This window comes from Mauremys reevesii, unplaced genomic scaffold (genome assembly GCF_016161935.1).
Source record: "Mauremys reevesii isolate NIE-2019 unplaced genomic scaffold, ASM1616193v1 Contig9, whole genome shotgun sequence".
NCBI lineage: Eukaryota > Metazoa > Chordata > Testudines > Geoemydidae > Mauremys > Mauremys reevesii.
The window spans coordinates 943,637-1,085,587 of NW_024100906.1; the positions used below are offsets into that span (position 1 = coordinate 943,637).

The 141,951-nt window shown below is 52.5% G+C and overlaps 2 protein-coding genes and 1 pseudogene across 2 annotated transcripts; 2 read left to right on the forward strand and 1 right to left on the reverse strand.

The window, feature by feature from the left end:
* The first annotated feature begins 14,596 nt into the window (after positions 1-14,596).
* On the forward strand, positions 14,597-47,733 carry LOC120395037 (integrin alpha-D-like). The gene is made up of 30 exons (XM_039519230.1): positions 14,597-14,833; positions 21,587-21,701; positions 21,843-21,946; positions 22,169-22,233; positions 22,940-23,054; positions 23,504-23,634; positions 23,887-24,032; positions 24,462-24,615; positions 27,410-27,560; positions 27,925-27,998; positions 28,365-28,494; positions 28,650-28,798; positions 31,562-31,702; positions 32,009-32,215; positions 32,522-32,652; positions 39,817-39,974; positions 40,143-40,297; positions 40,454-40,585; positions 41,114-41,187; positions 42,287-42,428; positions 42,737-42,850; positions 43,551-43,630; positions 44,036-44,119; positions 44,270-44,348; positions 45,338-45,445; positions 45,684-45,767; positions 46,059-46,172; positions 46,354-46,446; positions 46,624-46,734; positions 46,927-47,733. Exons 1-30 carry the CDS (start codon positions 14,797-14,799, stop codon positions 47,047-47,049), a joined length of 3,501 nt encoding a protein of 1,166 aa, XP_039375164.1. The 5' UTR covers positions 14,597-14,796; the 3' UTR covers positions 47,050-47,733.
* On the reverse strand, positions 47,615-56,427 carry LOC120395017. The gene is made up of 4 exons (XM_039519186.1): positions 56,407-56,427; positions 52,200-52,475; positions 49,728-49,853; positions 47,615-48,157 (listed from the first exon to the last, which is right to left on the reverse strand). The coding sequence occupies exons 1-4, from the start codon at positions 56,425-56,427 to the stop codon at positions 47,615-47,617; spliced, it is 966 nt and encodes a 321-aa protein (XP_039375120.1).
* Positions 47,830-117,150, forward strand: LOC120395032 (annotated as a pseudogene).
* The last annotated feature ends 24,801 nt before the right edge of the window (positions 117,151-141,951 follow it).

Genomic DNA, 141,951 nt, shown 5'->3' on the forward strand with positions numbered 1-141,951 from the left:
GTTCGGTTGCACAATCCAAGCAGCTTACATGCCAGAGGCTGTGAGTGGACAGCCCAGGAGTTGGGGTTCTCAGAGCAGAGCAGTGTAAGGCTGACTCCCAGAGTCAAGGATTGGAGTGACCTAGCAGATTACTGGTCTAGATAACACCAGGGGAATGTCACAGTGTCATTTTACCGATGGGCAATAGAGAATCAGGGATCACAGATTTAAGGAGAGAAATCTAGTTATGATCCAGTGTCGTGAAACTTCATGACCAGGTGTAGCATGGCGCACACTCACCCCTGTGGCGCCTCCTGCTGGCCGTCCTCGGGAATTAGCTCTTCGACCCAGGAGCACCCTCTGCAGGCTGGTGATCCGCCTGTCCTCTGGCCCCCGTGTCCCTCCCTGGACCCCGGTGCCCCTTTAACTGGGGTGCTGCCACCTGCAGTATCCCACAGTCTTACTGGGTCTCCTCTCCCTGGGGAACCCCCAATCCACTGTCCCCACATCACCTCAGTTGTGGCTACTGCCAGTCTCTGTTTAGCCCCTACGCCTGGGGCAGACTGCAGTCTATCAGCCGCTCATCACAGGCAACAAAGGGTTTGGACTGGCTGCCTTTACCCACCCTCTGGCTGCCCCTCTGCAAGCTCAATGCCTAGGTGGGCCTAGAACTAAGCCCTGCAGCCTGGGGAGTTGCTAGTCTAGGGCTTCCCAGCTCCTAAGGCCTTTCCCCAGCCCTGCCTCACTCTAGGTCCCCCGGGTGAGGTCTCCAGCAGCCAGGCCTGTCTCCCTCTACAGTCAGAGAGAGCCTGCTCCCTCTGGCTTTCCTGACCTTCTTATAAGGCCCTGTTGCTCAGTTTGGGGCATGGCCCCAGCTGCAGGCACTTCCCCCAATCAGCCAGGGTTTTACCTTGCCCAGCCCCAGCCCTCTGCAGGGCTTTTCCAACCCCTCCAGAGCTGAAGCGGGGGCTCACCCCGCTATACCAGGGAACTGGGAATTTCCTTTGTTCTTGAAGCAAGAGAGGCAAAGGCCCCCAGACTGGGATTCAAATCCTTGGATCCCAGCACCACCCCTTTTTGCAGATCCCCCACTCGGCCCCTGCTGAACTGGCTCCTTTATTCTCCTCTTGTAAAGTGGTCCCTGCAGCCTCTGATCATGTCTGTTGCTCTGCCCTAGGCTCCCTGCATCTGTCTATATCTCTCCAGGACTGAGGGATCCAGAGATGAGCCAAAAGGAGCCTCCCTGGTTTTATATAGACAGGAACTATCCCCTCTGTTCTCAGGCCTGGGAATGGGACGTGCAGCCTTTCCCCTCTAGAGATGCCCAGCAGCCTTAGGGCAGAGGAGTGGGTTGCTCAAGGGGGCGGGGAATGGTATACAGGCCAGGACCTTAGTGTGTGACTCTCATTTGCTGTGTTCATTAGGCCTAGTGTGAAATGAGTTGGGTCCCAGCCCAAGGTATGCGCTTGACCACAGTCTCCACAAAATTGTGAGCTCAGTGACAGGAGTGACAGCTCAGTGAATCCTTGAGACATTTCTGCCTCATCAGCTCCCTCCAGGGTCAGTGACTGAGGTATTTACCTCACGCCTGTGACCCCCTGTCCACCTCAGGCCCCAGCCTCCCACCCAACTGCCACAGAGCTGCCAAACCACAACATGCCCAACTGCCATGGAACCTCCAGAGCCCAACATTCCACCCAACTGCCACAGAACCTCCAGATTCCAGCACCCCCACCCACCTGCTACAGAACCTCCAGATCCCAGCACCCCCACCCACCTGCTACAGAACCTCCAGGCCCCAACATTCTGCCCAATTGCCATGGTACCTCCAGATCCCAACTGACATGGACTCTTCAGATCCCAACATTCCAGCCAATTGCCATGGAACCCTCAGACCCCAATAGTCCATTTTAAATGGGCTGTGTAGCAAAGTAGCTGGACTTTTAAGTCTTGTTCCAGTCCAGGTGCATCCTCCTTTGGTGTAATGAGAAGGGTGGGACTGGCCTGGGAGCTATAACTGAGAGCCCAAAACCAAGTGACAATCCAGAGAGGGAGGTAGAGTCATGAATGCAGAGCTCAGGAGCAGAGCAGAGCATGGCTGGGCTGGGAGCCTCAGGGAGGCGATGTCTGGAAGGAGGGAGAGGTGAGAGTTCCCCAGTGAGCAGTGGAGCCAAATCAGGCTGGAGAAAGCAGAGGGGCTTCAGGGGAGTCACCTCCAAACTCCCCCAGACTGGACATCCATGGTCAGAGAGGGCTGAAGGCTGAGAGCAGCAGCAGGATGCTCAGGACAGGTGAAGCCAGAGAGGCTTGAACTCTGGGGAAGGATGGAAGGTTGAGTTCGCTGATGTCTCCAGTTGGAAACATACCTGGGAATGAAACAAGGTGGAGAAGCACCCCAGCTAGGAGGGTGCTGGAGCTGTACTGAAGAGCCGGGGCATGGTAAGAGATGCCGGAGCTGTGCAGGAGAGCCAGGGCATGGTGAGAAACAGCAGAGCCATACTGGAGAGCTGGGGAATGGTGGTGATAGATGCTGGAGCTGTACTGCAGAGACGTGGTTTTGTTCATAGATCCCTAGATTCCGAGGCCAGAAGAGACAATTGTGATCATCCAGCCTGACCTCCTGTGTAACACAGGCCATAGAACTTCCTTGAAATAATTCCTAGTGCAGAGCTTTTAGAAAAGCGTCCAATTCTGATTTAAAAATGGTCAGTGATAAAGAATTCAGTATGACCCTTGTTAAGTTGGTCTACCGTAATTCCTCTTTTCTCCTTGTTAAAAATGTATGTCTTATTTCCAGTCTGAATTTGTCTAGATTCAACTTCCAGCCACTGGATGATGTTATACCTTTGTCTGCTAGATTGAGGAGCCCATTATTAAATATTTCTTCCCCATTTGGATACTTACAGACTGGGATCAATTCACCCCTGAACCTTCTCTTTGTTAAACTGAATAGATTGAGCTTCTTGAGTATCATTTCAATTATTCTTGTGGCTTTTTTCTGTCTGCTCTGCAATTGATCAATATCCTTCTTGAATTTTGGGCTCTAGAACTAGACACAGGATTCCAGTAGAGGTCGCAACAGTGCCAAATATAGGAGAAAATAACCTCTCTACTCCTACTTGAGGTTTTCCTCTTTATACAGTGACAAATTGGCATATTTTCCACCCCCAGAGCCATCCCATTCAGTCTGATAAGAGTCTAGATTATATGTGTGATGAGCAGGAACCTTCAGCTTGCCACAGCCCAGAGGGACTCTATGGGGCTCACCAGATCATTCATTAAGCAGTTCCAGATGTTCAGCCCATGCAACACTCCTCAGCCCTCTCCAGATGTTCTGCAGGTGACATCAATCCTCAGCCCTCTCCAGATGTTCAGAACATGTAATTGTTACCCAAAATTGGGTCAGCTAGTAAGTTTATGGAGGACTAATGACCCACCAGAGTTTGGCAGAAAGCAGCACGTTTATTATACTGATAGCTAAGCTCAAAGGGGGGTCACACTCACACTCGCATATTCACGCTCCCAGGACAGGCACGGCACTGGAGATGTCAGGATCCTTCAAGGTAAGTGTCCCACAGCGCAGCAATGGATGGTGCGATGAAGATGAGTCTTCTGAAGGCACGATGGAATGCAACATGGCAAACCACTGGCCAGGCAGTCCAGGAGAAGGGTCTTCATGGGAGGTATAAGCTTGTGAGTGCACTCCTGAACAAATGGCCCCTTCCCCTTTTAAGGACCTGCTCCCCATGGCCTGCAACTAGAGATGACTTGGCCACATCTGGTTGGTCACACTTCACCTCAGATAGTGCCCGTGCACTGGGTGTGTGAGCGCTGCCTAATTAGAGTCAGACACCTTGTTTACCTGGGAGCTCTTCTGATCTTCCAGCTGTTCAAGCAGCCCATGCATTCCAGGAGTAAGCAGGAGTGGGAAAGCTATTTCACAGGTATTCAAAGAGGGAGAGGAGACAAAGGGGCAGGGAGAGTGTAAGAGACCATTTGAACATACATGTTATACAGAACATACAGGTCACTGCTGCTCCTACAACAGTAATAATATCTCTTCCCCTCCCCCAGTCCCTTCAGGACATGTGCATTATTCCTGAGCCATCCCCTCTTCCTACTTCTCTGGCCATTTTGGGGAATCTTTTCCTTTGCTTTTAACAAAAGCCTGACATTGAATGATTTTGAGAGGGCTCTGTACAGAGAACACCCCCTGATTTTAGCCCCTGGCCCTGTTCTCTGCTGGGGCGACATGGGAAATGTTCCTGGGGACCTTTTGGGGGGATATGGGCTGCAGACCCTGCAAGGGGAGGGGGTCAGAGATGCCAACACACAGGAGGCCTGGATGGTTCACAGCACAATATGAAGCCACTTGTCTGTTTTTAACCCTGCAAAAGAAGACAAGTACTGGAACTGTCTAGCTCAACCTCCACCTCCTCTTGTATCGGGAGAGCTGCATCTGGCCTGGATGGCTGCTATGAGTCCCCCATAAACCTTCTCTTCTGAAATACTGTCCCAGTATTGCCAGCAAGATTGGAATCAGCAGAAACAGAAGCCCACTATTTCCTTGATAATTTACATTCCTCTAATCTCCCAGCAGAGGGCGCCCTGCCCCAAGATTGGAACAGTAAAGGACCACTTGTCATTCTGCAGCCACCGCAGGGACTTCCCTGTGCTGCCTCGGAGCTGTCTGGGTTGGGGGCTGGGGGAAGAACCCAGTTGCACAGACCCTCTCCTTCGCCCCACGGTGCATCAGAGTTAGGAGAGATCAGATCAAATGTATCCAATATAGGCTCCCCCACCAGTGGGATGTGGGCTGGGGTGGGGTGGTGGAATATAGCCCCTCCCTGGGGACATGGTATTATGTTCTCTAGGCCTTGTCGTTTAAAGGCAGGTTTCTCAGAAGCAGCCTCCCTTGAGACACTTCTCCAGCCGGGAGGTGGGAGACACTTATTGCTAGACCCTACCAAATTCATGGTCCATTTTCATCAATTTTGTGGCCAGAGGGTTTTAAAATTTGGTCAGTTTCAGGTTTTCAGATGTTTACATCTGAAATTTCACAGTGTTGCAGCCATGGCAATCCTAACCCAAAAGGTACCCAGAGATGGGTGTGATCTTCTTCCCTGCCCCGAGCAGCCGTGCAGGTGAAGAGGAAGTCCTGTGCCTTCCCAGCCCAGCGGGGACTCCCGACTCAGCGCTCTCGGCTGGGGCACTCCCAGAAGTACGGGGGAGATCTCATGGAAGGAGGGTCTCAGCCATGCTGGGGGAGGGCTTTGGGGGCAGCAGTACCTTGTTAGCCAAGAGTTTGTGTGCTGAACTCTGGACCAGGTTAGGATTTTAGGGCACCTGTCACCCATGTGTCCTGTAGTCCTGTTTGCTGCCTGTGACTCTGCCCTTAGAACAGCTTTCTCTAGGTGCTGTGTGTTGTGCGGAGCTGTGCACAGGGTGTAATCGGTGCACTGGGGTGTACTGTTGCTATGGGAACAGCAGGCTTTGTCAGGGTCCATGGAAGCTCCCTAAAAGTTCCGGGGGGCACCAGACTCAACTACCGCCCCCTCCAGTATGGGTCCGAGGACATAATGAATACAAGGTGCATGAGATACTGGACTCAAAAATCAGGCACGGCTCTGGAAGAGAAATCCTGGGGCCATGCGCCCAACTTCACTGCAGCCTTCCATGACTGGGGGCCCACACTTTGTGTTGTGGTTTTGGCACAGAATCTTACAAACCTGCCAAACTGAGGCCAGAAGGAGGCACCCTAGTTTGGAGGGGGGCAGTAAATGTAAGGATGTGGGGTCTAGAACCCAGGCTCATTGTGCTACCAGCCAACCAGCCGCTACCCAGGAGCAACTAACACTAGCCTCTGCTCCACCTCCCATGACCTGCTGTGGACACAGACAAATGGCTGGTCCACCTCAAGAGTTTGGCAGGCAGCAGCCCCAAGGCTCCTGATTGGCTCCCTGCCCAATATAAACCCAAGGGGCACTTCAGGATGTGCCCAGGCAACTGAGTGGGTCTTCTGTAGCTGCCATGACCAGGGGCGGCTCCAGGCCCCAGCACGCCAAGCGCAGCTTGGGGCGGCATGCCGCAGGGGCGCTCTGCCGTTTTCCAGGAGGGCGGCAGGCGGCTCCGGTGGACCTCCCACAGGTATGCCTGCAGAGGGTCCGCTGGTCCCCTGGCTCCAGTGGACCTCCCGCAGGCATCCCTGCAGAGGGTATGCTGGTCCCACGGCTTCGGTGGAGCATCCGCCTGCGGGAGGTCCACCGGAGCCGCGGGACCGGTGACCGGCAAAGTGCCGCCCACAGCCTGCCACCGTGCTTGGGGCGGCAAAATGGCTAGAGCCGCCCCTGGCCATGACTGGCCCTGGCTTGATTTGGACTTTGCCTCCTGACTCAGATCCTGAATCCTGACTTGAAGCCTGACCCTCCATATTGGCCCTGGTCTGGACCTGTCTATGGACTCCTCAGCTACTCTTAGCCTCGGGTGATACCAGTCAGCTCTGTGTTCTTGGGGAACCAGGGCGTAGTATCCAGCCTGTCTGACTCATGAAAGACACCTCTCACCACCACCAGTCTCTGCTTGAACCGGGACCGATCAGAGAAATGACTTGCAGAGAGCAGTGAAGGGTGTTGGGAGACACACCTAAACCCCTCCTGACAAGGGTAACAAGGTTAAGGCATCTCCATTAGCATACAGAATGGAGAACAGAGAACTGCACTGAACTCTGGGACCTGAAAAGCAGGGAAGCACTGCATCATGGGGGATCTCTGCTCCAGATGTTAATGAACCTACACCTGCCCACACCCAGCTCAGCAGTTATCAGACCAATTCTAGTAATGAATCCTTGATTGGTATCCAAAATACAGAAGCAGCCTAATTGCATTGTGAGCTCCCTGGAAGAAAACACCAGCCATAGCCAAGAGTGATCAGCTCCTATTGTCTAGCCTAAAGAAAAACCCTGAGTCATCAGTCTACCCCCCAAAAAATCTAGTGTTTTCTCTTGAATCATTGTATTTTCTCTACAAAAACCCCTATCTATGCTCAAGTAAGTGTTCTGATGCTTGGATTCAAACTGTACATCAGTTCCACTGGGACTCCATCTTCTCCTGACTGATCATGCTGGGGGCTCTGCCTGTCTCCAGCACTCAGGATCCTGAGCTACCACCATCACCTGGAAACACTGACCAGTTCAAGCTTCACGGAGTGGGTGAGATCCCCCCTCTTTCTCTCTCTCTCTGTTTTCCTTTCTACCTCAGATATTAACCTTTAATAAAGTAACTATTATGTTGGTTTAGGTTCTCCTTGTGTAGCTATCACTTACTATCCGATAAATAACTTTTATGGTTAAGCTGGTTGCTTCCCCCCCCCCCCCCCCGCCCCCAACTTTACTCTTTTGTGGTTGCTAGGTGCTACCGTAATACACCTAATAAATGTACAGTACCTAACACAGTAGGGTCCTGGTCCATGGGCAGGTAGCCTACATGCTACCGTAATTCACCCAGTAAATAATGTTCAGTGCTTAGCACAATTGAATCCTGGTCAACAACTGGGGCTCCTAGGTGCTATCGTAATACACCTAATAAATACTATACGGTGCCCAGTGCAGTGGGGGTCTGGGCCATGCCTGGGGCTGTCCTAATTGCTACTATCATTCTCCTAATAAATAATAATACAATAGAGGTAGCTCATCTGTGCTGGAGACAGAACTTTCTCAGGGGCTGGCCCCAGGCGGGAACAAACTCCCCAGTGACTACAGACCATTCCAAAGCTCTCTACCCCTCATTCCAAGCATCAGGGGCATTTCTCTGATCTTGCCTTGTCAAGCATAGAGCTTTGTGTGTGTGTGTGTGTGTACTCACATACAAGAGGAGGGTCTCACACCTTTGTTGTTTCTGCAGACAGACCTCACAGCACATGCCATGGGTTCCTTGCATCTGTTCATTCCCTACCCCACAAGCTCCCTGTGTATCTGTCCCATCCCTCTCAGTCCCATTGCAGCATGCATGAGTGGAAGGCGCTCAGATACGCCCGTGATGAGTGTTGTCCAAGACCCTGTATTGGACAGGGAGCACTTCACCCTCAGATGCCACACCTCAGCATTTCTTCGGGGCAAGTCATCTGCAAGGAGTGAACTTTAGCGTAAAGCCTCTCTCTGCTTCCTGAGCTAAAAGGCCGGATTGCGGGTGTTTAAATGGCCCATTGTAGGGCTCTGTTCCTATTGCAGAAGATTTGGCTGTGGCTGTGCCAGTGTTGCAAACCCATTGTGTAGGCTGAGTGAGACGTTCCAGTGGCCAGCAGAATGTGATGTAGCCTTCTCAGAGTTGGAAAAAGGCTCCTGTGACTGCTCCTGTCTGGGCCGACCCAGGTTCCAAACCCCCTTTCGTATTGGACTCAGGTGGCTTGAGGGCAGCATTGATGCAAAGCACTGGGGAGGGCTGGAGCTTATTACAGCCAAAGTCCAAGTCTGCCAGAGAGAAATGATGGCACCAGCCCAAGGCAGCTCCTGGCAGTGGTAAAATCTATAGAACCTTTTCAGCCCGGTTTGGATGGGAGGGTGTTTCCGATCAGGACAGATCATGCGTCTCTGAAACAGCTCTTTAGACTCAGGAATCCTGAGGGGCGACTTGCTGCGTGGTTAGCAGCACTGCAGAGCTATGATTTCACAGTCTCGCGCAGGGCTGGGCGTGTGTTTAGAGGGCCTTGCTGAGATGTGAACGGCAAGCACTGCCCTACGCAGAGAGCAAGGAACTGGTGCTAGAGGCGGATGAGTGACATTAGTGAGAAGCAGCTGTCTCCTCTCTCTCTCTCTCTATAACTTGCAGAAATGCAAATGTTCCTGACTCACCTGTTGGACCCGTGAAGGGGGGTGTGGGGGGTTGCAGGAGTGGACTCCAGAACAACAGAAAGATTCCCAAATAGAAGACCCTGATATCAGCGTAGACTGGAAAATAATTTGGCAAACACAGCCACTGTGAAAGATAGTTTTTACTGTGGTAAGGCGAGGGGATGCTGTCTGTACACAGCAGGAACACTCCCATCTCCAATGCAATATTTTGTAAGATCAAATCTGAGTTGGTGTGAAAAACATCTTGACAGAAAGTTGCTGTGTCAATATAGAAATACTTAAGACTGTATCATTGGTAATTTGCTAAATTATGGCTTTTCTGAGAGGGGACGGTTTGTTCTGGGTTGGATAAACCCTAATTCAAACTGCCCTTCATTCAGGGTACAAGTAAGAAATGTACATCAATCTCCTTTATGAAATAGCTAGCTGAAACCATAGGAGCCGCTGCTCAAAATGCAGGTCATGAAAGAAAGGCCGGCCAGAAAATGAGCTGTGAGCGGGGGAGGGGTTTTTGGGTGTTCTGTGTGTGAACAGAAGGAAACAGAAGTCAGCAAGGAAACACTAGCCACAGAAGCACTGAAAGCCTGACCCTGACTAAAAGGTGAGAGAGGTTTTGGGCAGAGTGCTAGCTAGAAAAGGGGGTGGGGTGAGGTTTGGTTGAAGTGGGGGTTGGGAGCAAGGAATCTGTCTCCTGCTGTTTGATTCCTGCTGTGTTCAGGGAAACAGGATTGTGTATGTTCTTTGTAAACAAACAGGATTGCATCAAAGGAATATCTGACTCCATCATCAATGTAACCTCAGAGAAAAAACCCACAAGACCCTGAATATTGACTAGCCACTCAATTCAAAGGAGACAACGCTATTTACAAACATGCCCTAAGAAAGGGCTAACAGCTGCCATCAAGTGGGTCTTTGATTTATTGGAAAAGCTGATAGGAGTGTTAAGCACCTTTCTTTCAGACTAAATTAAATGTCCCTTTATGTAGTGAGAGCTAGAAATGGGAAGCCACTGCCCAAGCCAGTAAGCAACAAGGGAAGGCCACTCAGAAGTTTAAACCATGAGGACTGAGGGACTTTGATTCCCAGAAAGATATTGGAGACCCACAAGGATCAACTCGGTCCAGTCCTTTTCGATATCTACATGCAACTGCTATAGTATCAGAGGGGTAGCCGGGTTAGTCTGGATCTGTAAAAGCAGCAAAGAGTCCTGTGGCACCTTATAGACTAACAGACATATTGGAGCATGAGCTTTCGTGGGTGAATACCCACTTCGTCGGATGCATGTAGTGGAAATTTCCAGGGGCAGGTATATATATGCAAGCAAGAAGCAGGCTAGAGATAACGAGGTTATTTCAATCAGGGAGGATGGGGCCCTCTTCTAGCAGTTGAGGTGTGAAAACCGAGGGAGGACCAACTGCTTTTGTAGTTGGCAAACCATTCACAGTCTTTGTTTAATCTTGCAACTGCTATGTGAACTGGTCAGATGGACTCAAGTGTAAGCAATATGCAGATGAGACACAGCTCTACAAACCCTTGGGCACACACCAACACACCACTACCATCAAAAATGGCCTGTGCTTGGACGAGATGGTTAAGAACAGCTGGCTGAAGCTGAACCCAAGCAAGACAAGGGGTGTTGCTGGTGGGCAAAGGAAAGTACTTTGAAGAGTTCACAGCCCTGGCACAGTCTCCTCCAGTTGGACAAGTGCACTCACAATTGGTCAGTTCAGTCCATAGTCTAGGAGAACTCTTGGGTTCCTTGTTGATGCTGATCTCTCACATAGCAGCATCTGCAGGTCACCTTTTCCACCACTGCTGGTTGGCTAGAACACTCCATCCCACCCTGGTGGACAAAGACCTGGCCTTAGTTATACACCTATTCACCACCTCTCAGATACACTACAGTAATGTGATGGACCGTCACCTGGGCATGAAGCCATAGGTGTTTAGGAAAACCCAACTAGTCCAGAACACTGCAGAACATCACTTCCCCGGTATGGGATACTACGTCTGAATGTAACGCGCCCTGTGCTCTCTACACTGGCTTCCCTGAGAATAGACTCAAGTTTGAGACCTCAGGTTTTTATCTTCAGGATGCTCCATTGCCTAGGTCAAGGATATTCATGAGATCCAGGTGCGATCGCAGTCAAGTGGCCATTCATGAGCATATCTGAGGCTGCAGGAATGGATCAATCCACTTTGCATTGTGGAAAGCACCCGCAGGGAAGAGACCAGGATGGAAAGTTCTCCATCAGACTCCCTGGCACCTGCCCCCACAGCTGGGGCATCGGTCTCTCAGGAAGATACATCTCAAAACTTCCCTAGACTATAAAGGAGAGGGGCAAAGTCCTCCAAGGGATTTTTCACCTAAGATGCCAAAGGAGCTGAGCATGTTGGACTTTGTGGGAGATCTTGAGTAGTGGGTGCGCAGCCGTCTAGCTGGAAGGACGCGTGGTAAGAATCTTACTTTGAACCAAAATTGTAGTTTTGTTAAACCTGAGTCACTAGAAAGGAGTTTTCACTTCATTTGCTTGTAACCATTTCTGACTTTATCCCTGACCCCTGAACTCACTTAAAACCTTGCTCATTTTGATGAAATAAACTTGTTTTGCTTTTAGTCTAAATCAGCCGCCAATTAAATAAACATACTGCTGGGCTTTTATCTCTTTAAAGGAGCCAGGGCCTGTATCATAGGTGCTGACTCCACGGGTGCTTAAAAAAAAGTGGGTGCTCAGAAGTGGGGTGGGGTGGGGTGGGGCACCCACCTGGAAAGAAGAATTTGGGGCTGGGGGTATGTTGGGGTCACTTGGCTAGCAGTAACCCAGGCTGGTGGAGACCAGAGTATGGCTGTATTGTAACACGCAGGGGGCTGGAGTCAGAGTTGCTGGCTGGGAGCATCCAGACCGGGAGCTACGGCAGTCAAGCATTTTAAGGCTCTCAAGGTTACAGGACAAGCGATGACACAACTTCTCGCTGGTCTGAATTGCAGCCCAGAAGGTGACAACATCTTGTGCTTATTGACAAGTTACTTTCCCACCGATTAAGGTAGCTCTTGTCCTCTGGTTAGATCTTGCAGATGTTGTCCGGTTCAAAAAGCTGGGATCCAACTGTCCTGAGACTGATGGAGTCTCTCCTCCATATTGGATAACCATTTGGACCATTTCATCTGCTTTTAGGCAGTCTCAGTCTCTAAGCTGGGTGGGGGAGGGGCTCTCTTCTGAGTGCTCTCCCGGGGTGTGTGTGTTTGTCTTTGGAATTCTCCAGCTTGCGTCTAGTCCAGATAGCAAACATCATCTGTTGCCACAGGTGTCCATTGTTCTCATGTTGCTTTTGGGTCCGCTCTCAGCCTCCCCCATCTCCAGTGGTGGGTTTTGCTCCCGGTAGATTGGGGACACAATAGCCGAGTTGTCCCATAGCTCTAAAATTGCTTCCTATACAAACATCTCACAACAATTGGCGAGTTCTTACCTTTCAGCAGAGACCCCCGCGACTCCTTTCGGTGAGATGTTCTTACATGGGACATCAGGGGCTTTGTCATATATATGCCACTATACCCCCCCACCACCCCCAAAACAACAATGGGTCCTGATCTTACACACTAGCTATCTGGTCACCCTAGGAGTAATCTAGCTGCCTGGGTGTCACTGTGTTACAGCTGTTCCAGACCCCCTGTCAGTCCCAGGCCAGGTGTCTCCTTTCCCTTCCTGGCTACAGAGTGTCCTCTGGGTCGGGCAGGGTCTCCTCTGAGGCCACTGCAGGTGGAACCATGCACGGAAATTCGGGGGCCAGAGCCACCAGGAACCATTTTCCTCCCAGCCCCCCAATACCCTAGCTCCTTTCCCGGGGCCTCCCACACCTGGTGTTCCAGCACTTCTTTCTTTGGGACTCCAGCACTGGGTAAATGGACCTCAGGGTGCTCCGGTCTGGGGAGTCCTGTGTTCCTACCTCTTTCTATGGCACTGTGATCCCTTAACCTGAAAACCCTGAAAACCCTCTGTAAAGCCTGCCCCTACTTTACAGAGCTGTCTCACCCAAACACCGGCTTTGTGTAAACGGGGCACTGTGTACATATAGATTTTAAGATCTGTCATGGTGTAGGTGAGGGGGGAATTGATCTCAGAAAGGTGTCGGTCCTGCACATCTTGCAAATCTACAGCCTAAAAAGGATGTGAAATTAATGTGTGAATTTCTCAGCTCAGCCCCCTCACTCTGACTCAAAGGCTGGGCATGAGGAAGCTGGGTTTTTAATGAGACTGAGGATGGATATGACTCATGTGTGAGAGAGAGATGGGGAGAGCTAGAGAGACCCCAGTTAGCAATAGGTGTCTGTGGGTCCTCACTATAAACCTTATTTATCGTCCCCCATCCCTCTCCAAGCTGTCTCCTGCCCTGTCTTGAAACCACTTTGTGCCTCTCTCCCAGGTGAAAGTGGCTCCCTGTCATGCCTGGTGCTGCACGGAGCCTGGCTGAGAGCCGGGGACCCCCGTGGGGCTGGGATGCTGCATGGAGCCCGACTAAGGTCCAGGTCCAAACTATGTGGGTGCTGCGCAGACGCACAGAAAGAGACTACCCTTACCCTAAAGAACTCAGTCTAAGTAGACAGAGGAAGGCTTTTTATCCTTAGCTGGGGAAAACTGAGCCCCAGAGAGATTCAGTAACTTGTGCAATCTCATACAGGGAGTCTGTAGCAGAGCCAGGAGCAGGACCTAGGTTCCTGAGCAGGGCTGCCCAGAGCGGGGGATGGGGGGGGCAAATGGGGCAATTTGCTCCAGGCCCCGGGCCCCACAGGGGCCCCCATGACAATATAGTATTCTATAGTATTGCAACTTTTTTTTATGGAAGGCCCCCCCCCAAAAATTGCTTTGCCCCAGACCCCTGAATCCTCTGGGCGGCCCTGTTCCTGAGTTCAGTTTAATTCCTGAACCACAAGCAGCCTGTCTCTGTAGTGGGCTCGCTGGTCTGTCAAATTTAATTGAGACACAAGCAACAGAAATATGCAGCCTACAGTGGTCAGTAGAGGGTGGTGCTGTTTTTATAGGGGTATCAGGAAACACCATATAGGATTCTGGTGCAGGAAGAGAATTCTCTGTTGCTCTAGGATGGACCCCAAAACGCCCACAGGACAGTGACCCTTCCCCATTCAGGCTGGCAGGATCTGTGTCCTGCTCTTCAGACACCATGTGCCCAGGTTAGGATTGTATCTTTGATGGATGCTCTGAGACAATGTAGACAGCCCCATGCACAGGAAAAGATGGGTTTGAATAGTGCCTGAGCCAGATGTTTTCCCTGCACATTTCCTGCTTTGGGGGATTTCCCCCAATACTGTGTCCCACCCCAAAGGTGGCTGAACGAGCTCCAGGGGAGGGATCCCTGTACAAATGCTCAGCCTGGAAAGCACATTGTTGTTGTTGTTGTTGTTGTTGTTGTGCTGGTTTAGGGGCACTAGGAAATGCATGCGGGTCCCATTGTGTGTTTTTTGAATGGGGAACAGGGTCCTTGCTCTGTGTGTGGTTTTTCCACTTCCCCTTCTGCCATGGCTGGTGCTGGATCACATGTCACAGTATTTTCCCCAAGAATTAAAATTAGAGGGGTGTTTCAATTTACAAAGGATGGGGATGGGAAATGACTAAATTAACAACACCGCATATAATGCATTGACTACTGATGGGGGTGGGGCAGGCCATGGGGAGTTCAGGGTGTATGTGGTTGGTCTTTTTTATCTGCTTTTTCATCTGTCTCCACGTAGCTGCCTACATGTCTGACTAGCTGGGTGTCTCGGTGTAGTTGACTTTTTGTTTTCTCCATTCTGCTCCCTCCCTATAACATCCCTGAGTCCCCTCTCCACCCCCATCAGTGTTTCCTCTCTTTTCAGGTATCACTTCTCTTTCCTCCGCATTCTGTTGCCTCCTCTCCAGGCAGCGTCCTTGAACCTCTCACTCCCTGCTCCACACACACCCCTCACCCAGCACAGGATGGACCCCCTGCCTCTGCTCCTCTACCTGTGCGCAGGTAAGTGCCAGCCAGAGGGACTGGGAAACGCTGGGCTCCTCCACATGGGTGCCCAGCGAGTACCCCTCTGGCAGGGGGATGGGAGCAGCTGGATGGTCAGGACTCCTGGGTCCTATTTCTGGCTGGCTCTGGGGGAGGGGGTGGAGTGGGGTATGGTGGGTTACAACGGGGCACCTGTGCATCAGGACTCCTCCTGGGTTCTCTCCCCAGATCTGGGAGGGGAATGGGGCTCTTGTGGCTTAGAGGAGGGACTGGGGGGGGCTGATCATCAGGACTCCTGGGTTCGGTTCCTTCTGTGTTCTATTCCCCCAGGCTCTCTGGGATGGGAGAAGGTCACAGATGTGACTCCCTTTCTCTGTGGGATATGTGTGCCCGGTAGGATGTGGGGGAGGGTCCGGCAGGTGTGATGTGGATGCAGTGTTTGCAATTGCTCAGTTCTGCTGTAAAACCACAGCCGCTTCCCCCTGCTTCAATGCTACATCTCTTTTGTCTGGGAGGCCTGGACCCATCAGGAAATGAAGAGGGGCTGACTTTGGGGTGGGAGGGGGAAGGGCTGGGCCTGGGAAGGGGGGACAGACTGGAAGATTGGGTCTGAAAAGGGATGAAGGGAAGAATGGGGGAGGCCACCTCAGCTCCTCACCCACCTTCAGCTCCTTTGTCCCCAAGCCCCACCCACCCAGCTCCACAATTCTGCACCCCACTTTGCCCCATATTTCCTCCTCCTACAGCTCTGGGGGAGGGGCCTTTACTACCTCCCAGGCCTGGAGGGGGCAGCTCCCAGGGGATTCTTGGGGAGAGATGGCCACGGTGTGCGTCAGGGATTCACTGTTGCCACTGATGGGCTGTTTGGTGTTTCTTTTATGACATGAGTTTCATGGGTCTCAGTTCTGGCTCCCCCGGCACAAGCTTACCAGGCGACCCTGCATTAACTGATAGACTCGGCAGAGAGACCGAGAACTGCCTGGGCCAAGGAGCTCCCAGGGAGATGCTGCAGCCAATCCTTGGGTGCATAAGAAGGGGAAACTCGAGTAGGATCAGAGAGGTTATTTTACCTCTGTATTTGCCGGTGGTGCAAGTGCTGCTGGACTCCTGGGGCCAGTTCTGGTGCCCACAGTTGAAGAACGAGGTTGATAAATTGGAGAGGGCTCGGAGAACAGCCATGGGAATGATCAAAGCATTAGAAAACCTGCCTGATAGATTGAGCTCCTTGAATCTATCACTATGTAGATTAACAAAGCGATGGCCAAGGGGTGGTGATCTCAGTCTATAAGTACCTGCGTGGGGAACAAATATTTAATAGTGGGCTCTTCCGTCTAGCAGAGGAAGGTCTAACATGAGCCAATGGCTGGAAGCTGAAGCTAGGCAAATTCAGACTGGAAATGAGGTGTAACATTTCTAACACTGAGAATAATTAACCACTGGAACAATTTACCAGGGGTCATGGTGGATTCCCCGTCACGGGCAATTTTATATTAAGATTGGATCTTTTTCTAAATGTTCCAGTCTAGTTCAACCAGGAATTAATTCAGAGAAGCTCTCTGGCTTGAGTTACACAGGAAGTCAGGCTAGATGAACATAGCGGTTTCTTCTGGCGTTCTATTCTGTGAAGGCTGATCTGCCCCTGTGACCTTACAGAAACTCCCCCTTCCCCCGTGAATCTGGGTCAGCAAGAGAGAAATCAAGGGCTTCATTCACCAGTGCTAAGCCCACTCCTTATATTTATTCTTCACATGAAAGTTTCTGCTGCTATGCAAATGAACGATTTGCATAAAATGGCCATCCAGAGCTAGACACAAGGGAAACTTGAATGAGCAGGTGGGTAGGGGCTCATTGTCAGGACTCCTGGGTTCTAGCCCCAGCTCTGGGAGGGGAGTGGGGTCTTGCGCTCACTCTCAGAAAGGTTTTGCAATGAACTTGCTGAGGCTACAGCTAATGATGAGAGGGTAATTAAGACTATTACCGTAGTGTGGTCAGGACATTCCAGATCAACTCCACATTTTCAGTGTGTCAGGGCTGGTGCAACCCATTAGGTGGTCACCCAGGGCGCTAACATTTGGGGGGCATCAACTGCGGCGGCTGGATCTTCGGCCGCCCCAGTCATCGGAGGTATTTCGGGGGCGGGACCTTCTGCCGCCTAGGGCACCAAAAAAGCTGGCGGCGTTCCTGGGTGGCGTATTGTTTAGAGGAAATAGAACAGTAGCGCCGAAGTTGTGACAAGCTGACATGCTCACAAGAGGACATGAAGGACACTTGGACCTGGAGAAATGTCAATGCAGAACCGGAGAGACACTGTACTGGCCACAAATGAGCAATGAGCTAGCGAAATTGTTAAAATGTGTGAAACAGGCCACCAATGCCAACCTAAACAGCGTAAAAGAGGCTATGTTAGTCAGCAATGAACAGTTAAGGGCCTGATCTAAAGTTGGTGTGGATCTATTTGCATACGCAGGTAAGGTCTCTGTTTTGACACTGGATTATAATTCTCATTCTCTGGAGGTTGTTTTATTAGCAAATACTACATGAAAAACCATGGTATAATGCTCATGAAATCCATATTTTGCAGGCATGGAATCTCTGAAGTTATTTTCCCAGCGCTGAGATGCAGCCACCTATGGGGTGGGGCCTGGGGGCTGTTTGTACAGGGATTCCCTCACCCGGCACTGAGATGTGGCCACTTGTTGGGTGTCTCAGGGAGGGGATGGGGGGAGGTGTGACTCTCTCTCCAGCGGGCACGTGGGCTTGGTAAGATGTGGGCTGGGGCTGCGGTTCGTGGGCAGGAAGTGGGCATGGTTGGCACGGTCCTGCTGTAAAGCTGCCACAGCTTCTTCCTGATTCAAAGTCACATCTCCGCTGCCTGTGAAGCTGGGACCTCTCAGGGCACGGGGGAGGTCACACGTTTTGGGGTCTGAGGAAAAGGATGACAGATCTGAGGCTGGAATTGGGGAGTTTGAGGCACATTGGGAGACAGGTCCGAAAAAGGGATGAAGGAAAGATTGGGGGAGCCTGCCCCTTCCCTCTCAGCACCCGCTTTGTCCAGCCAGCCCCACAATTTTCCAACCTCACCCTCCAGCCCCACAATTCTATAACCCACCTTGCCCCACATCTGCTCCTTCTGCAAATCTGGAGGGTCTTTACCTCCTCCCAGCCTGGAGGAGGCCGCTCCAAGGGGACCCTCCATCCCAGGTCTGGGCTTGCAGGGTTGGAGAGAGGAGAAGGGCCAGGGCAGAGGAGAGCAGAGCCACCCTGAGAGGTTATTACATTCCCTACTGCTCTCCCACAATTCCTCTCAGACCTGCTTGCCCCCTGATTGGCTACCCTTCCCCAGGAGGTTAAAGATCAGAGAGGGGTTTCCCCACTCTCCCACTTCTCCCAGCCAGTCCCACGGATGGAGGTGGGGAGTTAGTTAGCTACCCAATGCATTAGGGATTCAGTGTTGCTATCCACTGCCTGTTTCTTGTGTGACATGAATTTGGTGGGTCTCAGCTTCGGTTCCCACAACACAAATTTTACCAATGTGATGCTGTGGCCAAAAGGGCTATTGAGATCCCTGTATGCATGAACAGGGGAATCTCGAGCAGGAATTGAGAGGTTACAGTAGAACATCAGAGTTACAAACTGACCAGTTAACCACACACTTCATTTGAACCAGAAGTACGCACCCAGGCAGCAGCAGAGATAAAAAAAAATCATGCAGTACGGTGCTGTGCTAAAAGTAAACTTCTAAAAATATAAAGAGGAAGCTGCATTTTTCTTCTGCATAGTAAAGTTTCAAAGTTATACTAAGTCAATGTTCAGTTGTAAACTTTTGAAAGAACAACTATGATGTTTTGTTTGAGTTACGAACATTTCAGAGTTACAAACAACCTCCATTCCAGGGGTGTTCATAACTCTGAGGTTCTATTGCATTTTACCTCTGTATTTGGCTCTGCTGTAACAGCTGCTGCAATAGTGAGTCCAGTTCTGGTAACCACAGTTCATGAAGGATGTTGATAAATTGGAGAGGGGTCAGAAAAGAACCACAAGATTAAGGAAAGTGTTGCCGGCTCAAACGGCCCGAGGAGGAGCAACAGCAGGGTTCATTGCCCGGTGTGCGTCGCACTAATTAACACACCAGGGTGGAGAAGCAAACCAAGTTTATTTGAGCCTAAATAAGGTGCCAGGGAGAAAAAGCATTCTCAAATCCTGCACACCCGCGCGCAGGCGGGGTCCCAGCATTTATACCCTAAGCTATTTGTGTAAGCCTTTTGTTTGGTTTTCCCCCTCACCCCTCCCTTCCCAACAGCAGTTACTTTAAACATTACATTTCAGCGTGTTAGAAAAGTTCCCATTCGCATATTTATCTATGGCCTTCACAGCACAGACGCATGCAGATTTTCCTCCCCCTTCTCCCCCTCCTCCCCGCCACTTTTTGCTGTTTCAAACTGTCCTGCAGCTGTAAGCTAAGACAGCTGACAGTTACACATTTTGCTTGCTGTTTGTTTAGCATCTTAGGCTGGTTAAAGTTCACAGCATGGAAGAACTTTGGTTCACTTAGGCCCAAAGTCACAACTTTGGTTTATTTAGGCCTAGGGACACCAACAATTGGATTGGAAAACCTGCACAAGGAGCTCAATCTAGTTAAGGGGTGGCTTAAACCAAGTCTATGAGTACTTCTGAGGAGGACAAATATTTAATAATGGTCTCTTCAATCTAGCAGATAAAGGGCTAACACGATCCAATGGCTGAAAGTTGATGCTAGACAAACAAAGGCCGTGTCTACACTAGTGAGCGTACTGCAGCACAGCCGTACCAATGCAGCTGCACCGATGTAAGATCACTCGTGTAGCTACTCTATACCTACAGGGACGAGCTCTCCGGTCAATGTAATTAAACAACCTCAATGAGTGGTGGTTGTTCTGTCGGTGGGAGAAGCTCTTCTGACGACATAGCGTTCTGCACATTGCCACTTGTGCCAGAAAAACTTATGTCACTCAGGTGGGTGGTTTTTTCACACCCCTGAGTGACATAAGTTTTGCCACCGTAAGTGGTAGTGCGGACCTGGCCTGTGACTGCAAATAAAGCCAACATTTTTAACAGGAAGCTGTGACAAAGTTCCTCCTCTACTTTGGTGGGTCCTGCACTTATTGGCAGATTTGCTCACCTCAGTGATCTTCCCCACAATCTGGGTCAACTCCTCCTGTGTCTGATCAGGAGTTGGGAGGTTTGGGGGGAACCCAGGCCCGCCCTCTACTCCAGGTTCCAGCCCAGGGCCCTGTGGATCGCAGCTGTCTAGAGTGCCTCCTGGTACAGCTGCATGACAGCTACAACTCCCTGGGCTACTTCCCCATGGCCTCCTCCAAACACCTTCTTTATCCTCACCACAGGATCTTCCTCCTGGTGTCTGATAACACTTGTACTCCTTAGTCCTCCAGCAGCACACCCTCTCACTCTCAGCTCCTTGTGCCTCTTTCTCCCAGCTCCTCACACACATTTCCTCTCCCTGACTGGAGTGAGCTCCTTTTTAAACCCAGGTGCCCTGATTAGCCTGCCTTGATTGGCTGCAGGTGATCTAATCAGCCTCTCTGCCTTAATTGGTCTAGCAGGTTCCTGATTACTCTAGTGCAGCCCCTGCTCTGGTCACTCAGGGAACAGAAAACTACTCATCCAGTGACCAGTGTTTTTGTCCTCTACCAGACTCCTGTACCCCACTGGTTTGGGTCTGTCACAAAGCGTAATTCACCATTGGCACAGTTTGCCAAGAGTTGTGGTGGATTCTCCATCACTGGAAATTTTAAATCATGACTGGACATTTTTCTGAAAGATCTGCCATAGTTCAATCAGGAATTAATACAGGGAAGTTCTCTGGCCTGTGTTAACCAGGAGGTCAGACTAGTGGATCACAATGGTCCCTCCTGGCCTTGGTATCTTTGAGTCCATGAAGTCTGATCTGCCCCTTCTCCCCCTACAGGAAGTGCACCCGCTACGGATCAGCATCAGGAAAGCTGATGGAGATAAATCTAGGGCAGGGGTGGCCAACCTGGGTCTCCAGAGCCACATGTGGCTCTTCAGAAATTAATATGCAGCAACTTGTATAGGCACCAACTCCGGGGCTGGAGCTACAGGTGCCAAACTTACAATGTGCCGGGGGGTGCTCACTGCTCAACCCCTGGCTCTGCCACAGTCCCTGCCCCCTCCCCTGAGCCTGCTGTGCCCTCGTTCCCCCTCCCCATCCCCCTAGAGCCTCCTGCATGCCACGAAACAGCTGATTGGGAGGTGCTGGGTGGGAGAGGGAAACACTGATCGGTGGGGCTGCCGGTTGGTGGGAGGTGCTGGGAGGGGGCGGGGGAACTGATGTGGGGGTGCTGATGTATTACTGTGGCTCTTTGGCAATGTACATTGGTAAATTCTGGCTTCTTCTCCGGCTCAGGTTGGGCACCCCTGATCTAGGGCTTCATTCACAAATGCTAGCTCCACTCATATTTATTTTTAAGTGGGAGTGTCTGGCACTATGCAAATGAATGTGGGGAATGATTTGCATAATACAGCCCTTGAGGGCTAGGGAGCAGGTGGTGAGGAGCTGGGAGTCAGGACGCCTGGGTTCTATCCCTGGACTTGGGAGAGAAGTGGGATTTATAGAGTTAGAGCGGGCGAGGTGTGTGTGTGTGTGTGTGTGAAATTCAGTCTTGTAGCCAGAAAGAGCCGGCCCCTCAGCCCCAACCACTGGCCCATTCTCCATAGGGGAAGCGCTAACTGATGACTGTTTAACCCCTGCAGTGCTGGCACCGAGCCGTGGATTCAGCGTGGATGTGGAGGGACCCATCACCTTCCATGAGGCAGCAGCAGGGTTCGGGCAGAGCGTGGTACAGTTCGGGAATGCCAGTGCTGGGGGGTAAGGGCCAAACGTGGGCTCAGGGGCCCACATGACTTGTGCCCAATGCTGAGGGCCTTGTCTGGCTGGGCTGCCCCTCGTAGGACCCACTCCCCTGGGTGTGATGGGGCATCCCCTGACCCCTCTCCTCTCTCCCCACAGGCTGATCGTTGGGGCCCCGCTGCAGATGGGAGACGTGAATGAAACTGGCAAAGTCTACAAGTGCGACCCGGGCTCCAGACGCTGCCAGGAGATCCCCATCCAGAGTAGGGGCACCCTGGGCTGTGGGGCGCTGCAATAGGATTGGGGTGGGAGACAGGACTCCTGGGCTCTGTCCCGATCTGTGGGATGGAGTGGAGTCCAGTGAGGAGAGGTCTAGTGGTTATAGAGGGGGGAGCTGGGAACCAGGAATCCTTGGTTCTATCCTCTGGTCTGGGACGGGAATGGAGTTTATTTGCTCACCCTGGTCTGCATCTCTCCCCTGTCAGGGCCCCCCGATGCCATGAACATGTCCCTTGGTTTGTCTCTGGCTGCTCGAGGCTCCCAGTTCCTGGTAGGTACCACACCCAGGGGAGGTGGGTGCTGGGACTGGGGTCTGACATTGGCTCCCTCATCATTCCAAGGGACAGCTCCCCCCGCAAATCCCACTACTCATGGATGGTAGTAACTGGGCCGTGTCAGCGTGACTGGAGCAATGGTGCAGAGGAGACAACTGGGTGACGTCACTATACGATAACTGCAAAGGCTGTTGGTAACTCCTGTAACTGGAGGGGGGGCACAAGGATGCAGTGGGGAATGGTGGTAGCCAGGTATCCTCACTTTGGCAACAGTGACTGTGAGATGATGTTGTGAGGGATGGAGGCAACTGGCTGATGTTGCCATGGTGACAGTGACTGGAAGGAAGCAGGAAGCTGACGTAGCAGGAAGCATTGTAACTGGGCTGTCGCCATGATGACAGTGACTGTGCATGAACATAGCAGGGAGGGTGGCAACCGGGTGACATTGACATGGCAACAGTGACTGGATGCTGCCATAGCAGGGAGGATGGGAACCAGGTGATGCCCCCGTGTGATATTCCATCTCCCCTCTGGGAGTTCGGTGCTGGGTCCTGGGGTCCTGTCTGCCCCAAGGGGGTCCCCTGCCCTGGCAGGGCCTTTCTCTGCATATCCATGTGTGGAGCAGATCCCTGGCCTTCTTCCCCACCCTCAGTGCTCTGTTCAGAGGGGCACCTACTGACCCTGTACCTTCTTGTGCCCCAGGCATGTGGCCCCACGGTGCACCGGGCCTGCGGGGAGAACATGTACGTCAATGGCTACTGCTTCCTTCTGGACCAGAGCCTCCGGCAGCTCCGGCACATCCCAGACACCCATCCAGGTGAGGGGTGACACAGGAGTGTGGGGGGGGGACCTACACTCTGGGGTCACGGGTGGGTACAAGGGCCATGGGAAGGTGGAGGGGAGATGGGCCAATGAGTCTGATATGGGGTGGGATAGCAGGCTAGATGGGCCCATTGGTTTTATTCAGGATGTCAGTAGGAGCTGGGAGTCAAGAATCCTGGGTTCTGTCCCAGCTCTGGGAGGCGAGTGAGGTGTATTTTTTCCATCCCAGTGTATGTCATGCTCTACTCTCAGGACCCCTCAATGACAGGGACGGGATGATATTGCGACAGAGAGGCCCTTTGGTCTGATCCGGGGTTGCAGGGAGGGGGCAGGATATCGGGTTAGATGAACCCATTGGTCTGGTCTAGCTCTTTCTATTGAGTTTTCTCCATGTTTGTGGAGTTGAGTCAGGAGTCGGACATATTTCTTTCCTATCCCCACCAGAGTGTCCCAAATATGTCACAGACATAGCACTCCTCGTTGATGGCTCAGGCAGCATTGCACGTGAGGATTTTCCAAAGATGAAGAGGTTTGTCTCTGAGATCATGAAGCATTTCCGATACACCGACACGCAGGTAATGGGCAGAGGCTGAACCCTGACTACTTACCCTGCCCCTTGCAGTCAGTGCTGACCCCAGTGTGGCACTAGGGGGCGCAGTGCTGCAGGGAGCAGAAATAGATTTTGCATCCAAAACCAGGAAAAAATTCCCACAGAACCAGCTACATCCCGACCGCCTGCCCCAGACCTTAACTGAGTCTGATACCTACTCTTCTAACCTTCCACCCCGGTATTGTTTTTCTCTCTTCTCCCCTGCCTCCTTCTGTAGTTTGCCCTCATGCAGTACTCAAACGAATTTAGAGAGCACTTCGACTTCTCACAGTACAGGAGGAGTCGCGACCCTGATCAACTTCTCCAGGGGGTTGAGCAGCTTCGTGGAACGACGTACACGGCCAGCGCCATCCAGGAAGTGGTGTAGGTGTTGCCCTCCTCCCAGTGCTGACTCCACAGGGAATGGGCTGCAAGGACATGCAAGCTAAGGGACAGGGACTCAGAACTCCTGGGTTCTATCCCCAGCCGTGGGAGGGGACTAGTAGTTACAGCAGGTCGCATCAGTACTCTTGGTCTCTGTCCCCAACTCTGGGAGGGAAGTGGGCACTAGTAGGTTAGAGCAGGGTGGGGATGATGGGAGCAAGGACTCCACTGCAAACTCTGAGCCTCTGATGCTGTGTGACTTTAAGCAAGGAATGGCCCCTCCCTGTGCCTCAGTTTCCCCTTCAGTAAAATGGGGACACGACAGTGACCTCCTTTGTAAAGCACTTTGAGATCTGCAGTGCCAAAGCAGTGGACGAGCACTAGGTGCTGTTATGTATCAATAACCCTTCCACCACCACTCTTTTCCAGGCGGAAGCTGTTCACCTCTAGGAGAGGCGCTCGGGATGAGGCCACCAAGGTTCTCATTGTGATCACGGATGGGAAGAAATACAATGATCCGCTTTCTTATTCAGCCACCATCCCCGAGGCTGAGAGAGCTGGAATCATCCGTTACGCCATCGGGGTGAGCCATGGCTGTGCGGAGAACTAGTATGGATCTGAGCCCATGTCCACATTCCCATGAGATAAGGAAGAAGAACTGATCCCGGGTTGTAACTGGGTCAATGTGTGACATTATAGGAGAGCTGGAGCTCCTCTGTTGTTCAGGTTGAGCAGAGCTTTCTGGTTAAAGGTTGGGTTTTCTGCCTGCCCTACGGTCCATGTGCTGACTCAGATTGCCATGAAATTTGGAATTCCTTATGGGGACACAGGTTAGAATTAGTGGTCCAAATTTGGGGTCGCTTGAACAAGGAGCTCCTGACATTCAGCCCCCCCAGTTAAACAGCAAAATCACCTGTTTCTAATAAAGTCTTTGCTGCACACACCTGGGGCTCAAACAACGACTCTGATCCTCCCCAAACTGGTGTCAGTCGCTTGATACTTATCTCCGTTAAACCCCTGAGCCAAAGAGATTGAAATGAGCATCAGCCTCAAGATAAAGGGCAAGTCTATGTGACAAACTTAAGTCAACTTAAGTTATGTTTTCACACAGCCACCACAGTAATTATATCATTTTTTCATGTCCACACTATCCTCCTCCTGTCACCAATGTGCGTCCTCACCAGGGGCACTTGTACCAATTTAACTGTCAGCGTGGGGCATGGTGGGGCACTGACAGCTGAATCCCCAGGGTCTGGGGCCAACAGCTGGTGCCCCCAGGCAATATAAGGAACGCAGTGCCCATACGGACACTGCACCGACCTGACTACATTGAACTAAGCACACTGGCCCTGGCGGACGTGGAGTTATGCAGTCCATGTGGTGGACAAGTTACATGGGTGGGAGCTACATTTCAGTGTAGCCGCTTACAGAGTTAGGTTGACATAAGCTGCCTTTCATCAACAAACTTGGGTTTAGAGTCATAGATTCCCAAGCCAGAAGGGACTTTTGTGATCATCTAGTCTGAGCTCCCATGTAGCACAGGCCAGAGAACTGTCCTACATAATCCCTGCTGGAACCAGAGCAGATCTTTTAGAAAACCAGCCAGTAAAAATTGCCAGGGATGGAGAATCCACTGTGGCCCGTGGTGAGCTGCTCCAATGGTTAATTCCCCTCACGGTTAAACCTGACACCTTCTTTCCAGTCTGAATGGGTGTAAATTCTGCTTCCAGCCACTGGACCTTATTTGACCTTTGTCTGCTGCTTACATCGGGCCCAGCGACTGGGAGGTGCCTGACTCCACAGCTGAACCGACTGCACGCAACCCACCCAGACTAGCGCAGTGGTCCCACCCCTCCACTCCTTGCCCTGAGGCGTCCCCCAGAGACATTGCCCAAACTCACCCTTCACTACGCCCTGGAGATTGAGTTATCTAGGGCAGGGGTGGGCAAACTTTTTGGCCCAAGGGCCACATTGGGGTTGCAAAACAGTATGGAGGGCCAGGTAGGGAAGACTGTGCCCCCTCCCAAACAGCCTGCTCCCACCCCTTATCCACCCCCTCCCACTTCCTGCCCCCTGACTGCCCCCCTAAGAACCTCCAAACCCCTCCAACCCCTCGGCTCCTGGTCCCCAACCGACCCCCCTCCATCCACCCCCCCACCCCCTGACCACCCCTTCCAGGACCCCTGCCCCTGACCGCCCCTTCCAGGACCCTACCCTTATCCATCTCCCCTGCCCCTTTCGGAATGTGGCCCCACAAACATGGGCGGAGGACTCAACAGGAGCAGGGGCAGCCGCACAGCCAGAGAGAAGCGGCGATTTCCCCTTCAAATGGCCTCTTCTCTCTGGCCGGCTGCGTGGCCTCCCAGTGCTCCCCGTGAGTCCTCCGCCTGCGTTCCCTGCGCTCCCGCCATCTGCACCGCCCGCCTGCATATGATTTCAGTGCAGCCAGTGTTGAGTTGCCCAAGTGCCCGGCCCTGGGTCCCCCTGTTGTTGGGGGGCCTTTGCCAGGGCACCCTGTGTTCACTTGTAAATCTGCCCCTGCACCGCGCCACCCTGCCCCGGAGCCAGCCAGGATGCCGTGCTGCCAGCACAGCAAGCTGAGGCTGCGGGGGAGGAAGGACAGCCGGGGAGGGGCCGGGGCCAGCTGGGAGCTCAGGGGCTGGGCAGGATGGCCCCGCAGGCCAGATGTGGCTCGCGGTCCGTAATTTGCCCACCTCTGCCCTATCCACACCCCCGCCCTCTGACCACCACCCTGAACTCCTCTGCCCTCTATCCAACCCCCCCTGTCCCCTGCCCCCTTACAACACTGCCTGGAGCACCGCTGGCTGGCAGCGCTACAGCCACGCAGCCGCCGCCACCATGCAGCACAGAGACTGGGTCAGGCCGGGCTCCGCAGCTCGCTGCCCCAGGAGCTCGCAGCCCTGCCGCCCAGAGCATTGCGCCAGCGGCGGAGCGAGCGAGCTGAGGCTGCGGGGGATGGGGGATAGCAAGGGAGGGGCCAAGGGTGAGCCTCCTGGGTCAGGAGCTCGGGGGCCGGGCAGGACAGTCCCGCGGGCCGGATGTGGCTCGCGGGCCGTAGTTTGCCCACTCCTGATCTAGGGCCTCAGAGTGCTATCGCTCTCTATGGCAAGAAGACCCCAGTGCCCGCTGCTGATACCACCGACACAACTCAGTGCTGAAATGAGGCAGGCTTCATAACTCCAGGATGCAGTGACCCCTCACCCCCCACTCACCGGAATGGCACATGGTGCTGGCTGAGCCGTGTCTCCCTAGGGCCCAGCAGGGTTCGGGGAGAGGGAGGGTGTTGGTTCAGGGCTCCTGGCTCTGACTGACACTGATGCCCTGGTCTCCCCTGTACCTCCCTCTAATCTATGAAGGTCGGCGAGGCTTTCTCCAGCGATGCTGCCCAACAGGAGCTCCATGTGATCGCCTCTGAGCCCACTGACGAGCACGTCTTCCAGGTGGACAATTTTGACGCCCTCCAGGGCATCCGGAGCCAGCTGCAGGAGAAGATCTTCCCCATTGAAGGTACCAGAGCTGGGGGAGAGGCCGCACCGGCCCCTTGGACACTAGAAATGGGTTTTCAGGGCCGAGATGGGACGGGGAGCTGCTGGGAATCCAGAGCTCACATAGAACATTTGGGGCCTTTCTTTCCTTATCCAACATGTATCTATTAATCTACCTCCATAAATGCCCCTGATGCTTTTCTCATCCGGCAGGGGACTGGCTGGCTCAAGGGGTTGAGGAATGGGATATGGGGCCTTTTCTCTAAGGGGCCCTGGATCCAATCCAGCCTCGAGTTGGGGAGAAGGGCTGGCTCAGGGAATGGGACATGAGGCCTTTACCGTCTGTGATGGTCTCTCCCATGTCTGTCTGTCTGTCTCTGCCCCAGGCACCCAGTCCCAGAACGGCAGCTCCTTCCAACTGGAGATGGCTCAGGAAGGATTCAGCTCCCTGCTGTCCTCTGTGAGTGACGCCTGGCCGCAGGGCATGTCCCACACTGCCGTGTGCTGGGGCCCTGACTGCGCTTTCAAGCTAAGAAGGAGCTGGTTGGCTTAGTGCTTGCAGGGGAGACAACCCTTTACTAGCCTAGAGTGCTGTGGGAGCAGTGCAGGGGGCACCCTCCCCTCCCCTCCCACTCAGGGCAGGCACTAGCAAGTGGTGTGGGGGCCCAGTAGGGGATAATCACTCCCCTGGCTGTCAGCACCGACCCCAGTGTCCCAGCACGTTACTAGGGGGTGCTGTGCTGCAGGTTCTGGCCTTGTCTAGTAAATACATTCTGCGCTGTCTGTTTCCTGTAATCAGTCCCCTTTGCCGTGTGTGTCGGTTTAGGATGGGCCTGTGCTGGGAGCGGTGGGAGCCTATGACTGGTCCGGTGGGATATACCTGTACGGGAGCGGCAGGAAGCCGAGCTTCATCAACGTATCCACAACCTCCACTGACATGAATGATGCTTACCTCGGTAAGAACAAACCCACCGAGCTTCCTTTTCCTATTTAAACAACCCCTGTGCCCCACCCCAGAGGTGGCTGCATCTCAGTTCTGGGAAAGTTCTGTGCAGCACTGTTGTATGGCTGTTTCCCATCTCACCTCCCCACGTCTCTCTCTTCCTTTGAGGTTATTCGTCTCAGGTCATCACAGCCAATGGGCAGAGCAGCTATGTGGTCGGGGCCCCTCGCTACCAACACACCGGCAAAGTCGTCCTGTTCAGCCAAGATACCAAGGGCGGGGAATGGACACCCAGATCGGAGGTGTTGGGAGAGCAGGTATGGGGAGCTTTACTGATAATATGGAGTGTGAGTGTGAAAGAGATAGGGCTGGAGGAAGCCTGTAAGATTTTGACATCGTGTAATATTTGTGTTTTGGCTTCAACTTCAGGAAAAATTCCGTCAAAGAACCTAAGGCAGGGGATAAACTTGACTGGTTTAGGGAATTGCACCGCAGCTGACATTCAGCATCTCTCCAATATTCCACTTCTGTTACCTTCACTTACAGTCTAGACAGAACTCATGAGACGGATACAGACAGAGGCCCGTATATACCAATGGACTTAGGCGTTGTGATGCTGCAGGGAGGCACCTACCCCTGCCAGCAATCCACGAAGGGGGGGAAGATAGGCGCTCTTCCTCCTAGCCCACATATTGGGCCTCATCCAGTAGGCATGCTCAGAGCCACTAAGATCTTCACAAACCAGCCAGAGGAGAAGCTGGGGGTTAGAGTCCTCACCTAGGGCATGGACAACCCCTGGTCTGAGTCCCTGCTTTGTGTGATGAGGAAGAAAGCTTTAATCAGGGCTCTGCCATCTCTCAGGGAGTGCCCTGACCATGGGGCCAAAGGGTGGTGGTTGTGATTTGCAACATTCTACAGCCCAACTGATATTTAATTAGTCAATTAAAGTGGAACAACTTTAACAGGAGAGACTGAGGGAGCCCACAGCTGAGGGGTTAGGGCACTGACCTAAGAAATAGCAGACCCCTATTCAACTCCTTCTCCTCTGACCACAGTTATCAGATGGTGCCCAGCAGGTGGAGCAGCCCCTATCTTCCCCCAGTTTGTGGATCATGCTGGGGTGTGGTGTGAAATGGGCAACTGGCTGCTTAGAGTAAGACAGCAGTGCACATTCCCTGCCCTTGAGTCAGCAACATAAGGAGCTTCTACTGCAAAAATTTAGGCACCAACTCAGGTTAGGCACCTATAGGGGTCAGCAGCAGCCAGACAGAGGTTTTGTGGATCACAATGGCACCTAAGTCTGGGGGTTAGGCACATAAGTCCCTTTGTGGATCTGGGCCAGAGAGACTCAGACAAGGGAAATAACATTACTAGTGATATTAACAGTGTCTGGAAAGGATCACACTACACTAACAAAGTGAATTTCTCTAAGCTCCAAATGCCTATACATTCCAGCTGAACAGAGCTTATAACAGTGACTCAGTCAGTGAATAAATTTTACTCGTGCTAGCACAACCTCTAAAAAGAATTGCACCACAACTAGCATTCAGCATCTCTCCAAGATCTAACTGCCTATACATTACAGTGATAGCGCCACCTGCTGTGCAGCAGGAGGGTGAGTCTAAGGATGGAATGAGCATTGGGACAGAATCCTTAGTCCCATAGGGTGAGAAGGGTCCCAGTGGGAGAAGAAGCAGGCGGTGACTAAATTGAAGGGGTGACTTATCTGCCTCTCCAGATTGGCTCGTATTTTGTGGCAGCAACATAAGGAGCTTCTGCTGCAAAAACTTAGGCACTGTTGCTGGCACAGAGTGCCCGAGGACAGCAACAGTGGGGGTTCGTTGCCCGGTGTGCTTTGCTCCAATAAACACACCAAGGTGGAGAAGTATCAGAGGGGTAGCCGTGTTAGTCTGGATCTGTAAAAGCAACAAAGAATCCTGTGGCACCTTATAGACTAACAGACGTTTTGCAGCATGAGCTTTCGTGGGTGAATACCCACTTCTTCGGATGCAAGCAAGGTGGAGAAGCAGACAAAGTTTATTTGAGATCTCAAAGCGGTGCCAGGAGACAGACATGTCTCAAATCAAGCACCCGGCTACAAGCAGCTTTTCTCTTTTTATACATAACTTTAGCTAAGCCTCTTCTATCCCCCCCACTCCTCCTCTCTCCCCACCTTTCATTCCCATGTAGCAGATACACTTTGCAGTAGCAATTACATTAAGCAGTTAAGTCATACTTGGCGGCAACCAATCTAGCTCATTAGTAACTCTTCTGTGAACCGTTATCTTGTCTTACTTTCTTTGATCTGTTATTTTGCCCCTTAGCCAGGAGCAAGCAGGCCTCATTATAGCAGGCCTCATTATTACCTTCTGGTACAGGTGTTGCAACTGATAACCATTCTCTGTTGCTGGCCTGTTAGGTTGATTAAAGTTCAAACATGGAAAGGCTTTGGTCAGACATGGAGTGACTTTAGTTCATTCAGGCCTAGTACAGGAAGGCTTTATTGACACTTACGGTTTTCCATCCTCCTGAGTTACCTAGGGTTATGCCTAATGACACCAACAGCACCAAGTCAGATTATGCACCTATAGGGGTCAGCAGCCGCCACGCAGAGGTTTTGTGGATCACAGTGTAAGCTAAGTCTGGGGGTTAGGCACATAAGTCCCTTTGTGGATCTGGGCCAGAGAAACTCGGGCAAGGAAAATAATATTCCTAGTTATATTAACAGTGTCTGAAAAGGATCACATTACACTAACAAAGTGAATTTCTCCAAGATCTAACTGCCTATACATTCCAGCTGAACAGAGCTTATAACAGTGACTCAGTCAGGGAATAAATTTTACTCGTGCTAGAACAACCTCTGAAAAGAATTGCACCACAACTAGCATTCAGCATCTCTCCAAGATCTAACTGCCTATACATTACAGTGATAGCGTCACCTGCTGTGCAGCGGGAGGGTGAGTCTAAGGATGGAATGAGTATTGGGACTGAATCCTTATCCCCATAGGGTGAGAAGGGTCCCATTGGGAGAAGAAGGAGGAAGTGACTAAATTGAAGGGGTGACTTATCTGCCTCTCCAGATTGGCTCGTATTTTGGGGGTACACTGTGCGCTGTGGACCTCGACAGAGATGGGAACACGGACCTGGTTCTAATCGGAGCCCCCATGTACTATACACCTCTGACTGGAGGGCAGGTCTCGGTCTGCCTGATTCACTGGTCGGTAAGAAAGATGATGGAGCCTGGGGGAAGATGGATGGCCTGGGGTTCTTCTTGCCTGCACTGCCATGGGGTTGTGATGCTGGGAAAATTAGCATGGCAGTAGCAGGTGTGGTGCTCCAGGGAGCAGGATGGGGGGATCATTAGAGAATGCTATTCCTTGCCAGTCAGTGATGGCCCCGATGCCCCAGAGCGGCACCAAAGGCCGTTATGCTGCAGAGAGAGGGAAAAGGGGGTCAGTAGGGGGCACTCTCTGCTGGCTGTCAGTGTTGACCCTTTCCCCATGTGTCTCTTTGGATGGGGCCTGCAGGGGACGATGAAGATCTGCAGCAAGACACTGCAAGGACAGACGGGGCAGGCATTCGGGCGCTTTGGGACCAGCATGTCTGAAATCGGGGACATCAGTGGGGACGGACGGACGGACGTGGCCATCGGGGCCCCCATGGAGAACGACAATCGCGGGGCCTTGTACATCTTCCATGGGGAAAAGGGAGGCCTCAGTCCCCAGTACAGACAGGTGAGCCCAGCTCCTGCGGGGAGGGGTCACCACAGATCCTGAAAGAGACATCATGGGGCCCCACCGCCCCCTAGTGCCTATTAGCCTGTAGCTGCCACTTTCCCTTCCCTCACCCTCTGCTGCCCCCTAGTGACCATTATACAGCACAGCCGCCCCTTCCCCACCCCTCACCCTCCGCTGCCCCCTAGTGCCCATTATACAGTACAGCCGCCCCTTCCCCACCCCTCACCCTCTGCTGCCCCCTAGTGCCCATTATACAGTACAGCTGCTTCTTACCCGCCCCTTACTGCTCTCTCTGCCCCACAGCGCATAGAGGGGTCGCTGTTCCCCAGCAGGCTGCACTACTTTGGCCAGGCCATCAGTGGCGGGACAGACCTGACGGGGGATGGACTCCCAGACATCGCGGTGGGAGCACAAGGGCAGGTCCTGCTGCTGAGGTGAGTTACTCTGTTGTTGCACTGCTCCACATTACAGTCTCAGGCCTTGTCTACACTACAGAGTTGTTTTGGTAGAAGTTATGTCAATGATCAAGAAGCGCTATAATTTCATCGCTATTCCATGTTCACACTATGCTCCTAGTGTCGGCAGAGCACGTCCACACTTGGTGCTCTAGGACTGAGAGTGAGAGCAGTGCACTGTGTGGGTATCTATTCTAGTATGCAACTCGCCACATACTGCAACTAGAAGTTATGGGAAGGCGGAGTGGATCACAGCACCTCATGTGTGCTAGCTCAATGTCCCATGATGCTTTATTTTCTGTCCCAGCATTCCATGGTCTTCTGACCACTTTTAACACCCCTTGTTGATTGTGTGCCCGCCATCTCTGTGTGAAAGGATGGATCCTGCAATGCTCTCTACTGTTGTGGTCACTGTTGTGAACACATTACGGCTGGTCGTGGAGTATATCATGAGCACCCAATCTGAACAGGAATCAGTGTTGCCTGACCTGCTGCGTGCCATGGAAAGAAGCAACACCAGGTTACTTTTGGCATTCATGGAGCAGCTGAACAAGGTGGACCATCACTTTGGGGCTCAGGAAAGAAGCACTGAGTGGTGGGATCGCATCGTAATACAGATCTGGGTTGATGAGCAGTGGCTGCAGAACTTCCGGATGCAGAAAGCCACCTCCTTGGAACTGTGCGCAGAGCTTGCCCAAGCACTGTGGTGCAAGGACACCAAAATGAGAGCAGCCCTCTCAGTGGAGAAGCGCGTGGCGATTGCTGTGTGGAAACTGACGACGCCAGGCTGCTACCAGTCACTCGCGAATCAGTATGGAGTCAGGAAGTCAGCCATGGGTGCTGTGTTAACACAAGAGTGCAGGGTCATTAATCGCATCCTGCTATGAAGGACCATCACTCTTGGCCACGTGCATGAAATAGTGGATGGCTTTGCGGATGTGGGATTCCCAAACTGCAACAAGGTGCATATTCCAATTTTGGCCTCGGACCATCTTACAATGGAGTACATCAATAGAAAAGGGTACTTCTCCGTAGTATTGCAGGCACTTGTTGATCACTGTAGACATTTCACTGACATCAGCACAGGTGGTCCAGGAACGTGCATGATGCACGCATCTTGAAGAACACTCATCTGTACAGAAAGCTGCAAGCAGGGACTTCCTTTCCACACCAGAAGATTCCAGTGGGGGATGTTGAAATGCCCATAGTGATTCTAGGAGACCCTGCTTATCCCATGGCTCAGGAAGCCTTACTCGGGAAACCTGTACGGCAGCAAGGAGCACTTCAACAATAGGCTGAGTAGATGTAGAATGACCCTGGAATGTGCTTTGGCAGATTAAAAGCGTGCTGGCGATGCCTTTATGGCAGGTTAGATCTAAATGAGATGACAATTTCAATGGTCATAGCTGACTGCTGCACACTCCATAATCTTTGTGAGGCTAAGGGTGAAAAGATTCCCCTGGGGTGGAGTGCTGAAGCAGATCAGCTGGCTGCTGATTTTGAGCAGCCTGGTACCAGGGCTATTAGAGGGGCACTATGAGGTGAGGGGGGGCAATTTGAATCAGGGAGGCTTTGAGGCAAGATTTTGAGATTGCAAACCAGTAATGTGTATTTCTATACAGCAAGATGCCATGCTTCATTTAACTCAGTTATCTTATTTGGCCTCACACTTGTGATTCCTCACTGGGACTTGTAGTAAGCAAAGGATTAGAATGCATGTATACGTTACTAGCAGCAACAATCACTATGTGTAGGCATGGGCGGTTGGTGAACCGCAGGCTTGGGGAGGCTAGCCCCTGCCCAGCCTGCCCCATCTGCTCGGGCCCTACCCCTCCCATCTCCCACTTCCCCAACAGAGCCCCCCTCACCCCCGCAAGCCCTGGTCTGCCTGACTGTATCCAGTCCTGGAGCACCGGGTGGAGCCCCCCCAACCTCAGAGCACTGGATGGGTGGGCACTGCGCCCCTTGGAGCGCTGGGCAGGTGGACAGCACATCCCTCCCCACTAGCCCAGGAGTGGCAGACGAGCAGGCAGCATGTCCCCTCCCCAGACCAGGAGTAATAGGCAAATGAGCACCCCCAGGCCTGGAGCAGCAGGCGAATGGGTAGAGAGCCCCCCTGGAGTGCCGTGTGGGCAGGCAGTGTTTTCCGCCCCCTAGCCCCAGAGCACCTGGCGGGCAGTGCAGACCCCAGACCCTGAGCGCTGGGCGGGTGATATAAGCACCCGCTCCAGCTGCCTGGAGTCTCTGGCCACAGGCTGGCCCCCACTTGCCCCAGCCCCAGGCTGGGCCCCGACCAAGGGGGAAGAGCCACAGCAGAGTGCGGCAGGAAGCAAGAGGGGACCTGGGGTTGAAGTGTGTGCAGGGCCATGCAAGGCAGCTTGGGGAGGCTCAGCCTTCCCCGGCCTTTGATACCTGCTGCCCATGTGTGTAGGACACACAGAACAATTGTTTATCTTCCAGAGAGTTTGTTTTTATTAAATGCCAGTTAACACACACAAAAGGCTTGGTGGGAAGGGAGATAAGAGTGCAGGGCAGTGGAGGTTCTCATAGCTGTGCGTATGTCCAGCTATTAATTTGGAAGCTGTCTGAAGGGTTGGAGTGAATGGGATTCTGAGACATTCTGGGAAGTTGCAAGGAATGTTTGGGAGGAATGTGGGGAGGGCATGGAAAGCAGTTTTCCCATCTTTCTATTTCCCTCAGCACCATGTGTTCTTTTTTTTCTGACTCAGAGGATTGGAGCACATCTCTGAACATGTCCTCCTTGCTCCACCTTGGTTGCTTCCTTATCTGGCGAAGGTGCTCCGTTGGTGTGTAGTGGTGTCCCCAGAATGCCACAGCTGCAGATGCACAAGAAATAATGCACAGAAGCATGATTGTTAGTTCATGCACAGCATTGAATCATTACAGTAAAATATACCTCTTGTAACTTACCAATCACTTTCTCAATGTCCCTTGGCAAGCACACATCTCAACGAACACCCTAAACATGGTGAGTCTGGCCTAGGTGGGGGGTGGACATTCAAAATGGAGCAAAGGGTGTTGATGCTTTCAGAGGATCGGTGAAGGGGACTGGGGACAATATTGTAAGCCGTGCCACCATTTTGCACAGCCAGAGGTCATTGAAGCTGATATCTCACTCCTGAGAGGAAGCAAAGGTGCATCTACTGCATGCATCTAGGTTCAGACCCGGTCCCTATGCTGCTCACCTGTGTGTCTCTTTGGTCCCTGCACAAGTGATTGCCGAGTGGTGCAGGAAAGTTTCCTACAATGGGGAAGGGACAAAGCAGCTTTGCCAAGGAACCTTTGGCAGAGGATTGGCGAGGACCTCCAGGTAGTTTCCTAGAGCTCTCTCTGGAGGATTCCCATGAAATCTGGGGGTGCATCAACACCCTGTTCTGCTGCACTGCTAAGCTGCACAGGGGAATGCGCGGCACACAGGAACACAGCAAGTCTTGCACATTTCTATCTCTTTCTTCGCCCACTACTACAGTGTTCAGAGCAAAGGACAGCTGTCAGCCATGTAATAAAGCAGTATCTGCTCAAAAAGATCACTAACCAGGGGTCTCCTCTCCTGCATTGTGCTCACCAGAGACGGCCTGCTGGGACTGGTTACACCCCTCCAGAGTGGTACCAGACGTAGGGTCCAACGTAGGGTCCACCCCTGACTCACCGTGGTACCAGATGTAGGGTCCACAACGTCTTCCAACTTGACCTCCTCGTCCACGACTTCATCGTCAGGGTTAGGTCCACTTTCCATTCCCTCCCAACCCACCAAAATGTCCAAGGGGCTCTTGGCAATGGAAGTGGGGTCACCACTGAAGATGGTGCCCAACTCCTTGTAGAAGCGGCAGTTCTTGGGCGCAACACTGGAGTGAGGGTTTGCCTCCCTCGCCTTATGGTACACCTGCCTCAGCTCCTTTATCTTCACTCTGCACTGCACCGTGTCCTGATTTGTAGCCCTTCTCACATAAGCCATGAAAAATCCACCTGTAGATCTTGAAGTTCCTATGGATGGAGCGGAGCTAGGACGGGTCAGACTCCTCTCACAATATACTCAGCAGATCCAACAGCTCCACAGTGGCCCAAGCGGGAGAGCGTTTGACGCATGGAGCCGCCATGGTCAGCTGGGGAGATGCCACGTGAGCTCACCACACTGAGCAAACAGGAAGTGGAACTTCAAAAATTCCTGGGCCTTTAAAGGAGGAGGGCGGATGCTTGTTTACGTGGCTGCAGAGCAGCTGGGTTCGAACTGCTGATTAGAGCAGTCAGGACGTAGAGTTGCCAAATTTCTAGTCGCACAGAACCGAACACCTGCCCCTTCCCCGTGGCCCTGCCTCCGCTCACTACATTCCCCCTCCCTCAGTGTCTCACTCTCCTCCACCCTCACTGACTTTCACTGGGCTGGGGCAGAGGGTTGGGGTGCGGGAGGGGGTGAGGGCTCTTACTGGGAGTGCAAGCTCCAGAGTGGGGCCAGAAATGAGGGGTTCAGGATGCAGAAGGGGGCTCCGGGCTGGGCCAGGGCGTAGGGGTGCATGAGGGGGTGAGGGCTCTGGCTCAGGCATAGGCTCTGAGGTGGGGCTAAAGATGAGGAGTTTGCGGTGCAGGAAGGGGTTCCAGGCTGGGGGATGGGGTCGAGGGATTTGGAGTGAGAGAGGGAACTGTGGGATAAGGCAGAGGGTTGGCATGCAGGAGGGGGTGAGGGCTCTGGACTGGGTTTGCTAGCTCTGGGGTGAGGCTGGGAATGAGGGGTTCAGCATGTGGGAGGGAGCTCTGGGCTGGGGCAGGGGGTTGAGGTGTGGGGGGGGGTGAGGGCTCTGGGCTGGATTTGTTAGCTCTGGGGTTGAGCTGGGGATGAGGGATTTGGGGTACAAAAGGTGGCTCCAGGTTGGGGGGGGGCAGGGCTGGGGCATGGACTTACCTTGGGCGGCTCCTGCTCAGAAGTAGGAAGCAGGTCTGGTTCCTAGGTGAAGGGGGCTAGCAGGCTCTCCACGCCACTCTCGCCCACAGGCACTGCCCCCTCAGCGGCGCTGGAGCTGGTGCTCAGGGAGGGGCATTGCGCAGAGCCCCGTGGCCCCCCACCTAGGACAAGTAGGGACTAGCCTGCCTTAGAGCCGCTGCACTGCTGACCGACTTTTAACGGCCCGGTCAGCAGTGCTGACTGAAGCCGCCAGGGTCCCTTTTCCACCAGTTGTTCCAGTCGAAAACTGGACACCTGGTCACCCTGTCAGGAAGGGCATTGTGGGAAACACCCTGGAGGCAAATTATAGCGACATAACCAAGCCCAGGCTTTAAACTGGCACTTTGTCAACAAAACTTTGCCGCGAAAAACTCCATTCCTCTCGTCAAGGTGGTTTTACGTTGTTGGCAAAACAGGAGAGTTTTGTCGCCAAAAGTCGCATTGTCGTGTGTAAACCTTCACTGTTTTGTGGACAAAAGCTGCCTTTTGTATAGTGTAGACAAGACCTGGCTGAGACCCTGAGAGCCCATGTCATAAACAGATAGTTAAGGGTTAAAGTGTGTTTTACCTGTAAAGGGTTAACATGCAGTACCTGGTGACCACCTGCCCAAAGGACCAATCAGAGACGAGATAATTTCAAATCTCTGTGGAGGGAAGCCTTTGTCTGTGTTCTTAGTTAGAACTCTTTTTGAATCTAAGAGAGGACAGTCATGTCTCCAAGTTCTCCTGGAGTAGTTTCTACTAATTAATAGTGAGTATTAATTAGCAAGGTGAATTAGTCTTATGATTTGTTTTCTACATTTGCAATTGTGTGTTTGCTAAAGGAAATGCTTTATTCCTGTTTGCTGATTTTGCTTTGACTGAGAAAGGGGGGAGGGGGAATTCTCTCCAGAGATTGATAAGGTTATACCCTATGAGTGTCCAGCTTGGGCTCATAGAGATTCTGTATTTTCTTTTTGTTCTCTTAATAAATTCTTTTCTGTTCTTTGGACTTGGTTAATTCCTTCTTCTGTGGAAATTCAGGGGAAGGTGAGTGGGGGAAGAGACAGTTCCTCCTGTGTGAGATTCAAGGAGTTTGAATCAAGGTATCTCTCTCCTAGGAAAAGGGAGGGGGGAGGAAGCAGGGGGAATGGTTTGTTTCTCCTGGGTGTAAGAACTCCATGGATTTGGGGCTCTTGGAATCCCCTAGGATTTTGGGGAAGGACTGTGTCTCAATCCACATTTCCTGATTGAGTGGTGGCAGCTTACTAGATCTAAACTAGGATTTTAGTTTAGAGGGAAACCAAGTCAGGTCCCCACATTGGAGCCCAACAGTTCCAAGTGGGGGTGAGACCTTTGACATGGTGGCGTGCGAGTCCTCACCTTGAAACCCCCCAGTTTCAAGTGAGGGTAGACTCTGACAGCCCAGGGCTACAAAGTCCAGGTACACACCCTGATCGTGGGAGCCTTGGGCTCATGGGACCCCCGCAACGAGCCGGTTCTGAGAGCGTACGGGGTCAGTCGACGCTACACCCGGCTCATGAGACAGCTCATGGTGTCCGACGCCATCAGATGGTCCAGAGACATTTATACCAAACGCATCACCGGACACCACCAATACCACACCAAGTAACCGAGACAGCCGACCAGGGAAATCACCCACTCCCTTCCCTGACGGACCAAGGGACGCACCCCACCCATGTACTTATCCACTACACCAATACCGACTTGGACTCCTTATTCATTCCATGGGTGGCGTACCCGAGCCCACTTATCCACTGACACTTTAAATACTCTTGCACCCCAATCTGGGTCTATGCCGGTTATGTGATATGTATGTATCTTTTCATCCTTGCAAACGATATCTGTAACCCCCCATAACCCAAGCCTGACTCCAGATGTACAGTACCTTCCTCTCAACCTGTGTATATTTCATTTCAAACATTCACTTTAATAAAATTTTTACTGTGTGTGTGTGTGTGAGAGGGAGAGAGACTGCTGCCCCCTGCTGGAGAATGGCACAACGACAGCTCTTCTGCTCCCTTCTCTGCCCCCCAGCGTCTTCTCTAGGAGAACTGTGTGTCCATAACCCGTCTCCCTGGGGTGCTGTGAGCACATCTAGGCTGGGTGGGAGGCTCTGGGGAGGGAGGGGGCCTGGCCCCATTGCAGGGAGCAGCTGGGTGATGGTTCTGTTCCCCCCATGGCAGGTCCCGGCCGGTGCTCAGAGTCAGGATCTCCATCAGCTTCCAGCCCCCAACCGTCCCCACCTCGGCCTTTGACTGCCAGGGGCAGGAGCAGCTCAACACGGAGGCCAGCATGGCAAAGGTCTGCTTCACCGTCACTAAGAGAACCAAGGACAGCCTAGGTCAGACCAAACCCACCCCCGCTCCCCTCCCACCCGAGCCAGCCAGTCCCCTGCCCTGGGGTTGGATTGGAACCAGCACCCTCTGGGGGGAAAGGCCCCGTATCCCATTTCCCCTTGAGGTTTCCACTCTCTGGATCTCTCTGTCCCTCGTTTTCTCCTCCCCCGTAGGCAACAGGATCTCCAGCACCATTCAGTACAGCCTGGCCCTGGACCCCGGACGGACAAAGATCCGAGCCGCCTTCGACTCCACTAGCCCCGTCTTGAGCAGGGAGCTGCAGCTCGGCATCAAGAAGAAATGTGAGGCGTACCGGATAAAGTTACCTGTGAGTGTGGGGGGTCCTAACACCTTCCTCTCCCGCTGTGTCTGGTCCTCCAACCCTGCCCCAAATGACACAAAGAACAAACCCCTCTCTGGGTCCCACACAGCCCCCAGTTCCCCTTTTCCTTCAGGGGCCCGACGTGTCTCTCTGTCTCCCCAGCTCTGCCCAGAGGACACCGTGACCCCAATCACCCTCCGTCTCAACTATACCCTGACAGGGGAGCCCATCGCTGCTGCCGGTGACCTCAGACCCATCCTGAGTGAGGACTCCACGCCAGTGTCTGCAGGCTCGGTAAGGTGCCAGAGCCAGGCCCCGCAGTGTGTCTCCTGCAGGGATCGAACCAGTGACCGTGCAGTTTTAAAGCAAGAGTCTGGAAAATTCAGAAGCAGCAAAAGCCTCCTAACTCCCTTTACACAGCATAGCCACTAGAGGGCGACAGATATGGATGCTGAGTTTGCCTTTGCATCTCGCCTCCATGGGAACACTCCAACCTTTTGCTGCACAATTTTCAATATTTATTTTGGCCAGGGCCCCCTAGCGGGGAAAGGTCCCATGCCCTGTTCCCCATCCCCCTGAGCCAGCCAGTCCTCCAGCCGTAGAGCCACTAGAAGTGTGAAACTGCTGCTGGGCAGAGGGTGAGGAGGAATGGGGGGGGGGGGGGGCGGAGCTGAGGATGGGTTTAGCTGTCCCCCTGTGCAGGGCACTGTGAGGTACTGGGGTAATGGGAGGGTCCCTGGGTCCCTGCAGTGTTGTTCTGGCAGATGGTGCTGCAGCCCCCTCCCCACCCACTCTGATCCTGCTCTCCTGGTCTCCCCCCAGCTCCCGTTTCAGAAGGACTGTGGCCCGGATGGCCGCTGTGATGACCAGTTAGAAATCTCCTTCAGTTTCTCTGGGTAAGTCACTGAATCCTCCCCCAAAACACCTACCTTGGTGGGATGCATCCGGCTTGATCACAACTTGGATTTTCAGCATCCAGCTGGAGATGTTGCCAGATTTCCAGTGCTGATGGATCCTGGGTGGTGGGTGTGAAGGGTTACCCCCCCTGCTCTGGGCTGTCCCCTGATGTACTTTGGTACCACTGAGCCCACTGGTTCCACCAGCCTGGGCTTCCTTACACTGTTCTGCTGAGCCAGGCCCTCCAGCCTCCAGCACACACCCAGGTAGGGACACATCCAGCTGCAGAAAGACACAGACACTGAAATCAGCTCTGCCTGGGAAGACTCAGCTTGGGAATTGCCCAGCATTCAAGTACCCTCAGGAGTGTAAACCCAAAATTGTATTGTCTTGCACTGCACAGATCAGTCTTAGATGTTTTCAGCAGTCATCTTGGGCAGGGATTCAGTGGAGATCCGGCCCTGATTAACTCACTTCCCTACCTTATATAGGACTTACATGTGGTGGGAATCCTTTGTTTCCCTGTTTGATCCCCATCCCCTATTTGTGGGAAAATACTAGCATTCTAAAATGGAGTCCAGTACTAGGAGACATGATCACATGACCCTGGAGTGTCAAAGCAGCCATAAATCCTCCAGAAGACTTCACAGGAAGGTGGGAGATTAGCAACATCAGAGTCCTATTGCTCTCCCTAATGACAGATTGGCAAACCAGCCAGACTGATGGCATTTTCGCTGGTGGGCATTCCCCAGGTGCAAACCCACTTGTAATTGTTACATAGTCAATATTCCTAACTTCAGATACAGAAAGGACACATGCATACAAATAGGACAATCACATTCAGTAAATCATCATCTTTCTAGTGATACTGCAGATGACCCACCTTGCATAAAATACAACTTAGTTATGCCATATTCATATCACAACAATATCTCTATGAAGAATATGAGGCGTAGTGTCACAGGATGCATTGCTGTGGGGAAGATGCACTGCCGGAAGCTCACAGTGCTGGGGTCCCCGGCTGGGCACTGCTAGAAAAAGTTCACAGAGCAGCCAGGGCACTGGCCTGAGGAAGCTCACCCCTTTCTCCCCCCTTAGCTTGAGCACCCTGGTGGTGGGGGTCACCCCTGAACTCAACACCACCGTCTCCATCCAGAACCGTGGGGAGAATTCCTATAGCACCACGGTGCAGTTCTTCTACCCGGCCGCGCTGTCCTACCGCCGCGTCCTGCTGCTCCAGGTACCCCAACATACACCAGGCATGAGGGGCAGACTCTGCAGGAGGTGCTGTGCTATAGGGAGCGGGTAGGGGGCTCGTCAGGAGGGCTGAGCTTTAGCGAGCGGGTGGAGGGCTTGGTGGGGGCGCCGAGCTGCAGAGAGCAGGTGGGATGCTCGCCATGGGTGCTGAGTTGCAGGGAGTGGGTGTGGGGGCTCAGCAGCGGTGCTGAGCTGCAGGGCACAGGTGTGCTAAGCTGTGATGAACAGATGTGGGGACTTGGCAGGGGTGATGTGAGCTGCATGTCTCACTGGCTGATCCCCTGTGCTCAGTCTAACAGGAGGGCCTTGGCCGTTAAGTGCAGCTCAGCCGTGGGCTCCGAGGAACAGACTCAAAGGAACAGCACCTGCCAGATCAACCACCCCATCTTCTGGAGCGGGGCCGAGGTAGGGACGGGCCCTGAACATCCTCCCACAACCCAAGACCATGCCCCAGCCCTGAGCCCCCTCCTCCCACACCCTGAACTCCTCTTTTCTGGCCCCATCCCAGAGCCCACATCCCCAGCTTGTATCCTCACCCAACCCCTGCCCCAGCCCAGTGAAACTGAGTGAGGCTGGGGGAAAGTGAGTCACTGAGGGAGAGGGGATGGAGTGAGTGGCAGCGGGGCCTTAGAGAAGGGGCGGGGTAGGGGAGGGGTCTCGGAGGTGGGGAGGGTCAAAGGTATTCGGTTTTGTGGAATTAGAAAGTTGGCAACCCTAGTGTGAGCCCAGCTGGGAGCAGAGAGGGGCAGTTCCCTGGGGTCAGCCCAGCCCGTGACAAGAGATGTGCTGGGGAAAGCGCCCGGGGAGCCCGGCGAGTCAGTGCAAACAGAGCCCTGAGGTCACTCCGGGGCTGGGGTCAGGTCCTAAAAAGGATGGTTAATGGGATGTTGCCATGGCACAGAGCGGGTTGAGGTCTCTGGACCACAAACCGGATTAGCGCTGTCTGTGGCCAGGGGCAGGGTCATGTTAACACCTTCGCCTCCCTGGGCCCATTTATTCCATCAAAGTTCATACAACAGCCCCCCTGATCCCCTGTGCCTGCCCCGCCCCCGCAGTCTCTGGCAGTTCTCCAGGCCCTGACACTCATCCCACGGGTGTTTTCCAGGCCGTTTTCATCGCCACCTTCGACGTCTCCTCTGAGGCCGACCTGGGGGACAGGCTGCAGATCACGGCCAAGGCCAGCAGGTGAGGGGGCTGGGCAGGGCCAGGGGATGGATTAGGGTTTTGTGGGGCCCCTGGGCCAGAGCAACTGGGGGCCACGCCGCACCTCTTCTGCCTGCATTCCCTCCCCCCGCCCCCTGTTCTCCCGGCGCTCCGCCCAGGGAGTGGGGTCGGGGTGCGTGGAGTGGCAGGAGTGCCAGGCAGGCAGAGCGGGTCAGGACGCAGGGGCTCCCATTTTTCCAGGGGCCCCCAGTTGGCTGGGGCCCCTGGGCACGGGCCCCATTGGCTAATCCACCGCAGGAGTGGGGAGCAGTGGGAGGGGGCCGTGCACAGAGCAGGACAGGGCAGTGGCCTGTGGTGCAGCCTCCCTGCACAGTTACCTGCCTGCGTCTCCTCACATCTCTCCCCTTTGCCCTCCCCTCCCCCCAGTGACAATGGTGGCCCCATCACTGAGCGCATGGAGCACCGGGCGGAGCTGCCGGTCAAGTACGGCATCTTCATCATCCTCACCAGGTAGGTCAGTGCAGAGACAGAGGGGAGAGCGCCCCCTGCTGGGCCCCCATCCCCATTCCTTGCACCACAATGCCCCACCCACCGCCACTCTCCAGCCCCCTCCATCACACTCCCGTCTCTCTCCTTCCTTCCATCCTTTTCCTTCCCCAGCCATGAGGAGTCGACCAAGTACGTCAACTTCTCCGCCGACGAGGCAGGAATAAGTGTGCCAGTGACACATCAGTACGAGGTGAGGCCGGCAGTGCACAGTGTGTGTGTGGGGGAGACGGGGCAAGGAGGGGTCTCAGAGCAGCTTCCAATGGGTCTCCCAGGTACGAGAGCCCCCTAGGATTGCCAATTTCTACTCGCACAAAACTGAACACCTCTGCCCTGCCCCTGACCTGAGGTCCTGCCCCTACTCACTCCATCCCCTTTCCCTCCATCGCTCGCTCTCCCCCACCCTCACTCTCTTTCACTGGGCTGGGGCAGGGGGTTGGGGTGTAGGAGGGGGTGAGGGCTCCAGCTGGGGGGTGCAGGATCTGTGGTAGAGCTGGGGATTAGGTGTTTGGGATACTGGAGGGGGCTCAGGGCTGGCGCAGAGGTTTGAGTTGTGTAGAGGGGTTCAGGATCCCAACGGCGCTCTCAGAAGTGGCCACCAGGTCCCTGCAGCCCCTAGATGAATGGGCAGCCAGGGAAACTCCATGTGCGGCCGTTGTGCCTACAGATGCCACCCCTGGAGCTCCCATTGGTCACAGTTCCAATGGGAGCTCTGGAGCCGGATCTCGGGGCGGGGGCAATGCATGGAGCCTCCCTGGCCACCCATGTGTCATGGGACTGTAGGGATCTGACGGCAGCTTCCGGGAGCCGCGCGGAGCTACGGCAGACAGCCAGGGAGCCTCCTTAGTCCCAAACCCCTGCTGCACCGGTGAACCACCAGGGTCTCTTTTCGACTGGGTGTTTAAACGAAAAACCGGAAGTCTGGCAATCCTAGATCCACCCAATACCAGGTGAGATTCCTGTGTATACATCACCAGAGCCTCTCCCCAGAGGCAGAACTTCCTGAATGGGATCTAGTGTGTTAGAGCACGGAGGGGTGGGGGAGGGCAGGGAGCCAGGACTCCTGGGTTCTATCCCCAGATCTGGCAGGGCAGTGGTGTCTGAGGGTTAGAGCGGGGGCTGGGGATCAGAGCTCCTGGGTTCTCTTCCTGCAGTGCCCTATGGTGAGTCTGTTTCTTTCAGGTCAAGAACCTGCGGCAGCGAAGAGTCCCCATCTCGGTCACATTCCAGTTCCCCGTGGAGCTGAGCGGGGTCCGGGTGTGGGACGCCTCTGAGGTCGTCCCCTCCAAGGTACCTGCCTCTCCCTGCCCGTGTGTGTGTGAGATGGGCCCAGTGACACCTGCTCTGCCCTACAGCGCCCCCTGCTGGGACAGGCTGCCTAGGAGCAATAGGCCACATGTTCCCCCACCTCCCCACAGCCAGCCATGCCCCTGCCCTGGTGCTGGATTGTAGCTGGCGCCCCCTAGAGGGGAAAGTCCCCATGTCCCTTTCCCTCCCCTCTTAAAACCATGTCTCTCTCCCTCCCCAGCCCCAGCTGGCTCAGTGCACCAGTGAGGAGGGAACACCTGGTCCGAAGGACTTTGTGAAGCAGATGAACGAGCGCCCCATGCTGGTGAGTACAGGCTGATGCGGGTCCCAGCGCCCCTTCCCCTCTGCACTAACACACACAGTGAGTGGGGGGCTGGGCTGGGGTCGGGACGCCTGCTATAGACAGACCCAGACCCTCATAGACTCATAGAATATTAGGGTTGGAAGGGACCTCAGGAGGTTCTAGTCCAACCCCCTGCTCAAAACAGGACCAATCCCAACTAAATCATCCCAGCCAGGGCTTTGTCAAGCCTCATGGTCATGCTGAGACCCTGCACGCCCCCTGCCTCACCCAGCGATATCCTTCCACCCCCAGGACTGCTCCGTGGCCACCTGTAAGAAGATCCGGTGCAGAATCACCTCCCTGGAAATGCAGCAGCCGCTGGAATTCATGATCAAAGGGAACGTCAGCTTCCAGTGGGTCTCCCAGGTATGAGAGAGCCCCTCATGTGAACTGCCCTCACGCCTCACCCCAGAGGTGGCTGCATCTCAGTGCTGGGCAAGGGATCCCTGTGTGAACCGCCTGTAAATTGCTCTGAGTCGCCCTGGGACGATGCTCTGGGCTGGTTTGCGTCATTTCCAGTCAGGGACAGTGAATTTCTCTGTTCCAGACTCAGCAGCAGAAAGTGAGTCTGGTGAGCGAGGCCCGGATTGAATACGAGGAGGAGAAGTACACCCAGAAGGAGGGATTCGTCCAGCATCAGGTACCAGAGTGGCTGTGCCCAGGATAGAGAGAGCATCAGCTAGTGATTAGAGCTGGGAGCCAGGACTCCTGGGTCCTGTTCCTGCTCTGGGAGGAAGTGGGGTCTGGTGTGTTAGAGCAGGGGCGGGTGATGGTGCCAGGACTCCTGGGTCCCCATCTCACAGCTCCTCTCCCCCAGGTGCAGACGGTGGTGGAGCGCTCCGAGGTCTATAACTACCTGCCCATCATCGTGGGCAGCAGCGTGGGGGGCCTGGTCCTGCTGGCTCTCATCACCGCAGCCCTCTACAAGGTGAGTGGGGCAGGGTAATGGACCCCTCCTGCACAACTCATCACCTTGAGGGTGGGGCCAGTGGCTCTCCCAGCTGGTATGGGAGGAACAAGAGTTTTTCCTTCAGAGGTTCCCACAGCCCATCCCCTCCTGCTCCTCCATGAGCCTGTCTCCATCTGGCTCTCACCATCTCTCCTCTCTGTCTCCTTCCAGTTTGGCTTCTTCAAGCGCCAGTACAAGCAGAGGATGGAGGACGCTGTGGAGGGCGAGGGACCTGGCTCAACCCAGAGCACAACTGCTGGAAACCCCCCTGCTTCCGATGCCCCCAAACAATAGCCCCCCATGCACCAACGCCCCCAGCTTCACCTCCATCGGGGCAGCTTCACCCCCGTTATGTTGTCACCTCCAAGATGCATAAAAATTGATCACTGGCCACCCTCCCACCAACAAAATGCATCCTAGTGCCAACTAGAGCCAATCGATACTCAAATTAGGCTTGGAAGAATTCTCTGGATATTTTTATAATTTTTATGGAAAACGAAGTTAATTTTAGGCATTTTTTTAAAGTTCCCTTCGTTGGGATATGTTAGGGTTAACTAACAGTCATGGGAAGCTGCTAATTTGCTGACATGGCATTAGGGGACAAAGGCATATGTCGTTTTTTGTTTAATAAATAAGTTGCCTTTTTTTTTCCTGTTGCTTATAAGAATTTAGAAGAATGCAGCTGCATGAGAAATGTAGCAGTTGAATAATGCCCTTTGGGTAAAAGAAATGTTATTTCCCCGTCCCTTCCTTTTCCAGCTATATAAACCAGCCCTGGCTTATGGCCCCTTCCTCCCTCCTCTGAGAATTGCTGACCAGGATGATTTGTGGCAACAAGTTGTTGCAAAGAAATGTATTTTCAAGGTAAAAATGTCTGTTGAATATGTATAATGCTGTGCACAATAGATAGGGTGGGTTTACTAACAGAATGGGTGTTTGTATTACTTAATAAGGGGTTTTGGGGTGTTGTAACGGATGTAGGCGTGTACATACTCAGACAAAAAGAATGTGCTGTAACTAATTCAGTGCTTACTCGACAATTGGGTCGAGGGGAACAGGTATTGTAATAAAGAAGCTCGTACTCAAATCCACCTTTTGGGTCAATCTGCTTTTTTCTTCTAACATCTGGCATCACAAACAGGATCCCAGGGGAGAGTTGTGCCTGATCACCACGTCTCGCCATGGATTCGATGAGTAAGTTGAACTTGAACGGGCCCTTTACTGTAACCCTGGTTAAAAAGTTTATTAATAAACTGGTGGGGAGATGGAGGGTCCTCATGCGTCTCCCTCTGGGGATTGTCAGGATTGGCCAGTCATCCAGGGGTGGGTGGAAGCTTCCCTGGTGTCCAAGTGCTCCAAGGATAAGAAAAAGGCTGTTTTGCTGCAGGCTCCGGGTGAGGGTCTGTCAGGTTTAGGGGAGGAGGTTACAAGTCTTAAAAGCAAAGTGGAAACTCTGCAGCAAATTGCTGAAGAACAGAGCACAGGAAATCATCACAACGTGCTGGCAGTCAGAATGGCTGAAAAACTATGGACGATTTTAATTATCCTAAGTCAAAGAACCTGACCCTCAGGGGTCAAGTAGATGCCTTAAAGCAAACTTCTTGTTCCCTGGCCCACATTTCTCTCCCTCTCTGCCTCCCCTCCTGCCCGTCCCCTCTCTCACACTTTTGGTTTTCTGAAGTTTTAATGGATGGTACTTTGGATACTTAGTGAAAAGTTCGTTTGGACAAAGCATGACAGAAGTCTGCTGCATTTCATTAAAAAAAATTAAGTAAACTGTCCGTGGGTGACCATAGAGACAAATGTTTTACTGCCTTTTTAAAGAATACCAAGGTAAAGGAAGCACAGGGTAGGGCAGCTGTGTTGCAAAGATTTACTGGGTGGCTGTCATTACAGGCAAAATGTACCCCTTAAAGAATGGTAGGCACAAGTCAGTCATTTAAAGTGAATGAAGAGTTACAAGTAGCCTTTATAAAAATTAAAGTTTGGAAGGAAGTAAATGGTTGGGAGTTGTAAAAATGCTAAAACGTAACAGTTGTTGTGTTATAAAAGTGTAACCCCCATGGAAATTACCTAGATTGCTGGGGCTCTGTCTGCTGGCAGCTCAGGGAGGGGGAGCCAAGGCAACCAATGGGGAGTGAGATGCTCCCTTCCAGGGAGCTCAGGAACGGGGAGAAGCCATTTCAGAGAGGCTGGAGCCAGCCAGGGCAAGGGCAGGACTGGCTGTGTGGGGAGCTGGTGAGTCCCAGGTCTGCAGGCAGGGTCCCCCCTGGGAACTGGCCTCTAGAGACCTGACAGCAGATCCCTCAGCTGGGCTTTTCCCTCTCCACTGATGATTCCCAGTTTGTAGAGATTTGCTGGGAAACTTCCCCAGCCAGGCTGAGTTCGCCCCCCAGCTCCCTCGGGGAGACCAGTCACCACATGGTCAGCTCTGCTCTGGCTGCTAATCCAGGGCTGCTGCCTGCTGGGAGTGTGTCTGGACGCTGGGCTAGGAGACGACAATTTGGATTTTAGTGTAGTTGTGTAACCTGCACCTTGAGTCCTGCACCCCCCTTTGGGGTGAGGGGAAATCCTGGGACTGACGCAGTCTGACGAGGATCTCGGCCTGCAGAGATCAGCCCCTCTGCAGTGACCCAGGAGTCCAGAGTCATCTCTGAACCTGAGGATCATTCGTGGAGTTTGTAAGGGCACCATCTTTTAGTTAGTCAGGCAGGGAATTTGTTTTGGGGACCCCCCTACTCCCTGAACTGCGTCCTCAAGCCAGGGAGTGAGGGTCTGGGGATTTTACAACCTGCTGCATATTAAACCTATGGAGGGATTTACCACCATCTCCCACTTATGAGTCCATTGGGCTGTGACAGGTAAGGGGATTCTGTACCTCTGGCCAGGAGGGATTATGTTACTGCATACATAACGGCTGTTACCCTTCCCTTTATATTTATGACACCATATTTATAAATTCGGTGGCTTACCCATTTATGACTCTTTCTCCTCGTAGCATGATCCATGGACCAAGGTATCAGGCTAGCTGGAGCCAGGGCCTCCAGCCTGAATGCCCCTCCGTTCAGTGTGCGAGAAGGAGGAGAGCCTGGGCCCTGCTTTGAAGAGAGTGGAGGAGTGTTGGTATACGTGAGGGTTAACAAACAGACATGGGAAGCTGCTAATGTTCTGACATGGCATTGGGGGACAAAGGTGTAAGAAGGCTGTAGTTCTTTGTTTAATAAATAAGTTGCCATATTTTCCCTTGCCCGTTGCTTGTAAAAAATGAATAAGAATGCAGCTGCATGAGAAATGTAGCTGTTGAATAATTCCCTTTGTGTGAAAGAAGGTAAAAGAAATGTTATGTCCTCCTCCTTTCCTTTCCCATCTGCATAAACAAGCCCTGGCTTATGACCCCTTCCCCCCTCCCCTGAGAATTGCCAGGAGATTTGTCAGGGATATTTGTGGCAACAGTTTGTTGCAAAGAAATATATTTTCAAGGTCAAAATGTCTGTGTGATATGTGTCATGCTGTGCACAATAGATAGTGTGGGTTTACTAACAGAATGACTGTTTTTATTACTTAATAAGGGTTTTTGGGGTGTTCTAACACATGTAGGCGTGTACATACTAATTTAAACAAAAAGAATGTGCTGTAATTAAGTCAGTGTTTACTCGACAATTCAGTCATTTACAATCTGGCCAGTAAAATGAATATCACAATCACTGTTGATACTCACAGGTATGCCAAACCTTGGAATGAAATCCTTAAGCAAAATTTTAACAACGGACTTGGTGTCTGCCCTTCTGCAGGGGAAGGCGTCAACCCAGCTTGAAAAACATCAACTAATTCTAACATACTCATAGTAACATCATTTAGACATTTGAATAAAATCAATCTGAATATTTACAAAAGGACCCCAAGGGATGTGCTGCTTTTCTAGCTTTAACTGCTTTTCCAATATTATGTTGCTGACCCTCCTCCCTCAGTGAGTCTCCAGGAAAGGCAAATCAGCACTGTATGTGGCCAACACTGTTACAAGCATTGCAAAGCATTTTGGGGAGGGTCAAAGGTGTGTGAGTGGAAAGTGGAAGTTTTCTTTGCAGGTATGAGAGGCCGAGGGGGGGGAAGAGAAGAAGAAGAAAGAAGCAGCAGAGAATGAATGAATTCAACACTGCAGCTAGCAGACTCAGTCCGAAGACAAGACGCTGGCTCCCGCCCAAGGACACTGCTCATAGCAGAGACTTGTCTGACAGCCAGAGAAAGACGGGGGCTTGAATGTGCCCGAAAGAAATCCAGATGCACAGGCCTGCAAAATAGCAACGCCAGCAGGAAGAAAAAACAGCAGATCTAAGACTACAGAGATGGAAAACACCCAACAACAAAGGAAAATCAAAATTAGGTGCATACCAATCTCGTTAACTGCAGCAATCATCCCCCCTTTCCACATGTGTGCCATCCAGTGCATCCAAGCAAATAGGGCAAGAGCACCTGAGGCACAACCAGGCGGCCATCCAGGGACCACCAAAGGTGATCAGGGTGTCAAGTGCACCCAGCAGCACTCCAAGAACATTTCTCAACTTGTGGTGCAGCCTCGGTCACGTATATTAAAACCTTAATATTTTCTGATAGTATCCAAACCACTTTGTATTCCAAGTTGGATAAAAAAAAGTATCCGCGTTTAGCTCTAACCCTTCCATTTGGTTTTGAACTAGGCTGTCCTGTAGAAAACTAAATACAACAATTCTAGCCATAAGACAAAACACCTGTAATTGTGTGTGACCGGGGCTCGACCCTCTCCGAGGAGCGGAGGGGAGCCACACCGACTCACTACACCCCATCTGGTCCGGGCAGGTCCCCGGTGTTCCTGGGCAACAAACACAAGGTCCCAAGGCGCGGGCCCTCTGGCTCGGGGCTGCGCAACAATACAGAGTCAAAGGGGCTCAGGCCCTCTGCTTCAGGGCTGAGCAGCGGTACAGTTTGAAGGGGCCCAGCCCGCGGTTCGGGCAGGGCACCAAACACAGAGTCACAAGGCTCAGACCCTTTTGGCTCAGGGCTGAGCAAAGCACAATCAATAACCCCAAAGTTCAGGGAGCTCGGGCCCTTAGGCAGGGGCGGAGCAAACAAACAGTTCAGTAACTAGGCCCAGGCCCTGGATCAGGGCGGGGCAACAAACAGTCAGGGCTCAGACCCTTAGCAGGGGCTGAGCAGACAAACAGTTGAGTACATAGGCCCAGGCCCTTACGCCTGAGCGTTGGGGTGAGGGGGAGACTGCCACCCGTGAGTGGGGTGGCAGGGGGGAGGCCGGGCCACCCACTCCACTGCGTCCCAGCCCGGGGCCCTAGCAGCGGCTATCACCGCTGCTCAGTCAGTGGGGGTCCTGACCGAAACACACTGACATCGGTTCGGGTATGTCTGCAGCCTGACTGGGGTCGGCTCCCCCCAGTCTCCCCCTTAGGGCCTACCTGGTCCATGGCATCGGTCTCCAGCCAGTCCACCAGCATGGGCTCCTCTCGGCCGGGGCTTTGAGGCAGGTCCGGCAGTTCCTCGGGGAAGTCCCACCAGGCGTGCTCCGGCGGCTCCTCTGGGTAGCAGCAGGGGCGAGGAGGCTCCGGTGGCTCCTCCAGATAGAAGGCACAGGGAAGCTCCAGGGGCTCCTCCGGGTAGTGGGTGCAGGGAAACTCCGGGAGTTCCTCCAGGTAACGGGTGCGGGGAAGCTCCGGCCAGTCTGGGCAGCTGCCCTGGGTCCCGGAGGTTTCCCAGTCTCAAGCTCCCTGCAGCACATCTGCTCTCTGCAGTGGCTAGCTCCTGACTGAGTTCTGGAGGCCAGCTTTTATACTTCCTGTCCCGCCCCTTGACTTCCGGGGGGCGGGAACAGGCAGTGGTGGCTCCGCCCACTTCAATGTCTTCAAGGGCACTCCCTCCGCTGGGCAGGAGGGGAGCCACACTGACTCACTACACACCACAAGGACATAGAACACAGTTTCTACTGTGCCAGTAAATGTATGGTATGTTATATTGCTCTTCCACTGGCATTAGCTTTCTCTAATTTTCTAAAAGACAAAAACATATTTCTACCCCTTCTGGGGCGATCAGTCCTTGTTTAAAATATTTCTTTCTTATACAAATACCCTTGCTGATTGCAGGCAAAACAGAGGAATTACCCCCATATTTTTCTGTGTTTGTTTCATAGGCAGGCCAGGTTTCAGTGGCTTCTATCTTATCAATTAGGTAATTTGCATTAGCACACAGATGCTTTCTGGCTCGCTTTTAGATCCAGAGCCATTCACAGGTTAAAACCTTTTACTTAAAAGGAACACAATTAACTTTTATCACAGTTCTGATTGCCCGTTACCTTTAACTCCTATTTTCAAAAACACACAGTAATCCTAAAAGGAAAACACCACCTATTGTAGCCCCTTGGAGCCTAATAGGATTTTAATTAAGTAGCATTGCATATTTGCATCTTCCTCACCCCTTTTACAATATACACTACAAGTGTTCTTTTCCTTGACATTCCTTTCATACATTTGGGGTGGTTAAATTCCAATAGACACCCCGTATGTTTTTTCTAATCCAACTAAAGTGTTCATAGTCAAATGATTTTAATTAAATAATCTCTTTGCCTGGATTTATTTACAGACATTTCTTTGGAAAAGGGCCCAGTTTTCCTTCAGAATGGCTGCAAAGAAACCAAGAAGTCTTGTTCTTTTTAGCGTTTTTTACAAAATCCAACTGATAATTCCCTCCAGCTACTACAGCGTTAACTTCTTATTTTTTCCTTAAATCACTTGCTTATTTTCCCAAAACGACATCCCAATCAATTCAAATTTTACCATTCAAATTATTGTTCCAGGGGTTTAAATTCCCCATGCCCATACTTACTGCTTTCCCTTAGTCCTGCTGCCATATCCCTCAAGGCTTCCAACCGGTTTTCCATTTTCTTTTTCTTCTCTGCCTGCCTGTCTGCTTGTCTGGGCCCGCTCCTTTTTTCCTTGCTGCACCGTCCCGTTCCATGGGCACAGGCTTTGTTCCACTACCAATTTAGGAAGGAGGGTGGTCTTCCCCACCCCTCCTGGTCCTGTTCTTAAACATTCTCACTCACAAGGCTACCTGAGTCCTCCCCCGTGAGGCTTACCACCTGGACAGAACACACGGACAATTGGCATTTTAACTGTTCAGTTTTCTCTAGCTGTCAGGTACACATCTCTTCCCTTTTCCCCAACTCCTCTTATTGTCTGGTCCTGCATTGACCGGCCACCTCCAACCTTTTTTTTTTTTTTTTTTTTCCATACTCACAAACACGCTGCCCGAGCTGGCCCAGCCCGGGGGTAGGAGAGACTGAGAGAGAGGTAGACGGGAGGTTATCCTGTGCACAGGTTGTCCAGAGGTACGCTGCAAAAAATCTCCAACTTGCTTCTGCTCTTGGGTTTTTTCACCCTGGGGTCTCTCTTGCTCAGTATTCCAGTCCAAGCCGGTTGCCTGTGGCTTCTTCAGCATCCTCAAACCACACCGGCTCCAGGGTCGCAAAGGCAGACTGTTGGGTCTCACTGGGTGGCCAACCTTTGCAAATGTAATCTCAGTCCTGGAATTTGTGTTGCCTTTGTTTTGCCTCTGTCTATATTTTTCACAGCCAGCTGGGTTTTTTTGGTGCTTGGCACGGAGAGCAAGACAGACTGTGTTGATTCTTGACCTTGAACACAGAGCAGCTTTCTCTCTATCTCTAGGCCAAGCTGAATTTTCAGATTAACCCATTCCCTTCCCGCCTCCCTTGCAGCCTTAACTAATTGGGGATATAAAGGAGCCGAGGGGGTTGATGAAGTGGTTTGAGTAGGGAGGCATCCGGATGCTTTGCATTTAGTTTTCAAATCCTGTACTTGAAGTTTTTTTATTTTTCCTGGGAGTCCTTCAGACTGCGCACTCGAGACTCATGTATTTGTAGCTTCCTCCCACCAATAGACAAATTGTTCCCACTGTGTGTTAGAGGCTTTTGGTGATGTAAGGGTTCCTCTGAGGTATATGATTTTATCTAGAGGGAAGGTACCTTCTAGTGGCAATTGTTTAGATGGATTATCATGCATGTAAAAATTTCAGTGTTCTAAATACCTGCAGGTCCTAGGACCATAATGCACGTACATATGGTATGCAGGGGTTCCCTTTGACAGTGTGGGAGAATTCTTAGACTGTCCATCCCCCCACCCCATTTTCCAATCACACTGGGGTGTGCCCTATCCACTAGGTCAGCAGCTCATAAGCTAAACGAAAATTCTTACTCTCCCACAGGAAAAAGGGTCCACTGGGTCACGGGGTTCCACCGACTAGTGGCTTAAGTCCCAGACCTGGTCAGCAGTTCATGAGTAAGGGAAACCTCTCCACTGGGTCACAAGGTTCAGCTGACCCCCCCTTGCTTTCGGAACTCCCACATGGGGTAGCCCTGGGGTGGCTGGAGTCAGCTTAAGTCTTAGACCTGGTCAGCGGCTCATACCCCCCTTCATTCATTCATGCACACACATTCATTCCACATATCTAGATTAATCTTATTTAATAATAACCTTAAACCTTAATTCTTTATGTCCGGACTCAATACAACCTTTCCCTTATTTGAGGTGGCAAAAACCCCTCAGCACCGGTGCATTAACCTTACTGAGGGTGGCAAAAGTTATTCCTCAGAAGTGCAATAACTAACCTTAATTGAGGGTGGCAACAAATTCCTCAGAGCCACTCTGCATCTGATCTTGTTGCAAAATCAATAAGTTCGGATGGCATAAACCCCAAAGGGACAGACGGCCCCATGGGCAGTCCTCCTCTGATACCCCAGTAGAGATTTCAAAAGGTCTCTTACCTCTTGATTGGTGCCTTGGGGTTCAAAGGGAAAAAATCTGTAGTAGTTGTCACTGTCTCAGTCGGGCATTGCCATCCGAGTCATGGCACCAAAATTGTGGAAGAAAACAGAGTCTTCACTCTCAGGTTGGTTGCAACAAGTCAGAGACAGTTTATTTTCCTGACACTTGCAAGGGGAGAGTACACCCGCACAGGGTTTCCCCCGTCCCAGGCAGGTCGCCGTTAGATAAACAATTAGGGCAAGCATTTATACCTTTTGGTACAGACAATAATAATCAACAACTGCATCTTGTTTATACAGATTCCTTCTGATATCTTACTTTTCTCAGCAGTCTCTGCTGGAGTCTGTATTCCATTCTTATCTAACACAAGGTCAAAAACCAGCATCTCTTACAGTTTTTTCCTATGCGCTTTCCACTTGCCTAGGCCCTGCCTTGAAATCGCGCATTATTAGAGCTAGTGTTAGCCTGACTCCTACTTTATTCCTAGAAGTTAAGATATCTGCGTTCAAATTCCCTTTTATCCTTTTCTCTACTTCCACACCGGGGTAGGAGAACAGGCAGCTCCGAGGATCTGTCATTCCCTAACAGAACGTAGAAATACACAGAGAGGGGCTTGGGGTTTTGGTGGTCGTTTTTGTTGCCTGCTCATACTGCGTTTTATGTAGGCTCGGGACAATGAGATTTTTAGTGGTAATTGTTAGCAACCATCAGTTTCACCGCACACGGGTACAAACCAATGGCATAACGTGTCCGGCGATAACAATCCAAATGTTCAGCTAGACAAAGAATGAACAACGCTCCTGGCGAGCTTATTAATGACCCACCTCACTGTGTAGAAAACTGTGGCCATGCCGGTGTCCTTGGGGCAGCTTTCAGGATAATTACTTTGTACATTTTCACATGTGATGTTGACAATTTGTGGTTTTAAAGGTTATAAATAGGCTTGGCGGAATGCTATTTTTAAGTAACTTCCACAGACAGTATCAATGTTTATTTCTAACCATTTTTTTTTCAATTTTTATTGATTTAAATTTTCAGTTGTGGAAAATTCCTGTGGGGATCAAACCTTAATCCTAATGACAACAGACGTTCATTTTAAAAAGGTCAAACTTTATAACTATTCAAACACAAATTATTAACATCACATGTCAAAATATACAAAGTCAATTTCCTCAAATTTAACTCTAATAAATTCTCAATCAGCATTATTCTTACTTCGCTCATCTGCAAATTTTGATTATTAGCAATGGAAATATTTTGCCAGCAGCTTCTGTGCGCATGGCGAATACATTTTCTGAGAAAAATCCATCCTTCCAACATAGTTATAAAGCTTTAACTTTTTAATCTCAACCTCTACTGCCATTAAATCATTGTCTGACCTCCAGATATTGTCCGAACCCCTCCACACACAGACAAATTCCTACAATTGGGATAATTTAAATTGATAAAAACAGGGAAAAAAGATACTTAAAACCCATAATTTTCCACATCAAAATTTAAAATGATGGAACTTTTAAAAAATACCTAAAATAAACTTCAATGTTCTCCATCAAAATTATAAAAAGACAAAGAGAATTTGGCCAAGCCTAATTTGAGTAACAATTGGCTCTAGTTGGCACTAGGAAGCATTTTGTTGGTGGGAGGGTGGCCAGTGACCAATTTTTATGCATCTTGGAGGTGCAACATAAGGGGCTGGGGTGGATCTGGAGCAACCCAGAGGGAGGCGAAGCCGGGGGCATCGGAAGCAGGGGGGTTGCCAGCAGTGGCGCTCTGAGTTGGGCCAGGCCCCTCGCCCTTCACAGTGTCCTCCATCATCTGCTTGTACCGGCGCTTGAAGAAACCGAGCTGGAAGGAGACAGAGAAGGGAGATGGTGAAAGCCAGACAGACACAGGCTCATGGTGGAGGTGCAGGAGGGACGGGCTGTGGGAAACTCCGAAGGAAAGACCCTTGCTTCTTCCCTCCCAGCTGGGAGAACCACAGACCCCACCCCCAGGGCCATGGGCTGTGGGGGAGGGGTCCAAGCCCTGCCCCACTCACCTTGTAGAGGGCTGTGGTGATGAGAGCCAGCAGGACCAGGCCCCCCACGCCGCTGCCCATGATGACAAGCAGGTAGTTATAGACCTCAGAGCGCTCCACCACCGTGTGCATCTGGAGGAGAGGAGCTGTGAGATGGGGACCCAGGAGTCCTGGCACCATCACCCGCCCCTGCTCTAACACACCAGACCCCACTTCCATCCAGAGCAGGGACAGGACCCAGGAGTCCTGGCTCCAAGCTCACCCACACCCCTCTGTGCTCTAAGCCACTAGATCCCATTCAGGCAGTTCCACTACATCTCCTTCCTCTGAGCCTCCCCTTTCATCATCTCCCCCCTCACACCCTGTGCCGCCAGCCTCACCTCGTACCGATGTGTCACTGGCACACTTGTCCCTGTCTCCTCGGCGGAGAAGTTGACGTACTTGGTCGACTCCTCGAAGCTGAGGGAGGAAAAGGATGGAAGGAACGAGAGAGACGGGAGAGTGATGGATGGGGCTGGAGAGTGGCGGTGGGTGGGGCGCTGTGCTGCTGGGAGCGGGGAAGGGGCCCAATAGGGGGCGCTCTCCCCCCCCCTTTGTCTCCACACTGACCTACCTGGTGAGGATGATGAAGATGCCGTACTTGACCGGCAGCTCCGCCCGGTGCTCCATGCGCTCAGTGATGGGGCCGCCATTGTCACTGGGGGGAGGGGAGGACAAAGGAGAGAGATGTGAGGAGACGCAGGCAGGTAACTGCAGGGAGGCTGCACCACAGGCCTCTGCCTGGCCCTGCTCTGTGCATGGCCCCCTCCCACTGCCCCCACCCCCAGTGGTGGATTAGCCAATGAGGCCCATGCCCAGGGGCCCCAGCCAATTGGGGGACCCCAGAAAAATAGGTGCCCCTGCATCCCAACCCGCTCCACCAGTCCAGCATTCCTGCCAGTCCCTGCAGCCCTACCCCATTCCCTGTGTGGAGCACTGGGAGAGCAGGGGCGGGGGGAGGGAATGCAGGCAGAAAGGGTGGGGAGGGGCCCCCACTTGCTCTGGCCCAGGGGCCCCACAAAACCCTAATCCACCCCCCGGCCCTGCCCAGCCCCCTCACCTGCTGGCCTTGGCCGTGATCTGCAGCCTGTCCCCAGGTCGGCCTCAGAGGAGACGTCGAAGGTGGTGACGAAGATGGCCTGGAAAACACGGCGGGGGGGGGTGTGAGAGTCAGGGCCTGGGGAACTGCCAGAGACTGCGGGGGTGGGGCAGGCACAGGGGATCAGGGGGGCTGTTGTATGAACTTAGATGGAATAAATGGGCTCAGGGAGACAAATGTGTTAACATGACCCTGTCCCTGGCGACAGACAGCGCTAATCCACTTCACGCCATGGCAACACCCCATTAACCATCCTATTAAGGGACAGCCCCTCCCTGACTGCCCCGGTGAGGCCTGATTTCCAGCCCCCCAGGTCTGGCCCTTGGTTTGCAGCCCCAGCAGGGCCTGACCCCAGCCCCGGAGTGACCTCAGGGCTCTGTTTGCACTGACTCGCCGGGCTCCCCGGGTGCTTTCCCCAGCACATCCCTTGTCACAGGCTGGGCTGACCCCAGGAAACTGCCCCTCTCTGCTCCCAGCTGGGCTCACACTAGGGTTACCAGCTTTCTAATTGCACAAAACCAAACACCCTTGTCCCACCCCTGCCCCAAGGCCCCTCCCCTGCCCAGCCCCTTTTCTGAGGCCCCACTGCCACTCACTCCAGCCCCCCTCCCTCAGTGGCTCTCTCCCTCCACACACTCAGTTTCACTGGGATGGGGCAGGTGGTTGGGGTGAGGACTCAAGGTGGGGATTTGAGCTCTAGGGTGGGGCCAGAAATGAGGGGTTCAGTGCTGGGGCAGGGTATTGGGATACGGTGGATGGGAGGGAGGTAGGATGCAGGAGCGGGTTCTGATCTGGACAGGGGGCTGGGATGCACGAAAGGGTTTGGGGTGTGGGCTCCGGCCGGGCGGCTCTAACCTCAGGCAGCTCCCGGTCAGCAGCCCAGCGAGGCTAAGGGAGGCTCCCTGCCTACCCTGGCTCCACACTGCTCCAGGAACAGTGCTTATCGGAGCTGCCACGGTCCCTTTTCGACTGGATGCCTGGCATCCCTAGCTCACACCTGGGGAGGTCACAGGCCAGGGCCCGTCCCTACCTCAGCTCCACTCCAGAAAATGGGGTGGTTGATGTGGCAGGTGCTGTTCCTCTGAGTCTGCTCCTTGGAGCCTACGGCCGAGCTGCACTTAACAGCCACGGCCCTCCTGTTAGACTGAGCACAGGGGACCAGCCAGTGAGAGTCGTAGCTCACAGCACCCCCTGCTGAGCCATTCCTCTGCCCCCTGCAGCACAGCGCCCCTGCCGAGCTCCCTGCCTGCTCCCTGCAGCACAGCGCCTGCTGCTGAGTCCCCCCCACCCACTCCGTGCAGCTCATTACCCCCTGCCAAGTTCCCCACCCACTCTCTGCAGGTCAGCACCCCCTTTCAAGCCCCCAAACCCGCTCCTTGCAGCACAGAGTCCACTGCTAAACCCCCTGCCTGCTCCCTGCAGAGAACCCCACCCATTCCCCACAGCTCAGCACCCCTGCTGATCTCCCTGTCGACTCCCTGCAGCACAGCACCCGCTGCTCAGCCTGACTCTCATGCCTGGTGTATGTTGAGGTACCTGGAGCAGCAGGACCCGACAGTAGGACAGCGTGGCCGGGTAGAAGAACTGCACCATGGTGCTGTAGGAATTCTCCCCACGGTTCTGGATGGAGACGGTGGTGTTGAGTTCAGGGGTGACCCCCACCACCAGGGTGCTCACGCTAAGGGGGGAGAAAGGGGTGAGCTTCCTCAGGGCAGTGGGGGAATGCTCACCAGCTAAAATGCAATCAGGGCAGTGGGGGAATGCTCACCAGCTAAAATGCAATCAGTCTGGCTGATTAGTCAATCTGTCATTAGGGAGAACAATAGAACTTTGAAGATGCTAATCTCCCACCTTCCTGGGAAGTCTTCTGGAGGATTTATGGCTGCTTTGACACTGCAAAGTTATGTGATCATGTCTCCTGGTACTGGACTCCATTTTAGAATGCTAGTATTTTCCCACAAATAGGGCGTGGAGATCAAACAAGGAAACAAAGGATTCTCGCCACATGTAAATCCTATATAAGGCAGGGAAGTGAGTTAATCAGGGCTGGTTCTTCCCTGAATCCCTGCCCAAGATGCTGCTGAAAACATCTAAGACTGATCTGGGGAAGAAAGGACTGGACCCAGGCTAGAAGGTGTCTGGCCTGTGAAAGGAATATCTGGGGTTCTAAGTTGCAAACAAGAGCAGTTTGTCTACAAGAAACTCTGCAACCTACTTAAAACAACATTTGAGAAATTACTGCTTGTAGCCAGTTTCTTTCGTGTATTAAGCTTAGTTTGCGAGTTTGTTTTATTTGCTCAGTAATCTGCTTTCATCTGTTTGCTATCCCTTATAATCACTTAAAATCTATCCTTTGTAGTTATTAACATTGTGCTTGTTTTCTCTAAACCGGTTTGTATAATTCATAACTGGGGGGCAAAAAGCTGTGCAGATCATTCTCCCCATTGAGGGAGGGGGCGATTTTCATGAGCTTACACTGTGCAGTTTTCTGTGCAGTGCAAGACAATACGATTTTGGGTTTACACTCCTGAGGGTACTTGAGTGCTGGGCAATTCCCGAGCTCAGTCGTCCCATGCAGAGCTGATCTCAGTGCCTGTGTCTTTCTGCAGCTGGGTGTGTCCCTACCTGGGTGTGTGCTGGAGGCTGGAGGGCCTGGCTCAGCAAAACAGTGATAGGGAGCCCAGGCTGGTGGAACCGGCAGGCTCAGTGGTACCTCAGTACATCAGGGGGCACCCAAGAACAGGGGGCAACCCTTCGAACACCCCTCCTAGCATTCTTCAACACTGGAAATCTGACAAGACCTCCAGCTGGATGTTGAAGATCTGAGGCGTGATCAAGCCGGATGCGTCCAATCATGGTAGGTGTTTTGGGGGAGGATTCAGTGATTTACCCAGAGAAATTGAAGGAGATTTCTAACTGGTCATTGCAGCGGCCATCAGTGCCACAGTCCTTCTGAAACGGGAGCTGGGGGGAGACCCAGGAGAGCAGGATCAGAGTGCGTGAGGAGGGGGCTGCAGCACCACCTGCCAGAGCGACAACGAAGGGACCCAGGGACCCTCCCGTTACCCCAGATCCTCCAAGTCCTCTGCACTGGGACACAGCAAACCAATCATCAGCCCCACCCCACACATACACCCCCCGTTCCTGCTCACTCTCTGCCCGGCAGCAGTTTTACACTTCTAGGGTCACCATGGCTGGAGGACTGGCTGGCTTGGAAGGACGAGGAACAGGGCATGGGGCCTTTCCCCTCTAGGGGGACCTGGCCAAAGTAAATTTTGAAAAAAATTTAGTAAAAGTTTTTCTTTTTAGCCAAAATATTTTGGGAGCTTTGAGGAGAAGTTGGAATGTTCCCATGGAGGGGAGATGGGTCCGTCACCAAGGCAAACTCAGCATCCATTAACGTCATCTTCTAGTGACTGTGCTGTGTAAATGGGTTTAGGAGGCTGCTGCTGCCTCTTAATTTTCCAGACTCTTGCTTTCAAACCCCGCGGTCACCTCTTAGATCCCTGCAGCAGACCCACCATGGGGCCTGGATCTGGCACCTTACCGAGCCTGCAGACACTGGCGCGGAGTCCTTGCTCAGGATGGGTCTGAGGTCACCAGCAGCAGCAATGGGCTCCCCCGTCAGGGTGTAGTTGAGACGCAGGGTGATGGGGGTCAGTGTGTCCTCTGGGCAGAGCAGGGGAGACAGAGAGATATATCAGGCCCCGGAAGGGAAAGGGGGGCTGTGCCAGAAGGTCCAGCTCCTAGGCGGGGGGCGGGGCACGGGGCTCTGCACGCTGCACCTGCCCCGAGCCAATGGGAGCTGAGGCGGAGGTGCCTGTGGGCGAGAATGGTGTGTGGAGCTTCCTGGCCTCCCTACCTAGGACGCAGACCTGCTGGCTGTTTCCAGGGCACGCACAGCGCAGTGCCAGGACAGGCAGGGGAGCCCACCTTAGCCCCCGCAATGTGCCGCTAACCAGGAGCTGCCCAAGGTAAGTCCACCCCCCAATCCTGAGCCCCAACCCCTTGCCCCTGCCCTGAGACCCCCAACCCAGAGCCCCCTCTTGCATCCCAAACCCTCATCCCCAGCCCCACCCCAGAGCCAGAACCCCAGCCCAGAGCCCTCACCCCCCTTGCCCTCCAACCCCCTGCTCCAGCCCACAGCTCCCTCCCACACCCTGAACCCCTCATCCCTGCCCCCCCGGAGCCCTCACCCCCTCCTGCACCCCAATCCTCTGCCTCATTCCAGAGCCCCCGCCGGCACCCGGAACCCGTCATTTCTTGCCACACCCTGGAGCCCGCACCCCCAGTTAGAGCCCTCACCCCCTCCAGCACCCCAACCACCTTCCCAAGCCCAGTGAAAGTGAGTGAGGTTGGGGGAGAGCGAGCCACTGAGGGAGGGGGAATGCAGTGAGTGGGGGCAGAACTCGGGGGAGGGGCAGGCATTCGGTTTTATGCAACTAGAAAGTTGGCAGCCCTAAGTCCTGACCGCTCTAACCAGCGGTTCGAACCCTGGTGCTCTGCAGCCACATAAACAAGCATGCACCCTCCTCTTTTAAAGGCCCAGGAATTTTCGAAGTTCCATTTCCTGTCAGCTTAGTGTGGAGAGCTCACATCACACCTCCCAGCTGACCGTGGCAGATCCACGTGGCAAACGCTCTCCCACTTGGACCACTGCGAAGCTGTTGGATCTGCTGAGTATATTGTGAGAGGAGCCTGTCCCGTCCTAGCTCTGCTCCAACTATAGGAACTTCAAGACCTAGTGGCACATTTCTCATGGCTTCTGTGAGAAGGGCTACACATCGGGACACGGTGCGGTGCAGAGCGAAGATAAAGGAGCTGAGGCAGGCGTACCAGAAGGCAAGGGAGACAAACTGTCACTCTGGTGCTGCCCCCTGAGCTGCCCCCTCTACAAGCAGTTGGACACCATCCTCGGTGATGACCCCATCTGCACCGCCAAGAGCCCCTTGGACACTTTGGTGGGGCGGGAGACAGCGGAAAGTGGACCTAACCCTGAGGACGAAGTGGTGGATGAGGAGGTCAAATTGGAGGACGTTGTGGATCCCACATCAGGGTCGTCCGGCACCATGGTGAGTCAGGAGCTCTTTTCCACTCTGGAGGGGTGTAACCAGTCCCAGCAGTCCGTCTCCGGTGAGCACAATGCAGGAGAGGAGACCCCTGGTTAGTGATCTTTTTAAGCAGATACTGCTCGATTACCTGGCAGACAGCTGTCCTTTGCTCTGAATACTGTGGTAGTGGGCAAAAAAAAGAGATAGAAATGTGCAAGACTTTCTGTGTTTCTGTGTGCCGTGCATTCCCCTGTGCAGCTTAGCAGTGCGGCGGAACAGGGTGTTGTTGCACACCCAGATTTCATGTGAATCCTCCAGAGAGATCTCTAGCAAATTACCTGGAGGTACTCGCCAATCCTCTGCCAAAGGTTCCTTGGCTGAGCTGCTTTGTTCCTTCCCTATTGTAGGAAACTTTCCCGCACCACTCGGCAATCACTTGTGCAGGGACCAAAGAGGCACACAGCTGAGCAGCATAGGGACCTGCTCTGAACCTGGACGCATGCAGTAGATGTGCCCTTGCTTACCCTCAGGAGTGCGATATCAGCTTCAATGATCCCGCCCCCCACCAGCCCCCGTGGAAAATGGTGGCAGAATTTACAATATTGTCCCCAGTCGCCTTCACTGATCCTCTGAAAGCATCAACACCCTTTGCCCCATTTTGAATGTCCACCCCCTCACCTAGGCCATACTCACCATGTTTACGGTGTTCGTTGAGCTGTGTGCTTGCCAAGGGACATTGTGAAAGTGATTGGTATGTTACAAGAGGTGTATTTTACTGTAATGATTCAATGCTGTGCGTGAACTAACAATGATGCTTCTGTGCATTGTTTCTTGTGCATCTGCAGATGTGGCATTCAAGGGACCCCACTACACACTGGCGGAGCACCTATGCCAAATAAGAAAGCAACCAAGGTGGAGCAAGGAGGACATGTTCAGAGAGGTGCTCCAATCCTCTAAGTCAGAATAAAAAGAACACATGGTGCTGAGAGAAATGGAAAGATGGGACAGAAAGGGGCATAAGGAGAACAGTGCTTGTTTCCTGAGCCCAAAAGTGTTCAGCTGCTCCATGAATGCCAAAAGTAACCTGGTGTTGCTTCTTTCCATGGCACACAGCAGGTCAGGCAACTCTGATTCCTGTTCAGATTGGGTGCTCATGATATACTGTATGATGAGCCGCGATGTGTTCATAACTGTGACCATAATAGTAGAGAGTATTGGGGGATCCATCCTTTCACACAGAGAAGGAGGGTGCATAGTAAACAGGGGGTGTTAAAAATGCTGCTAAATGTGTTTGGAAGACCATGGAATGCTGGGAAGAAAATAATGCATCATGGGACATTGAGCGAGCACCTATGAGGAGCTGTGATCCACTCCACCTTCCCACAACTCCTAGCTGCAGAATGTGGCGAGTCACACACTGGGTACCCACACAGTGCACTATTCTCACTATCAATGGTAGAGCACAAAGTGTGGACACACTCTGCCGACACAAGGATCATAGTGTGAACATGCAATAGTGATGAAATTATAGCAATTCTTGATCATTGACATAACTTCCATCCAAAAAACAAGGCATGAGATTGTCAGGTGGAGCAGTGCAACGACACAGAGTAACTCACCTCAGCAGCAGGACCTGCCCTTGTGCCCCCACCGCGATGTCTGGGAGTCCGTCTCCCGTTAAGTCTGTCCCGCCACTGACGGCCTGGCAAAAGTCCTGCAGCCTGCTGAGGAACAGAGACCCCTCGATGCGCTGTGGGGCAGAGAGAGCAGTAAGGGGTGGGGAAGGGGTGGCTGTACTGTATAATGGGCACTGGGGGCAGTGGAGGGTGAGGGATGGGGAAGGGGCGGCTAAACTGTATAATGGGCACTAGGAGGCAGCGGAGGGTGAGGGATGGGGAAGGGGCGGCTGTGCTGTATAATGGGCACTAGGGGGCAGCAGAGGGTGAGGGGTGGGGAAGGGGCGGCTGTGCTGTATAATGGGCACTGGGGGCAGGGGTGGGTGGGGGTTGGGGAAGGGGCGGCAATACTGTATATTGGGCACTTGGTGGCAGCTGAGGGTGAGGGATGGGGAAGGGGCGGCTGTACTGTATAATGGTCACTTGGGGGCAGCGGAGGGTGAGGGGTGGGGAAGGCGGCTATACTGTATGATGGTCACTAGGGGGCAGCGGAGGGTGAGGGGTGGGGAAGGGGCGGCTATACTGTATGATGGTCACTAGGGGGCAGCGGAGGGTGAGGGGTGGGGAAGGGGCGGCTGTACTGTATAATGGGCACTAGAGGGCAGCAGAGGGTGAGGGGTGGGGAAGGGGCGGCTGTGCTGTATAATGGGTACTAGGGGGCAGGAGAGGGTGAGGGGTGGGGAAGGGCGGCTGTACTGTATAATGGTCACTAGGGGGCAGCAGAGGGTGAGGGATGGGAAAGTGGCAGCTATAGGCTAATAGGCACCAGGGGGCCGTGGGGCCCCATGATGTCTCTTTCAGGATCTATGATGACCCCTCCCCGCAGGAGCTGGGCTCACCTGTCTGTACTGGGGACTGACACCTCCCTTTTCCCCATGGAAGATGTACAAGGCCCCACGATTGTTGTTCTCACGGGGGGGCCCCAATGGCCACGTCCATCTGTCCGTCCCCGCTGATGTCCCCGATTTCAGACATGCTGGCCCCAAAGCGCCCGAATGCCTGCTCCGTCTGCCCCTGCAGTGTCTTCTTGCAGATCTGCATCACCCCCGTAAAGGCCCCATACAAAGATAGGAAAGGCGAAAGGATCAGCACCCCCTACAGAGACCCTTCCCTGCTCCCCGCAGCACAGCACCCCCTAGTGCCACACTAGGGCATGGGGGTCAGCACTGACTGCAGGAGAGAACCAGGTCCGTGTTCCCATCTCTGTCGAGGTCCACAGCACACAGTGTACCCCCGAAATACGAGCCGACCTGGAGGGGCAGATAAGTCACTCCTTCATTTTAGTCACTTCCCCCTCTGGGACCTCCCTACCAGCCTGCTGGGAGCAGGAGTCATTCCGTCCTCAGCATCACCCTCCCTTTACACACAGCAGGTGGTGCTATTGCTGTCAGTTTTCTGTCCCACTGAACATATAGGCTGTTAGGTCTTGGAGAAATGCTGGTTGTTCACTGTGGTTCAGTTCTTTTTAGCTGCTCTGTTTGTACAAGTGAAGTTTATTCATTGAGTCTATTTGGCTGAAATTGTCTTTCCAGTTCTGTTTGCCTCAGGGCCGCCCAGAGGATTCAAGGGGCCTGGGGCAAAGCAATTGTTGTATCCTTGGGGCAGCCGGTGTAGGAAGCAATCACTTGAGGCCAGAGAGCAGACAGCTAACCAAAACCTCCATTTTATTTACAGAGACAGAGAGCTCACTCAGCCGGTTGAAACCGGCTGAGCTATCCCTTAATAGTCTAACTCAGTTGCCATAGTAACAAAACCCATGACAACCAAATACACAACATATTCCTCCGACCCTAATAAGAACATCCCCTAAATAAAACACACACTAAACTAGAGAAGGAGGGTAGACTGCCTCCATTCCCGGCTAAACCCTGGGGATTATTTTGCCCCATAACCGTGGGTTCGCCCTAACTAAAAATCCAGCCGATGAGGAGGCCTTCTGTCTCTAGGTGGATTACGGCGAATTTCTGGTGTTGTTGCACCCGAAAGTACTAGGGGCTCAGGGTCCGCAGCACGAATAGGTGAGGAGGTGGTATCAGCTCGTGCTGGGCAAAGGGGTATCTCAGCTGCCGGCAGTAATGGAGGAGAACAGTCAGGAACAGGTGACTCATGATTCGGTGTCTCACCAGGAGGGGTGAAGTCAGACCCCTCAACTGCAGATGGGTCCTGAAGACTGGCATGACCTGGCAACAGCTGATCTACATGTCACTGCCAGGTAAGATTCTCTGCAGTCCGGACTGTATAGGAAACAGGTCCTGTTTGAGTGATGACTGTGGCCGGGATATCATCCAGATAGCACTGAACTCCTGACAAGCCACACAAGATCTGGTCCATAGCCCTCTGGAACAGGGCGGGAGCCGGTGTGATTCCGAAGGTTAGGCGACAGTATCGATAAAGCCCCTTATGAATCACAATAGTCAACAGCTCTTGGGACTTTTCATCGACGTGCATCTGTAAATATGCTTGACTCAGATCAATCTTACTGAACTTTTGTCCCCCAGCCAGGCCTGCGAAGAGGTCATCGATGCGGGAAAGCGGGTATTGCTCTGCACACAACACTGGGTTGACAGTGACTTTAAAATCACCGCAAATCCGGAGAGAGCCATCTTTCTTCACTATTGGAACGATAGGAGTGGCCCATGAGCTATGGGTAACTGGTATTAGGACTCCATTGGTGACCAGGCGCTCCAGGTCTGCTTCAACTTTTGGCCTGATGGCATATGGCACAGTTCGGGCTTTCAGATATTTTGGTGGACTGCCAGGTTTAATGTTCAATGTCACAGTGATTCCCTTCATACTTCCCAAATCATCTCCAAAAACAGCAGCATGTTTTCTTAGTATAGGGGTTAGACTGGTTTCTTCTTTAGTCATCCGGTGCACTTCTGCCCAGTTCAGCTGAATCTTCCCAAGCCAAGACCTACCCATTAAGGCTGGGTAGTCACCTCTCACCACAAACAGTGGCAATTTAGCCGCCTGTCCATTGAGCTCCACCTTAACATCAATAGTGCCCAACATGGGCACAGCTTCACCTGTATACGTCTTCAGAACAGTTTTTGTTGCCTTAAGCGGAAGATGCTGTAGCTTTTCCTTATACACAGTCTCCGGAACCAGCGAGACAGCTGCACCGTGTCTAGTTCCATGCGTATAGGTTTGCCCTCCAATAAGGGAGTTACCCAGTATTCATGTGAGCCCGCTGCCAAAGACAAAACATGCAGTGGCACTTCCTCTTGTGAGGAGGTGTCACCTTGATCATCCTGGGTCTGCTGTAGGGTAGGCCAGGTTCGTCTGTTTGTCGGCCAGACCCCAGGCCTCTTGTTCTTTTGTTTACCGGCCTACTCTATGTGTCCCTTGTTGCGACAGTGTCGACACACCAGGTCCTTGCAGCAGCATTCTGATGCCTGGTGACCCAGCTTACCACAGCGGTAACATTCTTGACTCTGCACCGTTTTGTGGGTCAGTTCTTGTGACACTTTTTGCACCCTAGGGGATGCACCGATGTATTGTGCCTCCCTGTAGCCAGTTCCATGGAGACAGCAATATCAACAGCCTTCTGTAATGTAAGCTGAGCCTCTGTCAGTAGGCGCTCCGTATAGCTTCACTGCAGAGGCCACACACTAACCTGTCACGCAGGGCATCATTTAACATCTCTTTAAATTCACAGTGTTCTGCTAGCTTTTTTAAAATGGCTACAAATTGTACAACTGTTTCATCTTCCTTTTGGTCTCTTTTGTGGAACCTATATCTTTCAGCAATTACCAGTGGTTTTGGGGAGAAATGAGACCCCAGGATTTCCACAATGTCACTGTAAGATTTAGTCTCAGGCTTAACAGGGTGTAGTAAGCTGCGTAGCAGAGAGTAGGTTTTAGCCCCTACAACAGTTAAGAATATTGGCACCTTCTTCGCTTCTGTAATGTCATTTGCAATACCAAAAAGCTCAAAACGCTCAGTATACACATGCCACTGCTCTGTATTCTCATCAAAAGGCTCCAGGGGCCTGGTCAGAGTAGCCATGATTTTTAGTTTCACTTTCACAGTCAGTGCAACAAGCAGCTTTTTTTCTTTGTTTGGTCTTTACCTTGACTTCTACTTCCTTCTGTTACTGGAGCAGCACCAGGATCCCACCCTCGTCGCCAGTGTTGTATCCTTGGGGCAGCCGGTGTAGGAAGCAATCACTTGAGGCCAGAGAGCAGACAGCTAACCAAAACCTCCATTTTATTTACAGAGACAGAGAGCTCACTCAGCCGGTTGAAACCGGCTGAGCTATCCCTTAATAGTCTAACTCAGTTGCCATAGTAACAAAACCCATGACAACCAAATACACAACAGCAATTTTGGGGGCCCCCTCCATTAAAAAAATGGCAATACTATACAATACTATATTCTCATGGGGACCCCTGCGGGGCCCGGTGCAAATTGCCCCACTTGCTTCCCCCCCACGGGCGGCCCTGGGAAAAATAAACCTTCTGCATCTCGGCACAAACCCAGTTTTGAGAAAACTTCTTTACAAGGTATCACTGGTTCTCAGCATCAGCTAGTGCTAAAAGGCACTAAAGCTCATTAAAAGGGTTGGACAAATATTTTCCGTTAAAACTTTTTCTGGATCGAAAACTAGGGGGGGTTAAAAAGCAGAAAAAAATCACGGACAATGTCTGCTTTCCTTCAAAATGTGTTGTGTTTTTTTAAATTGAAAAGCTGAAATTAGTCTGCCAAAACCTGAACATGGTTTGGGGTTTCAGAAGTGTGTGGCCAAATATTTGCTGCTTGCTGTGTTTGATTGTTTAAAGAAACAATTTAAAAATTCTGCTTAAAAAAAATCCAAAACTTTTCAACCACCTCAGCTTGTGACCAAACGCCTGAGCTCCTCCAGTCAGAGTTTTTTCCAGGTTTCTGATACTCTGCTGGCTTCCTTGACTCTTATCTGTCTCCATAACTTTGGGTTCTTTTAGGTTAGAACATAAGAACAACCATACTGGGTCAAACCAAAGGTTCATCCAGCCCAGTATCCTGTCTACAGACAATGGCCAATGCCAAGTGCCCCAGAGGGAGTAATCAAGTGATCCCTCTTGCCATCCATCTCCACCCTCGGACAAACAGAGGCTAGGGACACCATTCCTTACCCATCCTGGCTAAAGGCCATTAATGGACTTAACCTCCATGCATTTATCTGTTTCCTAGAGACTGGCTCCATGGGGTCCCTCACAAACTGGAGACGGTTACTGTGGGTTTGTCTTTAGTATAGCTTATGTACATACTCCACAAACTGAGCATTTGAGCATTTAGCACGTTGAATCAGCTGCCCGGCTCCAATCCACGAAATGTTCCCTGAGCAGAGGGACATAAAAACACCTCACTGAAACATGGGGTTTGAGTGCCAGGCTCCTTCAGCTTGGTCCTAGTGTTGTTGAGCCAGAGCCATGAGCTGGAGTTGGGGCAAAGCTGCCCTGCCCCAGGGGGAGCTCCCGGACAGTCTGTGCCTCAAGGTGGAGGGGGGCTGAATTTCTGGTCATCTGGGGGCCAGGCTGCACTTCCCCAGGCCAACCTCTGCATGGAAATAAATGGGGCGCAGAAGAGGGATCATGGAGTATCAGGCTATGTGACTGTCTAGCACTCACCCCATACTCATCCCTTCCCACACTATACGCCCTGCACAACTCCCCACCCTCCTCCCCACACACAGAGAATACCCCTGCACAACCCCCTCACATATACTATCTCTTCCCAGTATTTTTGTTTCTTAAGGATGAGCAATGGGGTGGGGGGAGGGAGCAGACAGGAGCAAGCAGGGGCAGAGCTTGGAGGAAGAGGCAGAGGAAGGGCAGGGCCTCGCGGCAGAGCAAGGGGTTGGCCATAGACCCATGCACCACCTATGGTCCTTTCTATCACAAAGGGAGGGAGCATGGGTTACAATCATCAGAGATGGATGAGGGGACCTGCAGGAACAGATGGTTCCACTGGAGCAAGAAAATGTGAGGAAGGGAGGAGGGAAGTAACAGTGAAGGAAAAGGAGCATGGGGTAGGGGGGTGCAAAGAGAGTGAACTCAGCAGTAGGGACATGGCTGTGATGGGAGGATGGGGTGGAGCGAACCGGAAGAGGGGTTAGTTCTTTCAGTCTCCATGTCTGTGGGTTGGGAGGGGAAGCGCTTGTAGGGGAAGAGGAATTTTAGCTCTATCCTTAAAGGTATTGGCAAACCCCCTCCCCTGCTCCCAAGCTTTGTGTCATCTGCAGACTTGATCAGTAAGCTTTTGATTCCTACATCCGGGTCATTAATAAAGACGTTAAACAACACCGGGTCCAGAAAAATCCTTGTGGAAACCCACTTGAGACCTCCCTCCAATCTGACATCATTCCATTAATAGATACTCTTTGTTTGTGGTTGTTTAACCAATTTTGTATCCATTTAATGGTAGCTCTGCCGAGACTGCATTTCTCCAGCTTACTTATGAAAATGTGGGACTGTGTCAAAGCCTTATCGAAATCCAGATATATTATGTTCACCGCATTCCCCCTATCCACCAAACCAGCTACCCTGTCAAAGAAGGAAATCAAGCTGGTTTGGCATGATTTGTTCTTGGAAACTCCATGCTGGCTGCTAGTGGTTACCCCGTCATCCTCCAGGTATTCGCAAATTGAACGTTTTATACATTGCTGTAGTATCTTCCCAGGTATCGAAGTTAGGCTGACTGGCCTATGGTTCCCAGCTCCTCCCTTTTCCCCTCTTTAAGGATGGGCACCACATTAGCCCTTCCCAAGTCTTCCGGGACCTCTCCTGTCATCCACGAATTTGTAAATATTATTGCTAGTGGCACTGAGGTTTCTTCAGCTAGTTCCTTCAGCAGAATTGCCAACTCTCATGACTTTGTCATGAAGTTCATGATAATTATTGTTTTCCTTATAGCCCCAGCTCCTGGAGTCAAGTAGATATGTGATGATTTCAGCCTTCATGCTTAAAGAAAAAGTACATTTATAGCCCTTGTGGCTGTGGAGAAAGCTTCAAAATGTGACCCCCAGTGCAGCCTAAGGGCTCAAAATGCAGAAGGCAAATAAAAAGAACTCAAAATTTCCTGTTTTTACCTAATCTCATGATTTTAAAAACTATCTCATGATTTTTGGTGATCCTGCCTCATGATTTTTGAACAGTTGGAGTTGGCAATATCACTTCAGTACCCTCCAGTGAACAGCATCTGGCTCTGCTGATTTGAATTAATTGAAATTGGCCAGAAGAGCTCTGATGTGTTCTTTACTTATCCAGCTTGGCATCCCTTCCCCTTTATGGTCTGTGGTAACTTCGCTAGTCATCCGGTCACATGTTATTTTTTGTGAGAAGACTGAAGCAAGGTAGGCATTGAGCAACTCTGCCTTCTTATCTTCTGTTACCAGCTCACCTTCTCCACTGAGCAGCAGACCCCCACTGTCTTTGATTGTTCTTTTTTGTCTGACATATTTTGTCGGAACATGCAGAAATGGAAAGAAAAACACGGAGGGGAGTTGGTCATTTCAGAAAAATGGGGAACTAGTGAGGCAACCTGGCTTCTAATTTCCCCAGTTCTTATCGGGAACCATCCTGGGGCATCTGATCACACAACAGAAGAGGAAGTGGCAAAACCAAACTGAGAGTCACGACCCTGTTCCCCATTCAAAAACAGACAGCGGGACCCTTGTTTATCTCCTTGTGCCTTCAAACCTGCACACCTAGCCACCGAAGCCTCATACTGGGCCTCAGGACCGCCGTGGGACTGGCGGACCTCCCGCAGGCATGCCGCCGAAGGCTGCCTGACTGCCACCCTCATAGGGACCGGCAGGCCGCCCCCCGCGGCTTGCCTCCCCAGGCACGCGCTTGCAAGGCTGAAAAGGGTCAGCCACTGGCTGATCCATAGGCATTGGCTCAGAACCCTCATTCAAGGACAGGGCATCTGCTACTATATTTTCCTTAATACGTGCAATTTATATGACATATTCTTTGTGTATCAGGTGTGGTAAGATGAGGCCCTGAGGCCCAGTATGAGATATGAGGCCTGAACTAAAAGTAATGCTCAAGACTTTGCTAACACAAAAAGCAAAGTTAAGCTGTGAGCCAGAGGCAGGCCCTGCTCACAGAAGTTGGCCAGAGGAAGGCTGCTAAAAGCACATACACACATATAAGCACTAATAAGATGAACATGTGCCAGGATGGCACCAGAGCATCCCAGTACGAACACATTCCACAGAGACAACAAGGAACAGGCAGACCCATCCTAAAGACAGGGTCAGAAGGACAATATGATGGATAGACTTGTTTGTTCGAACCAACCTGTACCAGGGGAGAGGCAGCATCCTAATGCTTAGAGGGGTGGTACCTCAATATGTCAGGAGTGATGTGTAACCTGTTTGTACCTGGGTATAAGAATGCATCCCTGAGTGGCTATCTCTGTCCGGCCTAGGGGGCAGTGGAAAGTGCCGCCACTGACTGAGCCCATCCATTGTCGGGGGCACATATTCGTAGTATGTCCTGTAGAGTCTGTGGGGAACTATTACTGTGCTTCATTTGACAATAAACCTGGCCGGTTGCCTTCATACCTTATCAGAGTCTGTGGTCATTGGGGGTTCGCTCAGGGTTTGCTGTGTCAGAGATCTGCAGAGCCGGGGCAGCACACAGAGGGAACACGCACGCAGCCAACTGTTATCAACACTGAACAGAGCAGAGCACCACACCAGTCACATCTGCTCCACCGCAGCAGATTGTTTTAGTACCATGACATACCCACAGCCCTAACAACACCTCCTACGAGCTTTCCAGAGTCACTGCTTTCCAGGCTACAGGACTCCATCCACAAAATGTGAAAGATAGTCTTGTTGTTCCTGGATGTACAGCTTTGCATTGGACCACATTTAAACCCATCTGTGACTCTGGCAGACCAGCTGCCAGCTCATGCCAAGGCCCCCAGGCCTCATGGCACACTGACACATGCACAGCTGGGAACCAGTCTGGCTCACCTGTACATTAACATTTATAAATTAGGAATTACATTTTGAAAAATGTGTGTAGTGTTTAGACTTTATGGAATGCTTGTGTAAGATGCCGCAGGCACTGGTCTCACTGAAATAGCTGTACCCCATGTTATGAGGTTACCGTATATTGTGGACACAGACCATGGGAAGTTCTGCCTCATGGGTTTGACAGGCAGCATCCCCATGGCTCCTGATTGGCCCCCTGTCCCATAAAAACCCAAAGGGTGGTCCAGGAAGCGTCCAGGCAACAGCATGGCTCTTCGGTAGCTGCTGCGACCATTCCTGTTCTATGCTCTGGAACTCCTGGCTTGACCTCAGCTTGATTTTGACTCACCAGGCTCAACCACCGCTCCATCCAGTATGGATCCAAGGACACAATGAGTACGAGGTGCACGAGATACTGGACTCAAAAATCAGACATGGCTCCTTATAGGCTGGGAGGGCTCTGGCCTGGAAGAGCAATCCTGGGAGCCTGCATCCAAGACCATGCGCCCAACTTCGCACCAGCCTTCCATGATTGGGGGTCCACAGTTTGTGTTGTGGTTTTGGCACAAAATCTTACAAACCTCCCAAACCAAGACCTGCAGGAGGCAGCCCTATTTGGGGGGTGGGGAAAAACAAATGTGAGGCCTCCTGGGTCAAGAACCCAGACCAGTAGTGCTACCAGGCAGCTGATAGCACCAGACTGCCACCCAGCAGCAGCTATGATGGGTCTCTGCTCCACTGCCTCTGACCTGCTGTGGACACAGACCATGGGCTGTTCCACCTCAAGGGTTTGGCAGGCAGCAGCCCCAAGTCTCCTGATTGGCTCCCCGCTCTATATAAACCCGAGGAGCACTTCAGTCTCTGTCCAGGCAGCAGTGTGGGTCTTCTGTAGCTGCCATGACTGCCCCTGGCCCATGCCCTTCAACTCCTGGCTTGATTTGGACTTAGACTCAGATCTGAAATCTGACCCTCCATATTGAAGGTCTCCATACTGGTCAGGACTCCTTGCCTACACCTAGCCTCCAGTTTGCCCCTGCTCTGACCCCTGACTGCTTTTGTTGGAATCCTGTCAATACTGGGGAGAGACCCTATACATGGCCCAGTATGAGAGAGGGTTCACCCAGCCTGCTATCCTGAGCAGACAGCAGAAGACCCACCAGTGTGCTCAGAGTGGTGTCACGGGCTTAAAGGCTGGTCCTTTAAGGGGAGTTGGGCTCAGTCCTGGTCAGCCGCTCCTGTGTCTCCTACACACCCAACTCTGGGGGAGCTGAGTTAGGAAGCAGGTGGCAGGAAAGGAGACTCCAGGGGCAGGCCCTGGAGAGGCAGATAGCCTGGAGGCAGACTGGGAATAAGGCTCTAGCCTGAGGGAGAGACTACAGGTTTGGTAGGAGCCAGGCCTCCAGGGAGACAATCTGGAGGGTCAGCGCTCTGTGTGAGAGAGAGTGGGGCTGGAAGGGTCGCTTGGGAAGGATGACAGACCCTTGCTGCTACCATTTATCAGTGTCCCAACTCGGGGCTGGTAAGCCCCAAGGGTGCACTGCGGAGGACAACCCTGCCACAGCAGGCATGAAGCCAGCTCGAATGGAGAGTTTATTAACTACCAGAGGATCAACCTGAGGGGGCAGCCCCAGGCTGGGGAGGGCTCCTAGCTCCAGCCTTATGGAGCATCAGGGAAGCCACAACGAGGAGAAATCTCTCCGGGGATCCCATTGCAATCAGAGCTCGGTCCTGGCTGCAAGGACCAAACCCAGGGCAGCAGGTGCCCTGACTGGGGAAATTGCTGCAGTCAGCACGGAGAAGCCCATGAGGGACAGTCCCTGTTGGCTTTACTGCCCAAAGCTCTGGTGCTTAGGAACAGCTGGTACAGAACCCTGCAGTGCAGGATATTGGGTGTGCATCAGACCTGTCCACTCCATCCACCGGCTTCCCTTCATGAGGAAATCCTGAACGACGCCATGTGCGGATGCTCCGATTCCAGAAAAGGAGGGTCTTGTTCCTGTTGGGTTTCACCCACGCTGAAAGTGGAGCACTGCACCTTAAATTCATGCCCACCTGAATCCAGCTTAGTTTCCATACCCTGAGAATACTGAATCTGGTTCAAAGGCTTGGTCCTTAGCTCCAAGGCCTGGTCCAAGGGAATCGAGAAACATCTCAAGCTTCAGGATAAGGATCAGGGTTGGCAAGTCTGCCCCTTTGGGTCGTCTTGTTCTGCCTCTGTACAGTGCCGAGCACCATGGAGGTGTGGTTGCTAGGTGCTACCATAATACACCTAATAAATGTACAGTACCTAACACAGTGGGGTCCTGGACCATGGGCTGGTAGCCTACATGCTACCGCAATTCACCCAGTAAATAATGTTCAGTGCTTAGCACAATTGGATCCTGCTCAATGACTGGGGTTCCTAGGTGCTACCGTAATACTCCTAATAAATTCTACACAGTGCCCAGTGCAATGGGGGCCCATTGCATAGCCTGGGGGATGAATTCCAGTGGCCAGCAGAATGCGACGTAGCCTTCTCAGAGTTGGAAAAAGGCTCCTGTGACTGCTCCTGTCTGGGCCGACCCAGGTTTCAAACCCCCTTTTGTATTGGACTCAGATGGCTCAGGGGCAGTATTGACACAAGAACACAAAGCACTGGGGAGGGCTGGAGCTTATTACAGCCAGAGTCCAAGTCTACCAAAGAGAATTGACTGCACCAGCCCAAGGCAGCTCCTGGCAGTGGTAAAATCTATAGAACCTTTTCAGCCCGGTTTGGATGGGAGGGTGTTTTCGATCAGGACAGATCATGCGTCTCTGAAACGGCTCTTTAGACTCAGGAATCCTGAGGGGCGACTTGCTGCGTGGTTAGCAGCACTGCAGAGCTACGATTTCACAGTCCCACGCAGGGCTGGGTACGTGGCTAGATGGCCTTGCTGAGCTGCAAACGGCAAACACTGCCCCAAGCAGAGAGCAAGGAATTGGTGCTCAAGGGGGAGGGGTGTGATTAGAAAGAAGTGACTGTCTCCTCTCTCTCCATAACTTGCAGAAATGAAAATGTTCCTGACTCACCTGTTGGACCCATGAAGGGGGGCATGGGGGGCTTTCAGGAGTGGACTCCAGAACAACAAAAAGATTCCCAAATAGAAGATCCTGATATCAGCGTAGACTGGAAAATGATTTGGCAAACACAGCCACCATGGAGGATAGCTTCTACTGTAGGATGGCAAGGGGATGCTGTCTGCTCACAGCGGGAAAACTCCCATGCTACTCTGAAACATGACTCCCATCTCCAATACAATATTTTGTAAGATCAAAACTGAGTTGGCGTGAAAAACATCTTGACAGAAAGACGCTGTGTCAATATAGAAATACTTAAGACTGTATCATTGGTAATTTGCTAAACTCTGGCTTTTCGGAGAGGGGAGGGTATTGTTCTGGGTTGGATAAAGCCTAATTCAAACTGCCCTTCATTCAGGATATATGTAAGAAACGAACCATCAAGCTCCATTATGAAATGGCTAGCTGAAACCATAGGAGCCGCTGCTCAAAAAGAAGGTCATGAAAAGCCTGTCAGAAACTGAGCTGTGAGCGAGGGAGGGGTTTTTGGGTGCTCTGTGTGTAAACAGAAGGAAGCAGAAGTCAGCAAGGAAACACTAGCCACAGAAGCACTGCAAGCCTGACCCTGACTAAAAGGTGAGAGAGGTTTTGGACAGAGTGCTAGCTAGAAAAGGGGGTGGGGTGTGGGAACAAAGAAACCGTCTCCTGCTGTTTGATTCCTGGTGTGTTCAGGGAAACAGGATTTTGTATGTTTTTTTGTAAACAAACAGGATTGCATCAGAGAAATACCTGACTCCATCATCACTGTAACCTTCTCACAGAAAAAACCCATAAGACTCTGAATATTGATTAACCACTCAATTCAAAAGGGACAACACTATTTACAAATGTACCCTAAGGAAGAGACTAATAGCTGCCATCAAGTGGTATTTCTTTCATTCATTGGCAAAGCTGTTAGGAGTGTTAAGCACCTTTCTTTCAGACTAAACTGAAGGAGCAATTAAATGTCCCTTTATGTAGAGAGAGCTGGAAATGGGAAGCCACTGCCCAAGCCAGAAAGCGACAAGGGAAGGCCACTCAGAAGCTTAAACCATGAGGACTGAGGGACTTTGATACCCAGAAAGATACTGGAGTCCCACAAGGATCAACTCTGTCCAGTCCTTTTCAATATCTACATGCAACTGCTAGGTGAACTGGTCAGATGGACTCAAGTGCAAGCAATATGCAGATGAGACACAGCTCTACAAACCCTTGGGCACACACCAACATACCACTACCACCAAAAATGGCCAGTGCTTGGATGTGATCAGCTCATGGTTAAGAACAGCTGGCTGAAGCTGAACCCAAGCAAGACAAGGGGTGTTGCTGGTGGGCAAAGGAAAGTACTTTGAAGAATTCACAGCCCTGGCACAGTCTCCTCCAGTTGGACAAGTGCACTCACAATCAGTCAGTTCAGTCCATAGTCTAGGAGAACTCTTGGATTCCCTGTTGATGCTGATCTCTCACATAGCAGCATCTGTGGGTCACCTTTTCCACCATCTCTGGTTGGCTACAAGACTCCGTCCCACCCTGGTGGACAGAAACCTGTCCTCTGTTATACACCTATTCACCACCTCTCGGCTGCACTACAGTAATATGATGGACCATCACCTGGGCATGAAGACATTGGTGCTTAGGAAACTCCAACTAGTCCAGAACAATGCAGAACATCACTTCCCAGTATGGGATAACGCGTGTGAATCTAACCCATCCTGTGCTCTGTACACTGGCTTCCCTGAGAATAGACTCCAGTTTGAGGCCTCAAGTTTTTATCTTCAGGATGCTCCATTGCCTAGGTCAAGGGTATTCAAGACATCGTCTCACGCTCTGGGATGAAGGTCGGGGCTGACAGCTCATGGACTGGGCCCAATACAACTCTCTACAATAAGGGTCAAGCTTGTCTGTGCTGGAGAAAGAACTTTCTCAGTGGCTTGTTTGTGGAACGAACCCCCCAGGAAGTAAGGATCATTACAAATCTCCCCACCTATCTATCGTTCCAAGTGCCAGGCACACGGCAACGGCTCTGACCTGCCTTTGCTGATATAAACATGTAGTATTAATACCAATAGCAAAACCCCTAATAAAACAAGCCACCCCACTGCACACACAATTCCTCACCTTGGATGAGAGGGGGAGCAAACCTACTGTGACAGATGCCACATCAGGTATGAAAGGGAAAAAAATTGCTTGAACCCCGGAATCTCTTTCATTACCAATTAAGCACGGCCCTTCAAGAAACAGCAGCCTGGGGATCCTCCCAGCATTAACTATTCTCCCAATACCATCTTCCTCTCTGCCTTTCCCTCCACATTCTTTCCCTCCAGAAGTCCCAGGAACCTTTAAAGGCATGCTCAATAGAATAGAGGTTGACCACCCCCTAATCCCTACTACTCTTAAAGGGAACAGATGTCCCTGTTACAAACCTCTATTAATTCCAAGGCCACTGTGATAATCTCGTCGGACCTCCTGTATAACAAAGGCCAGAGAATGTCCTCAAAATAATTCTTGGAGCTGAACTTTTAGAAAAACGTCCAATCTTGGTTTAAAAATTTCTAGTGAAGGAGACTCCTCCACAGCCTTGGGTGGGTTGTTCCGACGATTAATTCCCTCACTGTTAAAAAATTTGCACCTTATTTCCAGCTCGAATTTGTCTCTAGCATAGGCTGTGAAGTGATTTAAAAAATTAATTGTGATTAATTGCACTGTTAATAATAGAATAGCCTTTATTTAAATATTTTTGGAATTTTTCTACATTTTCAAATATATTGATTTCAGTTACAACAGAGAATACAATGTGTACAGTGCTCACTTTATATTTATTTTTATTACAAATATTTGTGCTGTAAAAAACAAAATAAATAGTATTTTTCAATTCACCTCCTACAAGCACTGTAATGCAATCTCTTTATCATTAAAGTTGAATTTACAAATGTAGAATTATTATGTACAAAAAATAACTCCATTCAAAAACAAAACAATGTAAAACTTTAGAGGCTACAAGCCCACTCAGTCCTACTGTTTCTTCAGCCAACTGCTCAGACAAACAAGTTTGTTTACATTTGCAGGAGATAATGCTGCCCACTTCTTGTTTACAATGGCACCTGAAAGTGAGAACAGACATTTGCATGGCACTGTTGTAGCCGGCGTTGCAAGATATTTAAGCGCCAGATGCGCTAAAGATTCATACGTCCCTTCATCTTCAACCACCATTCCAGAGGACATTCATCCATGCTGATGATGGGTTCTGCTCAATAATGATCCATAGCAGTTTGGACCGATGCATGTTCACTTTCATCATCATGAGTCAGATGCCACTAGCAGAAGGTTGATTTTCTTTTTGATGGTTTGGATACTGTAGTTTCCGATCGAACTTCTGAAAGCATGTGCCACACCTCATCCCTCTCAGATTTTGGAAGGCACTTCACATTCTTAAACTTTGGGTTGAGTGCTGTAGCTATCTTTAGAAATCTCACATTGGTACCTTATTTTTGTCTTGTGAACTCTGCAGTTTAAGTGGTTCTTAAAAGGAACAACATGTGCTGAGTCATCCAAGACTGCTATAACATGAAATATATGGCAGAATGCGGGTAGAACAGGACAGGAGACATACAATATTCCCCCAAGGAGTTTAGTCAAAATTTAATTAACACATTTTTTTTTAATGAGTGTCATCAGCATGGAAGCACATACTCTGGAATGGTGGCTGAAGCATGAAGGAGCATATGAACATTTAGCATATCTCGCATGTAAATATCTTGCAATGCCAGCTACAAAACGGCCATGCAAATGCCTGTTCTCACTTTCAGGTGACATTATAAATAAGAAGCCGATCCCATTATTTCCCATAAATGTAAACAAACTTGTTTGTCTTAGCGATTGGCTGAATAAGACATAGGACTGAGTGGACTTGTAGGCTCAAACATTTTACATTGTTTTGTTTTTGAGTGCGGTTATGTAACAAAAATTTCTACATTTGTAAGTTGCACTTTCATGATAAAGAGATTGCACTATGTACTTGTATGAGGTGAATTGAAAAATACTATTTCTTTTGTTTATCATTTTACAATGCAAATATTTGTAATAAAAATAATATAAAGTTAGCACTGTGCATTTTGAATTCTGTGTTTGTAATTTAAATCAATATATTTGAAAATGTAGAAAAACGTCCAAAAATAGTTATTAAATTGCAATTGGTATTCTATTGTTTAACAGTGCTATTAAAACTGTGATGAACTCAAAAAAATTAATCACAATTAATCACGTGAGTTAAGTGTGATTATCCGACAGCCCTACTCTGGGATAGAATAGCTATGGGAGATCAGGATGAGGCCCAGTGTGAGGGACAGCCAATCCCACAGCTGGTACTGTAGGGTTCTTGCGCCTTCCCGTGGGGCAGCTGGCACTGGCCCCTGCCAGAGTCGGGCTCCTGGGCTAGATACAGTACCATAGGCGCCAACTTTCTCGGCGCTGGTGGGTGCTCGCGCCCCCCGCCCCTGTCCCTGACCCAAATCCACCCCATCCCCTCCCCTGGCCCCGCCCCCAGTCCAACTGCATCCCCAAAGTCCCTCCCCTAACTCTACCCCCCCCCATTGGATCCCTTCCCCAAATCCCTGCCCCGGCCCCGCCTCTTCCCCCAGCGCACCACGTTCCCTCTCCTCCCCCGTCCCTTCCTGCCCCAAGAATCAGCTGTGTCGCGGCACAAGTGCTGGGATGGAGGGGGAAGAAGCAGGATGCGGGGGCGCGCTCGCAGAGGAGGCGGAGGCGGAGATAAGCTGGAGCAGGGGGGTGGGGCAGGGCCACGGGGAGCTGCCGGTGGGTGCTCAGCACCCACCAAATTTTTTCCGTGGGTGCTCCAGCCCTGGAGTCAGCGCCTATGTGCAGTACGCAAGTCATGTCGGAATGCCCCAGAATGTTGCTCCAGCACTTCTTGGTTAGGAGCAGCCTTATGACACTTTTTATGGTTACCAGAAGTGTCCAGGTGAATCATTACCACCCACTCTCTGCAGGAGGGATCCCTGCCTCTCTACCCCATGGTGGGAGACTCCCCTCAGCTCTTTCCCTCTGCAGGCCAGCAGGTCTGGGTCCAAAGTGTGTGGGTGCTGCGCAGACGCACAGTGAGAGATGACCGGTGCCCTAAAGAACTCAGTCTAAGTAGACACAGGAAGGCTCATTATCCGTAGTGGGGAAAACTGAGCCCCAGAGAGATTCAGTAACTTGTGTGATCTCATACAGGGAGTCTGTAGCACAGCCAGAAGCAGGACCTAGGTTCCTGAGTCCAGTTTAATTCCTGAACCACAAGCCCAGCCTGTCTCTGTAGTGGGCTCGCTGGTCTGTCCAATGTAATCGAGACACAAGCAACAGAAATAGGTGATGCCTTTTCTATAGGGTTCAGAGTGGTAGCCGTGTGAGTCTGTATCAGTAAAAAGAACAGGAGTACTTGTGGCACCTTAGAGACTAACAAATTTATTTGAGCATAAGTTTTTGTGGGCTACAGCCCACTTCATCAGATGCATGCAGTGGAAAATACAGTAGGAAGATATATATATACACAGAGGACATGTAAAAAAGGATGTTGCCATACTAACGATAATGAGAGTAATCAGATAAGAAAAGTGTGTGGTTGTCTCAGTGCGGGGGTGTATGAGTGAGTGTCTGTGTGGTTTTTGTGTGTCTGTCTGTCAGTAGAGCTTTGGATTGTGACTGTCCGTGTCTGGTTGTCTCAGTGTCACATTGTGTGTGTGTGTTTGGGTGACTTAGTATTGTTTTGTGTGTGCAATTTGTGTGTCTCAATATTGTCATGTGTCTGTCTCTGTCTCAGAGTAGTCTGTGTGTCTGTCTGTCTGTTTAGCTCTGTGTGTCTCTCACTGCAGTTGTGTGTCTAATTGTGTATCTGTCTATTTCAATGTAGTTGTGTGTCTGTCTGTCTCAGAGAAGGGGTGTTTGTCTCTCTGGTTGTGTGTCTATCTGTCTCAGGGTTGTTGTATGGGTGTCTGTCTAGTTGTGTGTGTTTGTCTCAGGATAAATGTGTTCACAGTATTTTCTCCAAGAATTGAAATTAGAGGGGTGTTTGAATTTACAAAGGGGGGAGGATGGAAAATGACTAAATTAGCAACATCACATGTAACTAGTTGACCACTGACGGGAGCGGAGAAGGGTATAGGGGAGTTCAGGGTGTACGTGGTTGGTCTTTTTTGTTTTTTTGCCTGTCTCCATGCAGTTGCGTGTGTGTCTGAGAAGTTGGGTGTCTCAGTGTCCTTGACTTTTTCTTTTCTCCATTCTGCTCCCTCCCTATAACACCCTGAGTCCCCGCCTCCACCCCCATCAGTGTTTCTTTCTTTTCAGGTATCACATCTCTTGCCTCTGCACTCAGCCATCTCCTCTCCAGGCAGCGTCCTTGAATCTCTCACTCCCTGCTCTACACACACCCCTCACCCAGCACAGGATGGACCCCCTGCCTCTGCTCCTCTACCTGTGTGCAGGTAAGTGCCAGCCAGAGGGACTGGGAAATGCTGGACTCCTCCACATGGGTGCCCAGTGAGTACCCCTCTGGCAGGGGGATGGGAGCAGCTGGACAGTTGGAACTCCTGGGTCCTATCCCGGCTGGCTCTGCGCGGGAGGAGGTGGGTCTGGTGCTTACAGCAGGGACCTCTGCATCAGGAGTCCTAGGTTCTGTCCCCAGATTTGGGAGGGGAATGGGGCTCTAGGGGCTTAGACAAGGGATAGGCGGGCTGATAATCAGGACTCCTGGGCTCAGTTCCCTCTGTATTCTATTCCCCCAGGCTCTCTGGGATGGGAGTGGGTCACAGGTGCGACTCCCCTTCTCTGTGGGACGTGTGTCCTCATTGTGAAGAGGGTGGGAAGGTCCAGCAGATGTGAAGTGGATGCAGTCTTTGCAACTCCGTAATCCTGCTGTAAAACCACAGCCGCTTCAACATCACATCTCTTTTGTCTGGGAGGCCTGGACCCATCAGGGAATGGAGGGAGGCCGACTTTGGGGTGGCTGAGAGTGATGGGGATGGGCTGGGAATGGGGGACAGACTGGAAGATGGGATCTGAAAAGGGATGAAGGGGGGAGGCCACCTCAGCTCCTCCCTCAACCTCAGCTCCTTCATCCACAGGAACCACAATTCTTCATCCAGCTCCACAATTCTGCACCCCGCTTTGCCCCATATTTGCTCCTCCTACAGCTCTGGGGGGTGGGTCTTTACTACCTCCCAGGCCTGGAGGGGGCCACGGTGTGCGTCAGGGATTCACTGTTACCACTGATGGGCTATTTGGTATTTCTTGTGTGACATGAGTTTCATGGGTCTCAGCTCTGGCTCCCAGGGCACAAGCTTACCAGGTGACCCTGCATTGACTGATAGACTCGGCAGAGAGACCGAGAACTGCCTGGGCCAAAGAGCTCCCAGTGAGATGCTGCCAACCCTTGGATGCATAAAAAGGGTGAACTCGACTAGGAGCAGGGAGGTTATTTTACCTCTGTATTTGCCAGTGGTGCGAGTGCTGCTGGACTCCTGTGGCCAGTTCTGGTGCCCACAGTTGAAGAAGGAGGTTGATAAATTGGAGAGGGCTCAGAGAACAGCCATGGGAATGATCAAAGCATTAGAAAACCTACCCGATAGATTGAGCTCCTTGAATCTATCACTATGTAGATTAACAAAGCAATGGCCAAGGGGTGATGATCTCAGTCTATAAGTACCTGTGTGGGGAACAAATATTTAATAGTGGGCTCTTCAGTCTAGCAGAGGAAGGTCTAACATGTGCCAATGGCTGGAAGCTGAAGCTAGGCAAATTCAGACTGAAAATGAGGTGTAACATTTCTAACAGTGTCAGTAATTAACCACTGGAACAATTTACCAGGGGTCACGGTAGATTCCCCGTCACTGGCAATTTTACATCAAGACTGGATCTTTTTCTAAATGTTCCAGTCTAGTTCAAACAGAGATTACTTCAGAGAAGCTCTCTGGCTCCTGTTACACAGGAAGTCAGGCTAGATGAACACAGCAGTTCCTTCTGGCGTTCTAGTCTGTCATTCTGTGAAGGCTGATCTGCCCCTGTGACCCAACACAGGGTCCCTCTCCCCATGAATCCAGGTCAGCAAGAGAGAAATCAAGGGCTTCATTCACCAGTGCTAAACGCACTCATTATATTTATTCTTCATGCAGGAATTTCTGCTCCTATGCAAATGAATGCATGGAATGATTTGTATAAAATGGCCATCCAGGGCTAGACACAAGGGAAACTTGAATGAGCTGGTGGGGAGGGGCTGGGAGTCAGGACTCCTGGGTTCTATCCCCAGCTTTGGGAAGGGAGTGGGGTCTGGTGCTCAGTCTCAGAAAGGTTTTGAGCATAAGAACATAAGAACGGCCATACTGGGTCACACCAAAGGTCCATCCAGCCCTGTATCCTGTCTGCCGACAGTGGCCAATGCCAGATGCCCCAGAGGTAGTAAACCTAACAAGTAATGATCAAGTGATCTCTCTCCTGCCATCCATCTCCACCCTCTCACAAACAGAGGCTAGGAACACCATTCCTTACCCATCCTGGCTAATAGCCATTCATGGACTTAACCTTCATGAATTTATCCAGTTCTCTTTTAAACCCTGTTATAGTCCTAGCCTTCACAACCTCCTCAGGCAAGGAGTTCCACAGGTTAACTGTGCGTTGAGTGAAGAACTTCCTTTTATTTGTTTTAAATCTGCTGCCGATTATTTTCATTTGGTGGCCCCTAGTTTTTATATTATTGGAATAAGTAAATAACTTTTCCTTATTCACTTTCTCCACACCACTCATGATTTTATAGACCTCTATCATATCCTCCTTCAGCCTGGTCTACACCTAAGATACGCAACTTCAGCTATGAGAATAGCATAGCTGAAGTCGATGTATCTTAGTTCGACTTACCTCGCGTCCTCATGGTGCGGGATCGATTGCCGCGGCTCCCCCGTTGACTTTGCTTCTGCCTCTCACCGAGCTGGAGTTCAGCAGCCAACAGGAAAGCGATCGTGGATCGATTTATCATGTCTACTCTACACGTGATAAATCAATCACCGATAGATCAATCACTACCCGCTGATCCTGCGGGTAGTGTAGACATACCCTTAGTCTCCTCTTTTCCAAGCTGAAAAGTCCTAGCCTCTTTAATCTCTCCTCATATGGGACCCGTTCCAAACCCCTAATCATTTTAGTTGCCCTTTTCTGAACCTTTTCTAATGCCAGTATATCTTTTTGGAGATGAGGAGACCACATCTGTATGCAGTATTCAAGATGTGGGTGTACCATGGGTTTATATAAGGGCAGTAAGATATTCTCTGTCTTATTCTCTATCCCTTTTTGAATGATTCCTAACATCCTGTTTGCTTTTTTGACCGCCTCTGCACACTGCCTGGATGTCTTCAGAGAACTATCCACGATGACTCCAAGATCTCTTTCTTGATTAGTTGCAATGAACTTGCTGAGGCTAAAGCTAATGATGAGACTTTACGGAGGGTAATTAAGGCTATTACTGTTGGGTTGTCATAGAATCATAAAATATTAGGGTTGGAAGGGACCTCAGAAGGTCATCTAGTCCAATCGCCTGCTCAAAGCAGGACCTAATCCACAACTAAATCATCCCAGCCAGGGCTTTGTCAAGCCTGACCTTAAAAACCTCTAAGGAAGCAGATTCCACCACCACCCTAGGTAACCCATTCCAGTGCTTCACCATCCTCCTTGTGAAAAAGTTTTTCCTAATATCCAACCTAAACCTCCCCCACTGTAACTTGAGACCATTACTCCTTGTTCTATCATCTGGTACCACTGAGAACACTCTAGCTCCATCCTCTTTGGAACCCCGCTTCAGGTAGTTGAAAGCAGCTATCAAATCGCCCCTCATTTTTCTCTTCTGCAGACTAAACAATTCCAGTTCCCTCAGCCTGTCCTCATAAGTCTTGTGCTCCAGCCCCCTAATAATTTCTGCTGCCCTCTGCTGAACTCTTTCCAATTTTTCCACATCCTCATTGTAGTGTTGGGCGCAAAACTGGGCACAGTACTCCAGATGAGGCCTCACCAATGCTGAATAGAGGGGAATGATCACGTCCCTCAATCTGCTGGCAATGCTCCTACTTATATAGCCCAAAATGCCATTAGCCTTCTCGGCAACAAGGGCACACTGTTGACTCATATCCAGCTTCTCTTCCACCATAACCGCTAGGCAGGGCCAGCGCTTCCATTAGGTGACCCTAGGCGGTCGCCTAGGGTGCCAGGATTCGGGGGGCGGCATTTTGTGCGCTCCCCACGGGGCGCACGGGAGCTTCCAGTTCCGCTCCCGTCACGCCGCTGAAGAAAGACCTTCTGCTGATGTGCCACGGAAAACAGCAGCAGGCAATTGAGCAGCTCAATGACTGCCGCTGTAGCCTGCGCAATTTCAGCGGAGGGTCCTTCTTCGGCGGTGCGATGGGAGTGGAACAGGAAGCTCCTGCGCGCCCCATGGGGAGCACACAAAATGCCATCCCCCGAATTCTGCCTAGCTTTTCTAAATAGTCCTGAACCACTTCTTTCTCCACAGAGGGATGGTCACCTCCTCCCCATACTGTGATGCCCAGTGCAGCAGTCTGGGAACTGATCTTGTTCATGAAGACAGAGGCGAAAAAACATTGAGTACATTAGCTTTTTCCACACCCTCTGTCACTGGGTTACCTCCCCAATTCAGTAAGGGGCCCACACTTTCCCTGACCTTCTTGTTGTTAACATACCTGTAGAAACCCTTCTTGTTACTCTTAACATCCCTTGCTAGCTGCAACTCCAAGTGTGATTTGGCCTTCCTGATTTCACTCCTGCATGCCTGAGCAATATTTGTATACTCCTCCCTGGTCATTTGTCCAAGCTTCCATTTCTTGTAAGCTGCTTTTTTGTGTTTAAGATCAGCAAGGATTTCACTGTTAAGCCAAGCTGGTCGCCTGCCCTATTTACACATTGGAATGGTTTGTTCCTGCAACCTCAACAAGGATTCTTTAAAATACAGCCAGTTCTCCTGGACTCCTTTCCCCCTCATGTTATTCTCCCAGGAGATCCTGCTCATCAGTTCCCCAAGGGAGTCAAAGTCTGCTTTTCTGAAGTCCAGCGTCTGTATTCTGCTGCTCTCCTTTCTTCCTTGTGTCAGGATCCTGAACTTGACCATCTCATGATCACTGCCTCCCAGGTTCCCATCCACTTTTGCTTCCCCTATTCATTCTTCCCTGTTTGTGAGCAACAGGTCGAGAACAGCTCTGCTTGGTTGGTTCCTTCAGCACTTACACCAGGAAATTGTCCCCTACAGTTTCCATAAACTTCCTGGATTGTCTGTGCACTGCTGTATTGCTCTCCCAGCAGATATCGGGTGATTAAAGTCACCCATGAGAACCAGGGCCTGTGATCTAGCAACTTCTGTTAGTTACCTGAAGAAAGCCTCGTCACCTCATCCCCCTGGTCTGGTGGTCTATAGCAGATTCCCATCACATCATCACCTTTGTTGCTCACACTTCTAAACTTAATCCAGAGACTCTCAGGTTTTTCTGTAGTTTCATACCAGAGCTCTGAGCAGTCATACTGCTCTCTTACATACAATGCAACTCCTGACCTTCTATGCCCTGCCTGTTCTTCCTGAACAGTTTATATCCATCCATGACAGTGCTCCAGTCATGTGAGTTATCCCACCAAGTCTCTGTTATTCCAATCACACCATAGTTCCTTGACTGTATCAGGACTTCCAGTTCTCCCTACTTGTTTCCCAGGCTTCTTGCATTTGTGTATAGGCACTTATGATAACTTGCTGATTGTCCTACTTTCTCAGTATGAGGCAGGAGTCCTCCCCTCATGCGATCTCCTGCTCGTGCCTCCTCCTGGTATCCCACTTCCCCACTTGCCTCAGGGCTTTGGTCTCCTTCCTCCGGTGAACCTAGTTTAAAGCCCTCCTCACTAGGTTAGCCAGCCTGCTTGCGAAGATGCTTTTCCCTCTCTTTGTTAGGTGGAGCCTGTCTCTGCCTAGCAATGGTCAGGACATACCAGATCAACTCCATATTTTCAGTTCCAAGCAGAACTGTCTGTTAGTGATGGTGTATTGTTTAGAGGAAATAAAATAGTGGCGCCGAAGTTGTTACAAACTGACATGCTCACAGGGGGACATGAAGGGCGCTTGGACCTGGAAAAATGTCAGTGCAGAGCAGGGGCGGCTCTAGACCCCAGCGCGCCAAGCAGGCGCGTGGGGCGGCCCTTTCCCGGGGGGGGCGGCATTTGGCTCCAGTGGACCTGCCGCAGGCATGTGCGGCAGGTCCACCGGAGCTTGGGACGAGCGGACCTGCCGCAGGCATGACTGCGGCGGGTCCCCTCTTCCCGCGGCTCCGGTTGAGCTCCCGCAGGCATGCCTGCGGCAGGTCCACCGGAGCCGCGGGACCACGGCACCCGCCGCAGTCATGCCGGTGGGAGCTCAACCGGAGCCGCGGGAAGAGGGGACCCGCCGCGGGACCGGGGAAGGGTGGCGCAGTGCACCGCGCTGCTTGGGGCAGCCTACTTTCTAGAGCCGCCCCTGGTGCAGAGCCAGGGAGAGACTGTACTGGCCACAAATGAGCAATGAGTTAACAAAATTGTTAAAATGTGTGAAACAGGCCCCCAGTGCCAACCTGAACAGCGTAAAAGAGACTATGTTAGTCAGCAATGAACAGTTAAGGGCATGATCTAAAGTTGGTTTGAATCTATTTGCATACACAGGTGAGGGCTCTGTTTTTACACTGGATTATAATTCTCATTCTCTGGAAGTTGTTTTATTTGAAAATACCACACCAAAAACGTGGTATAATGCACATGAAATATTTTGCAGACATGGAATCCCTGAAGTTATTTGCCCAGGGCTGAGATGCAGCCACCTATGGGATGGGGCCTGGGGGCTGTTTGTACAGGGATTCCCTCACCCGGCACTGAGATGTGGCCACTTGTTGGGTGTCTCAGGGAAGGGATGGGGGGAGGTGTGACTCTGCCTCTCCATGGAGCATGTGGGCTTGGTAAGATGTGGGCTGGGGCTGCAGTTCATGGGCAGGAAGTGGACATGGTTGGCACGGCCCTGCTGTAAAGCCACCACAGCTTCTTCCTGATTCAAAATCACATCTCCACTGTCTGTGAAGCTGGGACCTCTCAGGGCACGGGGGGAGGTCACACGTTGTGGTGGCTGAGAATGACGATGACAGATTTGAGTCTGGGACTGGGGAGTCTGAGGCACATTGGGAGACGGGTCCTAAAAAGGGATGAAGGAAAGATCGGGGGAGCCTGCCCCTGCCCTCTCAGCACCCCCTTTGTCCAGCCAGCCCCACAATTTTCCAACCTCACCCTCCAGCCCCACAATTCTACACCCCCCTTGCCCCACACCTGCTCCTCCTGCAAATCTGGAGGGTCTTTACCTCCTCCCAGCCTGGAGGGGGCTGCTCCAAGGGGACTCTCCATCCCAGGTCTGGGCTTGCAGGGATGGAGAGAGGAGAAGGGCTGAGGGAGAGGAGAGCAGAGCCACCCTGAGAGGTTATTACACTCCCTACTGCTCTCCCACAATTCCTCTCAGCCCTGCTTGCCTCCTGCGGCGGCCCTGATTGGCTACCCTTCCCCAGGAGGTTAAAGATCAGCCAATTAGAGAGGGGTTTCCCCACTCACCCACTTCTCCCAGCCACTCCCACGGGCAGAGGTGGGGAGTTAGTTAGCTACCCAATGCATTAGGGATTCAGTGTTGCCATCCACTGCCTGTTTCTTGTGTGACATGAGTTTAGGGAATCTCAAGCAGGAATCGCGAGGTTACAGTTGAACCTCAGAGTTATGAACTGACCAGTTAACTACACACCTCATTGAAACCAGAAGTATGCACCCAGGCTGCAGCAGAGACCGAAAGAAAAAAAAAAGCAACTATTGTACAGTGCTGTGTTAAAAGTAAACTACTAAAAATATAAAGGGGAAGCTGCATTTTTCTTCTGCGTCGTGTAACAGACCCAGGCCAGTGGGGTACAGGAGTCTGGCAGAGGGCAAATATACTGGTCACTGGATGAGTAGTTTTCTGTTCCCTGAGTGACCAGAGCAGGAGCTGCACTAGAGCAATCAGGAACCTGCTTGAACCAATTAAGACAGGCAGGTTAAGTAAGACACCTGGAGCCAATTAAGAACATACTAGAATCAGTTATGGCAGGCAGGCCTCCCCTCAGTTAGTGAAAGGCACGCAAGGAGCAGGGAGTGCTGTGCTGTGCTGTGCTGTGCTGTGCTGCTGGAGGACTGAGGAGTACAAGCGTGATCAGGCTTCAGGAGGAAGATCCTGAGGTGAGGATAAAGAAGGTGCTGGAGGGAAGCCATGGGGAAGTAGCCCAGGGAGTTGTCGTTGTCACTCAGCTGATACAGGAGACGTTGTAGACAGCTGCTATCCACAGGGCCCTGGGCTGGAACCTGGTGTAGAGGGTGGGTCCGGGTTCCCCACATCCTCCCAACTCCCTATCTGACACAAGAAAAGTTGACCTGATCTGTGAGACACACCAGAGGGGAAGGTCTAATTTGGAAAGTGATCTGGCCTGTCCCCAACCCACTAGGTGGGACAGAGACTGAGGAGATTGTTCTCCATTTCCCCCATGCTGGCCAGTGCTGAGGTTAGCTGAGTGAACGGCAGGTTTGAGCCTCTAGCAGAAGTGGCCAAACTGAGGGCTGCCATAAACCTATGAGGCAAGCAAATCCGCTAAAAAGCACAGGACCCACCAAGGCAGAGGAGGAACTTTGTCACAATAGTAAAGTTTCAAAGCTGGATTATGTCAATGTTCAGTTTTAAATGTTTGAAAGAACAACCATCATGTTTTGTTTGAGATACGAACATTTCAGAGTTACGAACAACCTCCATTCCCGGGGTGTTCATAACTCTGAGGTTCTATTGCATTTTACCTCTGTATTTGGCCCTGGTGCGACCCCTGCTGCAATAGTGAGTCCAGTTCTGGTGCCCACAATTCACGAAGGATGTTGATAAATTGGAGAGGGGTCAGAGAAGAGCCATGAGACGAATGAAAGGATTGGAAAACCTGCCTCATAGTGATAGACTCAAGGAGCTCAGTCTAATTAAGGGAAAGGTTAAGGGGTGACTTGACCCCAGTCTGTGAGTACTTATGAGGAGAACAAATATTTAATATTGGTCTCTTCAATCTAGCAGATAAAGGGTTAACATGATCCAATGGCTGAAAGTTGATGATAGACAAACAAAGGCCATGTCTACACTAGGGAGCGTACAGCGGCACAGCTTTACCGATGCAGCTGCACCAATGTAAGATCAGTCGTGTAGCTACTCTATGCTGACAGGAAAGAGTTCTCCAGGCAACGTAATTAAACAACCTCAATGAGTGGTGGTAGCTCTGTCAGTGGAAGAAGCTCTTCTGCCGCCATCGCGTTCTGCACACTACCACTCATGCCAGCAAAACTTATGTCACTCAGGGGGGTGGTTTTTTCACACCCCTGAATGACATAAGTTTTTCTGTCATAAGCGGTAGTGCAGACATGGCCTGTGACTGCAAATAAAGCCGACATTTTTAACAGGAAGCGTAATTCACCATTGGCACAGTTTGCCAAGAGCTGTGGTGGATTCTCCATCACTGGAATTTTTAAATCGTGATTGGACGTTTTTCTGAAAGCGCTGCCATAGTTCAATGAGGAATTAATGCAGGGAAGTTCTCTGGCCTGTGTTATCCGGGAGGTATCACAATGGTCCCTTCTGGCCTTGGAATCTATCAGTCTATGAAGTCTGATCTGCCCCTTCTACCCCTACAGGAAGTGCACCCGCTACGGATCAGCATCAGGAAAGCTGATGGAGATAAATCTAGCGATTTGTTCACCAGCGCTAGCTCCACTCATGATATTTATTTTTAAGTGGGAGTGTCTGGTGCTATGCAAATGAATATGGGGAATGATTTGCATAATATAACCCTTGAGGGCTAGACAGCAGGGAGCAGGTGGTGAGGAGCTGGTAGGCAGGACACCTGGGTTCTATCCCTGGCTTTGGGAGAGGAGTGGGATTTGGTGGGTTAGAGTGGGGGGATGGAGGTGGAATTCAGTCATGTAGCCAGAAGGAGCCGGCCCCTCAGCCCCAACCACTGGCCCGTTCTCCATAGGGGAAGCGCTAACTGGTGACTGTTTAACCCCTGCAGTGCTGGCACCAAGCCGTGGATTCAGCGTGGATGTGGAGGGACCCATCACCTTCCAGGATGCCGCAGCGGGGTTTGGGCAGAGCGTGGTGCAGTTCCGGAGTGCCAGCGCTGGGGGGTAAGGGCCAAACGTGGGCTCAGGGGCCCACATGACTCGTGACCAATGCTGAGGGGCTTGTCTGGCTGGGCTGCCCCTCGTAGGACCCACTGCACTGGGTGTAATGGGGCATCTCCTGAGCCCCCCTCTGCTCTTTCCCCGCAGGCTGATCGTTGGGGCCCCGCTGCAGATGGGAGATGTGAATGAAACCGGCAAAGTCTACAAGTGCGACCCGGGCTCCAGACGCTGCCAGGAGATCCTCATCCAGAGTAGGGGCACCCTGGGCTGTGGGGCGCTGCAATAGGATTGGGGTGGGAGCCAGGACTCCTGGGATCTGTCCCCAGTTCTGGGAGGGAGTGGAGTGGAGTGGGGTCTAGTGGTTAGAGTTGGGAGTCAGAAATCCTCGGTTCTATCCTCCGCTCTGGGATGGGAGTGGAGTTTATTTTCTCACCCTGGTGTGCTTCTCTCACCTGTCAGGGCCCCCCGATGCCATGAACATGTCCCTCGGTTTGTCTCTGGCTGCCCGAGGCTCCCAGTTTCTGGTAGGTACCACACCCAGGGGAAATGGGAGCTGGGACTGGGGTCTGACATTTGCTCCCTCATCATTCCAGGGGACAGCTCCCCACCCCCAAACCCCACTACTCATTGATGGTAGTAACTGGGCAGTGTCAGCGTGACTGGAGCAATGGTTCAGAGATGACAATTGGGTGATGTCACTATGACTATAGGATAACTGTGCAAGGGCTGTTGGTAACGCCCATAACTGGAGGGGGGGCACAAGGATGCAGTGGGGAATGGTGGTAGCCAGGTATCCTCACTTTGGCAACAGTGACCGTGAGATGATGTTGTGAGGGATGAAGGCAACTGGCTGATGTTGCCATGGTGACAGTGACTGGAAGGAAGCAGGAAGCTGAGCATTGTAACTGGGTTGTTGCCATGGTGACAGTGACTGTGTGTGAACTTAGCAGGGAGCGTGGAATTGGGTTAACATTGACATGGCATCAGTGACTGGCTGCTGCTATAGCAGGGACTGTGGGAACCACATGATGCCCCCGTGGGGGTCCCTCTGCCCTAAGGGGGTCCCCTGCCCAGGCAGGGGCTTTCGCTGCATATCCATGGTGGGGAGCAGACCCCTGGATCTATCTCCCACCCTCAGTGCTCTGTTCAGAGGGGCACCTACTGACCCCGTGCCTTCTCATGCCCCAGGTGTGCGGCCCCACGGTGCACCGGGCCTGTGGGGAGAACATGTATGTGAATGGCTACTGCTTCCTTCTGGACCAGAGTCTCCGGCAGCTCCAGCACATCCCGGACACCCAGCCACGTGAGGGGTGACACAGGGGTGGTGGGGGCTATACCATGGGGTCACTGGTGGGTATATGGGCCATGGATAGGTGGAGGGGAGATGGGTCTAGATGGGCCCATGGGTCTCATATGGGTTGGGATAGCAGGCTAGGTGGGTCCATTGGTTTGATTCAGGATGTGAGTGGAAACTAGGTACCAGGATTCCTGGGTTCTGTCCCAGCTCTGGGATGGGGCTGGGGTGTATTTTTTTCATCCCAGTGCATGCCATGCTCTACGCTCAGGACCCCTCAATGGCAAGGATGGCATCATATTGCGACAGAGGGGCCCATTGGCCCGGGGTTGCAGGGAGGGGACATGATGTCAGGTTAGATGGACCCATTGGTCTGGTCTAGCAATTTTTACTGAGTTTTCTCCATGTTTGTGGAGTTGAGTCAGGAATCGGATGTATTTTTTCCTGTCCCTGTCAGAGTGCCCCAAACATGTCACAGACATAGCGCTCCTCATGGATGGTTCAGGCAGCATTGCACCTGTGGACTTTGGAAAGATGAAGACGTTTCTCTCTGAGATCATGAAGCGTTTCCGCAACACCGACACGCAGGTAATGGGCAGAGGCTGAACCCTGACTACGTACCCTGCCCCTCGCAGTCTGTGCTGGCCCCAGTGCCCTAGTGCAGCGCTAGGGAGCGCTGTGCTGCATGGAGCAGTGATAGATTTTGTATACAAAACCAGGAAAATATTCACAAAACAAGCTACATCCCGACCGCCTACCTCAGCTGTTAACTGAGTCTGATTCCTGCTTTTCTGACCCTCCACTCCTGGGATTATTTTTTTCTCTTCTCCCCTGTCTCCTGCAGTTCGCCCTCATGCAGTACTCCAATAAATTTAAATTGCACTTTGACTTCATGGAGTACAGAAGGAGTCGTGACCCGATCACCTTGTCCAGGGGGTTGAGCAGCTTAGTGGAACGACGCGCACGGCCAGCGCCATCCGGAAAGTGGTGTAGGTGTTGCCCTGCTCCCAGTGCTGGCTCCACAGGGAATAGGCTGCAAGGACATACAAGCTAAGGGACAGGGGCTTGGGACTCCTGGGTTTGATCCCCAGCTGTGGGAGGGGAATGGGGACTAGTAGGTTAAAGCGGGGTTGGGATGCTGTGAGTAAGGACTCCAGAGTTCTATTGCCAGTTCTGAGCCTCTGTTGTGTTGTGACTTTAAGCAAGTCATGTCACCTTCCTGTGCCTCAGTTTCCCCTTTGGTAAAATGGGGACATGACAGTGGCCTCCTTTGTAAAGGACTTTGAGATCTGCAATGCCAAAGCAGTGGACGAGTCCTAGGTGTTATTACGTATCAATAACCCTCCCATGTATTCCCCACCTCCACTTTTCCAGGCGGGAGCTGTTCACCTCTGGGAGAGGCGCTCGGGATGAGGCCACCAAGGTTCTCATTGTGATCACAGATGGGAAGAAATACAAAGACCCACTTTCTTATTCAGATGCCGTCCCCGAGGCTGAGAGAGCTGGAATCATCCGCTACGCCATTGGGGTGAGTCGTGGCTGTGCAGAGAACTAGTGTGGATCTGAGCCCATGGCCAGGTTCCCATGTGATAAAGGAGAAGACCTGACCCTGGGTTGTAACTGGGTCAACATGTGACATTATAGGAGAGCTGGAGCTCCTCTGGTTGTTCAGGTTGAGCAGAGCTTTCTAGTTAAAGGTTGGGTTTTCTGCCTACCCTACGGTCCATGTGCTGGCTCAGATTGCCATGAAATTTGGTATTCCTCATGGGGACGCAGGTTAGGATTAAGAACAGGAGTACTTGTGGCACCTTAAAGACTAACAAATTTATTTTAGCATGAGCTTTCGTGAGCTGCATCTCACTTGTGGTCCAAATTTGGGATCAATTGAACAAGGGGTCCTGAGAAACAGTCCCCCAGTTAAACAGCAAAATCACCTGGTTCTAATAAAGTTTTTGCTGCACACACCTGGGGCTCAAACAACGGCTCTGATCCTCCCCAAACTGATCTCAGTCACTTGACATTTATCTCCATGAAACTGCTGAGCCAAAGGGATTGAAATGAGCATCAGCAGCAAGATAAAGGGCAAGTCTAGGTGACAAAATTAAGTCGGCTTAAGTTATGTGGTCACACAGCCACCCCAGTAATTCAATCATTTTTTCATGTCCACACTCTCCTCTTTCTGTCGGCAGTGCGAATCCTCACCAGGAGCGCTTGTACCAACTTAACTGTCAGTGTGGGGCATGGTGGGGCACCGACAGCTGAAGCCCCAAGGCTATATAAGCAACGCAGTGTCTATATGGACACTGCAGTGACCTGACCACATTGAGCTAAGCACATCGGCTCTGGCGGACGTGGAGTTATGAACTCGGTGTGGTGGACGAGTTACATGGGTAGGAGCTACATTTTAGCGAGGCAGCTTACAGAGTTAGGTCAACGTACGCTGCCTTATAGCAACAAACTTAGAGTCGTAGATTCCCAGGCCAGAACGGACTTTTGCAATGATCTAGTCTGAGCTCCCATGCAGCACAGGCCAGAGAACTGCCCCAAATAATCCCTGTTGGAACCAGAGCAGATCTCTTAGAAAACCAGCCAGTCTTGAGCTAAAAATTGCCAGGGATGGAGAATCCACCGCGGCCCGTGGTGAGCTGCTCCAATGGTTAATTCCCCTCATGGTTAAACCTGACACCTTCTTTCCAATCTGAATGGGTGTAAATTCCGCTCCCAGTCATTGGCCCTTGTTCGACCTTTGTCTGCCGCTTCTGTCAGGTCCAGCGACCGGGAGGTGCCTGACTCCACCGCTGAGCCAACTGCACGCAACCCACCTGGACCAGCGCGGTGGTCCCAGCCCTTCACCCGTTGCCCTGAGGCATCCCCCAGAGACACTGCAGCACTCACCCCTCACTACGCCCTGGAGATTGAGTCATGCAGGGCCCAGAGCGCTGACAATTCCCATGGCAAGAAGCCCCCTGTGCCCCACTCCTGATACAACTGACACAACTCGGTGCTGAAATGAGGCAGGCTCCATAACTCCAGGCATGAGGACACCTCTCCTCACGTCACAGTGACTCTTGTGCCAACCTGCTCCAGCGGCCCCCCCACCCCCCACTCACCAGGGCAGGACATGGCGCTGGCTGAGCCGTGCCTCTCTAGGGCCCAGCAGGGTTCGGGGCAGGTAGGTATTTGTCCAGGGCTCTCGGCTGTGACTGACACCAATGCCCTGGTCTCCCCTGTACCTCTCTCTACTCCGTGAAGGTCGGCAGGGCCTTCTCCAGCACCGCTGCCAAAAAGGAACTCCAGAAGATCGCCTCTGAGCCCACCGACGAGCACGTCTTCCAAGTGGACAATTTCGATGCCCTACAGGGCATCCAGAGCCAGCTGCAGGAGAAGATCTTCCCCATCGAAGGTACCAGAGCTGGGGGAGGGGCCACACTGGCCCTGGGGCTCTAGAAATGGGTTTTCAAGGCCGAGATGGGACAGGGAGCAGCTGGGAATCCAGAGCTTAAAGAGGCCCCAAATAGTCTCTCTTTCCCCATCCAACATCTATCTACTGATCTATCTCCATAGATCCCTGTAATGCCTTTCTCATCCGAGGCCCCTGGGCAGGGGACTGGCTGGCTCAAGGGGTGGAGGAATGGGACATGGGCAGGACCAGCTCCAGGCGACCGCCAGAGCGTCCCCCGTGGAGTGCCGCCGTGAATGGGGCGGCAAAATTGCTAGAGGCGCCCCTGGACATGGGGCCTTTTCTTTAGGGAGTACTGGATCCAATCCAGCCTTGAGGTGGGGAGAAGGGCTGGCTCAGGGAATGGGGCCTTTACCGTCTGTGATGGTCTCTCCGTGTCTGTCTGTCTGTCTCTGTCCCCAGGCACCCAGTCCCAGAGCGGCAGCTCCTTCCAGCTGGAGATGGCTCAGGAAGGATTCAGCTCCCTGCTGTCCCCTGTGAGTGACGCCTGGCCTGGGGCATGTCCCACGCTGCCGTGGGCTGGGGCCCTGACAGCGCTTTCATGCTATGCAGGAGCTGGTTGCCTTAGTGCAGTGGTCCCCAACCTTTTGGCGGCATTTCGGCAGGTGCTCCACTGGGGGTCAGGACGCGGGCGTCTTTAGATGCCCCCACGGGCGCCATGGGCACCGCGTTGGGGACTCCTGCCTTAGTGCTTGCAGGGGAGACAACCCTTTACTAGCCAAGAGTGCTGCTGGAGCTGTGCAAAGGGCACCCTCCCCTCCCACTCAGGGCAGGCACTAGGGGCTCTCTGCTGCAGCGTGTGCTGGGGACCCAGTAGGGGTGCTCACTCCCCTGTCCATCAGCACTGACCCCAGGGTCCCCGCACGTTGCTAGGGGGCGCTGTGCTGCAGGTTCTGGCCTCGTCTAGTAAATACATTCTGCGCTGTCTGTTTCCTGTAATCAGTCCCCTTTGCCGTGCGTGTCGGTTTAGGACGGGCCTGTGCTGGGAGCAGTGGAGCCTATGACTGGTCGGGTGGGATATACCTATATGGGAGCAGCGGGAAGCCGAGCTTCATCAACGTATCCAGAACCTCCACTGACATGAATGATGCTTACCTCGGTAAGAACAAACCCACCCAGCTTCCCTTACCTATTTAAACAGCCCCCTCGCCCCACCCCAGAGGTGGCTGCATCTCAGTTCTGGGAAAGTTCTGTGCAGCACTGTTGTACGGCTGTTTCCCATCTCACCTCCCAACGTCTCTCTCTTCCTTTGAGGTTATTCGTCTCAGATCATCACAGCCAATGGGCAGAGCAGCTACGTGGTCGGGGCCCCTCGCTACCAACACACCGGCAAAGTTGTCCTGTTCAGCCAAGGTACCAAGGGCGGGGAATGGACACCCAGATCGGAGGTGTTGGGAAAGCAGGTATGGGGAGCGGTACAGGTAATGTGGAGTGTGGGTGTGAGAGAGAGAGAGGGATGGAGGAAGCCTGTAGGATTTTGACATCGTGTAATATTTGTGTTTGGCTTCAGCTTCAGGAACCATTCCATCAGAGAGCCTCAGGCAGGGGATAAACTTGACTGGTTTAGGGAATTGCACTGCAGCTGACACTCAGCATCTCTCCAATATCCCACTGCTCTTACCTTCACTTAGGGTCTAGACAGATCTCATGAGACGGATACAGACAGAAGCCCAGACCCACCAAGGGACTTAGGCGTTGTGATGCTGCAGGGAGGCACCTACCCCTGCCAGCGATCCATGAAGCAGGGGAAGACTGGTGCTCTTCCTCCTAGCCCACATGTCGGGCCTCATCCAGTAGGTATGCTCAAAGCCACCAAGATCATCACAAACCAGATGGCGGAGACGAGGGAGTGCCTTGTTTGAGTCCCTGCTTTGCCTGATAAGGAAGAAAGCTTTAACCAGGGCTCTGCCATCTCTCAGGGAGTTTTCTGACCACTGGGTTGTAGGGTGGTTGTGATTTGCACACATTCTACAGCCCAACTGATATTTAATTAGTCAATTAAAGTGGAACAACTTTAACAGGAGAGACTGAGGGAGCCCACAGCTGAGGGGTTAGAGCACTGACCTAAGAAACAGCAGACCCCCTGTTCAACTCCTTCTCCTCTGACCACAGTTATCAGATGGTGCCCTGCAGGTGGAGCAGCCCCTGTCTTCCCCCAGTTTGTGGATCATGCTGGGGTGTGGTGTGAAATGGGCAACTGGCTGCTTAGAGTAAGACAGCAGTGCACATGCCCTGCCATTGAAGCAGCAACATAAGGAGCTTCTACTGCAAAAACTTAGGCACCAACTCAGCTTAGGCACCTATAGGGGTCAGCAGCAGCCAGACAGAGGTTTTGTGGATCACAGTGTCACCTAAGTTTGTGGTTTAGGCACATAAGTCCCTTTGTGGATCTGGGCCAGAGAGACTCAGACAAGGAAAATAACATTCCTAGTGATATTAACAGTGTCTGGAAAGGATCACACTACACTAACAAGTGAATTTCTCCAAGATCCAACTGCCTATACATTCCAGCTGAACAGAACTTATAACAGTGGCTCAGTCAGTGAATAAACTTTACTCATGCTAGAACAACCTCTGAAAAGAATTGCACCACAACTAGCATTCAGCATCTCTCCAAGATCTAACTGCCTATACATTACAGTGATAGCGCCACCTGCTGTGCAGCAGGAGGGTGAGTCTAAGGATGGAATGAGTATTGGGACAGAATCCTTAGTCCCATAGGGTGAGAAGGGTCCCAGTGGGAGAAGAAGCAGGCGGTGACTAAATTGAAGGGGTGACTTATCTGCCTCTCCAGATTGGCTCGTATTTTGGGGGTACACTGTGTGCTGTGGACCTCGACAGAGATGGGAACACGGACCTGGTTCTAATCGGAGCCCCATGTACTATACACCTCTGAATGGAGGGCAGGTCTCTATCTGCCTGATTCACTGGTCGGTAAGAAAGATGATGGAGCCTGGGGGAAGATGGATGGCCTGGGATTCTTCTTGCCTGCACTGCCATGGGGTTGTGATGCTGGGAAAATTAGCATGGGAGTAGCAGGTGTGGTGTTCCAGGGAGCAGGATGGGGGGATCATTAGAGAATGCTATTCCTTGCCAGTCAGTGATGGCCCCGATGCCCCAGAGCGGCACCAAAGGCCGTTATGCTGCAGAGAGAGGGAAAGGGGGTCAGTAGGGGGCACTCTCTGCTGGCTGTCAGTGTTGACCCTTTCCACATGTGTCTCTTTGGATGGGGCCTGCAGGGGGCGATGCAGAACTGCAGCAAGACACTGCAAGGACAGACAGGGAAGACGTTCGGTCGCTTTGGGGCCAGCATGTCTGAAATCGGGGACATCAGCGGGGACGGACGGACGGACGTGGCCATCGGGGCCCCCATGGAGAACGACAATCATGGAGCCTTGTACATCTTCCACGGGGAAAAGGGAGGCCTCAGTCCCCAGTACAGACAGGTGAGCCCAGCTCCTGCGGGGACGGGTCACCACAGATCCTGAAAGAAACATCATGGGGCCCCACCGCCCCCTAGTGCCTATTAGCCTGTAGCTGCCGCTATCCCTTCTCTCACCCTCCGCTGCCCCCTAGTGACCATTATACAGCACAGCCGCCCCTTGCCCCCCCCCCCCCTCCACTGCCCCCTAGTGCCCATTATACAGTACAGCTGCTTCTTACCCGCCCCTTACTGCTCTCTCTGCCCCACAGCGCATAGAGGGGTCGCTGTTCCCCAGCAGGCTGCAGTACTTTGGCCAGGCCGTCAGTGGCGGGACAGACCTGACGGGGGACGGACTCCCAGACATCGCGGTGGGAGCACAAGGGCAGGTCCTGCTGCTGAGGTGAGTTACTCTGTTGTTGCACTGCTCCACATTACAGTCTCAGGCCTTGTCTACACTACAGAGTTGTTTTGATAGAAGTTATGTCAATGATCAAGAAGCGCTATAATTTCATCGCTATTCCATGTTCACACTATGCTCCTAGTGCCGGCAGAACACGTCCACACTTGGTGCTCTAGGACTGAGAGTGAGAGCAGTGCACTGTGTGGGTATCTATTCTAGTATGCGACTCGCCACATTCTGTAGCTAGGAGTTGTGGGAAGGTGGAGTGGATCACAGCACCTCATGTGTGCTAGCTCAATGTCCCATGAGGCTTTATTTTCTGTCCCAGCATTCCATGGTCTTCTGACCACTTTTAGTGGCATTTTTTAACACCCTTGTTGATTGTGTGCCCGCCGTCTCTGTGTGAAAGGATGGATCCTGCAATGCTCTCTACTGTTGTGGTCACTGTTGTGAACACATCGCGGCTGGTCGTGGAGTATATCATGAGCACCCAATCTGAACAGGAATCAGTGTTGCCTGACCTGCTGCGTGCCATGGAAAGAAGCAACACCAGGTAACTTTTGGCATTCATGGAGCAGCTGAACAAGGTGGACCATCACTTTGGGGCTCAGGAAAGAAGCATTGAGTGGTGGGATCGCATTGTAATACAGATCTGGGTTGATGAGCAGTGGCTGCAGAACTTCCGGATGCAGAAAGCCGCCTTCTTGGAACTGTGCGCAGAGCTTGCCCAAGCACTGCGGTGCAAGGACACCAAAATGAGAGCAGCCCTCTCAGTGGAGAAGCACGTGGCGATTGCTGTGTGGAAACTGACGACGCCAGGCTGCTACCAGTCACTCGCGAATCAGTTTGGAGTCAGGAAGTCAGCCATGGGTGCTGTGTTAACACAAGAGTGCAGGGTCATTAATCGCATCCTGCTATGAAGGACCATCACTCTTGACCACGTGCGTGAAATAGTGGATGGCTTTGCGGATGTGGGATTCCCAAACTGCAGCAAGGTGCATATTCCAATTTTGGCCCCGACCATCTTGGCGATGGAGTACATCAATAGAAAAGGGTACTTCTCCGTAGTATTGCAGGCACTTGTTGATCACTGTAGACATTTCACTGACATCTGCATGGGTGGTCCAGGAACGTGCATGATGCACGCATCTTGAAGAACACTCGCCTGTACAGAAAGCTGCAAGCAGGGACTTCCTTTCCACACCAGAAGATTCCAGTGGGAGGTGTTGAAATGCCCATAGTGATTCTGGGAGACCCTGCCTACCCATTACAACCATGGCTCATGAAGCCTGACACAGGAAAGCTAGACAGCAGCAAGGAGTGCTTCAACAATAGACTGAGCAGGTGTAGAATGACCCTGGAATGTGCTTTGGCAGATTAAAAGCATGGTGGCGATGCCTTTATGGCAGGTTAGATCTAAGTGAGATGACCATTTCAATGGTCATAGCTGACTGCTGCACACTCCATAATCTTTGTGAGGCTAAGGGTGAAAAGATTCCCCTGGGGTGGAGTGCTGAAGCAGATCAGCTGGCTGCTGATTTTGAGCTGCCTGGTACCAGGGCTATTAGAGGGGCACTATGAGGTGAGGGGGGGCAATTTGAATCAGGGAGGCTTTGAGGCAAGATTTTGAGATTGCAAACCAGTAATGTGTATTTCTATACAGCAAGATGCCATGCCATTTAACTCAGTTATCTTATTTGGCCTCGCACTTGTGATTCCTGACTGGGACTTGTAGTAAGCAAAGGATTAGAATGCATGTATACATTACTAGCAGCAACAATCACTATGTGTAGGCATGGGCGGTTGGTGAACTGCAGGCTTGGGGAGGCTAGCCCCTGCCCAGCCTGCCCCATCTGCTCAGGGCCCTACCCCTCCCATCTCCCACTTCCCCAACAGAGCCCACCTCACCCCCGCAAGCCCTGGTCTGCCTGACTGCCTCCAGTCCTGGAGCACCGGGTGGAGCCCTCCCCAACCACAGAGCACTGGATGGGTGGGCACTGCGCCCCTTGGAGCACTGGGCAGGTGGACAGCACATCCCTCCCCACTAGCCCAGTAGTGGCAGACGAGCAGGCAGCATGTCCCCTCCCCAGACCAGGAGTAATAGGTGAATGAGCACCCCCAGGCCTGGAGCAGCAGGCAAATGGGTAGAGAGCCCCCCTGGAGTGACGTGTGGGCAGGCAGTGGGTTCCCCTCCTAAGCCCTGGAGCACCAGGTGGGCGGGCAGTGTTTCCCCCCCATCCCAGAGCACCTGGCGGGCAGTGCAGACCCCAGACCCTGAGCGCTAGGCGGGTGATATAAGCACCCTCTCCAGCTGCCTGGAGTCTCTGGCCACAGGCTGGCCCCCACTTGCCCCAGCCTCAGGCTGGAACCGAGCCAAGGGGGAAGAGCCACAGCAGAGTGCGGCAGGAAGCAAGAGGGGACCTGGGGGTGAAGTGTGTGCAGGGCCATGCAGGGCAGCTTGGGGAGGCTCAGCCTTCCCCGGCCTTTGATACCTGCTGCCCATGCATGTAGGACACACAGAACAATTCTTTATCTTCCAGAGAGTTTGTTTTTATTAAATGCCAGTTAACACACACAAAAGGCTTGGTGGGAAGGGAGATAAGAGTGCAGGGCAGTGGAGGCTCTCATAGCTGTGCGTATGTCCAGCTATTAATTTGGAAGCTGTCTGAAGGGTTGGAGTGAATGGGATTCTGAGACATTCTGGGAAGTTGCAAGGAATGTTTGGGAGGAATGTGGGGAGGGCATGGAAAGCAGTTTTCCCATCTTTCTATTTCCCTCAGCACCATGTTCTTTTTTTTCTGACTCAGAGGATTGGAGCACATCTCTGAACATGTCCTCCTTGCTCCACCTTGGTTGCTTCCTTATCTGGCGAAGGTGCTCCGTTGGTGTGTAGTGGTGTCCCCAGAATGCCACAGCTGCAGATGCACAAGAAATAATGCACAGAAGCATGATTGTTAGTTCATGCACAGCATTGAATCATTACAGTAAAATACACCTCACTTTCTCAATGTCCCTTGGCAAGCACACATCTCAACGAACACCCTAAACATGGTGAGTATGGGCTAGGTGGGGGGTGGACATTCAAAATCGAGCAAAGGGTGTTGATGCTCTCAGAGGATCGGTGAAGGGGACTGGGGACAATATTGTAAGCCGTGCCACCATTTTGCACAGTCAGAGGTCATTGAAGCTGATATCTCACTCCTGAGAGGAGGCAAAGGTGCATCTACTGCCTGCATCTAGGTTCAGACCTGGTCCCTATGCTGCTCAGCTGTGTGCCTCTTTGGTCCCTGCACAAGTGATTGCCGAGTGGTGCAGGAAAGTTTCTTACAATGGGGAAGGGACAAAGCAGCTCTGCCAAGGAACCTTTGGCAGAGGATTGGCGAGTACCTCCAGGTAGTTTCCTAGAGATCTCTCTGGAGGATTCCCATAAAATCTGGGTGAGGATCAACACACTGTTCTGCTGCACTGCTAAGCTGCACAGGGGAATGCGCGGCACACAGAAACACAGCAAGTCTTGCACATTTCTATCTCTTTCTTCGCCCACTACTACAGTGTTCAGAGCAAAGGACAGCTGTTCGCCATGTAATCGAGCTAAAAAAGATCACTAACCAGGGGTCTCCTCTCCTGCATTGTGCTCACCAGAGATGGACTGCTGGGACTGGTAACACCCCTCCAGAGTGGAAAAGAGCTCCTGACTCACCATGGTACCAGACATAGGGTCCACAACGTCCTCCATTTGACTTCCTCGTCCACGACTTCATCATCAGGTTTAGGTCCACTTTCCATTCCCAGCAAAATGTCCAAGGGGCTCTTTGCGGTGTAGATGGGGTCATCACAGAGGATGGTGTCCAACTCCTTGTAGAACCGGCAGCTCTTGGGCACAACACCAGAGTGAGGGTTTGCCTCCCTTGCCTTCTGGTGCACTTGCCTCAGCTCCTTTATCTTCACTCTGCACTGCACCGTGTCCTGATTTGTAGCCCTTCTCACATAAGCCATGAGAAATCCACCTGTAGATCTTGAAGTTCCTATGGATGGAGCGGAGCTAGGACGGGTCAGACTCCTCTCACAATATACTCAGCAGATCCAACAGCTCCACAGTGGCCCAAGCAGGAGAGCGTTTGCCGCATGGAGCCGCCATGGTCAGCTGGGGAGATGCCACGTGAGCTCACCACACTGAGCAAACAGGAAGTGGAACTTCAAAAATTCCTGGGCCTTTAAAGGAGGAGGGCGGATGCTTGTTTACGTGGCTGCAGAGCAGCTGGGTTTGAACTGCTGATTAGAGCAGTCAGGACGTAGATTTGCCAAATTTCTAGTCACACAGAACCGAACACCTGCCCCTTCCCCGGGGCCCTGCCTCCGCTCACTACATTCCCCCTCCCTCGGTGTCTCACTCTCCTCCACCCTCACTGACTTTCACTGGGCTGGGGCAGAGGGTTGGGGTGCGGGAGGGGGTGAGGGCTCTTACTGGGAGTGCAAGCTCCAGGGTGGGGCCAGAAATGAGGAGTTCAGGATGCAGAAGGGGGCTCCGGGCTGGGCCAGGGCGTAGGGGTGCATGAGGGGGTGAGGGCTCTGGCTCAGGCATAGGCTCTGGGGTGGGGCTAAAGATGAGGAGTTTGGGGTGCAGGAAGGGGCTCCGGGCTGGGGGATGGGGTCGAGGGATTTGGAGTGAGGGAGGGAGCTGTGGGATGAGGCAGAGGGTTGGCGTGCAGGAGGGGGTGAGGGCTCTGGACTGGGTTTGCTAGCTCTGGGGTGAGGCTGGGAATGAGGGGTTCAGCACGTGGGAGGGAACTCTGGGCTGGGGCAGGGGGTTTGTTAGCTCTGGGGTTGAGCTGGGGATGAGGGGTTTGGGGTCCAAGAGGTGGCTCCAGGTTGGGGGGGGGGCAGGGCTGGGGCATGGACTTACCTTGGGCGGCTCCTGCTCAGAAGTAGGAAGCAGGTCTGGTTCCTAGGCGAAGGGGGCTAGCAGGCTCTCCGCGCCACTCTCGCCCACAGGCACTGCCCCCTCAGCGGTGCTGGAGCTGGTGCTCAGGGAGGGGCATTGCGCAGAGCCCCGTGGCCCCCCACCTAGGACAAGTAGGGACTAGCCTGCCTTAGAGCCGCTGCACTGCCGACCGACTTTTAACGGCCCGGTCAGCAGTGCTGACTGAAGCCGCCAGGGTCCCTTTTCCACCAGTTGTTCCAGTCGAAAACTGGACACCTGGTCACCCTGTCAGGAAGGGCATTGTGGGAAACCTCCTGGAGGCAAATTATAGCGACAGAACCAAGCACAGGCTTTAAATTGGCACTTTGTCAACAAAACTTTGCCGCAAAAAGCTCCATTCCTCTCGTCAAGGTGGTTTTGCATTGTTGGCAAAACAGGAGAGTTTTGTCGCCAAAAGTCACATTGTCGTGTGTAAACCTTCACTGTTTTGTGGACAAAAGCTGCCTTTTGTATAGTGTAGACAAGACCTGGCCGAGACCCTGAGAGCCCAGGGCTACAAAGTCCAGGTACACACCCTGATCGTGGGAGCCTTGGGCTCATGGGACCCCCGCAACGAGCCGGTTCTGAGAGCGTACGGGGTCGGTCGATGCTACACCCGGCTCATGAGACAGCTCATGGTGTCCGACGCCATCAGATGGTCCAGAGACATTTATACCGAACGCATCACCGGACACCACCAATACCACACCAAGTAACCGAGACAGCCGACCAGGAAATCACCCACCCTTCCCTGACGGACCAAGGGACGCACCCCACCCATGTACTTATCCGCTACACCAATACCGACTTGGACTCCTTATTCATTCCATGGGTGGCGTACCCGAGCCCACTTATCCACTGACACTTTAAAAACTCTTGCACCCCAATCTGGGTCTATGCCGGTTATGTGATATGTATGTATCTTTTCATCCTTGCAAACGATATCTGTAACCCCCCATAACCCAAGCCTGACTCCAGATGTACAGTACCTTCCTCTCAAGCTGTGTATATTTCATTTCAAACATTCACTTTAATAAATTTTTTACTCTGTGTGTGTGTGTGTGTGTGTGTGTGTGTGTGTGTGTGTGTGTGTGTGTGTGTGTGTGTGTGTGTGTGTGAGAGAGAGAGAGAGAGAGAGAGGGAGAGAGACTGCTGCCCCCTGCTGGAGAATGGCACAATGGCAGCTCTTCTGCTCCCTTCTCTGCCCCCCAGCATCTTCTCTAGGAGAACTGTGTGTCCATAACTCATCTCCCTGGGGTGCTGTGAGCACATCTAGGCTGGGTGGGAGGCTCTGGGGAGGGAGGGGGCCTGGCCCCATTGCAGGGAGCTGCTGGATGATGGTTCTGTTCCCCCCATGGCAGGTCCCGGCCGGTGCTCAGAGTCAGGGTCTCCATCAGCTTCCAGCCCCCAACCATCCCCACCTCGGCCTTCGACTGCCAGGGGCAGGAGCAGCTCAACACGGAGGCCAGCAGGGCAGAGATCTGCTTCACCGTCACTAAGAGCACCAAGGACAGCTTAGGTCAGACCAAACCCACCCCCTGCTCCGCTCCCCCCTGAGCCAGCCAGTCCCCTGCCCTGGGGATGGATCGGAGCCAGCACCCTCTGGGGGGAAAGGCCCCGTGTCCCATTTCCCCTTGAGGTTTCCCACTCTCTGGGTCTCTCTGTCCCTCGTTTTCCCCTCCCCCATAGGCGACGGGATCTCCAGCACCATTCAGTACAGCCTGGCCCTGGACCCCGGACGGACGAAGATCCGAGCCGCCTTCAACTCCACTAGCCCCGTCCTGAGCAGCGAGCTACACCTTAGCATCGAGAAGAAATGTGAGGTGTACCGGATAACGTTACCTGTGAGTGTGGGGGGTCCCAGCTCCTTCCTCTCCCGCTGTGTCTGGTCCTCCAACCCTGCCCCAAATGATACAAAGAACAAACCTCTCTCTGGGTCCCACACAGCCCCCAGTTCCCCTTTTCCTTCAGGGGCCCGACGTGTCTCTCTGTCTCCCCAGCTCTGCCCAGAGGACACCGTGACCCCTATTACCCTGCGCCTCAACTACACCCTCACAGGGGAGCCCATCGCTGCTGCCGGTGACCTCAGAGCCATTCTGAGTGAGGACTCCACGCCAGTGTCTGCAGGCTCGGTAAGGTGCCAGAGCCAGGCCCCGCAGTGTGTCTCCTGCAGAGATCGAACCAGTGACCGTGCAGTTTTAAAGCAAAAGTCTGGAAAATTCAGAAGCAGCAAAAGCCTCCTAACTCGCTTTACACAGCACAGCCACTAGAGGGCGACAGATATGGATGCTGAGTTTGCCTTTGCATCTCGCCTCCATGGGAACACTCCAACCTTTTGCTGCACAATTTTCAATATTTATTTTGGCCAGGGCCCCCTAGTGGGGAAAGGCCCCATGCCCTGTTCCCCACCCCCCAAGCCAGCCAGTCCTCCAGCCATGGTACCACTAGAAGTGTGAAACTGCTGCTGGGCAGAGGGTGAGGAGGAATGGTGGGGGTGAGGGCGGAGCTGAGGATGGGTTTAGCTGTCCCCCTGTGCAGGGCACTGGGAGGTGCTGGGGTAATGGGAGGGTCCCTGCGTCCCTGCGTTGTTGCTCTGGTAAATGGTGCTGCAGCCCCCTCCCCACCCACTCTGATCCTGCTCTCCTGGGTCTCCCCCCAGCTCCCATTTCAGAAGGACTGTGGCCTGGATGGCCGCTGCGATGACCAGTTAGAAATCTCCTTCAATTTCTCTGGGTAAGTCACTGAATCCTCCCCCCCAAAACACCTACCTTGGTGGGATGCATCCGGCTTGATCAGAACTTGGATTTTCAGCATCCAGCTGGAGATCTTGCCAGATTTCCAGGGCTGATGGATCCTGGGTGCGGGGTGTGAAAGGTTACCCCCCTGCTCTGGGCTGTCCCCTGATGTACTGGGGTACCACTGAGCCCACCGGTTCTACCAGCCTGGGCTTCCTTACACTGTTCTGCTGAGCCAGGCCCTCCAGCCTCCAGCACACACCCAGGTAGGGACACACCCAGCTGCAGAAAGACACAGACACTGAAATCAGCTCTGCATGGGACAGCTCAGCTCGGGGATTGCCCAGCACTCAAGTACCCTCAGGAGTGTAAACCCAAAATTGTATTGTATTGAACTGCACAGAAAACTGTACAGCGTAAGCTCATGAAAATCGCCCCCACCCTCAATGCGGAGGAAGATCTGCACAGCTTTTTGCCCCCCAGATACGAATTGCACAAACTGGTTTAGAAAAAACAAGCACAAGTTTAATAACTACAAAGGACAGATTTTAAGTGATTATAAGGGATAGCAAACAGATGAAAGCAGATTACTGAGCAAATAAAACAAACTCGCAAACTAAGCTTAATACACGAAAGAAACTGGCTACAAGTAGTAATTTCTCACCCTAAACATTGTGAGGTTGTTTGCAGAGTTTCCTGTAGACAAACCACTCTTGCTTGCAGCTTAGAACCCCAGATATTCCTTTCACAGGCCAGACACCTTCTAGCCTGGGTCCAGTCCTTTCTTCCCCAGATCAGTCTTAGGTATTTTCATCTTGGGCGGGGATTCAGTGGAGATCTGGCCCTGATTAACTCACTTCCCTGCCTTATATAGGACTTACATGTGGCGGGAATCCTTTGTTTCCCTCTTTGATCCCCATCCCCTATTTGTGGAAAAATACTAGCAGTCCAAGATAGAGTCCAGTACTAGGAGACATGATCACATGACCCTGCAGTGTCAAAGCAGCCATAAATCCCCCAGAAGACTTCACAGGAAGGTGGGAGATTAGTAACGTCAGAGTCTTATTGCTCTCCCTAATGACCTATTAACGAACCAGCCAGACTGATGGCATTTTCGCTGGTGGGCATTCCCCAGGTGCAAATCCACTTGTAATTGTTATATAGTCAATATTCCTAACTTCAGATACAGAAAGGACACATGCATACAAATAGGACAATCACGTTCAGTAAATCATCACCTTTCCAATGATACTGCAGATGACCCATCTTGCATAAAATACAACTTAGTTATGCCATATTCATATCAAAACAATATCTCTATAAAGAATATGAGGCGTAGTGTCACTGGCTGCACTGCTGTGGGGAAGATGCACTGCCGGAAGCTCACAGCACTGGGGTCCCCGGCTGGGCACTGCTAGAAGAAGTTCACAGAGAGGACAGGATGCTGCCTTGAGGAAGCTCACCCTTTTCTCCCCCCTTAGCTTGAGCACCCTGGTGGTGGGGGTTACCCCCGAACTCAACACCACTGTCTCCATCCACAACCGTGGGGAGAATTCCTACAGCACCAGAGTGCAGTTCTTCTACCCGGCTGCGCTGTCCTACCGCCGGGTCCTGCTGCTCCAGGTACCCGAACGTACACCAGGCATGAGGGGCAGCCTCTGCAGGAGGTGCTGTGCTATAGGGAGTGGGTAGGGGGCTCGTCAGAAGGGCTGAGCTTTAGGGAGCGGGTGGAGGGCTTGGTGGGGGCGCCGAGCTGCAGAGAGCAGGTGGGGTGCTCGCCAGGGGTGCTGAGTTGCAGGGAGTGGGTGCGGGGGCTCAGCAGCGGTGCTGAGCTGCAGGGCGCAGGTGTGCTAAGCTGTGGTGAACGGAAGTGGGGACTTGGCAGGGGTGCTGTGAGCTGCGTGTCTCACTGGCTGGTCTCCCGTGCTCAGTCTAACAGGAGGGCCTTGGCCGTTAAGTGCAGCTCGGCCGTGGGCTCCGAGGAACAGACTCAAAGGAACAGCACCTGCCAGATCAACCATCCCATCTTCTGGAGCAGAGCCGAGGTAGGGACGGGCCCTGAACATCCTCCCACAACCCAAGACCATGCCCCAGCCCTGAGCCCCCTCCTCCCACACCCTGAACTCCTCTTTTCTGGCCCCATCCCAGAGCCCACATCCCCAGCTTGTATCCTCACCCAACCCCCTGCCCCAGCCCAGTGAAACTGAGTGAGGCTGGGGGAAAGTGAGTCACTGAGGGAGAGGGGATGGAGTGAGTGGCAGCGGGGCCTCAGAGAAGGGGCGGGATAGGGGAGGGGTCTCGGAGGTGGGGAGGGTCAAAGGTATTCGGTTTTGTGGAATTAGAAAGCTGGTAACCCTAGTGTGAGCCCAGCTGGGAGCAGAGAGGGGCAGTTCCCTGGGGTCAGCCCAGCCCGTGACAAGAGATGTGCTGGGGAAAGCGCCCGGGGACCCCGGCGAGTCAGTGCAAAGAGAGCCCTGAGGTCACTCCGGGGCTGGGGTCAGGTCCTAAAAAGGATGGTTAATGGGATGTTGCCATGGCACAGAGCGGGTTGAGGTCTCTGGATCCCAAACCGGATTAGTGCTGTCTGTGGCCAGGGGCAGGGTCATGTTAACACCTTCGCCTCCCTGGACCCATTTATTCCATCTAAGTTCATACAACAGACCCCCTGATCCCCTGTGTCTGCTCCACCCCTGCAGTCTCTGGCAGTTCCCCAGGCCCTGACGCTCACCCCCCCGCTATGTTTTCCAGGCCGTCTTCATCGCTACCTTTGACATCTCCTCTGAGGCCGACCTGGGGGACAGGCTGCAGATCACGGCCAAGGCCAGCAGGTGAGGGGGCTGTGCCGGGCCAGGGGTGGGGTGGGTAGGGGGTGGATTAGGGTTTTGTGGGGCCCCTGGGCCAGAGCAACTGGGGGCCACTCCACACCTCTTCTGCCTGCATTCCCTCCCCCCACCCCCTGTTCTCCCGGCGCTCCGCCCAGGGAGTGTGTCGGGGTGCGTGGAGTGGCAGGAGAGCCGGGCAGGCAGAGCGGGTCAGGACGCAGGGGCTCCCATTTTTCCGGAGGCTCACAGTTGGCTGGGGCCCCTGGGCACGGGCCCCTGGGCACGGGCCCCATTGGCTAATCCACCACAGGAGTGGGGAGCAGTGGGAGAGGGCCGTGCACAGAGCAGGACAATGCAGAGGCCTGTGGTGCAGCCTCCCTGCACAGTTACCTGCCTGCGTCTCCTCACATCTGTCTCCTTTGCCCTCCCCTCCCCCCAGTGACAATGGCGGCCCCATCACCGAGCGCATGGAGCACCGGGCGGAGCTGCCAGTCAAGTACGGCATCTTCATCATCCTCACCAGGTAGGTCAGTGCAGAGACAGAGGGGAGAGCGCCCCCTACTGGGCCCCCATCCCCACTCCTTGCACCGCAATGCCCCCACCCACCTCCACTCTCCAGCCCCCTCCATCACACTCCCGTCTCTCTCCTTCCTTCCATCCTTTTCCTTCCCCAGCCATGAGGAGTCGACCAAGTACGTCAACTTCGCCGAGGAGGCAGGAAAAAGTGTGCCTGTGACACATCAGTACGAGGTGAGGCCGGCAGTGCACAGTGTGTGTGGGGGGAGACGGGGCAAAGAGGGGTCTCAGAGCAGCTTCCAATGGGTCTCCCAGGTACCAGAGCTCCCTAGGATTGCCAATTTCTACTCGCACAAAACTGAACACCTCTGCCCTGCCCCTGACCTGAGGTCCTGCCCCTACTCACTCCATCCCCTTTCCCTCCATCGCTCGCTCTCCCCCACCCTCACTCTCTTTTACTGGGCTGGGGCAAGGGGTTGGAGTGTGGGAGGGGGTAAGGGCTCCAGCTGGGGGGTGCAGGATCTGGGGTAGAGCTGGGGATGAGGTGTTTGGGATACTGGAGGGGGCTCAGGGCTGGCGCAGAGGGTTGAGTTGTGTAGAGGGGTTCAGGATCCCAACGGCCTTCTCAGAAGCGGCCACCAGGTCCCTGCAGCCCCTAGATGAATGGGCAGCCAGGGAAACTCCATGTGCGGCCGTTGTGCCTACAGATGCCACCCCTGGAGCTCCCATTGGTCACAGTTCCCAGCCAATGGGAGCTCTGGAGCCGGATCTCGGGGCGGGGGCAATGCATGGAGCCTCCCTGGCCACCCGTTTGTCATGGGACTGTACGGATCTGACGGCAGCTTCCGGGAGCCGCGTGGAGCTAGGGCAGGCAGGGAGCCTCCTTAGCCCCAGTCCCCTGCTGCACCGCCGAACCACCAGGGTCTCTTTTCGACTGGGTGTTTAGCGAAAAACCGGAAGTCTGGCAACCCTAGATCCACCCAACACCAGGCGAGATCCCTGTGTATACATCACCAGAGCCTCTCCCCAGAGGCAGAACTTCCTGAATGGGATCTAGTGTGTTAGAGCACGGAGGGGTGGGGGTGGGCAGGGAGCCAGGACTCCTGGGTTCTATCCCCAGATCTGGCAGGGCAGTGGGGTCTGAGGGTTAGAGCGGGGACTGGGGATCAGAGCTCCTGGGTTCTCTTCCTGCAGTGCCCTATGGAGAGTCTGTTTCTTTCAGGTCAAGAACCTGCGGCAGCGAAGCGTCCCCATCTCGGTCACGTTCCAGTTCCCCGTGGAGATGAACGGGGTCCGGGTGTGGGACGCCTCTGAGGTCGTCCCCTCCAAGGTACCTGCCTCTCCCTGCCCAGTGACGCCTGCTCTGCCCTACAGCGCCCCCTGCTGGGACAGGCTGCCTAGTGGGGATAGGCCACATGTTCCCCCACCTCCCCACAGCCAGCCATGCCCCTGCCCTGGTGCTGGATTGTAGCTGGCACCCCTAGAGGAAAGTCCCCATGTCCCTTTCCCTCCCCTCTTAAAACCATGTCTCTCTCCCTCCCCAGCCCCAGCTGGCTCAGTGCACCAGTGAGGTGGGAACGCCTGGTCCGAAGGACTTTGTGAAGCAGATGAACGAGCGCCCCCTGCTGGTGAGTACAGGCTGATGCGGGTCCCAGCAGCCCCTTCCCCTCTGCACTAACACAGACAGTGAGTGGGGGGCTGGGCTGGGGTCGGGACGCCTGCTATAGACAGATCCAGACCCTCATAGACTCATAGAATATCAGGGTTGGAAGGGACCTCAGGAGGTTCTAACCCCCTGCTCAAAACAGGACCAATCCCAACTAAATCATCCCAGCCAGGGCTTTGTCAAGCCTCATGGTCATGCTGAGACCCTGCCTCACATGGCGATATCCTTCCACCCCCAGGACTGCTCCGTGGCCACCTGTAAGAAGATCCGGTGCAGAATCACCTCCCTGGAAATGCAGCAGCCGCTGGAGTTCATGATCAAAGGGAACGTCAGCTTCCAATGGGTCTCCCAGGTATGAGAGAGCCCCTCATGTGAACTGCCCTCACGCCTCACCCCAGAGGTGGCTGCATCTCAGTGCTGGGCAAGGGATCCCTGTGTGAACCACCTGTAAATTGCTCTGGGTCGCCCTGGGATGATGCTCTGGGCTGGTTTGCATCATTTCCAGTCAGGGACAGTGAATTTCTCTGTTCCAGACTCAGCAGCAGAAAGTGAGTCTGGTGAGCGAGGCCCGGATTGAATACAAGGAGGAGAAATACACCCAGAAGGAGGGATTCGTCCAGCGTCAGGTACCAGAGTGGCTGTGCCCAGGATAGAGAGAGCATCAGCTAGTGGTTAGAGCTGAGAGCCAGGACTCCTGGGACCTGTTCCTGCTCTGGGAGGAAGTGGGGTCTGGTGTGTTAGAGCAGGGGTGGGTGATGATGCCAGGACTCCTGGGTCCCCATCTCACAGCTCCTCTCCCCCAGGTGCAGACGGTGGTGGAGCGCTCCGAGGTCTATAACTACCTGCCCATCATCGTGGGCAGTAGCGTGGGGGGCCTGGTCCTGCTGGCTCTCATCACTGCAGCCCTCTACAAGGTGAGTGGGGCAGGGTAATGGACCCCTCCTCCACAACTCATCACCTTGGGGGTGGGGCCAGTGGCTCTCCCAGCTGGTATGGGAGGAACAAGAGTTTTTCTTTCAGAGGTTCCCACAGCCCATCCCCTCCTGCTCCTCCATGAGCCTGTCTCCATCTGGCTCTCACCATCTCTCCTCTCTGTCTCCTTCCAGTTTGGCTTCTTCAAGCGCCAGTACAAGCAGATGATGGAGGATGCTGTGGAGGGCGAGGGTCCTGGCTCAACCCAGAACACAACTGCTGGAAACCCCCCTGCTTCCGATGCCCCCAAACAATAGCCCCCCATGCACCAACGCCCCCAGCTTCACCTCCATCTGGGCAGCTTCACCCCCGTTATGTTGTTACCTCCAAGATGCATAAAAATTGATCACTGGCCACCCTCCCACCAACAAAATGCATCCTAGTGCCAACTAGAGCCAATCGATACTCAAATTAGGCTTGGAAGAATTCTCTTGATATTTTTATAATTTTTATGGAAAACGAAGTTAATTTTAGGCATTTTTTTAAAGTTCTATTCGTTGGGATATGTTAGGGTTAACTAACAGACATGGAAAGCTGCTAATTTGCTGACATGGCATTAGGGGACAAAGGCATATGTAGGCTGTCGTTTTTTGTTTAATAAAAAAGTTGCCTTTTTTTTTCCTGTTGCTTATAAGAATTTAGACGAATGCAGCTGCATGAGAAATGTAGCAGTCGAATAATGCCCTTTGGGTAAAAGAAGGTAAAAGAAATGTTATTTCCCCATCCTTTCCTTTTCCAGCTATATAAACCAGCCATGGCTTATAGCCCCTTTCTCCCTCCCCTGAGAATTGCTGACCAGGATGATTTGTGGCAACAGATTGTTGCAAAGAAATGTATTTTCAAGGTCAAAATGTCTGTGTAATATGCATAATGCTGTACACAATAGATAGGGTGGGTTTACTAACAGAATGGGTGTTTGTATTACTTAATAAGGGGTTTTGGGGTGTTGTAACGGATGTAGGCGTGTACATACTCAGACAAAAAGAATGTGCTGTAACTAATTCGGTGCTTACTCGACAATCAGGTCGAGGGGAACAGGTATTGCAATAAAGAAGCTCGTACTCAAATCCACCTTTTGGGTCAATCTGCTTTTTTCTTCTAACATCTGGCATCACAAACAGGATCCCAGGGGAGAGTTGTGCCTGATCACGACGTCTCGCCATAGATTCAATGAGTAAGTTACTGCAACCCTGCTTAAAAAGTTTATTTATTAATAAACCGGTGAGGAGATGGAGGGTCCTCATGCGGCTCCCTCTGGGGATTGTCAGAATTGGCCAGTCATCCAGGGGTGGGTGGAAGCTTCCTGGTGTCCAAGTGCTCCCGGGATAAGAAAAAGGCTGTTTTGCTGCAGGCTCCGTGTGAGGGTCTGTCAGGTTTAGGGGAGGAGGTTACAAGTCTTAAAAGCAAAGTGGAAACTTTGCAGCAAATTGCTGAAGAACAGAGCACAGTAAATCATCACAACGTGCTGGCAGTCAGAATGGCTGAAAAATCTATGGACGATTTTAATCATCCTAAGTCAAAGAACCTGACCCTCAAGGGTCAAGTAGATGCCTTAAAGCAAACTTCTTGTTTCCCGGCCCCCATCTCTCTCTCTCTGCCTCCTCCTGCCCGCCCCTCTCACACTTTTGGTTTTCTGAAGTTTTAATGGATGGTACTTTGGATTCTTAGTGAAAAGTTCGTTTGGACAAAGCACAACAGAAGTCTGCTGCATTTCATTAAAAATTTAAGTAAAATGTCCATGGGTGACCATGGGGACAAATGTTTTACTGCCTTTTTAAAGAATCCCAAGGTAAAGGATGCACAGGGTAGGGCAGCTGTGTTGCACAGATTTACTGGGTGGCTATGTTGTTACAGGCAAAATGTACCCCTTAAAGAATTGTATGCACAAGTAATTTAAAGTGAATGAAGAGTTACAAGTAGCCTTTATAAAAATTAATACTACAAAGTTTGGAAGGAAGTAAACGGTTGGGCGTTGTAAAAATGCTAAAAGGTAACAGTTGTTGTGTTATAAAAGTGTAACCCCCATGGAAATTACCTAGATTCCTGGGGCTCTGTCTTCTGGCAGCTCAGGGAGGGGGAACCAAGGCAACCAATAAGGAGTGAGATGCCCCTCCCAGGGAGCTCAGGAAAGGGGAGAAGCCATTTCAGAGAGGCTGGAGCCCGCCAGGGCAAGGGCAGGACTGGCTGTATGGGGAGCTGGTGAGTCCCAGGCCTGCATGCAGGGTTCCCCCTGGGAACTGGCCTCTAGAGACCTGACAGCAGATCCCTCAGCTGGGCTTTTCCTTCTCCACTGATGATTCCCAGTTTGTAGAATTTTGCTGGGAAACTTCCCCAGCCAGGCTGAGTTCGCCCCCCAGCTCCCTAGGGGAGACCAGTCACCACATGGTCAGCTCTGCTCTGGCTGCTAGTCCAGGGCTGCTGCCTGCTGGGAGTGTGTCTGGACGCTGGGCTAGGAGACGATGACAATTTGGATTTTAGTGTAGTTGTGTAACCTGCACCTTGAGCCCTGCACCCCTTTGGGGTGAGGGGAAATCCTGGGACTGACGCAGCCTGACGAGGATCCCGGCCTGCAGAGATCAGCCCCTCTGCAGTGACCCAGGAGTCCAGAGTCATCTCTGAACCTGAGGATCATTGGTGGAGTTTGTGAGGGCACCATCTTTTAGTTAGTCAGGCAGGGAATTTGTTTTGGGGGCTCCCTACTCCCTCAACTGTGTCCTCAAGCCAGGAAGTGAGGGTCTGGGGATTTTACAACCTGCTGTATATTAAACCTATGGAGGGATTTATACCACCTTCTCCCACTTGTGAGTCCATTGGGCTGTGACAGGTAAGGGGATTCTGTACCTCTGGCCGGGAGGGATTTTCTGTTACTGCATACATAACGGCTGTTACCCTTCCCTTTATATTTATGACACCATATTTATAAATTCGGTGGCTAACCCATTTATGAACTGCCTTCTCTTTCTCCTCGTAGCATAATCCATGGATCATGCTATCAGGCTATCTGGAGCCAGGGCCTCCAGCCTGAATGCCCCTCCGTTAAGTGTGCGAGAAGGAGGAGAGCCTGGGCCCTGCTTTGAAGAGAGTGGGGGAGTGTTGGTATATGTGAGGGTTAACAAACAGACATGGGAAGCTGCTAATGTTCTGACATGGCATTGGGGGACAAAGGTGTAAGAAAGCTGTAGTTCTTTGTTTAATAAATAAGTTGCCATATTTTCCCTTCCCCGTTGCTTGTAAAAATGAATAAGAATGCAGCTGCATGAGAAATGTAGCTGTCGAATAATTCCCTTCATATGAAAGAAGGTAAAAGAAATGTTATGTCCTCCTCCCTTCCTTTCCCACCTGCATAAACAAGCTCTGGCTTATGACCCCTTCCCCTCTCCCCTGAGAATTGCTGGGAGATTTGTCAGGGATATTTGTGGCAACAGATTGTTGCCAAGAAATATATTTTCAAGGTCAAAATGTCTGTGTGATATGCGTCATGCTGTGCACAATAGGTAGTGTGGGTTTACTAACAGAATGACTGTTTTTATTACTTAATAAGGGTTTTTGGGGTGTTCTAACACATGTAGGTGTGTACATACTAATTTAAACAAAAAGAATGTGCTGTAATTAATTCAGTGTTTACTCGACAATTCAGTCATTTATAATCTGGCCAGTAAAATGAATACCACGATCACTGTTGATACTCACAGGTATGCCAAACCTTGGAATGAAATCCTTAAGCAAAATTTTCACAATGGACTTGGTGTCTGCCCTTCTGCAGGGGAAGGCTTCAACCCAGCTTGAAAAACATCAACTAATACTAACATATACTCATAGTAACATCATTTAGACATTTGAATAAAATCAATCTGAATATTTACAAAAGGACCCCAAGGGATGTGCTGCTTTTCTAGCTTTAACTGCTTTTCCAATATTATGTTGCTGACCCTCCTCCCTCAGTGAGTCTCCAGGAAAGGCAGATCAGCACTGTATGTGGCCAACACTGTTACAAGCATTGCGAAGCATTTTGGGGAGGGTCAAAGGTGTGTGAGTGGAAAGTGGAAGTTTCCTTTGCAGGTATGAGAGGCCAGGGCGGGGAAGAGAAGAAGAAGAAGAAGAAAGGGTAAGAATGGTGTCCCTAGCCTCTGTTCGTCAGAGGATGGAGATGGATGGCAGGAGAGAGATCATTGCCTGTTAGGTTCACTCCTTCAGGGGCACCTGGCATTGGCCACTGTCGGTAGACAGATACTGGGCTAGATGGACCTTTGGTCTGACCCGGTACGGCCTTTCTTATGTTCTTATGTTCTTAAGAAAGAAGCAGCAGAGAACGAATGCATTCAACACTGCAGCTAGCAAACTCAGTCCGAAGACAAGACGCTCGCTCCCGCCCAAGGACACTGCTTATAGCCGAGACTTGGCTGACAGCCGAGAAAGACAGGGGCTTGAATGTGCCCGAAAGAAATCCAGCTGCACAGGCCTGCAAAATAGCAAGGCCAGCAGGAAGAAAAACAGACTACAGAGATGGAAAACACCCAACGACCAGGAAAATCAAAATTAGGTGCATACCAATCTCGTTAACTGCAGCAATCATCCCCCCTCTCCACATGTGTGCCATCCCGTGGTGCACCGAGCAAATAGGGCAAGAGCACCTGAGGCACAACCAGGCGGCCATCCAGGGACCACCAAAGGTGATCAGGGTGTAAAGTGCACCCAGCAGCACTCCAAGAACATTTCTCAGCTTTTGGCACAGCCTCGGTCACGTATATTAAAACCTTAATATTTTCTGATAGTATCCAAACCACTTTGTATTCCAAGTTGGATAAAAAAAAGTATCCGTGTTTAGCTCTAACCCTTCCATTTGTTTTGAACTAGGCTGTCCTGTAGAAAACTAAACACAACAATTCTAGCCATAAGGCAAAACACCTGTAATCGTGTGTGACTGGGGCTCGACCCTCTCCGAGGGGCGGAGGGGAGCCACACCGACTCACTACACCCCGTCTGGTCCGGGCAGGTCCCCGGTGTTCCTGGGCGACAAACACAAGGTCCCAAGGCGCGGGCCCTCTGGCTCGGGGCTGCGCAACAATACAGAGTCAAAGGGGCTCAGGCCCTCTGCTTCAGGGCTGAGCAAACAATCAGTAACCCAAAGTTCAGGGAGCTCAGGCCCTCTGCTTCAGGGCTGAGCAGCGGTACAGTTTGAAGGGGCCCAGCCCACGGTTCGGGCAGGGCACCAAACACAGAGTCACAGTGCTCAGACCCTTTTGGCTCAGGGCTGAGCAAAGCACAATCAATAACCCCAAAGTTCAGGGAGCTCGGGCCCTTAGGCAGGGGCGGAGCAAACAGACAGTTCAGTAACTAGGCCCAGGCCCTGGATCAGGGTGGGGCAACAAACAGTTGAGTACATAGGCCCAGGCCCTTACGCCTGAGCGTTGGGGTGAGGGGGAGACTGACACCCGTGAGTGGGGTGGCAGGGGGGAGGCAGGCCCACCCACTCCACTGCATCCAAGCCCAGGGCCCTAGCAGCGGCTATCACCGCTGCTCGGTCAATGGGGGTCCTGACCAAAACACACTGACATAGGTTCAGGTATGTCTGCAGCCTGACTGGGGTCGGCTACCCCCAGTCTCCCCCTTAGGGCCTACCTGGTCCGTGGTGTCGGTCTCCGGCCAGGCCTCCAGCATGGGCTCCTCTCGGCCAGGGCTTGGAGGCAGGTCCAGCAGTTCCTCGGGGAAATCCGGCCAGGCGTGCTCCGGCGGCTCCTCTGGGTAGCAGCAGGGGCAAGGAGGGTCCGGTGGCTCCTCTGGATAGAAGGCACAGGGAAGCTCTGGGGGCTCCTCCAGGTAGTGGGTGCGGGGAAACTCCGGGAGTTCCTCCAGGGAACGGGCGCGGGGAAACTCCGGGAGTTCCTCCAGGGAACGGGCGCGGGGAAACTCCAGCCAGTCTGGGCGGCTGCCCTGGGTCCCGGAGGTTTCCCAGTCTCGAGCTCCCTGCAGCACGTCTGCTCTCTGCGGCGGCTGGCTCCTGAGTGAGCTCTGGCGGCCGGCTTTTATACTTCCTGTCCCACCCCTTGACTTCCGGGGGCGGGAACAGGCAACAGTGGCTCCGCCCACTTCAGTGTCTGCAAGGGCGCTCCCTCCGCTGGGCAGGAGGGGAGCCACACCGACTCACTACACACCACAAGGACATAGAACACAGTTTCTATTGTGCCAGTAAATGCATAGTATGTTGGATTGCTCTTCCGCTGGCATTAGCTTTCTCTAATTTTCTAAAAGACAAAAACATATTTCTACCCCTTCTGGGGCGATCGGTCCTTGTTTAAAATATTTCTTTCTTATACAAATACCCTCGCTGATTGCAGGCAAAACAGAGGAATTACCCCCATATTTTTCTGTGTTTGTTTCATAGGCAGGCCAGGTTTCAGTGGCTTATATCTTACCAATTAGGTAATTTGCATTAGCACACAGACGCTTTCTGGCTCACTTTTAGATCCAGAGCCATTCACAGGTTAAAACCTTTTACTTAAAAGGGACACATTGACTTTTACCAGAGTTCTGATTGCCTGTTACCTTTAACTCCTATTTTCAAAAACACACAGTAATCCAAAAAGGAAAACACCACCTATTGTAGCCCCTTGGAGCCTAATAGGATTTTAATTAAGTAGCATTGCATATTTGCATTTTCCTCACCCCTTTTACAATATATACCACACATGTTCTTTTCCTTCGCATTCCTTTTATACATTTGGGGTGGTTAAATTCCAATAGACACCCCGTATGTTTTTTCTAATCCAACTAAAGTGTTCATAGTCAAATGCTTTTAATTAAATAGTCTCTTTGCCTGGATTTATTTACAGACATTTCTTTGGAAAATGGCCCAGTTTTCCTTCAGAATGGCTGCAAAGAAACCAAGAATGAGGCTTACCACCTCGACAGAACGCACGGCCAATTGGTGTTTTAACTGTTCAGTTTTCTCTTGTTGTCAGGTACACATCTCTTCCCTTTTCCCCAACTCCTCTTACTGCCCGGTCCTGCTACGACCGGGGGTAGACCCACTTCCAACCTTTTTTAAATTTTTTTCATACTCACAAACACGCTGCCCAGGCCCAGGGGTAGGAGAGACAGAGAGAGGGGTAGATGGGGGGTTATCCTGTGGAAGGGTTGTCCAGAGGTACGCTGCAAAAAATCTCCAACTTGCTTCTGCTCTTGGGTTTTTTCACCCTGGGGTCTCTCTTGCTCAGTATTCCAGTCCAAACCAGCTGCCTGTGGCTTCTTCAGCATCCCCAAACCACACCGGCTCCAGGGTCGCAAAGGCAGACTGTTGGGTCTCACTGGGCGGCCAACCTTTGCAAATGTAATCTCAGTCCTGGAACTTGTGTTGCCTTTGTTTTGCCTCTGTCTATATTTTCACAGCCAGCTGGGTTTTTGGTGCTTGGCATGGAGAGCAAGACAGATACTGTTGATTCCAAAATTGTGGAAGAAAACAGAGTCTTCACTCTCAGGTTGATTGCAACAAGTGAGAGACACTTTATTTTCCTGACACTTGCAAGGGAAGAGTACACCCGGACAGGGTTTCCCCTGTCCCAGGCAGGTCGCCGTTAGATAAACAATTAGGGCAAGCATTTATACCTTTTGGTACAGACAATAATAATCAACAACCGCATCTTGTTTATACAGATTCCTTCTGATATCTTACTTTTCTCAGCAGTTCCTGCTACAGTCTGTATTCCATTCTTATCTAACACAAGGTCAAAAAACAGTATCTCTTACAGTTTTTTCCCATTCGCTTTCCACTTGCCATGTCTTGAAATCGCGCGTTATTAGAGCTAGTGTTAGCCTGACTCTTACTTTATTCCCAGAAGTTAAGATATCTGCGTTCAAATTCCCTTTATCCTTTTCTCTACTTCCACACCGGGGTAGGAGAACAGGCAGCTCCGAGGATCTGTCATTCCCTAACAGAACGAAGAAATACACAGAGAGGGGCTTGGGGTTTTGGTGGTCGTTTTTGTTGCCTGCTCATACTGCGTTTTAAGTAGGCTCGAGACAATGAGATTTTTAGTGGTAATTGTTAGCAACCATCAGTTTCACCGCACACGGGTACAAACCAATGGCACAACGTGTCCGGCGATAACAATCCAAATGTTCAGCTAGACAAAGAATGAACAACGCTCCTGGCGAGCTTATTAATGACCCACCTCACTGTGTAGAAAACTGTGGCCATGCCGGTGTCCTTGGGGCAGCTTTCAGGATAATTACTTTGTACATTTTCACATGTGATGTTGACAATTTGTGGTTTTAAAGGTTATAAATAGGCTTGGCAGAATGCTATTTTTAAGTAACTTCCACAGACAGTATCAATGTTTATTTCTAACCATTTTTTTTCAATTTTTATTGATTTAAATTGTGGAAAATTCCTGTGGGGATCAAACCTTAATTCTAATGATGTTCATTTTAAAAAGGTCAAACTTTATAACTATTCAAACACAAATTATTAACATCACATGTCAAAATATACAAAGTCAATTTCCTCAAATTTAACTCTAATAAGTTCTCAAGCAGCATTATTCTTACTTCGCTTATCTGCAAATTTCGATTATTAGCAATGGAAATATTTTGCCAGCAGCTTGTGTGCGCGTGGTGAATACATTTTCTGAGAAAAATCCATCCTTCCAAGCATAGTTATAAAGCTTTAACTTTTTAATCTCAACCTCTACTGCCATTAAATCATTGTCTGACCTCCAGATATTTCCTGAACCCCTCCACACACAGACAAATTCCTACAATAATTTAAATTGATAAAAACAGGGGAAAAAGATACTTAAAACCCATAATTTTCCACATCAAAATTTAAATTGATGGAACTTTTAAAAAATACCTAAAATAAACTTCAATGTTCTCCATCAAAATAATAAAAAGACAAAGAGAATTCGGCCAAGCCTAATTTGAGTAACGATTGGCTCTAGTTGGCAGTAGGACACATTTTGTTGGTGGGAGGGGAGCCAGTGACCAATTTTTCTGCGTCTTGGAGGGGCGGGGGTGGATCTGGAGCAACCCAGAGGGAGGCGAAGCTGGGGGCATTGGCACATGGGGGGCTATTGTTTGGGGGCATCGGAAGCAGGGGGGTTGCCAGTAGTGGCACTCTGAGTTGGGCCAGGCCCCTCGCCCTTCACAGCGTCCTCCATCATCTGCTTGTACCGGCGCTTGAAGAAACCGAGCTGGAAGGAGACAGAGAAGGGAGATGGTGAGAGCCAGACAGACACAGGCTCATGGTGGAGGTGCAGGAGGGACGGGCTGTGGGAACCTCCAAAGGAAAGACCCTTGTCCCTTCCCCACCAGCTGGGAGAACCACAGACCCCGCCCCCAGGGCCATGGGCTCTGGCGGAGGGGTCCAAGCCCTGCCCCACTCACCTTGTAGAGGGCTGCGGTGATGAGAGCCAGCAGGACCAGGCCCCCCACGCCGCTGCCTACGGTGACGGGCAGGTAGTTATAGACCTCGGAGCGCTCCACCACCGTCTGCACCTGGGGGAGAGGGGCTGTGAGATGGGGACCCAGGAGTCCTGGCACTATCCACCCACCCCTCCTCTAAATCTCCAGACCCCCACTTCCATCCAGAGCAGGGACAGGACCCAGGAGTCCTGGCTCCCAGCTCACCCACACCCCTCTGTGCTCTAAGCCACTAGATCCCATTCAGGCAGTTCCACTACATCTCCTTCCTCTGAGCCTCCCCTTTCATAATCTCCCCCCTCACACTCTGTGCCACCAGCCTCACCTTGTACCGATGTGTCACTGGCACACTTGTCCCTGCCTCCTCGGTGGAGAAGTTGACGTACTTGCTCGACTCCTCGAAGCTGGGGGAGGAAAAGGATGGAAGGAACGAGAGAGACGGGAGAGTGATGGATGGGGCTGGAGAGTGGCGGTGGGTGGGGCACTGTGGTGCTGGGAGCAAGGAGGGGGCCCAGTAGGGGGCGGTCCCCCCCCCACGGCCATAGCAACAAAGAACGTGGCCCCCTCCGAATATATGTCCGGGGCCCCTTACAACGCAGAAACATTTTTTTTGCCACTTTTAGGGGCCCCCTTCCTTGCGGGGCCCCCTCCGGTCATGTGATCATGTCTCCTAGTACTGGACTCCATCTTAGAATGCTAGTATTTTTCCACAAATAGGGGATAGGGATCAAACAGGGAAACAAAGGATTCCCGCACATGTAAATCCTATATAAGGCAGGGAAGTAGGTTAATCAGGGCTGGTTCTTCACTGAATCCCTGCCCAAGATGCTGCTGAAAACATCTAAGACTGATCTGGGGAAGAAAGGACTGGACCCGGCCTAGAAGGTGTCTGGCCTGTGACAGGAATATCTGGGGTTCTAAGCTGCAAGCAACAGCGGTTTGTCTACAGGAAACTCTGCAACCTGCTTAAAACAACATTTAGGGTGAGAAATTACTGCTTGTAGCCAGTTTCTTTCGTGTATTAAGCTTAGTTTGCGAGTTTGTTTTATTTGCTCAGTAATCTGCTTTGATCTGTTTTCTATCCCTTATAATCACTTAAAATCTATCCTTTGTAGTCATTAACCTTGGGGGACCTGGCCAAAGTAAATTTTGAAATTTTTTTAGTAAAAGTATTTTTTTTTTAGCCAAAATATTTTGGGAGCTTTGAGGAGAAGTTGGAATGTTCCCATGGAGGGGAGATGGGTCCGTCACCAAGGCAAACTCAGCATCCATCTCTGTCATCTTCTAGTGGCTGTGCTGTATAAACGGGTTTAGGAGGCTGCTGCTGCCTCTTAATTTTCCAGCCTCTTGCTTTCAAACCCCGCAGTCACTGGTTCGATCCCTGCAGCAGACCCACCATGGGGCCTGGATCTGGCACCTTACCGCGCCTGCAGACACTGGCGTGGAGTCCTTGCTCAGGATGGGTCTGAGGTCACCAGCAGCAGCGATGGGCTCCCCCGTCAGGGTGTAGTTGAGACACAGGGTGATGGGGGTCACTGTGTCCTCTGGGCAGAGCAGGGGAGACAGAGAGATATATCAGGCCCCGGAAGGGAAAGGGGGGCTGTGCCAGAAGGTCCAGCTCCTAGGCGGGGGGCGGGGCACGGGGCTCTGCACACTGCCCCTGCCCCGAGCCAATGGGAGCTGAGGCGGAGGTGCCTGTGGGTGAGAATGGCGTGTGGAGCCTCCTGGACCCCTACCTAGGACGCAGACCTGCTGCCTGTTTCCAGGGCCCGCGCAGTGCAGTGCCAGGACAGGCAGAGGAGCCCACCTTAGCCCCGCAATGTGCCGCTAACCAGGAGCTGCCCAAGGTAAGTCCACACCCCAATCCTGAGCCCCAACCCCTTGCCCCTGCCCTGAGACCCCCAACCCAGAGCCCCCTCTTGCACCCCAAACCCTCATCCCCAGCCCCACCCCAGAGCCAGAACCCCCAGCCCAGAGCCCTCACCCCCCGTGCACCCCAACCCCCTGCTCCAGCCCAGAGCTCTCTCCCACACCCTGAACCCCTCATCCCTGCCCCCCAGAGCCCTCACCCCCTCCGGCACCCCAATCCTCTGCCTCATTCCAGAGCCCCCTCCTGCACCCTGAACCCTTCATTTCTTGCCACACCCTGGAGCCCGCACCCCCAGTTAGAGCCCTCACCCCCTCCAGCACCCCAACCACCTTCTCAAGCCCAGTGAAAGTGAGTGAGGTTGGGGGAGAGCGAGCCACTGAGGGAGGGGGAATGTAGTGAGTGGGGGCAGAACTCGGGGGAGGGGCAGGCATTCGGTTTTGTGCAACTAGAAAGTTGGCAATCCTAAGTCCTGACCGCTCTAACCAGCGGTTCGAACCCTGGTGCTCTGCAGCAACATAAATAAGCATGAGCCCTCCTCTTTTAAAGGCCCAGGAATTTTTGAAGTTCCATTTCCTGTCAGCTCAGTGTGGAGAGCTCACATCACACCTCCCAGCTGACCGTGGCAGTTCCACGTGGCAAACGCTCTCCCACTTGGACCACTGCAAAGCTGTTGGATCTGCTGAGTATATTGTGAGAGGAGCCTGTCCCGTCCTAGCTCTGCTCCAGCTATAGGAACTTCAAGACCTAGTGGCACATTTCTCATGGCTTCTGTGAGAAGGGCTACACATCGGGACACGGTGTGCTGCAGAGCGAAGATAAAGGAGCTGAGGCAGGTGTACCAGAAGGCAAGGGAGACAAACTGTCACTTTGGTGCTGCCCCCAGAGCTGCCCCCTCTACAAGCAGTTGGACACCATCCTTGGTGATGACCCCATCTGCACCGCCAAGAGCCCCTTGGACACTTTGGTGGGGCGGGAGACAGCGGAAAGTGGACCTAACCCTGAGGACGAAGTGGTGGATGAGGAGGTCAAATTGGAGGACGTTGTGGATCCCACATCAGGGTCATCCGGTACCATGGTGAGTCAGGAGCTCTTTTCCACTCTGGAGGGGTGTAACCAGTCCCAGCAGTCCGTCTCCGGCGAGCACAATGCAGGAGAGGAGACCCCTGGTTAGTGATCTTTTTAAGCAGATACTGCTTGATTACCTGGCAGACAGCTGTCCTTTGCTCTGAATACTGCAGTAGTGGGCAAAAAAAAGAGATAGAAATGTGCAAGACTTTCTGTGTTTCTGTGTGCCGTGCATTCCCCTGTGCAGCTTAGCAGTGCGGCAGAACAGGGTGTTGTTGCACACCCAGATTTCATGTGAATCCTCCAGAGAGAGCTCTAGCAAATTACCTGGAGGTACTCGCCAATCCTCTGCCAAAGGTTCCTTGGCTGAGCTGCTTTGTTCCTTCCCTATTGTAGGAAACTTTCCCGCACCACTCGGCAATCACTTGTGCAGGGACCAAAGAGGCACACAGCTGAGCAGCATAGGGACCTGCTCTGAACCTGGACGCATGCAGTAGATGTGCCCTTGCTTACCCTCAGGAGTGCGATATCAGCTTCAATGATCCCGCCCCCCACCAGCCCCCGTGGAAAATGGTGGCAGAATTTACAATATTGTCCCCAGTCGCCTTCACTGATCCTCTGAAAGCATCAACACCCTTTGCCCCATTTTGAATGTCCACGCCCTCACCTAGGCCATACTCACCATGTTTACGGTGTTCGTTGAGATGTGTGCTTGCCAAGGGACATTGTGAAAGTGATTGGTATGTTACAAGAGGTGTATTTTACTGTAATGATTCAATGCTGTGCGTGAACTAACAATGATGCTTCTGTGCATTGTTTCTTGTGCATCTGCAGATGTGGCATTCAAGGGACCCCACTACACACTGGCGGAGCACCTATGCCAGATAAGAAAGCTACCAAGGTGGAGCAAGGAGGACATGTTCAGAGAGGTGCGCCAATCCTCTAAGTCAGAATAAAAAGAACGCATGATGCTGAGAGAAATGGAAAGATGGGACAGAAAGGGGCATAAGGAGAACAGTGCTTGTTTCCTGAGCCCAAAAGTATTCAGCTGCTCCATGAATGCCAAAAGTAATCTGGTGTTGCTTCTTTCCATGGCACACAGCAGGTCAGGCAACTCTGATTCCTGTTCAGATTGGGTGCTCATGATATACTGTATGATGAGCCGCGATGTGTTCATAACTGTGACCATAACAGTAGAGAGTATTGGGGGATCCATCCTTTCACACAGAGATGGAGGGTGCATAGTAAACAGGGGGTGTTAAAAATGCTGCTAAATGTGTTTGGAAGACCATGGAATGCGGGGACAGAAAATAATGCATCATGGGACATTGAGCTAGCACCTATCAGGAGCTGCGATCCACTCCACCTTCCCACAACTCCTAGCTACAGAATGTGGCAAGTCGCACACTGGGCACCCACACAGTGCACTGCTCTCACTATCAATGGTAGAGCACCAAGTGTTGATGTACTATGCCGACACAAGGATCATAATGTGAACATGCAATAGTGATGAAATTATAGCAATTCTTGATCATTGACATAACTTCTATCCAAAAAACAAGGCATGAGATTGTCATGTGGAGCAGTGCAACGACACAGAGTAACTCACCTCAGCAGCAGGACCTGCCGTTGTGCCCCCACCGCGATGTCTGGCAGCCCATCCCCCGTTAAGTCTGTTCCGCCACTGACGGCCTGGCCAAAGTAATGCAGCCTGCTGGGGAACAGAGACCCCTCGATGCGCTGTGGGGCAGAGAGAGCAGTAAGGGATGGGGAAGGGGAGGCTGTACTGTATAATGGGCACTAGGGGGCAGCGGAGGGTGAGGGTTGGGGAAGGGGCGGCTGTACTGTATAATGGGCACTAGGGGGTAGCAGAGGGTGAGGGGTGGGGAAGGGGCGGCTGTGCTGTATAATGGGCACTAGGGGGCAGCGGAGGGTGATGGTGGGGAAGGGGCGGCTGTACTGTATAATGGGCACTAGGGGGCAGCAGAGGGTGAGGGTGGGGAAGGGGCGGCTGTACTGTATAATGGGCACTAGGGGGCAGCAGAGGGTGATGGTGGGGAAGGGGCGGCTGTACTGCATAATGGGCACTAGGGGGCAGCAGAGGGTGAGGGGTGGGGAAGGGGCGGCTGTACTGTATAATGGGCACTAGGGGGTAGCAGAGGGTGAGGGATGGGAAAGCAGCTGCTACAGGCTAATAGGCACTATGGGGCTGCCCCGTCTGCCCTTGCAGTGTCCTGCTGCAGATCTGCATCACCCTCTGCAGGCCCCATTGAAAGATACAAAAGGCGAAAGGATCAGCACCCCCTACAGAGACTCTTCCCTGCTCCCTGCAGTACAGCGCCCCCTAGTGCCACACTAGGGCATGGGGGTCAGCACTGACTGCAGGAGAGAGCATCTTCTACTACGCCCCCACCCTGGTCCCTGCAGCACAGTGCCCCTTAGCCCTGGACTGGAGCATGGGGTCATCTCTGCCTAGCAAGCCATTTAATGGGATCCCAGCGCTAAATCTGTCCAGCCACATCATAAACCCCAGTTCTTCCCCTCTCCTACCTGCCGGTTAATCAGGCAGATATAGACGCGCCCTCCATTCAGGGGTGTATAGTACATGGGGGCTCCGATCAGAACCAGGTCCATGTTCCCATCTCTGTCGAGGTCCACAGCACACACCGTACCCCCGAAATACGAGCCAACCTGGAGGGGCAGAGAAGTCACCCCTTCATTTTAGTCACCCCTTCATTTTAGTCACTTCCTCCTTCTCCCACTGGGACCCTCACTCACACACACACACACACACAGCCTGCTGGGAGCAAGATTCAATCCCCATGTTCATTCCGTCCTCAGCGTCACCCTCCCTTTATACACAGCAGGTGGTGCTATTGCTGTCAGTTTTCTGTCCCACTGAACGTATAGGTTGTTAGGTCTTGGAGAAATGCTGGTTGTTCACTATGGTTCAGTTCTTTTTAGCTGCTGTATTTGTACAAGTGAAGTTTATTCATTGGGTCTATTTGGCTGAAATTGTCTTTCCAGTTCTGTTTGCCTCACGGCCACCCAGAGGATTCAGGGGGCCTGGGGCAAAGCAATTTTGGAGGCCCCCTCCATTAAAAAAATGGCAATACTATACAATACTATATTCTCATGGGGACCCCTGCGGGGCCCGGCGCAAATTGCCCCACTTGCTTCCCCCCCACGGGCGGCCCTGGGAAAAATAAACCTTCTGCATCTCGGCACAAACCCAGTTTTGAGAAAACTTCTTTACAAGGTATCACTGGTTCTCAGCATCAGCTAGTGCTAAAAGGCACTAAAGCTCATTAAAAGGGTTGGACAAATATTTTCCGTTAAAACTTTTTCTGGATCGAAAACCAGGGGGGGTTAAAAAGCAGAAAAAAATCACGGACAATGTCTGCTTTCCTTCAAAATGTGTTGTGTTTTTTTTAATTGAAAAGCTGAAATTAGTCTGCCAAAACCTGAACATGGGTTTGGGGTTTCAGAAGTGTGTGGCCAAATATTTGCTGCTTGCTGTGTTTGATTGTTTAAAGAAACAATTTAAAAATTCTGCTTAAAAAAAATCCAAAACTTTTGAACCACCTCAGCTTGTGACCAAACGCCTGAGCTCCTCCAGTCAGAGATTTTTCCAGGTTTCTGATACTCTGCTGGCTTCCTTGACTCATATCTGTCTCCATAACTTTGGGTTCATTTAGGTTAGAACATAAGAACAGCCATACTGGGTCAAACCAAAGGTTCATCCAGCCCAGTATCCTGTCTACTGACAATGGCCAATGCCAAGTGCCCCAGAGGGAGTAATCAAGTGATCTCTCTCCTGCCATCCATCTGCATCCTCTGACAAACAGAGGCTAGGGACACCATTCCTTACCCATCCTGGCTAAAGGCCATTAATGGACTTAACCTCCATGCATTTATCTGTTTCCTAGAGACTGGCTCCATGGGGTCCCTCACAAACTGGAGACGGTTACTGTGGGTTTGTCTTTAGTATAGCTTATGTACATACTCCACGAACTGAGCATTTGAGCTTGTTCCAGAATTTGGGGTGAGCCTATGTTGTGAACACTGAAATGCTCAAAGTAGCATATGCATGTGAATGGACACAGGGTGCTAAAATTAAATTAATCCAGGGGTTCTCAAACTGGGGGTCAGGACCCCTCAGGGGGTCACGAGGTTATTACTGGGGGTCGTGAGCTGTCAGCCTCCAACTCAAACCCCACTTTGCCTCCAGCATTTAAAATAGTGTTAAATATATAAAAAAGTGTTTTTAATTTATAAGGGGGGGTGTCGCACTCAGAGGTTTGCTATGTGAAAGGGGTCACCAGTCCAAAAGTTTGAGAACCACTGAATTTACCCCTCTGGAGCCTCGGGGAATGTAGGGGAGGGGGGTCTCCCTTGGTAGGGTTGGGAAGGAGGTAGGTGATGTAGGATATTGCTCTTCTCATGTGATCCCTCCCCAGTGGCTAATTTTAAATGAAGCTCCCCTCCCCTGACCTGAATTTCCCTATGGCACTGAAATTAAATATAGACTCTAATTTGGCATTTGAGAAGTGAAAGGGATGGTAGCCCTAATGGAAAAGCTAACAGCTTGGCTCTTCTGCAAGCCTCAAACTGCTGAATGAGCTTTAGGGTAGAGAAGGCTGTGCCTCCCAAACAGCCTGGCCCTGCCCCCTATACGACCCCCACCCACTTCCTGCCCCCCGACTGCCTGCCCCCCTCAGAATCCCCGACCCATCCTGCTCCTTGGTCCCTCACCATCCCCCAGAGACCCCACCCCCCCAACCACCACCCCAGGACCCCACCCCGCCTCCCTGCCCCTGACTGCCCCGACCCTATCCATTCCCCGCTGAGTCCTGACAGATCCCCAGAACACCCACTATCCAACCCCATTCCTGTCCCCTGACCGCCCCCGCTAACCTCTGCCCCCTCCCTGTGCCCTGACTGTCCCTGGGACTCCCTGCCCCTTAACCAACCCCCCCAGCCCTGGCCCCTTACCCCCAGCTCCCCCCTCACCCGGAGCCTTAGCGCATCCAAGAGCTTCCCTTGACAGCGGCAGCGTGGCTCCAGCGGGGGCCCCTGTGAGCTCCTCCCCGCTCAGAGCCGCGTGGTAAGGGGGCAGGGCTGCAAGCTCCAGGCTGAGCTTAGCTCCCTCCACTCATCCAGGAGCTCGCAGCCCCGCCCCCTGACCACGCGGCTCTGAGCGGGGCAGAGCTCGCAGGCCTCCCGCCGGAGCCACGCTGCAGCTGGTGAGGGAAGCTCCTGGATGCGCTGAGGCTCCGGGAGAGGGTCGGAGATGGAGTCGAGTTGGGCTGGAGCTGGGGAGGGAGCCTCAGCCATTCTCGTGGGGGCCCCTGCGGAGCACGGGGCCTGGGGAAAATTGCCCCACTTGCCCCTCACTCTGGGCGGCCCTGGTTTGCCTGAGCACACAGGAAGCTGTATGTGAGAGAGGTGCTTCCTGGTAGCTGTGGTGCCATTGTTTAAGCTACCATGTTTACATGAGTTAAATGTTTCCCCTCTGTCTGGATCACTCATGAGTCTCATCTAACTGAACATATAGGCTATGAGACTGTCAGCTGTTTGTAGTCTGTGTTTGTACAGTGCCTCGCACAATGTCCCAGCAAATCTCTGTGATTCTGTAGGTGAGCATTATGATAGATAGATCTCACCCCGGTGGCGTAGCGGATAATCCCAGCTCTCTCTGCCTCTGCAATCACGTGTGAGTATTGAAGTTCATAATTTTTCATGCCGGCTGTTACCACAATGAGAATCCTGGCGCAGCTCCATCCTGGGATTCTTTCTGTGAGATAAACAGCTCCCTCCTGGAAATGGCGAACCGGAAGAGGGGTTAGTTCTTTCAGGCTCCATGTCTATGGGTTGGGAGGGGAAGCGCTTGTAGGGGAAGAGGAATTTTAGCTCTATCCTTAAAAGTATTGGCAAACCCCCTCCCCTGTTCCCAAGCTTTGTCATCTGCAGACTTGATCAGTAAGCTTTTGATTCCTACATCCGGGTCATTAATAAAGACGTTAAACAAAACCGGGTCCAGAAAAATCCTTGTGGAAACCCACTTGAGACCTCCCTCCAGTCTGACATCATTCCATTAATAGATACTCTTTCTTTGTGGTTGTTTAACCAATTTTTATCCATTTAATGGTAGCTCTGCCGAGACTGCATTTCTCCAGCTTACTTATTAAAATGTGGGACTGTGTCAAAGCCTTACCGAAATCCAGATATATTATGTCCACCGCATTCCCCCTATCCACCAAACCAGCTACCCTGTCAACGAAGGAAATCAAGCTGGTTTGGCATGATTTATTCTTGGAAACTCCATGCTGGCTGCTAGTGGTTACCCCGTCATCCTCCAGGTATTTGCAAATTGAACGTTTTATACATTGCTGTAGTACCTTCCCAGGTATCGAAGTTAGGCTGACTGGCCTATGGTTCCCAGCTCCTCCCTTTTCCCCTCTTTAAGGATGGGCACCACATTAGCCCTTCCCAAGTCTTCCGGGACCTCTCCTGTCATCCACGAATTTGTAAATATTATTGCTAGTGGCACTGAGGTTTCTTCAGCTAGTTCCTTCAGCAGAATTGCCAACTCTCATGACTTTGTCATGAAGCTCATGATAATTATTGTTTTCCTTATAGCCCCAGCTCCTGGAGTCAAGTAGATATGTGATGAATTCAGCCTTCATGCTTAAAGAAAAAGTACATTTATAGCCCTTGTGGCTGTGGAGAAAGCTTCAAAATGTGACCCCCAGTTCAGCCTAAGGGCTCAAAATGCAGAAGGCAAATAAAAAGAACTCAAAATTTCTTGTTTTAACCTAATCTCATGAATTTAAAAACAATCTCATGATTTTTGGTGATCCTGCCTCATGATTTTTGAACAGTTGGAGTTGGCAATATCACTTCAGTACCCCCCAGTGAGCAGCATCTGGCTCTGCTGATTTGAATTAATTGAAATTGGCCAGAAGAGCTCTGATGTGTTCTTTACTTATCTGGCTCGGCATCCCTTTCCCTTTATGGTCTGTGGTAACTTCGCTAGTCATCTGGTCACATGTTATTTTTTTCTGAGAAGACTGAAGCAAGGTAGGCATTGAGCAACTCGGCCTTCTTATCTTCTGTTACCAGCTCACCTTCTCCACTGAGCAGCAGACCCCCACTGTCTTTGATCGCTCTTTTTTGACATATTTTGACATATTTTGTCGGAACATGCAGAAATGGAAAGAAAAACACGGAGGGGAGTTGGTCATTTCAGAAAAATGGGGAACTAGTGAGGCAACCTGGCCTCTAATTTCCCCAGTTCTTATCGGGAACCATCGGGGGCATCTGATCACACAACAGAAGGGGAAGTGGCAAAACCAAACTGAGAGTCACGACCCTGTTCCCCGTTCAAAACTAGACAGCGGGACCCTTGTTTATCTCCTTGTGCCTTCAAACCTGCACAACCAGCCACCGAAGCCTCATACTGGGCCTCAGGACTGCCGTGGGACTGGCGGACCTCCCGCAGGCATGCCGCCGAAGGCTGCCTGACTGCTACCCTCATAGGGACCGGCAGGCCGCCCCCCGCGGCTTGCCTCCCCAGGCACGCGCTTGCAAGGCTGAAAAGGGTGAGCCACTGGCTGATCCATAGGCATTGGCTCAGAACCCTCATTCCAGGGTTTTAGTACCCACAGCCCTAACAACACCCTCTACGAGCTTTCCAGCATCACTGCTTTCCAGGCTACAGGCCTCCATCCACGAAATGTGAAAGATAGTCTTGTTGTTCCTGGATGTACAGCTTTGCATTGGACCACATTTATACTCATCTGTGACTCTGGCAGACCAGCTGCCAGCTCATGCCAAGGCCCCCAGGCCTCATGGCACACTGACACATGCACAGCTGGGAACCGGTCTGGCTCACCTGTGCATTAACATTTATAAATTAGGAATTACATTTTGAAAAATGTGTGTAGTGTTTAGACTTTATGGAATGTTTGTGTAAGATGCCGCAGGCACTGGTCGCACTGTAATAGCTGTACCCCATGTTATAAGGTTATATTGTGGACACAGACCATGGGAAGTTCTGCCTCATGGGTTTGACAGGCAGCATCCCCATGGCTCCTGATTGGCTCCCTGTCCCATAAAAACCCAAGGGGTGGTCCAGGAAGCGTCCAGGCAACAGCATGGCTCTTCGGTAGCTGCTGCGACCATTCCTGTTCTATGCTCTGGAACTCCTGGCTTGACCTCGGCTTGATTTTGACTCACCAGGCTCAACCACCCTCAGTCCAGTATGGATCCAAGGACACAAGGAGTACGAGGTGCACGAGATACTGGACTCAAAAATCAGACATGGCTCCTTATAGGCTGGGAGGGCTCTGGCCTGGAAGAGCAATCCTGGGAGCCTGCATCCAAGACCATGCGCCCAACTTCGCACCAGCCTTCCATGATTGGGGGTCCACAGTTTGTGTCGTGGTTTTGGCACAAAATTTTACAAACCTCCCAAACCAAGACCTGCAGGAGGCAGCCCTATTTGGGGGGTGGGGGAAAACAAATGTGAGGCCTCCTGGGTCAAGAACCCAGACCAGTAGTGCTACCAGGCAGCTGATAGCACCAGGCTGCCACCCAGCAGCAGCTATGATGGGTGTCTGCTCCACCGCCCGTGACCTGCTGTGGACACAGACCATGGGCTGTTCCACCTCAAGGGTTTGACAGGCAGCAGCCCCAAGGCTCCTGATTGGCTCCCTGCTCTATATAAACCCGAGGAGCACTTCAGTCTCTGTCCAGGCAGCAGTGTGGGTCTTCTGTAGCTGCCATGACTGCCCCTGGCCCATGCCCTTCAACTCCTGGCTTGATTTGGACTTAGACACAGATCTGAAATCTGACCCTCCATATTGAAGGTCTCCATACTGGTCTGGACCTGACAATGGACTCCTTGCCTACACCTAGCCTCAAGTTTGCCCCTGCTCTGACCCCTGGCCCTGACTGCTCTTGTTGGAATCCTGTCAATACTGGGGAGAGACCCTATACATGGCCCAGTATGAGAGAGGGTTCACCCAGCCTGCTATCCTGAGCAGACAGCAGAAGACCCACCAGTGTGCTCAGAGTGGTGTCACGGGCTTAAAGGCTGGTCCTTTAAGGGGAGTTGGGCTCAGTCCTGGTCAGCCGCTCCTGTGTCTCCTACACACCCAACTCTGGGGGAGCTGAGTTAGGAAGCAGGTGGCAGGAAAGGAGACTCCAGGGGCAGGCCCTGGAGAGGCAGATAGCCTGGAGGCAGACTGGGAATAAGGCTCTAGCCTGAGGGAGAGACTACAGGTTTGGTAGGAGCCAGGCCTCCAGGGAGACAATCTGGAGGGTCAGCGCTCTGTGTGAGAGAGAGTGGGGCTGGAAGGGTCGCTTGGGAAGGATGGCGGACCCTTGGTGCTACCGCTTACGGCATTTATCAGTGTCCCAACTGGGGGGTGGTAAGCCACAAGGGTGCACTGCGGAGGACAACCCTGACACAGCAGGCATGAAGCCAGCTCGAATGGAGAGTTTATTAACTACCAGAGGATCAACCTGAGGGGGCAGCCCCAGGCTGGGGAGGGCTCCTAGCTCCAGCCTTATGCAGCATCAGGTGTCACGGAGTGTGGGGGAGTCAGGCCCTGCACCCCCGGGCTCCCTGCCGATTCACCAGGACTCTCAGCCAGCCAGTAAAGCAGAAGGTTTATTTAGACGACAGGAATACAGTCCACCACAGGTCTTGCAGGCACAGATAACCGGATCCCCCCTGTTAGGTCCATCTTGGGGCCCCACAGCCCCCCTCGGGGATCAGAGCCCTCTCTCCCTGCTTCCTCTCTTTTCTCCAGCCAACTCCAGTCTGCCCAACCCCCTCCAGCCCCTCCTCTCTGCTCCGCTTCTTTCCCGGGCTAGGAGGTCACCTGACCCCTTTGTCTCCAACACCTTTAGCCAGCACCTTTGCAGGGAGGGGCCGGACCATCCATTGCTAGGAGACAGAACTTCAGGCATTTGGCTACATGGCCTTTTGCTGCTAGATACTTAGGATCTGTACCCAGCCCCCAGTACGAACAGTCCCACTTCATCACACCTCTCCCCCCTTCGAGACCGAACTGAGCAGGGTCACTCCAGCCAGTGACCTGGGGAAGTTCGAACCCACCTACATTCCCACAGAGGCCCCAGGGTCCCCCCCGTTCTGGGGGGAGAGTTACCCCAGGTCATTCCAGTTTCCTGCCCCCCTGTAGGTCAGGGGGACTCGAGGGCACTTGCAGGTTGCAGGGGGGAAGCCCTATGCCACCCGTGCCATTTCCCCACCCCAATACCCCTGGGGTGCACGCTGGGCTGGGGCCTTCTTCCCACGTTCCAGTCTGGGGGGCTGTGATTCGGGCTCTCTCGGTTCAGAGCCACACTTCTGACCCCGGCCCCCCTCTGGACAGGTTCCTCGGGGCGGGGCGAGGGTCTTACGGCCATCTTCCCCCTGTCCCTGGCCTTCCTCCCCCTCTGGCAGAAGTCACAGGAGCGGCAGTGCTGCCGGACATGGGCAAAGACCCCAGGCCAGTAATAGTTCTGTAGCAGCCTCTGCTGGGTACGCCAGGCTCCCGGGTGCCCTGAGGGGGGGAATGTCATGGGCCTGGCACAGCAGCTGGTGGCGATACTCCTGGGGTACCACCAGCTGCCTCCTGATCCCCCCTGACTCCATCTTCCCTGGGGGAGTCCATTGTCGGTACAGGAACCCCTTCTCCCACAGGAACCTTTTCCAGCCACCTCGTCCCATGGTCTGTCCCCCCCCTCTCCCCCCCGAGGTTGGCCAGGTCCCCTATCCTCCGCAAGGAGGGGTCTTCCCGCACCGCGGCCTGGTACTCAGCCGCTGGGGCAGGGACGGGGATCTGCTCTCTCTCACCGGCTGGGTCTGAGGCCACAGCCTCTCTGAGCCCTGTCCCTGGGCGTTCCCTCCCCACCGGGTCAGGGTCCTGCACCTCGACCAGAGTACCTTCCCCGGTGTCAGGGTGCAGAGCCCTGCGTCAACTCTGACTACGGTTCACGGCCAGGGCACCCCGGGTGTTACTTGGCCAGTCCTCGAGATCCCCCCCCATTAACACCTCCATGGGCAAATGGGGGTGCACCCCCATGTCCTTGGGGCCCTCCTTGTCCCCCACTTTAGGTGTACCCTCGCCACAGGCACCTTGAATGGGGTCCCGATCACACCCCTCAGGGTCAGGTAGGTGTTGGGCACCATCCGATCTGGGTCCACCACCTCGGGCCGGGCCAGCGTCACCTCTGCGCCCGTGTCCCAGTACCCAGTGACCTCCCTCCCATCTACCTCCAGGGGAACAAGGCACTCTTTCCGGAGGGGTAGCCCCGTGCCCACCCTGTAAACCCAAAACTCAGGGCGGGGAGCATCCAGCCCCTCGGAGGGGCCGACCCAGGGCCCCCCTCCCTCCTTTGCAGGTGGTACGCGGCCAGCCCCCCTTTCCTGTGAATGCTGCCCCTCATCCGGCTGGGTCTCTACCAAGTTGACCCGGTGTGGGGTTGGTCTGCTCAGTTTGTCCCGGAGCTTGGGGCACTGGGCCCGTATGTGGCCTTGTTGGCCACATTGATAGCAGCCCATGTCTCGTGGGTCCCCTCGAGTGGGACGGCTGGACCTGACGCTAGATGTTTCCCTTTGGTGGGGGCCCTCCCTCGGCCCCTTCTGGGAGGTCCCATGGTGACTCTCTCTCTGCGTTGAGGCAGACCTGCTCCTTTGAGACGCCTCCCTATTATCCCTTGCCCGACTGTCCATGTATTGGTCGGCCAGCTGGCCTGCATGCTGCGGGTTTTCCGGCTACTGGTCCATCAACCACAGCCTCAGGTCCGACGGGCACTGCTCATACAGGTGCTCCAGTATGAATAGGTCAAGCAGGTCCTCTTTAGTTTGGGCCCCAGCCGTCCACTTGCGGGCAAATCCCTGCGCCCGGTTGACCAGTTGGAGGTATGTGACCTCCCGGGTCTTATGTTGACTCCGGAACCTCTTCCAGTACATCTCCGGGGTCAGCCCAAACTCGCGGAGAAGGGCCTCTTTGAACAGGTTGTAGTCCCCCGCCTCCGCCCCTTTCATTCGGCTGTACACCTCCACGGCGGTGGAGTCCAGTAAGGGGGTGAGAAACTGGATCCTGTCTGTAGGGTCAAACCGGTGCAGCTTGCAGGCATTCTCAAAGGCCGTCAGGAAGGTGTCTATGTCCTCCCCCTCCTTACGCCGGGCCAGGAAGCTTGTATCAAAGCTCTTTGTAGGCTTGGGTCCCCCCTCACTCACCGCAGCCGGGGCCTTACTGTGGTTCAGCTGGGCCAGGTCCAGCTCATGTTTACGTTGTTTCTCCTTCTCCCTCTCCTCGTATTCACGCTGCTTCTGCTTCTCCTCCAGCTCATGCTGGCTTTGTCTCTCCTCACGTTCCCTCTGTCTCTCCTCATGTTCCCTCTGTTCCTTACGATCCTCCAGCTCTCTCAGTGTTATCTCTCTCTCCAAGTCCAGCCGCCTGCGCTCCACGGAGGCTGAGCATCGCCAGGATGATCTCCGGCTGGGGGGTGAGCTTCGCCGGGCCGATCCCCTGCTGGCTGGGGGGGGTCACGGTGCCCTCGGTAGCTGGGCTTCTCCTCCCGCTCCCCCTAGGCCTAGGGGTGGGAGGTCTCGGGAAGCCCTCAGCGGCCGGCTGACTACTCCCAGCGGGGACAGACACTGGTGCCTGCGCTGCATCTGCCCGGCTGCTTCCCTCAGAGACAGGGATCGGTTCATTCACACGATCTGCGTCCTCCAGCCGGGCCATCAGCTGGGCCTTGGTGAGCTTCCCACTGTGCAGCCCTCTCCGCTGGCACAGCCCCACCAGGTCACACTTGCGCTGCGTGGCATACATCTTCCTGCTGGCCGCTCGCAGGCCGGGGTGCTTGCTGCTCCCCACAGGTTCCAGGGGGACTCCTAGTGTGCCAGTCCTTCAGGTCACCACCTCTCTGCCAGGGTCGAGCTGCAGCCTCCTCCGCCCCTGGGATCGCTCGCTGTGATCCCCCGGGGGACCCTGTTACTGCAAAGTCCTTCTCTCTGGCCACACTCTCCCAGGGGTTAATCGCCCCTTCGTTTTACTGCTCCCCAGTCACTTACTGAAGGAAGCGCCGTCCACGGGGTGCCACCGATCCCACCACTGCCACCAGTTGTCACGGAGTGTGGGGGAGTCAGGCCCTGCACCCCCGGGCTCCCTGCCGATTCACCAGGACTCTCAGCCAGCCAGTAAACAGAAGGTTTATTTAGACAACAGGAATACAGTCCACCACAGGTCTTGCAGGCACAGATAACCGGACCCCTGTTAGGTCCATCTTGGGGCCCCACAGCCCCCCTCGGGGATCAGAGCCCTCTCTCCCTGCTTCCCCTCTTTTCTCCAGCCAACTCCACTCTGCCCAACCCCCTCCGGCCCCTCCTCTCTGCTCCGCTTCTTTCCCGGGCTAGGAGGTCACCTGACCCCTTTGTCTCCAACACCTTTAGCCAGCACCTTTGCAGGGAGGGGCCGGGCCATCCGCTGCTAGGAGACAGAACTTCAGGCATTTGGCTACATGGTCTTTTGCTACTAGATACTTAGGATCTGTACCC

What these genes read in the sequence shown, in the direction of transcription:
- LOC120395037 (XM_039519230.1), top strand. Translation starts at nt 14,797, where the DNA reads ATGGACCCCCTGCCTCTGCTCCTCTACCTGTGCGCAG. An exon ending in TCTGCCTGATTCACTGGTCG is followed by an intron (nt 31,703 to 32,008) that starts GTAAGAAAGATG and finishes TGGGGCCTGCAG; the next exon opens with GGGACGATGAAGATCTGCAG. An exon ending in GCCGCGTCCTGCTGCTCCAG is followed by an intron (nt 42,429 to 42,736) that starts GTACCCCAACAT and finishes CCCTGTGCTCAG; the next exon opens with TCTAACAGGAGGGCCTTGGC.
- LOC120395017 (XM_039519186.1), bottom strand. Translation starts at nt 56,427, where the DNA reads ATGGCCACAGTTTTCTACACA. An exon ending in AGACCGATGCCATGGACCAG is followed by an intron (nt 49,854 to 52,199) that starts GTAGGCCCTAAG and finishes CTCTCTTCAAAG; the next exon opens with CAGGGCCCAGGCTCTCCTCC. An exon ending in GGAGAAAGAGTCATAAATGG is followed by an intron (nt 48,158 to 49,727) that starts GTAAGCCACCGA and finishes TAAACCTGACAG; the next exon opens with ACCCTCACCCGGAGCCTGCA.